This window comes from Colius striatus, chromosome 7, assembly GCF_028858725.1.
Source record: "Colius striatus isolate bColStr4 chromosome 7, bColStr4.1.hap1, whole genome shotgun sequence".
Taxonomy (NCBI): domain Eukaryota; kingdom Metazoa; phylum Chordata; class Aves; order Coliiformes; family Coliidae; genus Colius; species Colius striatus.
Window position 1 is genome coordinate 42,130,903 of NC_084765.1, and position 104,236 is coordinate 42,235,138.

The 104,236-nt window shown below is 44.6% G+C and overlaps 4 protein-coding genes across 13 annotated transcripts; 1 reads left to right on the plus strand and 3 right to left on the minus strand.

Moving 5' to 3' along the window:
* Positions 1 to 787: 787 nt before the first annotated feature.
* On the minus strand, positions 788 to 10,959 carry C7H15orf61 (chromosome 7 C15orf61 homolog). 7 transcript variants are annotated; one of them, XM_062000031.1, is made up of 3 exons: positions 10,609 to 10,959; positions 6,697 to 6,915; positions 1,875 to 2,916 (listed from the first exon to the last, which is right to left on the minus strand). In XM_062000031.1, the coding sequence occupies exons 1-3, from the start codon at positions 10,937 to 10,939 to the stop codon at positions 2,576 to 2,578; spliced, it is 891 nt and encodes a 296-aa protein (XP_061856015.1). In that variant the 5' UTR covers positions 10,940 to 10,959; the 3' UTR covers positions 1,875 to 2,575. The 7 variants fall into 7 exon arrangements, 5 of the variants coding, with proteins under 5 accessions (XP_061856017.1, XP_061856015.1, XP_061856016.1 ...); XM_062000033.1 differs by lacking the exons at positions 1,875 to 2,916; positions 6,697 to 6,915 and adding an exon at positions 788 to 1,463; XM_062000032.1 differs by lacking the exon at positions 6,697 to 6,915.
* Positions 3,240 to 4,340, minus strand: LOC133625785 (uncharacterized). Its single transcript, XM_062000036.1, has one exon. It carries the CDS (start codon positions 4,338 to 4,340, stop codon positions 3,240 to 3,242), a length of 1,101 nt encoding a protein of 366 aa, XP_061856020.1.
* A 3,158-nt stretch (positions 10,960 to 14,117) lies between the features above and the next one.
* IQCH (IQ motif containing H) lies at positions 14,118 to 82,227 on the minus strand. 3 transcript variants are annotated; one of them, XM_061999519.1, is made up of 21 exons: positions 82,168 to 82,227; positions 81,438 to 81,554; positions 80,990 to 81,087; positions 80,542 to 80,650; positions 75,407 to 75,529; positions 65,848 to 65,944; positions 64,976 to 65,104; positions 63,973 to 64,193; positions 62,159 to 62,710; positions 61,452 to 61,518; positions 55,756 to 55,839; positions 53,257 to 53,432; positions 49,294 to 49,566; positions 46,825 to 47,016; positions 35,045 to 35,165; positions 33,741 to 34,027; positions 23,840 to 24,007; positions 20,992 to 21,117; positions 19,471 to 19,532; positions 17,318 to 17,426; positions 14,118 to 15,532 (listed from the first exon to the last, which is right to left on the minus strand). In XM_061999519.1, the coding sequence occupies exons 1-21, from the start codon at positions 82,216 to 82,218 to the stop codon at positions 15,431 to 15,433; spliced, it is 3,264 nt and encodes a 1,087-aa protein (XP_061855503.1). In that variant the 5' UTR covers positions 82,219 to 82,227; the 3' UTR covers positions 14,118 to 15,430. The 3 variants fall into 3 exon arrangements, with proteins under 3 accessions (XP_061855503.1, XP_061855504.1, XP_061855505.1); XM_061999520.1 differs by lacking the exons at positions 80,542 to 80,650; positions 81,438 to 81,554; positions 82,168 to 82,227 and having other exon boundaries at positions 80,990 to 81,047; XM_061999521.1 differs by lacking the exons at positions 80,542 to 80,650; positions 80,990 to 81,087; positions 81,438 to 81,554; positions 82,168 to 82,227 and adding an exon at positions 78,738 to 78,757.
* Positions 82,228 to 82,407: 180 nt separating this feature from the next.
* On the plus strand, positions 82,408 to 102,687 carry AAGAB (alpha and gamma adaptin binding protein). Of its 2 annotated transcripts, none has more exons than XM_062000386.1 (10): positions 82,408 to 82,498; positions 89,685 to 89,875; positions 90,884 to 90,980; positions 91,696 to 91,785; positions 94,164 to 94,247; positions 98,523 to 98,605; positions 99,219 to 99,309; positions 100,166 to 100,270; positions 100,535 to 100,584; positions 101,045 to 102,687. In XM_062000386.1, the coding sequence occupies exons 1-10, from the start codon at positions 82,426 to 82,428 to the stop codon at positions 101,120 to 101,122; spliced, it is 942 nt and encodes a 313-aa protein (XP_061856370.1). In that variant the 5' UTR covers positions 82,408 to 82,425; the 3' UTR covers positions 101,123 to 102,687. The 2 variants fall into 2 exon arrangements, with proteins under 2 accessions (XP_061856370.1, XP_061856368.1); XM_062000384.1 differs by lacking the exon at positions 82,408 to 82,498 and adding an exon at positions 88,220 to 88,305.
* The last annotated feature ends 1,549 nt before the right edge of the window (positions 102,688 to 104,236 follow it).

Sequence of the window (104,236 nt, forward strand, 5' to 3'; positions counted from 1 at the left end):
TATTTAACTTTCTCCAATACAGTGAAAATCAGTTCTAGAAAAATGCCAACAGTCATTTTTATTATTAATGAGATCCATTTACCTTGTGTCAGGAACGTTCTCCAAAATTAAAGGGGAACAGTGCAAACACTTCTCTGATTGAAGTGTTATTTAGTGTTGCTTTTAGAAAAACCACATGTGTCGCTTCATTAAGTGTGAAACGGTTCCATTAGCTGGAATTAAGTAAAAAAAGTATTTAAATGAAATTATACTGCAGTCATAGCTTGATAGTAACTCAGGAATAGAGATTAACCTCCAAAATCAGCATCCACCCATTTTACATTTATCTTCCTACTAAGGAAAATTGGAATAATCAACTTACATCACGAAGAGACAGCATTATTTGCCAGCACTAAAACCAAGCATATGTGCAGCAGTCTGTACAGGTGTTTCTGTTGTTTGAACTTACTATCCAATAATTCTCTATTTCCACCCTCCAAATAATTCCCTGAAAGCTTTTTCTTTGCCCAAGTTTCCAAGCGAATTTCATTCACTTCATCATTATATGTGCCTATGACAGCCGTGCTTAGTTACAGCTGGAGAAATCAGTTATTTTGCATCCAAAAAAATTAAGGCAGTCTTCTTCTAATTATCTTGTATTAATTAAAAATATCAGAAATTTTTTAACTTAGGGCAAGGAACTAAATCTTCTGGAGTACTTCAGTTTTGTTACTTACCTATAAAGCAACCAAAAGAAAAAGGCAGATACCTGGAGTTGAAGGATTGCAAAAGATACAAGCATAAAACATAATTTTAGATATTTTATTTAAATATCATCTGAAGAAATGTGATACAGCCATTTTTAGCTTCTTAGGGTGCTATTTCTCCAAGAGTCTTCCAGGCAGTTGTGACTTGCCAATGCCACGGATTAGTTCAAACACATTTTCAACAACGGCAATCAACGCATTAGGAAACCTCCAGTTTGAGCCTAAATCTAAGCAGCTTCATCTTTTCAGGGACATTCTGAAAACTTCTATCATATTCACAGTTTCCATGCCTGCATGCTAAGTTGGTAAACGTGTCTCTTTAAATTAACCCAGTTGTTCAGCAACACTGATCACCGACTTCTGTAAATTCTAATACCTTTAAGAAAAAGCTTCTGCTTTTTCAACTTCACTGATCTCTGCAAAAATAAATCTCTTACAACCAAAAAGTCCTTGAAGCTTCCTGAAGACAGCATGTTAACTAAAAAAAGCCCAAAAATTGCCTTCAGTTCCTTTTAGTCAAAGCGAGAAGATCTTTGTAGCAGCGGTAACACAGAAACCCACCAACTGACAGGTACTTGAGGGCATGATTTCAGTACATTGCGCCTTCATCTTCTTTATTTAGGAAATAAATAGTAACTGGGCCATGACTCGTATGAACGGTCTCTGTGACACTGACAAAGAACCAGGAGCCAATTCCATACAGTAAAGTTGGGATGCCTAAGGAAAGACAAAAACACGTTACATACAAAGACAGCAAGCCCAGAAAATTAGAACCACCTGTAAAGAATGACGACTCCAAAATGAAAGGAAAAACATTCCTGTAAAAGCTGCCTTATTGTCACTTTGCCTTTACTGAAAGGCTTACGAGCAGTTAGCAGTACACCCTTCTGATGCATCAAGTAGACAACAATCAGAAAGCAGCTATATGCAGGATCTACAGGAAAAACAAGACAATGGGAGGACAGCAGCACGAAAAAAGCGAGACACTGTAATGTACACAGCCCAGTTTCTACTAACTAAAGAAAAGAAAACCATATATCCAAACACTAAAACACAAACTCCCTGTGAAAGGCGAAGCTTTCCTCTACCCAGGCAGACGCGCACCTCAGAGGAAAACGAGGAGCCGACTTGATGCAAACGCACGAGGTGAGGTTTATTTCGGAGCTCCGGGTCGTCTCGTAACTCACGCAGGAGTCAGAGGAGGCGACCCTGGTGCTCAGTAGGAAAGGGTTTTTATAGGGTTTACACGCCACACAACAGATATAGGGTTCGAACAATAGTTACAAGCTCTTGACCCTCGGTCTGGCCTCTCCTGATAACCACAGGCCGCAGCCTTTTTTTTTTTTTTTTTTTAGGAAATGTCTTTAACTTCTGCTTCTTGGAAATGAAGCGGTCTCAATGAGACTGCACTTTCGCTGAGGCGGTTGTTGTTCTCATAGTGTGCAGGCCGTACTCCATTTTGTTTGTTTGTTTGTTTCGCCTCTTCTCATTCCCCTCTTTTTCTTTTGTACATTTCTAATCTTAGAATTTCTGGAGAGGCCAGGCCAGTGGTCAGGACTAACACTTACTAACATTATATTTCTATTCTATGCTTATAACATTATGGATGTCATTTTGGAGTCTTCTTCCACCCCTTTAGGCACAGTCCTAAAACACACTTATAAGAAATAAAGATTACATTATTTTTATATTTTGGTAGTGGTCCCGCCGGGATTATACCCCACGGAATAGGCTCCCCAGCTGCTTGTGGTAATGGTAAACAAGCAGTGATACTGGTTGCATTTTGGGCCTTCCCGAAATCTCGGATTAGTCCCACCAACAGATTTTCCCTAGGTGTTTCGGTTTGGTTTCCGAAACACACGAAGCTTAAGAGGATTATCAGTCTTTTCCACCACCCAATCATCCTTTTGTATATCTCTAGGTGCCCTTTTTACATGCGCTGAATGTACCCACGCAGTAATCCCATCGACTTTTACAGCGGTGGGAGTTGTTAACAATACCACATACGGTCCCTTCCACCGAGGTTCGAGCGTCTCTGATCGGTGTCGTCTAATCAGAACTTTGTCTCCGACCTGGAACGAATGGGGCATCGACACCTCGCCTGGGTCGTAGAGGTTCTTCAACTGTTCCCAAACTTCTTTTCTAACTACTTCCAACGCTTTTAGGCGTGCTGCAAGAGTAAGAGAGGGCACAACAGGTTCATCAGTCCCCACTATTTCTGTCAGAGGAGGGGGACTCCCATACAAGATTTCATAAGGGGTGAGCCCCGTAGGTCCTGGGGTGTTTCGAACCCTAAACAGAGCGAGGGAGAGAAAGACTGTCCAGTCCCTCCCGCCGGTCTCCGCTACTAATTTAGTTAAAGTTTCTTTCAAGGTCCTATTCATCCTTTCTACCTGTCCTGAACTTTGAGGGTGGTATGCACAATGGAGCTTCCAGTTAATCCCCAATTGTCTGGCTACTCCCTGACTTACCTGGGCGACAAAGGCAGGTCCATTATCTGACCCGATTACCTTGGGAATACCGAACCGGGGAAAAATCTCTTCCAGGATCTTTTTTTGCCACTACTAGTGCTGTTTCGTTCCTTGTAGGGTATGCTTCGACCCATCCAGAGAAGGTATCTACAAACACTAACAAATATTTGTTACCGTACCGGGCAGGCTTTACTTCCGTAAAGTCTACTTCCCAATATGCTCCTGGTCGATCTCCTCTCAGTCTCTTTCCTTGGATTCCTTTAGTATGTCCTGCATTTGTAAAGGCACATGCCTCGCAATTTTGTACGATACGTTCCACAGTTTTCCGTAGGTCCTGGACCTTGTAGCGTGATTTTTTTGCTAGTGTGATAAGTTTTTCAGTTCCCAAATGCGTAAGTCGGTGCATTTTATCGATGTAAGCTTTCCCTTCCTCAGCGGATAGGTTTGTTTCTTCCTTTCCTTCCACTGTCTGTTTGTCGTCAAGTTTTACTGAGAGTATCATGGCCTCTAGTGCGGCCTCTTTGGCAGTTGTGTCTGCCATTCGATTCCCTCTTGCAACCCAGTCATCTCCTTTTTGATGCCCTGGGCAATGTATGATGGCCACCTTTTTGGGGAGGTGTACGGCTTCTAGGAGATTTAAAATTTCCTCTTTGTTCTTAATTTCCTTCCCCGCTGATGTCAAGAGCCCCCTCTGTCTGTATATTGCCCCATGGACGTGAGCAGTTGCGAAGGCATATCTGCTATCGGTAAATATGTTAATCACTTTTCCTTCAGCCAGCCTCAGGGCCTGTATGAGGGCTACTAGTTCGGCTTTCTGGGCAGAGGTCCCCTCTGGCAACGAGCTAGCCCACACGACCCGTTTCCCGTCCACTACGGCTGCGCCAGCCTTACGCTTTCCTTCCAGCAGGTAGCTGCTCCCATCGGTGAACCACGAGGGGGTTCCTTCCATAGGCTGGTCAGTCAGGTCTGCGCGAATGCCCACTTCTTCGGTTAGAACCTCTTGGCATTCATGGAGAGGCTGGTCACTCTCTCTTGCTTCAGGCATCAGTGTGGCTGGGTTCAGGATGGCTGGAGGGGCAAACTTAATACGTTCAGTTAGTAACAGACTCTGATAGTAAGTCATCCTGGCATTTGTTAACCATCGGTCAGGAGGTTGCCGAATAATGCTTTCCAGGGAGTGGGCTGCAATGATTGTAATTGGTTGTCCAAAAGTAAGTTTATCAGAGTCTTTTACCAAGACTGCTGTGGCAGCCACTATTTTAAGGCAGGCAGGCCATCCACTGGCCACGGGTCTAATTTCTTTGACAAGTATGCCACTGGCCGTTTCCAGGGTCCAAGTCTCTGTGTTAACACACCCCGGGCCACTCCCTTTCGCTCATCCACGAACAGAGTAAATGGTTTGGTGAGGTCAGGTAACGCCAGAGCAGGGGAACTTAACAGCGCCTTCTTTATGTTGGTGAAGGCCTCCTCCTGCTCTTTGCCCCATACGAATTCTCCCTTGTTTTTTGTGAGTGGATATAGTGGTTCAGCCAAGCTAGCAAACCCAAGTATCCACAGACGACAGAACCCCGCTGTTCCCAGGAACTCACGCACCTGTCGAGAGGTTGACGGGGTGGGGATCTGCAAGATGGCCTTCTTTCGGGCTTCCGTCAGCCACCTTTTTCCATCCTTTAGAGCATATCCCAGATAGGTTACCTCTTTCCGGCAGATTTGTGCCTTCTTCGCTGAGACACGGTACCCCAACCTTCCAAGTTCAACCAGTAGTCTGCGAGTTCCCATCAGGCAGTTCTCTTTGGTGGACGCCGCGAGTAGGAGGTCATTTACATATTGGAGTAAAGTTACCTGTGGGTTTTGTGCCCGGAAAGTTGCCAGGTCCTTGTGGAGGGCTTCATCAAACAAGGTAGGAGAATTCTTAAATCCTTGTGGTAATCTTGTCCACGTGAGTTGAACCACTCTCCCACTTTCAGGATCTCTCCACTCGAAAGCGAAAATTAACTGGCTCACTGGATGCAGTCGCAAGCAGAAGAATGCATCCTTTAGGTCAAGGACTGTATACCAGGTACGATCTGGGGGAAGAGAGCTTAAGAGATTATATGGGTTGGGTACCGTAGGATGTAAGGTAAGGACTCTTTTGTTGACTTCCCGCAAGTCCTGTACTGGCCGATAATCCCCAGTCCCAGGTTTCTTTACCGGCAGGAGTGGTGTGTTCCAGGGAGATTTACAAGGCACAAGAATCCCTTGTTGTACAAGCTTGTCGATGTGAGGTCGTATCCCTGCTACTGCCTCTTTTGACAATGGGTATTGTTTTACGCTTATTGGGGTGGCACTTGATTGCAGCTCGATCACTATGGGAGGGATGTTCACCGCTTCCCCCATGCCCCCAGTTTCGGCCCATGCCTTCGGATACTGCTTGAGCCATTTTTCAAGGTTATCCAGGTTCTCCTTAGGGTTTTGGTATAGTCTATATTCCTCCCCCAAGTGCAGGGACAATATGCATGTTTTTGGCTTTCCGCCTGCAAGGGCGATCTCAGGGCCAGCAGAAGTAAAGCTTATCTGAGCCTTCATCTTTGTTAACAGGTCTCGCCCGAGGAGGGGGGTAGGGCACTCGGGTATTAACAAAAAAGAATGGGATACTTGGTTAGTTCCCAAATCAATAGTTCGATTAGTTGTCCAGGGGTATTCTTTTCGACCTGTTGCTCCAATTACCATGGTCTGTTTGTTAGTTACAGTCCCTAATGAGGTTTTCAGTACGGAATATTCTGCCCCAGTATCAATCAAAAAATTTACTGGGGTCCCCTCCACATTTAACGTTATCCTAGGCTCGGGGAGGGGTTCCGGGCCCTGACCCCATTAATCTTCATCTTCCTCCAGGGTTAGCACTCTCTTTCCCTTTTTCTTGGGGCATTCACGGGCCCAATGCCCATGTTCCTTGCAGAAGGCACATTGATCTTTTCCCAGTCTTCTGGGTCCCTTATTCCTGTCATTGTCGCCCAGGTCCCTTCCTCCTCTCGCCTGTCTTTCCCCTTGGCGTTTCCCCTCGGCCATTACTGTAGTAAGTATTCTTGTTAAATTCTTATCCTGTCTCTTTTGTCTCCGTATTTCTTCCTTCTCTCTCTCATTCTTTTCCCTCTCCCACTTTTCTTCCTCAGTTTCCCTTTTATGGAACACTTTTTCAGCCTCTTTAACAATATCTTGCAGGGTGTAATCCTGCAATCCCTCGATATGCTGCAGTTTTCGTTTTATGTCTGGTGCAGCTTGTCCAATGAAGGACATGATAACGGAGGCCCGCTGTCCCCTAGATTCGGGATCAAACGGGGTATAAATACGATAGGCCTCCATGATACGTTCTAGGAACACCGAGGGTGGTTCATTAGGCCCCTGCATAATTTCTCTCACCTTTGCCAGATTGGTAGGTTTCCTGGCTGCCCCTCTTAGTCCTGCTACCAGAGCCCGGCGGTATATGGACAGTCGTTCCCTACCTGCTGCTGTATTATAGTCCCATTGCGGTCGCGCTGCTGGGAACAACGCTTCCACTTCCATTCCTGTTCGAGGGGGTTGGCCTGGTTGGCCTTCCTGTAGGGTTTTCCGTGCCTCCGAGAAGATTCGTTCTCGCTCCTCTGTGGTGAAAAGTGTTTGAAGTAACTGCTGGCAGTCGTCCCATGTGGGCTGATGGGAGTACATCAGGGATTCGACTAGTCCTATGAGGGCAGCAGAGTTCTCAGAAAAAGAAGGGTTATTTGCTTTCCAGTTGTACAAATCGGAGGACGAAAAGGGCCAGTACTGTAATGGTTGTAACTCATCTGGCTCTGTGGGGGCTGGCCCCACCGCCCGGAGTGGTAAGGCTACAGTGGAGTCTGGTCCCTCAGGTGTTATCCCCCGTTTACTCCTGGTACCGGTATAGGGTCCTTCTTCCCAACCCCCCGGGTTATACGGCACAGGTACTCCCTCGTCTGGGGACTGGGGTCCAGTTGGGGGGGGCGGTGGGTATAGATGTGGATACAGGTGGAGTCCATTCAGGGGGTCCCTCGACCTCTGGATATACCTTGGTCTTAGGGCTTGGTTCTTTCAATTTTTCGCAATAATTTTGCCAATCCCCCTTCTTGATAATAAGAGACAGGTTTTGCCCTCGTGCTTTTACTTTTGGCCAATGTGCCAATGTTAATGACAGAGGGGTGGATCGGGACTGCCCCATGGTTATACAAAAAAAAAAAAAAAAAAAAAAAAATTATAATAAGACACACACACACAGAAACGGTTTCTCGCTCTCCACGACTTTTACACCACGGAAGAGATCTTATCAAAATTTCAGAAGGGCGGAGACTTCGTCCCCTCATTCACTCCACAAGGACCAGCTAGGTTTCACCTATAGGCAAAGGTTGCCTATTTTCACCCGTGAGGCGTCCCTCAGGGCCGTAGCCTGTGGTGCCGGACACGTCTGTCCCCCACACGTGCTACTCAGAAACCTCTTTAAAGTCTGTCAGACCTTTACTGACCCAGCAGCTTCAGTTTCCCCGTGACCCTTACTTCCAAAACAACATAACACAACCCTGACAATTATGACTCCTATCCTTACACAGGTAGAACATAAAAAATCAATACAATTAATCAGGCACATCTAAAAATTTTTTTTGCACAAAGGGGTTCCTGTCCCGTACCTATCCCCGTAATGTTGAGTGTGACTCTCAGGTGAAAATCAACAAATATACTTATGGACACAGAGGCGGCACAAAAAGCATTCCCTGAACTTACAAGGGTACCGAGGTATGTTCTCACCCAATCACCCACAAAAGTAACATTCACTTGGTCTCTGATGCTTAAGATATCTATGCAACAGTGAGCTCCCAATCTCACACACTTAAAACATTTTCAGAGGTTAATGGAGAGAGAGAGAGAGAGAGAGAGAGAGAGTGAGAGAATGAGAATCTTATCCGTGTATCCCTAAGTGTTTTTCTTACTGAAGTTGGGGATTATGGACTGTTGGGTCACGAGGTTCAGGAAAGAATCCTTAGTCCCAGACCTGGTCAACAGTAGGCTTATTTAAGGAGACCCTGCCGTTGAGTCACGAGGTTCAGTCTGGACCCCCTTGCTTTCTAAGGCACCCTTAAAAGGGGCTTAGGTGCGGCTAGATCCAGACCTAGTCTCAGACTTGGTCAACGGTATGCAGCCTATGACATAGAGGGATGGGCACTAATTTAAATTTCGAGAGACGCAAAAGAAACAGAGATAAAGGAAACAAATAACGTTAAAAACAAAGCTCTCAGTTACACAAACCACAAACTCTTAGAGACACAAAAGAAACAGAGATAAAGGAAAGAAATAACGTTAAAAACAATATTATCCCAACAAAGCCTGCTCAGTTACACAAACCACAAACTCTTAATCTCAATCTACACAAGCTCACAAGCTCTCATGTGGCGCCACAAACATTCACACAAAAAGCTCACCTCCAAGGGGTCATCGTTTCCTGAGGTGTTCGTCGTTGATCCCGGACGAGCCCCCAAATGAAAGGCGAAGCTTTCCTCTACCCAGGCAGACGCGCACCTCAGAGGAAAACGAGGAGCCGACTTGATGCAAACGCACGAGGTGAGGTTTATTTCGGAGCTCCGGGTCGTCTCGTAACTCACGCAGGAGTCAGAGGAGGCGACCCTGGTGCTCAGTAGGAAAGGGTTTTTATAGGGTTTACACGCCACACAACAGATATAGGGTTCGAACAATAGTTACAAGCTCTTGACCCTCGGTCTGGCCTCTCCTGATAACCACAGGCCGCAGCCTTTTTTTTTTTTTTTTTTAGGAAATGTCTTTAACTTCTGCTTCTTGGAAATGAAGCGGTCTCAATGAGACTGCACTTTCGCTGAGGCGGTTGTTGTTCTCATAGTGTGCAGGCCGTACTCCATTTTGTTTGTTTGTTTGTTTCGCCTCTTCTCACCTGGACATCCACTTTGATACACAGACAAACTCTGTTAAATTACTCCAGATAGGAAAGAAAATAAGCAGCAACTTCATAGATCAACATGAAGCCGGTCTTGGGAAAATTAGATCTGTAGTCAAGACTACCAACTCCAACAACACTGGACTGAGTGAGAAGTGGCACATATAAAAAGTGCCATCATTTTCAGCACTGCCAAGTTTGCCATCTATTACAGACAAGATTTTACTTAATACAGGGAGAAAAAAATGCAGCTGGATTTAAGCTCTGAATTCAGTATGGTACAGAAACACCAAATCTAACGTGCTGGAAGTTACCCAAGTGCTTAAGGTAGAATCTCCAAAGAGAGAGGGGAGCTGAATTTTTCATCATGCTTGCTAATCATTTAAAAATCTACAAGGACATCTACAAGAAAAATGGGGAACACAAAAGGTCCAACTATGCAGAGGGAAACATAAGATTTCAAGTTATTATTAAGAAATCCATCTCTGTGATTGTATTTTCTCACTATGTCTGTTGGAAAGAACAAAAAATGAAGGCTAGCCAACGTGTTTTGTAAAAACTCACTGAAGACTTGCAAAGCCAGTGAGTTTGAAAATGCAATCTGAAGACAAGAGCCTGGTTAAGTTACATGACTGGCATTATTTAAACAAGTGGTGTTATCTGTATACAGTTTAGAATAATAATATCTAAAACCATATCTATATCCTTTTTTATGTAGATAAGGTAGAGATAGAGTATTTTTAAGCATTTCTGTTACAGCAGCACTTTAGGATCAGGTAAGGTCCAAGTCCTCCACTACATCAGACACTACCTGTACGTATCATGCACAAAAAAAATAGCCCAGGCACTTTCTAAGAAAAATTGTCATCCAGCACTCGTGTATTTGCTTAAAAGGAGAGAATTTAATTCATAGAACATAGATTTTTAGATGGAAAATGGTCCATACCAACTGATGGGAGCCGTTTAAGTAACAAGCGCTCGCGCGTTTGCTTGAAAGCGGTTTAATTTTTCTCTCTCACAACTGGACAGAGAAACACGAACTCGGTAACATCCCCCTCCCAGTCCCCGAGTATCGATTTACAGCTGCGCCCTCACCGCTGCTGAAAGCTCCAGCATTTTGTGGCTCGTGTTTTCTTACGCCGCCTGGTCCTGCCCCGGGGAGGGGGCGGAGGACGAGGCGCCTCAAGCGGATTCACTCACCTCAGGGGGAGAGAAGCGGCGAGAGGGGTAAAGGTGCTGGCCGGCAGGTCCCCGGTCACAGGCCCCGTCACGACTCCAGGGTACACGGCCCCACCTCAGCCACCTTTTGCCTCAGCGCCCCGCCTCCCCTTCCCGCGGCCGTCCCTCCTGCGAGGGGCGCAGTCCGCCAGCCACCGCCTCACTGCGAGGGCGGGAGGAGCTGAGGGGAAACCTCTCGGCCCGCCCCGGTAAGCTGAGGGGAGGCCGCCGCGGCGCCACTCACCGGCGTTGAGGACCTTGAGAGCGGTGAAGGCGGCGTTTTGCAGCGCCAGGTCCTGCGGGGCCGCGCGGGAGCAGTGGTACTTGATGAAGGGGAAGCAGCCGGTGCGCAGGATGTGGTAGTTGGCGCCGTTCACCCGCCAGTTGAAGTGGGACAGGCCGAACTGGTCGTTGCGCACGGCGCTGTACTTGACGCAGTACGAGGTCCAGTGAGGCAGGCCGCGCTGCCGCAGGTGCTGGCTCAACACCTCCGAGGCGGCGGGACGGGCCGCCGCTGGACCCCGCCACAGCAGCAGCGCCACGGCCGCCTCATGCAGCCGCCTCAGCGCCCGCATCCCGCGGGGCCTCCTCCACACATTCCCCCCCCCCCCCCCCCCGCCCCGTCACGCAGCCACCCCGCACCAACGGCACCCGCCGCCGCGCGTGCGCGCGCCTGCGCCGGAGGGCGGGAAACGGGCGGCGGTGGCTGAGGGGTCACCGCGGCTGTCAGGGCGTGCGGCCCCTGAGGGGGAGAAGCCCGAGCCCTCCGCGCCCGGGTGACGGGGACGCGGCTGTCAGGGTGTGCGGCCCCTGAGGGGGAGAAGCCCGAGCCCTCCGCGCCCGGGTGACGGGGCCGCGGCTGTCAGGGTGTGCGGCCCCTGAGGGGGAGAAGCCCGAGCCCTCCGCGCCCGGGTGACGGGGACGCGGCTGTCAGGGCGTGCAGCCCCTGAGGGGGAGAAGCCCGAGCCCGAGCCCTCCGCGCCCGGGTGACGGGGACGCGGCTGTCAGGGCGTGCAGCCCCTGAGGGGGAGAAGCCCGAGCCCGAGCCCTCCGCGCCCAGGTGACGGGGCCGCGGCTGTCAGGGCGTGCGGCCCCGAGGGGGAGAAGCCCGAGCCCTCCGCGCCCAGGTGACGGGGCCGCGGCTGTCAGGGTGTGCGGCCCCTGAGGGGGAGAAGCCCGCGCCCGGGTGACGGGGCCGCGGCCGGCGGGGCGTGTGGCTCCCTGAGGGGGAAGAGGCGCCCTGGTGAAGCAGGAGTCGGCCCGGGAAGCCCCACGGGCCGAGAGAAGGGACCGTCGGCCCTGCAGGAAGGCGTGACGTTGGCCATCATTAGAGCGAAAGAGAATCTCGCAAGGAATGGGGCAACTGCGTTTTTAGAAGCGGTTTTGTTTCGGGGCTGCGTGCCGACGGGAGCGGCTGTTGCTGGGACCTCGCACGGCTTCGGCATCAACCAGGTTAACCTGTGCTCAGGAAAAAAATCCATATTAAGCTGTCAGTGAGATCTGATTAAAAGTAATTCTTTGAAAGTGTTACACTCCTTCCAAGAGAAGTATTTTAAGTAGCCAATGTTCCATGATACTGCTTTTCTAAATAAAAGCAAAGGGGTTGAAGCACTGAACGTTCTACTTGAGAAAAAGCCTGTACAGATGAGTAAACTGAGAAATGGGGAGACTTTTCCTTCTAATAACTGCAAGCAACATCTCAAACTCAGCAATATTAAACCATTGGGGTCTGTCGTATGAATGTGCTAATCGGTTACTACCCAGCAATATACCCTGTTTTATTTACTGTAATGTACATGTGTCTAGACCAGTAATTAGTAATCACCATCAGTAACAAATTTAACTCAAGTTCACCTTCCTATAATTAATAGAGCATATAGCTAGCTTTAATATCTTTATTAGTGGCAACAGTGAGGACAGAAGTTGGAACGTGATCCTGTGACCCACTGTGGGGAAGGACTGAACTACTTGTATGAAGGCTGTCAGTGAGTGTAGTTGCTAATCCTTCAGTGCCTGATCGTTGTAACCAAATCTGTGGCCTAAATGAAACACAGAGACTGCCGTAAGAGGGGAGGGAGTACCTCAGACCTGTGATAGGTGATTTGTTAAATGAGAAGTGATGTCAGGTAGTCCCTCTGAGATGTTGAAGACCAGGTTAATCTTAAAAATTCCAGGGAGTTGTTATCTTAACTGAGATGGAAGGTGGTAAATTCTCCTGAACTATCCGTTTGAAGGAGGTTTCAGAGATCTTTCAGGAAATGTCAGAAGACATCTGGAAGTGGTTGGGCTGATGAACTGCTTTCTTGCTTTGTGCTCATTCTAAATGTGGAAACTTACTCTGAACGCCCTTTATTTCTTTGTTGGTCCTTTAAACTCAGCCATCTATAAAAGGAGATACAATTTCCAGTATCAGCTTCAGGTAACATTCCCTCAGGAGAATGACCCGAAGCAGGCAGCACACCTGCTACAGATGGTGTGTTCTTGCAAAAACAACATCCATGAAGTGCTGTTGGCTGGATGCATGTCTTCATTTGAGTTCTGGCCCATCAGGAGCACGAAACCTTTGTTTTACTTCTCTGCATCTTCTGCAGTTGACGCCAAAGCCCATTGCCCCTCCTCTCTCTCCACAAGCATTCTTCCACACCTTGCAGCCAGGGAATCACCTTGGGATTTTGCTGTCCTTAGCTGCAGAATTCTTTGGCAGTTACTGATGAGCAGCAGCCTGGGCCACCTTTCATCTTCCCATTGCACTTGCTCTGTTTTCTTCCTGGTCTAGATGATGTTCTGAAATTCAAGCTACAGTTCAACAACTCTGTTATTCCTTTAGTGAGTGGGAATGAATAATCCAGTTGCATCAACAGCAGAATCATGGGTACATTTCTAACCCTATTTAAAATGCTGTAATTTCATTTTATATCTGCTGTATTGCTAAAAGAAATTCATTTTTGGCAGCAGCAGCATGAGAGTTGAATGTGAGAGACTGTAAAGCAGCCTCAGTCCTTCCATCAGCTCAACACTCCGAAGTGTTAATAGTAATTAAAAACTTTTTTTTCCCCTCAAAATACATTTCACACTTTGCACAGACTGAGAAATCTCTCTCACCATGGGAACTTTCAGGTCACTTGTTTCCTGCAAAAACAAGTACAGTTTTCTTTTGTCAGAACAGAACAAAGACATAAGGAGGTGCAGGTTTCGTTTACTCCGAGGACACTGCAGTCTATTAAGTGCCAGTGAACTAATGAGCCTCTCAGACCTTATGTCGTTCTGGCTTGGATCAAGGCTTAATTTTCCTTAACCCTTCAGAAACCAGCTGACTCTGAGGTTGGTACTGCTGTACTCTCCCTGCCTCCTTTGCCTCCAGGATATAGCTTAGGTACAAAGCTGGGTGAGAAAGCTACAAAGAGCTGCTCTAGCAGTGAATTAGGAAGGAGCATGTTAGCAATGCAGTGAGGAAAAAGAACAACATACTGGTCTGTGGCCTTCTCAGAACAAAGAACAAATCTATCTTCTCCTGTTGGAAGAACTAATAAGCAATTATACTGTGCTTTTTGGCATGTTATGACTTGGCCAGTGAGTGTGGTGGTGTACCTCCCACAGCCAAAAATACCTGTTATTTCCATTTCTAATCATCAAGATTCCCAGGAAGTCTTCACGGGCTAAACTTCGTGTTAGAGAAATCTTTGTGGGCCCTGGCATATCCAAACCCAAGAATTAAACAAAAAACACTCTTGTAGGTTTTTATTTGGAACAGGGATTGCCATTGATGCAGAGGTGCTCACGTGCAATTCTGTGAGTGAAACAGAAAGGGCTAACACAAAAGAGAATGGAGGAAGCAGACAGATCAAAGACAGCGTTGGAAAAACTGAGCCGTGATCTGCTGCAACTGATGGTCACATTTGGTATTTATCTTACAAACTGGCTTTGCCTGAGCTTTGTGGGAATGAACCTCAAAGACATTTGCTGTGCTTGGGAAAGCAGTATCCATCCAATGGAGAAGGTGGAAGTTCCTTCTGTAGGAAGGATATTCCTTCATTTAGGGTATGTAGTCTGTTGGGATATGAGAGGTTTGATGGATAATTGTACAAATGTAACTGTTGTCCTTTAACATAACAGCACACAGCAAACAAAACCAGTGACCAGGGTTTGAAATGCAGAATCTGACAGACAGATCTCCAAAAGTCATGAGATACTGGGAATATGGAGAATCATCATACATGTAGAATCATAGGGTCATTGCAGCTGGAAGAGACCTTTAAGCTCGTGGAGTGCAGCCTCTGTCCCAACCACCAGCCCATTTCCCTCAGTGCAACACCCACCCAGCTCTGAAACCCCTCCAGGGGCGGTGACTCCAGCAGCTCCCTGGGCAGCTGTTCCAATGCCTGACAGCCCTGGCAGCAAATAAATTCCTCCTCACATCCAGCCCGAACCTCCCCTGGTGCAGCTTGAGGCCGTTTCCTCTTGTTCTATTGCATGTTACATGTATGATTCTACTGGTCTGCTCAGAAGTGCTGTTGCTCTTATTTTTGATCACTTGAAAACAAAAAACAACTGCTGCAAAAATCTGTAGGTAACGAAATAGTGGAATGATAGCAATAGAGACAATCAGTCCTGAAGAGGACTCTGGGCTGCTGGCCTGACTGATAATATGGCACTGAAGAGTATTTCTTTCTAGGCAGAACACTGGACCTACTTTTATCTCAGAAGCCTCTATTTTAGAGGACAGTAGGTTTGAAAGGGAATTTAGGGTTACAGGACTCCCTTCAATGGATCTCCTCATCTGATCTAGTGATAAAGACAGCGTGACCCCTGCTAAGAAGATTTTTTTAAGCAGATGCTGTACTTCAGGCACAACAGCATGAGCACCAGGGGCATTTCACATCCTCTGCTTTTCAGCCGTGTATTTTTGTGAAAGAAGGGATGTTCTTCTCGAGAAATGGTGAAAACGTTACTGTCTCAGTTAATGTTACTTCACATGCCCATGCAGAAGGAAAACCAAACCTGTTCTTACAGATGAGAAAGCATTTCCAGAAGCAGAACGAATAAGGCACTTAAACATTTTCCGTTAACTATTCTTTCGGAGCATCTGCTTCCGAAGGTTGCTCTTCTTCCAATTTCAGTTTGTTTTCTGCTGTAATTCCTAGAATTGCTTCAATATCTTGAATTGCCATCTGTAACAGATTCAAGGAATACAAGTTATTTAATGGGTATTATAATGAAATCCAGCAGCCAAAACACACAGCTGGCAGCACTTGCCTTGTAAAGGTAACCGGTGTTACATGGGACGTGGGGCACCGTTTCAGTCTATTTGTGGACAGTTGGGGGAGTTATTAGTAAATACAGGCAAATCTCAGCACAAATATCAAGTTTTTACAATTTGTACTTCTAATTAACTAACAGGTGTTCTATTTCATGTATGTAAATCACTGTTAACTCCCTATAAAGAAGAGTTCCCTTTTATATTTTTCTCCAGTGGTTGCTTTTCGCTGCCTCATAGTGAAAAAGGATTTGTTTTGTTTGTTTGTTTATTCTAGAACATGTGGAGATTTAATTTTATCTTCTCGAAAACAGTAATTTCACCCTCTGCTTGTCAGAGGAGAATATAGCTGAACTTCACAGCAGAAAGAATCACACAATCTGAAGGGCTGGAGGAGACCTCAAAAGCTCCTCCAGTGCAACCCCCCTGCCAGAGCAGCACCGCCTAGAGCAGGGCACACAGGGACTCATCCAGCTGGGTTGGGATGGCTCCAGAGAAGGAGCCTCCACAGCCCATCTGGGCAGCCCCTGCCAGGGCTCCCTCACCTCAACAGGGAACAAGTTTTGCCTTGTGTTGCTTTGGAACCTATTCTGTTGCAGCTTGTGCCCGTTGCCCCTTGTCCTGTCATTGGCCATCACTGAGCACAGCCTGGCTCCAGCCTCCTCACACTCACCCTTTATGCATTTGTAAACATTCATGAGGTCACCCCTCAGTCTCCTCCAAGCCCCAGCTCCCTCAGCCTTTCATCACATGGCAGATGCTCCACTCCATCATCAATGTGTCCCTGCACTGAACTCTCTCCAGCAGCTCCCTGTCCTTCTGCAACTGAGGGGCCAGACCTGGACACAATATTCCAGATGTGGTCTCACGAGGGCAGAGTAGAGGGGGAGCAGAACCTCTCTCCACCTACTAACCACATGGTTTAAGACACAAATCTGTAACACAGCCCTTCACTCTCCTACCAAACACAGACAGGATCTTAAAAACTTTATATAAAGGGAAAGGTGATAGAGTTTAGACAGAAGTCCCTCTGGAAAGGTTGGCTATTGTCTGGAATCAAAGCATTGTGATGAGTGCTTGTTTTGGGGCATTGTTGGATTCATTATCACTTCTTGACTGCCTCCTTTTGCCAGAAGGTTGTCACAAAGGAGCTTGTGAGTAAAGGTGGGATGCTCCTGAGGGAAGAAGCCCCAGTGCTTTGTGCTGCTTCCTCCTTAGAGATCCAAACAAAGTTGACCTGTGGGATTGATGGTGGGGTGGAAAATGCAAATGAATGGATTAAGTACTCAGTGGCTGCCTGCCTAAAAGAAATCAGTGTTAATAATCTAAAGGGCTATTATCAACTGAGAAGTTTCTAATTTCAGGTTTCTCCCTTGATGGTGGCCTCTCAGAATAAACCCATCACTTGCTGCAGAGCTGTCTGAGGCAGTGCCAATAGCTGCTCTGCTCTCACAATCAGGAGCCATTACATTACAAATCATTTCATGCCAAAGTATGTCTCTTTTCAAAGGAAAAGTTTCAAACTTAAATTTAACTAACAGGTTCGTTGGGAGACTTCCTGCATTGACCTAGACATTGCAAAATACATACTGCTAACAATAAGAAAGGAATGGTTTAGCACTTGTTTATGATACAGCATGAGGTATTTTCAGCCCTTGTACAGAAATTAACCAGGATCGTTAGTTAATTAACACCTCACCTTAAAATTGGTCTCGCCTTGCATATTAGGTGCTGATATTTCTTGATGGATGATGAAGAGATTGCGAGCAAAGGTCAGGAGGACCCCCTGGAGATCCTCTCCGATTGTTCTGTTAATGATATCCAAACAAATGAGTTTACCAATGATTCCCTTCACATGCTTAAAAACAATCGCCCTCTCATTTGTGCCTGTCTGGTGATGGAATTTAATGAGTATTTCCAGTCTCACAAGGTGGCAATCTTCGGGGAGATATGAAAGATGTGGCTCCATTTTAACTTGTCAACAGAAAGGATTTGTGTAATAAATAACTTTTATTAATCAACTTAGCAGAAGTAAGTGCTGAGGCTTCAGGAGGTTTCAGCTGCTCTGAGTAAGAGGCTACCAGAGTTAGGGCTGAGGCAGCAGAACACTTCAAACACCTAGAGTGGTCCAGAACAACTGTTGCTTCTGCCTACAGTTTGTGAAAGATGAGAAATGCTGACAGTGCTGCATTTCCTTCTGAGGCTCTGGTTTGTCAGAGGAACATGCAGGCTCTCAGTACATGTGGTCTCAGGGACTGGGAGATGGTGCTGAGGAGGAGTGTACTTCATCTACTGACTGGAACTGGCCACAGGCCTCCACTGTAGGAACACAGATGATAGTTGAGCTATTTCAGGGATTTTAGAAGCTCAGACTGTTAAGGGTCTTGACAGACCTCCAAATTAATGGAATTGCATTGAAAGTCTGACAGAAGATCATGGAAGCTGCCTGCATTGTGCCTGCAGGTGAGTGCAGGATGCTATAGGGATATCAAAGCCTTAAATAAATCTGTCTGCCTTGTATCCTCCCACTGCCCTGACCCCCACAGCCCTAGGAATGACTCCTTTAGTCTGCTCCCCGTGCTGGGGCAGGATCAGTGCTGCTTACATCATCCTGACATAGGTGTGTCTCATCTGTTACTAAAGGCTGCCAATGACAACTGCACTGAGCAATCTGATCAGGCCTTAACTTCCTTTGCTGTCAGAAATACTTGTTATGCTTAAACATGAATCTTTCTTTTGCAAGTGAAGTTCATTTCTTGTCCTGCTATCAAACACATAGAGTCAGATTTATGTTTCCCACAGAGGCTTTTTCTGTGCTTGAAGATTGCTAGATCCCACCTCGGCCTCCTCCACCCCTCTCTCCTGTAGCTTTCCCTTGTAAGCTATGCTTTCTGAACCCAACATTGTCTTTGCTTCCCTCTGAGAAGGGTGGAGGGTTTACTGCCAATGTGTCCCAGCTTTACCTGTTTCTGTAAGACCATGACATTGTGGCTCTCAGGCCGTTTGTTAGTCACTGGAACTCACAGATCCTTTTCTGGTCGTTCCTCATGTCCATTACTGATGTCTAACTGCAATTTCCTGCACCTGGTTCCAACTGAATGTTTTCATACTGTTTCTTCCATTTGTTGAGACAATGCTGAGTCCTGCTCCTGCCCTCCAAAACATTTACAGTCACAGCAGCTTCCTCCAGCGCTGGATTTCTTACCCAGGTCATGAGTGAAATAGCTCCAGCACCAAACAATACAGAACAGAGAGCAGCCTGTTTCAGCCCCTTTTGCTCATCACTGTTTTGGCAGTAAGCTGTGCACCAGTTCTCTCTGAGGAGAGGTCTCCAACCAGCATGTGGGACATTTGTGCAGGTGATGCTTCCTGAGAGTTCTTAGGAGAGGTTAACGTGTCTGAAGAACTACCAAACTCTCAGATCTGCTGTTGCCTGACTGCTGTTGATCGCAGCACACAAAAGGCATCAAACTTCCACCCTCTCTGCACTGTGTACAGCTGGGTTTTTAATGAGGGGGCCTGTAAAAGTCAGCCTGTGCTAGTGTCTGTGCTCTCCCAGCGAGATGGCCACCGACAGCTCTGGCTCTCACGCTGCTAGCAGTCGGTCTTTAGCCTGCACTGCAGTCCAGCTTTGATCTAAGCACATTCCTGTACTTCTTTTTTATTACTAAAAAGCTTAAAGCCACCCTACAACCTTTCAAAGGCCTGTCTTACAGGGACTCAATATACTCGTGTGAACAGTCAGTGTGGTTCATCTCCTCCGTGACGGTGGTCGGAGCCCTGGCTGCTCCCAGCAGATCGAGGGTGTTCCCCACTCTCTGTCAGGCTGTGGAGCTGGCAGGGGGTACTTACAGCATCCCCAGTCTGGATCGCTTCTGGTCATCATACAAAAGAAAAACCGTGCCCTGTTTTTCCTGTTAAGGAAAAAGACAAAGCTGCTTTAGTTGTTCCTAAAATAGTGATAATTATATTCAATGCATTAAACAGAATAAGTGCAAGAAAGGCTGGGTTTGAATGGTGTGTCATGGATTATTGCTCTGACTTACTGGAGAGAATACATTGCCTTAATGTAAACAAAACACATACAGCAGAGTCTGTACAACAGCAGATACTTTTGTTCCAAAGCAGTAAGAGTAGCTTAAAAATTCTCTCCTTACACAGCCATTTTTGTCCAGAGTCAAGGTTAACCCAGAAAGCCTCACACACACATCAAAAGGCAGTGAAAATGTGCTCAGGTTTTCTTAAAGCTTATATTGCATCTTAGGTATACATGGGACAGGAACCTTCTGCTCTGTTTCATCACTGACACTTTGGTCAGCAGCAGAACTCTCAGTTTGGTTTGTGGATGCACTGGGTGGCTGTTCCTGCCCGTCACTGTGAGAGGAATCCAGCAGGTGCCATCCCTGGGGAGGGGCTGCACTGAGAAAACACGTCAAACCCGGCATTTCCCAGGGAAGCCCCGTGCCTGAGGATCTGAAATCTCTCTCTGCTGCTCTGCCTGGTGTAATGTCTCCTAAACTCTTACATTTCATTCCTTTACAATTCAGTTCATGAGCTTTAAGCTCTTTCTTTCCCAGCAGAGGTGCAGTTTCATGTCTGCACTCCTCTGTTGTCCATTATCACCCCATCGCTTGGCTTCTGACGGTGCATCCTCTCGTGGGCACAGAGCTGTGTGAAGGAGCCTTCCATGGCCAAGTGCTCTGATGAAAACTCCGTGCCAGCCTGGTCCCAGTCCCCACACACAGCTCCTGGCTGATGGCCAGAACCGTTTTTGCCCACAGAGCCCTGCGAGCAAACCCTCTGGGACAACATTCTCTCTGTGGCCTCTGGGAGAGGCACCATCTCACTCCCTGTTGTCTAACACAAACATCTTGTAGCACTCTTTGTCCTTCGCTGCTTCCAAGTCTTGAGTCAAATCAGACAGCTATCTGAGTACTGCAGTTCCTCAGCCTTACACCCCACCTGAAGTGAGCTGACAAGGGTTACAAGATCAGACTAACTTGTATAGCAACTACTGAGGACCTTCCTGCAATTCAGAGTCACAGAATCTCAAGGGCTGGAAGGGACCTGGAAAGCTCACCCAGTGCAACCCCCCTGCCAGAGCAGCACCAGCTGGAGTAGGGCACACAGGGACTCACCCAGCTGGGTTGGCATCATGAAAACAATTTGAAATAAACCCATTCAGATTTATACCAAGTCCTCTTCAACAAAACTGCAAAGCAACACCTTGCAGTGTTTTTAACAGACACTTAGACATTGTGTTACACTCCGCAGAGCACTTTAGACTGTGCTAACTGGTTTCACCATGTGAGAATTTACACACAAAAATGATACCAGGTGAGTAACATGTTTTGTAATCTTTCCTGGTCATACCTGGAGGTCAAATCCAACCCCGTGAGCTTTACATGTCTGGAGCAGAACATTGTAGGTGACTGCTGAAAGGCTGGAGTGCCTCAGTTGACTGCTTGCTGCTGCACACCAGCTGCTTATTGGGGAAACCTGGAGAAAACAACACAGCACGTCAGAAACCAGCTATTTACCATTTAAATGGCTCTTTCTCAATGAACTCATCTAAGTGTGGAGTGGGATTCCATTTGGAGGAACTCCTGTTCATCATGATGTCTGTTGAACTGAGACACTCCCCTCCTCTCCTGCTGTACATAACCCCTCGTGTTATTGGCCAGGTCCCACAGGAGGGCTCTTCACAAAGTGCCTGTTGATACTTTCAGAGCTCCACTGGGAGCTGAGCCCTGGGAATCACTCTGATCCTGCCCCGTGTAACACGCTGGCCCAGACTCAGAGCAGAAATCCCCATACAGGTGGATCATCAGGAGGTTTTGACCTCGAGTTTCTCCAAGACAGCATTCTGCTACACCACTAGCGTGCAGACCTCTTCCAGCAAGGCTTTGAGGAGACTTGGAGCAGTGACTCCAAGAAGCTATACACGACTGATGCCAGCAGGGTTCATATCGTGGATAAAACCCAGGACCGTGCTCGAGTCTGAACTCTGATAGGACCAAAGAGGAGAGATCAACGTTGAGTGGAATGGCACAGAAATGTTCTCCCCCACTGAGGCTTTGCTGAGCTGAGCTGTTCAGTGTGGGGACGCTGCACACTGAAGTGTGTAATTTACAGGATCTTTTTCTGAAGTGATATTTGTTTTGACACTGAGTCATTGAAGTTGACATAGTTGAAATCCTGATATAATACATCTCTGCCTGAAAATTAATCATGTTTATAATATTCTGGGAATTAATAACACCCATTGCTCAAGTCATTAACTTAAAAAAGGAGCTTCCAAATTCTGTTCCCTGCAGTGGGGGGACCACAAATAAATGAATGCTTGATAAAATAATCCAAGTAGCAGTTTAACAAGCGTAAACTTGAATGTGGCTGCAATAACACAGAACTATTGTTTAAGGGTTGGCATCAGGTTGATGAGGTGCTTATTTCAGCTACAAAGCATGCATACACATGCATAATGAACTGCAGGATGAATTATTAATGTGTTGCTTATTTAGCCTCATCTGTCTGGAAGATAATGTATCCTAACTATAATGAGTGATTGGTTTTGTACATAATTACAGGAGCAGCAGTATCGAGGAAATTTGTTCTTTCAAAGAAGGATTTCTAAAAATAAAATCATCACACACAAGCCCAGTTGCTGCTTCGTTTTATCAAAATCAAAACCTACCAGGATGGAGAATATCTAATAAATTAAAAGGGACAGAATCATTATTAACATCATAATTTTACACAAAGTGTTTTACTTAATCATTCATTACAGATCATGTGCAGTGGAAGCATTTGTCTCTGGGTTTGTTTGCTCCCTTTGCTAAAGATACTCTTCTGAGAGGGTGCATTTTTGTAGTTAACTCTTTAAGGAGAGGGAAAAAACAACCCTGGAAATACAGAAAGCAGCAAGCTAAAGGGTATAGTGACAATTTATGTTAATTCTGACAGAATCTTAATTAAAACCAAAGTTGCTCCGTGATCACTTTTCCTGTCTCAAACTTGTACTACTGGGACTAATCACATCCAATTTACTTCTTCCCAACTAAAAGTGGTTGCTTGACAAGAACAATAGATCAAGTGCTCATTAACCTCTAAATTATAGCTCCATGACATTTTTGGAATGGTGCTACATTCCTCCCCTCTGGATGAAAAAAAGGGAGCTGTGAGTCTTCTGTCAAAACTGTGACACAGCATCCGTTTTGTGTCCAGGAGTGTGACAGACACACACACACGTGTCTTGCTCCCTGGCTTTTCTGAAAGCATTTTGTCCCTTTTCAGCAGAACAGCCTCAGTCAATCCTGCACCAAGACTGATCTGATCTAACAAACTGGTATCAATCTGTTAACCCTGTGTCTGTGTGACCTGAGCAAGGTGGGACCTGCTTCTGCAGGGGGGTTGGACTAACTGATACCTAAAGGTCCCTTCCAACCCCCACCAGTCAGTGATTCCGTGTGTCTGTGGCAGATGCCGATGAGGATTTCAAAGCAGTGCACAAATACAATCTCATTTAAACCCCATTCTTGAGAGGCACTGTTATGGACACACCATTAGGGTGCTGGGAGTTTTTCTTCCTGTTCCAATGACTGTGTGCATAATTCATACCAAGTCATTAACACTGCACAGCTACACTGATGCACAACTGGATGAAGGTTCTGAGAGCCAACGTTTGGGTTTAACTCAAGGGAGAGCTGGGAGGTGATGAAGGTTTCCAGATCCTTCTGCAGGTGTAGCCCTGGCTGTCTTAATCTCAGTTTTGTGCATCAAAGTACAAAGCTGGGGTAAGACTTTGGTGCTGTAACTTGTGATCCAAATCTGAGCTCACGAGCTGAAGGCTCAGATTTCTTCATGATTGCTTTGAGGTTACTCTATAGTCAGGGCAGAGCTTTCACTTCCTTTTTCTTGCAGCATGTAAATCAACACCATTTTTACAACTTGAAACCTACCTGAAATATTCACAAGTTAGTTACTACCACAAATCAGTCTCAGGAGTACAAAAGATGATTAATCAGGTACATCCAAGTATCCAGAGCCCTGCCTTCCGTTTCTAGCATGATGGCATCCCGTTTATTAACCTTGCAGAACCCAAAAGGGGCAGTTTAACACCTGAAAGGAGCAAATTCAGCTCCCCTAGACCAGGGATCTAGACCAGATTTGAACTTTTGTAGTTTCCATTAATGGTTTTCTATGTAACCAAATCACTGCTTACAGTTTGTGTCTCCTCACGCTCAATACGTTGGCTTTTCATTTGCCTTGAACCGAGAGATCCTTGGAAGCAGCCGGAGCGACCACCCAGATTTCCTTCTGTCAGGTACAACATGAGCTGAGTCAAGGCCAGCTGGTCACTGTAGCAAAGGTCAAGGTCTGTTGCCCATATCTAATCAAAACACAAACAGGTGCATTCAAATCAAAACCCAAGGAAACGAAAAGGGGAGAGACCATGAAGGTTGAATCTTGGCCATCGTGGACAGGAACATCCATGCCTTGATTTTTCACTGTGTGTTGGCATCATGTGCTGATGGTTTCCTTGTGCTGGCAGAGACAAACCACTTCCAAAGGGGAACTTCAGCCTTGGAGACAAAACTGAAAGGCTAAGGGCAGAACAGTGCCCTGGACTACTGAGACTTCAGCAAGTATTAGAAGAAGCAGAGAGCTGAGCTCAGCAGCTGTGAAGCCAGCGTGACATGAAATAGGTAATGACCCAAAAGCAACACATCACACCTGCATTTCCTCAGCTGAAGAATAACTAAGGTTAAATAAAGTCAACCTGGAGTCACAAACAGGTCTTTTGAGACAGCAAAAGGGAAGTTCCAGAAGGCAAAGCTAAACTGGGAAGTGTTAAATAGGTGTGTAAGAATGTGTTGGCCCTTACAGGGGCTGAGCAAAGCCTGTCCCATTGCACAGCAAAACTGTGGGGTTTGGGGCGTGATCCTGCTCCCACTCACCCTCCTGCTCTGTGGTGCTGAGTCACACTTTCACTCCCATAAGTGCACGAGAAATCAGACCGTAGGGTCATGGGGCTGCTGTGGCACCGGTGCCTTCCCAAGCTGAGCCGCGGCAGCTCTATGTGCAGGAGCAACGTTGAGGTTGGACTTGCAGTTAAAAGTCATTGCCAGTCTACACAGCTTTCCTCTGGGAGCACCCCGCAGCCAGGAGGGGCTGACACCGCAGATACTGGCCTGGCGAAAAGCTTGTGCACGTGCTGATCCTTACAGTGTGCACTGAGGGCTGTGCAGAAGCAGGAGCTTGAAGAGGAGACTCCTGGAACGACAGGTACTGCCCTAAACAGCGGCACATCCCTGCTGCCCGCAGCCCTGGGCCGTGTGAGCGTGTGCACCGCTTCAGGGGCACACGAGCTGAATGTGTCCATAGCTACAGGTGTGGCTCCTGGTCAGGGAGGTCCTGCCAGCCCGGCACTAACAACAGACCGTCACCCCACGAACCTGCGCTGTGTCTGAGCCCTGCCAGGTTTGAGCCCGTGCTGTGGGACGTTGCAGAGGTGCTGTGCCTGAATCCCTGCACAGCCTCCTTCAGCTCTGCTGAGCAGGGGCAGGCAGCAAAGCAGCCACCTGCAAGGGGACAGCTTTTTTCAAGCTGCACAGTTCTGTGATTCCAGTCAGGCAGGATTTGTGAGGCCAGCCCACGCAAGGGGAAGCCAGTCCACGCAAGGGTGGATTGCTCGTGTCAGGCTCCTCTGACCTGAGCATGGCTTTACCCAGGAGCTCTCCTCGAGTGACAAAACGCTCATGCCTGCCACACCAATGAGGAATGTTAACACACCCGAGGATCTGCCCTACAGTGGACCCCTTTAAAACAAATCTAGCAGTGACTGACTTGAATAAGCCTTTGAATGGTAAATGGCATCATTATAAGGATATTAAGAGGTCAGACAGTCAAGGCCTCTTGGTAAACTGGAGTTAATTTCGGAATCATATGCACACAGTAATGCCCTTTTTATAATGGTGAATAAATCACAGCAGTAACAGTTGTTAATATCTAACTGCCAAGTATCTGTTGCTGTATTAAATATCCTATTTGTCAACTTAAATATTTCCTGCTGCATGGTATAAAATGCTAATGGGATGCTAATGGCTGGCTTGGCTTAGTAATAAGGGAAGGTTCCCCAATTATAATGCTGACTTTTCTGCACTCAGTTGGGTTTTATCATCACTTCTGCAAGACAGGGAAGAACTTGGCTGACAATCTGGCCTTTTGCAGAGTGTGCTAACCTTTTCAAGGAGCTAATCAGCAATGAGAAACTATACAGCCTGTAGAAGCATTGCATTAGTTTCCATAAATGTTATCAACAGATCAGTAACAGCCAATGTGTTTTGAACCTTGGGTTGGATTTGAGCTCCTAAAGTTCCATTTAAACACAAGGAAAAACTGTTTCAGTGCTGAGGTGAGGGAGCCCTGGCACAGGCTGCCCAGGGAGGGTGTGGAGGCTCCTGCTCAGGAGGTTTCCAACCCCACCTGGACACGTTCCTGTGCCCCCTGAGCCAGGTGGGACCTGCTTGGGCAGGGGGTTGGGCTGGAGCAGCTCTAAAGGTCCCTTCCAACCCCACCATGCTGTGATTCTATGATACTCAAAGCTTTGCCCCCAGGAGGAGATGGCAGAGTGACATGAGGGGACCAGGGACTCCTCAAAATCATGGATGTCCAAGGACTGACTCCTCACCAGCTCACAGTGAACCAGGTGCTCTTAATCCTGACCTCAATATTACACCTGCAGTGCTCTGACCTCAAAGTCTGCACCAGCACTATCTGGAGGCTTTGCTGACACACAAGCCCAGGGGCAGGACATGGCTTCATCACCTCAGACCCACTACACCCTCATAGCACTGCCTACCAAAGTAAGGGCTCAGAACAAGAGGAGGGACAAGTGGCTCTACCATGTAGTGGAGGAAGGTGTCCACCCCTTCCCCTCCCCTGCCTGCTGCTCTCTAACATTGCATGGAAGGACAGTGCTAAACACCTACTTCAGCTTCAGTCACAGTTACATTCTACATAGCAGGATGGAATTGTAAGTCATTTCAGTTTGTGCTTTTTTTACATATGGGGTGTAGATGTCCACAGGCAGAGGGGGAGGAAGGCAAATGTGGCTGGAAGCCACCTGTCCACCTCCTTTCATTCTGGGCCTGGGCCTGAGGCTGAACCAACCCTACTGCAAGTTAAAGCAGCCAAATGGTCATTACCATGTGCCAGCTGGGATCACCCCCAAGGATTCTTTTCCTGGCTCAGGATTGTCAGCACTATATTGTAGCCATGTCCCTTTCTGCCCTGGATGCATCCCAGAACATCCCTAACACAGGGAGAGAGGAACAAGGATCAGATGGCATAAGAGTCCAGCTTTATCCTAGCAGGGGATTCCCTTTCACCATGGAAATCCAGAGAGGCCTTTGAAATCCCCTTTGTAGACACAGGGCCTGGGCAATGGCTCTAACTTTCTTGTCATGGATAATGTTTTCCCATCAGCTAAGTCCAAACACAGGTCTGACCCTCAGGAACGAGTTGACACTTTTTCCATGGAACAATTTTTAAGTCCCATTCCAGTTCCTGAAGGTCACAAGTGCTCCTTGCAAAATGACAGCCATCAGGGACCAGGCAACACTTCTGACAGCTTAGACAAGGGCAGCTTGGCCTGAGCCTGCCTGGTGGAGCCACGCGAGGAGAACAGCTCTGCAGCTGGAAGTAGGCAGTGGCTCTATCACCAATAACAGGGCAATATCTGTCCCTGCCACGTGCCAGCAAAGAGGCAGGCTCGGAAAAGAGGGTGTCACAGAATGGTGGGGGTTGGAAAGGACCTCTAAAAATCACCTATTCCACCCCTCCTGCTCAAGCAGGTCCACCTAAGGGGTTTATTATGATCTCAAAAGGAGTAGAGGCAGCAGTTACAATTTTAGACAGTCCTAGGAGTGGTTTTAGATTAAGCAAAGCACAGATCAGGACAATCCCAGCATCTCACCACTGCAAAAATACTACTTAGAAAGATGTCCTGCAAGACTTTGGCTGTTTGTCCAAGGGAAAATGATGGAGTCTGGCACTGCTGCCTTTTACCCAGGCTGCCAAGTGCTGCCAGGAGCCATCTCCTTCAGCATCACCACACAGCCACCTCCAGTGAATCAAGTCCCAATTCCAACTGCCACAAAGACGCTTCAGCTTTAAAATGTAAACTTGATGAGGGAAGGAGACGTAAGTTCTTCAAGAGATGCTAAATCCTACCTTTCCTTTCTCTGCTCCTCGTATTGCTCTCGGTGTCCCTGGGAAGAGAACACCTGCAGCTTTTAGAGTGGCTGAATGACACCGTGAAAATGGCAATGAGTACGCTGCAGCCTGGGCCTCGATCAGAGCTTCTGGGGCGACACTCGGCACTGGCAGCGGAGCGGATTCCTCGGGCAGCGATGGCAGACGGGATCTCATCCGCCTGCCACCTCGTGGCAGCTGCTGCGACGGGCTGCAGCCGGCCCAAAACCGCGCGCTCCAGGGCCCTGGCGCTGCCCTGCTCTGTCCTGCCCAACAGGAGCTTGGGGGACGGTTGATGAAAGCCCCGTGGCTCTTGTTTGAGAACAGCACACAGAAACTTCCACGTTCTGCATGGAGAAGCGTCTGTGCACAGGGGAGGCAGCTCCCCAAAGCACCGACTGCGTGGTAACCCCAGCTCATCAGTGGGCTTCACACAGATCTGTGCTCTGCACTTGCTAAGCCCAGACCTGCCTGCACGGCCAAAGCTGGCTGCAAGCCCTGAAACCATCTTCCTCGGGGGCTTTTTAAACTGCCTCCCAAACCATCCCAGCTCTGTCAGTCTCCTCCGTGCCCAAACTGCACGGTTTAACCCAGTGTTCCCTCACTGCTGCTGCAGAAGGTGTGGGGCTGTGTAAGCATCAGACCACGCAAAAAGGCGACTTACGACTCGGCTTCCCCCAGTTCTCTGTCTGCAGAGCTGTGTGTGGAAGCAAGTCTATGCAGTCAAGCAGTCCCACTCAATTACATGGACTCATTTAGGTGCAGCTCCCTGACAAGCTGGGATCTGAGCAGCATTTAGTCAATACTGTGCAAGACTTCGAAGGGTCAAGGCCTTGCTCTTAAAGATGAGGCTTGGAGAACAGAGTGGGGATCAGAAGTGACTCAGTGCAAGTCAGGCTCTTAATTCTCCTCCGCTTTTTCCCCCCAAGACACTGAAAACAACGTGTCTCCATCTCCCTTTCCCTTAGGAACAAACCACAAATGCTTCTAACTGAGATGGAAACAGATTCCCGAGGCAGAGAGAGCACTGTGCTGAGTGCCCAGGGTGCTGTGCCGCTCAGCCCCTGCCGGGGTGCTCAGAGCCAGGCAGCTGAGCCCAGAGCCACGCAGGCAGCGCCAGGCTCTGCCTCGCCACCTTCCTCAGCTCACCCAGCACTGGGACTCCACTTTTAGCCTCAGAGTTATACATGAAATGAACAGTGAAACACAAGTGGCAGGACAGTGGCAGGCAGGTCTGAGACCATCAGACAGGGCTCAGATCCTCCCCCTGTGCTCAGCGCTGGGGAGGCTGCACCAAAGCCCTGGAGCTGAGGTGCTGAGGGCCAGGGGTTAGTGGTGGGGTTGACAGGGTGAGGGGAGGGCTGGGACTGCAGCAGCTTCAAGGGCCACCTGGGACTGGGAAAGGAAGAGAAAAGGAGCTGGGAGAGACTCGGGTACCAAGTCAAAGCACAGAGAAAGCCCAGTGGAAATACGAGGTGGTGGATCACACAACAGAGAGGCTACAACACCCTCCAGCTCCTCCAGGCCCAAGGACAGCATCCCTATTGTCACCTTCTGGTCAGTATGGACTCCAAAGAACTGGAAGACAGTAAAGATATTGCTGTGTCTGTGATGGACACAAAGTTCTCCAGTGACCCAGAGGTTCCTTTCTCATTTCTACATTCACTCTGGCCTCCCATTGACCTGTGTGTCTGACAGACAGGCTTTGTCCCTCACCCATCGCGTGGAGCCTCTGCCACCAGTGCCACAAAGGAGCACAGCAGCACTGATGAAAGCATGTTGAAGGCAAATACTGGCTAAGAGCAGAAATCCTTACAAATAAAGGCAGTACTCTATGACATACAGATTGTGAATGAGCCTGAAGCTCCATGTACACACATTTCTGTCCTCTCCTCTGAAGTCTCCTTCACACAAGGGCATGGGGGAGGCACAAGTGCAGATGTGATGGTACCCTGCAGCTGCTCAGCCTGCAAAGGCAGCAATATGTTTTCACTTGTTTGGCCCTTCACATTTCTTAAAGAGTTGTATTTATGTAGCATGTAACTTGGTGAAGGTTCCAGGTCAGTATTTCAGTACTCAGCCTGCATTGGTACCAGATGCTCAGTGATAGCTTTCATTTTTCTTGTTTCTGACAATACCATCTATCAGTTGATATCTTCAGTACAGCACAACTCTGAGAGAATACCTCAGTACACTGTGCTTCCAGCAAATGTGTCTGAGCTTTTCAGCTACTGCATTGATGGGAGGACTTCTGAGATTAGTGACCAAATGTGCTGAGAGTCTGATAGGGTTTCTTGTTTGCCAAAAAGATAGTGCTTTCAGAAACACGATCTTTTGTGTAATCTCTCTCTCCCAAGACAGATGGCATCATTAATTGCCTCTACATCTAGTTAAATTTAAAAACCTGTGCTTAAATAATGCTAAAGTTGTGGTACGTGCTGACAAACACAGGAAATACTGAGGTAGAACCAATTGGAAGTGAGGGAAGAAACTCAAGACAGAACAGACAGGAATAGTCAGAGGCCAGGAGAAACGCTGCCTGACTTAACACCTCCTGGTTCATGCCAGGGAATGTCACAACCTTAATCATCTGGGAAGCATTTCTGCCTTTTGGTGAACTCCTGGCTTGAGCAAAGCCATTGGCAAAACCCCCATTGACTTCAGCAGGTGAGAATGTCACCCCTTAATCTTTTTAGAGCAACTTTACATGGAAGTTGTCCAGCGTGGCTTATCCACAGTTCTGATCACAATGCCTGTGTACGTACCTTGTGGGAGTCAGATGTAACCTGCATTTCCAAGCTAACAGTATTCCAGTTCCTTGGTTCACCAGAGTCACCTTGCAGTGGTATCACTTACCAAGGGGCTGGTTTTAAACCTTCTCTGAGCTTAAAATGGAGTTTCATTAGAACAGCCCTGCCAAAGAGCCAGCTTTTGCCAATAGATAGCACATGCTGACTCTCTGGGATTGAATACAGGCCCTGGGTTTAAAGCCTTTCCTCACACCAGACAAGCTGCAGACAGGAGAAACAGACACCCAAAGGGATCTGAGTGTAGTGTCTCAGCCACAGCAGCCCTGGAAATGCCCCTCATATGAAATGCACCCATGGACATACACCCACGTTCCCTTTCACAGTTCAACACTGGGGCAGTGAGGGTCCTCACTGGAGGCTGAGAGGAAAACCACGTCACAAGAGCAAAAACCCAGGGAAACAGAAGAAACAGCTGAATGCAGAGCTCTTGAACTAACATCTGCAGCCATACACTAATTTGGAATTTGTATGGTTTGAGCCCAACAAAACCACCCATCACTGATGGGAAGGATTTGATGGTCTTCAACAACGATCTCATTTCCTTCAGCCTTCAAAGACAAGGCCATCACCACAACACTGGTCACTCTTCACCCAGATTTCCCTTCATTTGGTCTTAGTCTGGCATCATGCTTTAGGTTTGCACACCTGGCTGTTAAAATGCTCACTCCAATATCAACCACATTTGCCAGAAGATGAAATCAAACACATTCAACTCCCAGGAGGCTCCCCAGGTAAGTGAGTGGGCAGAGGAAAGAGACCTTGCAATGGGAAGAAGCTGCAGGGTGGGTTCAGCTGGAAAACACGTGAGAACTTCACTGGGAGACCTGTGGGAAGCCTGGCTTCACTGGTTAGAAGCTCATGGAAGTGGTTTTACTTTTAAACAGAACACAGTCTGCAACAATGCTCTGTGTTTGTTTTTCCCCATGTCTGACTGGTGGCAGAATCCAACAGACGATGTGGTGACAAAGGAATCTGACCTAAAGACAAATGCCAGAGGACTCCAGCACAGACACATGGGGGATTACAATTGTGTTACAAACTGTGAGCAAGGCTGATCATCAACATTCATACCAGGGACTAAACAAACTGTGAGCAAGGCTGATCATCAACATTCATACCAGGGACTAAATTGCTTCTTTAAACCCATTCTCTTATCTGTCTGCTCCTTGGCACTGGCAGCAGCGTGTGGTGGGACTCTGTTGCTTGGAAGATCTGAACAAGTTCAGTGATGTGCAATAAGGGAGAGCAGCCACCTCTCCTCTGCTTCCCACCTCAGGCAGCAGCAGGTTCTGCAGTCAGTACCCTTCTGCTCTCTTCATTTATTGTCTTGATTCTTATGTTGTCAAAACTTCTGGTACAGCTCACTATGAGCTTGTGAAACTCTGGCAGGGAGGACTTGGGCCACTGGAGGTGCTTCTGGTTTTACCTCTGAAAAAGAACTCATTGCTCATCTACACAAAAGACTCTCCTGGGCAGGGTTTCATGAGAAAGCATTTCTCTAGTCCTCAGTTACGCCTGATGCCAGTCACACAGGGCTCCAGCACTCCAAAACCACACTGGCTCCCTAGCAGCATTTTCCTTTCCAGGTAATTGAAGGCGTTAACCTTGGAATACCATTCTTTAAAACACTGTATTCTTCAGTCTAGACTCCCCTAAAGGCCAGACATCTCTTCCCACACTACTGCAACCTGTGCCTGCAGATCATATCCCCACCACATCAAGTCTTCAGGGCTGGAGGAGGTATGACATATTGTCAGGCACTGTCATAAACCTGAAGTTGATAATGCATCACACAGTACCTGGATCTGCTGATCTCCTGGTAAAACACTCTCAAATACCCTATGGCAACCAATCTACCAACTGTGGACAGCTTTGTGCTGCAGCAGAGAGCAGCGTGAGGCTGCAGGAGAGGAGCTGGAATGGTGTCCTGTGCTGCTCTGCTCTCCTGCCCTGCTCTTGGTACTACACCTGCAGGAAGCCTCAGAGCTTTGACAGACCCAAAGAGCTGGATAAAAACACTCAGGAGCCTGCACAGGGCACGTGGAAGACTCATCAGGACAAGGATCTACAGAGGGAATGCCACAGGATATCTTATCTGAAGAGATAAACACCTTAAACTATCGCAGGAGCACACTTTAAGAAGCTCCTGCCCATCAAGTGAGATGATGTACATCCATTGCTCCCAACACAGAGCCATTGCAGCCCCTGCAGCGACATCTTTAACCCCAGGCACTGTCACGTGCCACACGCTGACCTCAGCCTGTGCTTTGATATTGGTGGGTAACCTGTCAGTGCGAGATGGCATCTGGCTTTCTAGCAGCAAATTCTTCTTTCTGACATTCTAAAAGCCAAATGGTTTGAAGGAGGAGGTTTTCCTTTTCACTCATAATGAACCCACATCCCACAGTCAGCTAAGGGACAGCAACTCCTGACCCAGGGCTGTAACTTCTTGAGGCAGGCTAGCTGGACTGCCTTCCCTTACCTCACCCTGCTACTCAGCCACTCTGCCATAAACCAAATGGCTCAGCACTACCATCCTACTTGCTGTAAGAAACTGTCAACACTCCCTCTTCCTTAGCTTCATCCTCAGCCCTCTGATCTGCCTTCTTACTGTTCACTCTAAAGAGCACAAGAATCCCTGCAGTTACTTTTACAGAGCAAAACACAAGAGATTCAGAACGTTTTGGAACTGAAGGAACCTAAACATGAGACCGTGGTCTGTAATTGCCAGCTTCATGCTGAATGCACTTATTTTAGGGAAAAAGGAAGTCATTAAAAGGACTAAAACACTCTTTTCTTATTGCTCAGCTTTGAAAGCAGCCCTCCAGGCTTTACTGGCTCCTTTCTCTTCAGGTTTCTCATCAGGTCCACCTGGCAGATCAGGTCTAAATTTTCTGCTCTCATTAGAATAACCACGTGCTGTACCCTCCTACCACACGCCTGGTGGCTTAGAAACAGAGATGGTTCAAAAGGGCAAAGCCCTCTCCTGATACCTTTTGGAATGCAGCAGGAAAGCAGCCATTTCTCCATCTCAGGGGGACCATCTGGCCCACTCACCTGCTGCTCCAGCGTCTGTGGGTGGATGAACGTCACGAAATCAACGGAGAGGTAACCAAGCACTCCTTTGGATTTACAGCTCTCTCCAATCTGGAAGCAGAGTGAATGAAGAACTGCTGGGTCAACAGAGCACTGGGGAATGGTGGTGCCAGACGATCGTAAGGGCCCGTCAGCGTGGAGCTGGTCCCCAGATGACACCAGGGTGACCTCGCCCGTTGGCTCTATCAGCAGATCCACCGTGAGGTTGGTGGCGTTTTCTGAGAGAGGGAAGGCTTCTATCACACCACCTAGTAAGAAATGAATTAGCTGTTAAGCTAGTAATCAAATTCACATGTGATGCTCTTCAGAGTGCACAGAATGAAACCATCCAGCTCCTATTGTGCTCTGGCATTGCAGGGAGGACTGCTATGGAGATACAGCAAGTAAATAAATGTAATGGGAGCAGCATAGCTCCAACTCAGGAATCTCTTAGAGGAGAAAGAAAACATCTCATCTGCTATAGCACTGTGCAGTTCACCCAGTGGCTTTTGAGCTGCAGATGCTTTGTAAGCAGTTCCAAATTGGAGACATCACATATCTGACTGGAGAAATAAGCTCTGGGGCAGTATGAACGAATCCTGGGCTGTCCATCTAAATGCCAGTCACAGGGCAGGAGAGAAATGCAATGCTGGGACCTTGGGGGAGTGAACTCATCTGGCATTAGAAAACAAGCCCAAAACTTTCAGAGCTTTGAATCACCCTCATCTCCTCCCCAGAGAAAGAAATGCAGAGGGCATACGAAACCTCGAGCTCTTGACAGTTATGAGCACATCTGACTTCGTGTGATGTATGTGTGAGGCACCCAGAGCTTCCAGAGCTCCTATGGGAGGGAAAAGCAACACCTGCAGATGTTTGCTCACCAACACCTAACAAAGATGAAATACCCTCACACTTACCTACATGCAAACTCACCTGCTGGCTTTCTCTACAGCCTTTATAACTGGAACCCAGTGCTCATTGATTCAGAATCCCATGAGAAGGGTAATCCAGGATTAATATAGAGTCATAGAACGGTGGGGGTTGGAAGGGACCTTTAGAGGTCATCCAGTCCAATCCCCCTGCAGAAGCAGGTTGAAAGCTTGGATGGGACATATGAATGTTTGAACAGTTGCCTATAATTCATTTGTAAATGAACATTTGAAGCACAATGGAGAAACAAAAGGAGCTAAATATTTAAATGGGCCCAAGATTAACAAGAAGATGGCATACAATATGGTATAATTACTCCTTATAACACTTCACAGCGACTTTGGAGTCTTATTTACCTTGACTAAGAAACGTTTGGAGGAATTTTTCCCATGTAGGGAATCGTTTCTCATTGACTGGCTGTACGTGCTGTGCTAAAAGGCCCGGCAGCTCCTGGGAGATCTTCACCAAAGCTGGCTCCTGCAGAAACAAATTAAATAGAACCACAAGCAATTTTACTACAGAAATGAAAACTGCTTGTGGGGTGATTAAAAACCAGGCCTCCAACAGGCAACAAAAAAAAAGAGAAGGAATGTGGTTACTGTTTACCCACAGTCAGGAAGCCTTTTTTAATTCTTCTACTTAGTGCTCTTCCCTCCTGTTGGAAACTGTCCTTCTCTGAAAGACAGTCCCACCCTCCCCTTCAGCACAGCATCTATTTCATTATAATTGATATCAATAATTTGATCTGGCAACTGAAAATGCTAAGCACTTGGTAACTGCTCAGGGGTCGATTCCAGCAGTCAATAACTTGTACGTGGTTTATGTTTCGAAACTGAGCGTATTGAAACAGTCACAAACGCCAGAAATAGTGTGACTGACTCCACGGTTAAGCTGTTAGAGCAACCCAAACACTCTTCAGTTACTTAAAACAAGAGAGGAAGAATCAAGCAAAAGCATTTCTAAAGCAGGAGATACCATTTTGCGCTCTCCAATCTGTCTTTTTGCCTCTGCCTCCGGTAGGATTTGCTGAGTATAGGACAGAAACTGTCTTCCTAGTTTCCAGTTCTGTACTATATTATCACACACACACACAACAACCCCATTAAATACAGAAACTAACTGCATTGCCTTTACTGTTTGCAACTGTCCCAGAAGTACACAAACATATAAAGTGCAGAGACCCTGACTCTATTGCTTCAGGCTTCTTTTCTTGCTGCCTCATAAGCGTCCGCCTGCTTCCCCTGGGTCTCTTTGCTTCTGTTTTACATCCTCTCTCTTCATCCTGTGCTTCAGAAGGTGACCAACCCTCCTCTGATCTTGGCAATGTCCTAAGCCACAATCTTATTATCACGAGCTCTGGAGGAACGTGATGAAACCTTGTGGGTAACATCTGAAAATAGGGGTGGGAAACGTCTGTGTTTGCAGAGCAGTGAGTTTGGAGAGGTGAGCTCTGTCGTGAAGCACAAGATGGGATGTAACCAAAAATACAGCTTCAGAATCAACTTACTGTCATGGGCCAAGGACTCAGGTACCAACTCTGCACACAGGAGGCCTTGATATTGCCTTGTTCCTGAGTGCAGTCGGGCTGTGAGACTGGGAGAGTGACTCAGTGCCTCAGCCGTCCTGCTGTGAAAGGGGAACAATTGCTATCCCTGCCTCAATGGAACCGAGACAAAAAATGCCTTCAAATACTGAGCTGCACTGATAGTGATGCTAATCTGGGCTATGTGGGCTCCTGTCATACACTGGGGACTGAAATATTCTGTTGACTTCAAATATTTTAGTCAGTGTATGAATCCAGTGAGCAGCATGACCTGAACTTCATGGCAAAGCAAAGGAGCGCATCAGACGTGAGATCCACGTGCAGAACGCAGCCAGGTTCTGGATTCACACTGCTTGTTCCCTTAATGAGGAGGAATTCAGGTTTTGGATATAACAGAGGAGTGAGCAAATACCTGCTGGCCTTGGCTCGATTTGTACTTTCATTAAAATATCACCATGCCAAGGAATCACGAGATCAGGGCACAGGGAAAACAAACACTGCTTTGGAGAGAGGACGTGAGCCATGATGGATGTCATGGAACTGCCGGCCCACAAAGCAGTTTGCACTTGTCAGGGTGTTCAGTGGTACACCAAGTCTCATCCCTGTGATCTGATGACTCTTGGGTATTGTGCAACTTGGACAGAAATAGAAAAGCAAACAAAGAAGAGGAGAGGTGTGGCAAGGACTGCCTGAAAGCTTTTGATAAATTACAGGGGGAAAAACCAATAATCCCTGCTGGATGCACAGGAGTATTTGAGAGTGCTGTGACCAAGCTTGTGTAAGTAAAAATTAAACCATGGGCTGATCATCTGGGACACAATTTTCTGTTGCAACGATTCCGAGGGCCGTGAGAGCGGCGGCTCCGTGGAACGGCGCTGGGAATAGCTGCATCTCCTCTCAGGCACAGGTGCTTGGGAAGATCACAGAGGGCTGGGAAAGCAAGCTCCCTAGAAACTGGGTGCAAAATCAAGCAGAACTTCCAGACAAGGAAGGGCTCACAAATGGAGGCTGCTGGTAGGGCTGAGTCTCCACTGACCTCATGGACACACATGATCTCCTACTCTCTGTCCGTATGATGGATGTTAGACAGCCAAGACTGTGTGGCTCTTCCTCGACAGGGCCAGTGTCTCTTGCTTAAATGAGGCCAAACCCCATTGGAAGTGGACTTGAACACAGGATGAACTCAGAAGGTCTGTCAGGGCAAGGCACAGCCTGAGAGCACCTCACAGCTCCAAGCACCCTTAGCACTCCCTGACAGTGAATCACAGAATCACAGAATCCCAAGGGTTGGAAGGGACCTGGAAAGCTCATCCAGTGCCACCCCCCTGCCAGAGCAGCACCACCTAGAGCAGGGCACACAGGGACTCATCCAGCTGGGTTGGGATGTCTCCAGAGAAGGAGCCTCCACAGCCCATCTGGGCAGCCCCTGCCAGTGCTCCCTCACCTCAACAGGGAACAAGTTTTGCCTTGTGCTTCTTTGGAACCTGCTCTGTTCCAGCTTGTCCCCGTTGCCCCTTGTCCTGTCATTGGCCATCCCTGAGCACAGCCTGGCTCCAGCCTCCTCACACCCATCCTTGATGCATTTGTAACCATTCAGAAGGTCACCCCTCCGTCTCCTCCCAGCTAAAGGATGTGAAGGATGTGTGCAGCAAACCCAGGTGCCTTACAGAAAGAAGACAGGGGCTTCTACAGAAATAGCTCATTCAAGAAAATCTGACAAATGGCCCTGTGAGATCAAACCCAATGTAACTCTTACCAAGTAGAGCCTAGACAGTCAAGGTGTTCACACAACACGGGCGACTGCTTTTTGAGGACCAGCACCTGGAATTCTAGTTGAAGGAGGGTTTTTTTTTCCCACTGTAAGCTCTAAAAAGGCAATAATCCTGATTATAGGGCATTTTAGTAGGCAAACTCAAGCCTGGCTCCAACATTCACTCTTTTAAAAGGATCAGTGCTCGGTAGGCTAATTTCGTTTAAATTGGACGGTGTCTCCAGCAGAGCTTACCAATGCTTCAGCTCTTGATGTGGCTCGAACCAATTCAGAATCAGAGGCTCAACGCAAACAGGCAACGTTTGTTCACATCTTGCAGCACCAGTAAAAAAGGAGCAGCCCAAATACTGTTTGTGTCGTGCAGGAATCTTTAAATCTCTCCAAATCTGTTTTGTACCTTTTGGTAACGATGAACTGAGGGTGAAAGAAAATCACACCTTCCCCCCTCCCCTATGTATAAAACCATTTCTCACCCCCTCTGCAAGCTGGATTTTGAAAGGCTTTCTTAGAATGGCAGCTGCAACAAAAAATTAGGACCAAGCGTGGCATATGTTGAAAGCACTGGTAGGAAAGCTACTCGAGACAGATCAGTCGGCAAAGAAAAGCCTGTTGAGATAAGCCAATAAATGGCAAGAAGAAATAGACTTAGAAATTGGAAGAAAGACCCGAGGAAAGAAAGAGGCTTCAGAGCAGAATGCATGAGAAAGACCTAGGGCTTTTTAGCTAAAAATCAGACAGAACACAAATTATTTGGAGCTTGCAAGCAAACAGAGTGAAGGAAGGAGCTCCAAATAAGTAAAGCCGACTGGGCCAGGGAAGAATGAAATGAGCAGCCAGACCCTGAGCCGTACAAAGTGCCGCGTCTCTGCGGAAGTCAATGAAGCTGGGGCAATTTATGCCACTTCAGTGGCACCATGGCAGTTCATGCCATTTGTACAGTATATCCTTTACTGTTGTGATCAGTGGAGCTAGGATAACTTATTCAAGCTGCCTCGACACGAATTGGTCCAGCCCAGCTGATTCTTGCGCTCTCGGTGACACCAGCAAGGTGGTTATACTGGAAGAGGCCAGTGGCCACCGTCAGACCGGCCAAATGACTTTCATTGTCTCCTATTTAGCAAATTAAACAGATTTGACTTTTTTCCCCCTCATTCAGACAGATACTGCACTGAACAAAACAATTCACAGAATCATAGAATCATTTTGGCGGGGGGGGGGGGGGGGGGAGGGAAAAGACTTTTAAGATCATCGAGTCCAATTTGAGAGGTTCCTAAAAATGGAAATGCTTTTGGAAGCGACACCCTGCACGCCCTTATCCTCTTAAAGTTTGTGACCTGATTTAGAGCCCAGGCATTTAATTGTTAACTGCAAATTTGAGAATTAAAAAGTGCGGATTTTGCCTCCCACAAGCTGGAGAAGCATGTTGTGGGAGAAGGTGATGCGATGGCAAACAGCCAGCATTACCAAGTCACACAAATGTTTTTCGTATGTAAAATTGCTTTGTAAAATATTTGCTCCATCTGCTGAAAGTAGCAAAGACAATTTTCCCTGATAGCTAATGGGCCATTTCAGCTGGATGGCAAGCGATTCACCGTGGCTGCCACTTGCATTAAGTAGAATGGTGAAAACAGTGCACAGAATTCTCCACTTATGTAGTATTATCTACTCACTGCTTCCTGAGAGCCCGTCCCTCATTATCATGGCCTTCGCTTTGGATCAGCACACAGGACTAGGGTTGCTTTGACTCAAGAGGCTTTTTGTCAAACTGAGGCACATATGCTATGCTTCAATACAAAAGCACAAAACAGCCACTTTCCTTGACGACAAGAACAAGAAGGTTAGTTCTCTTTCAACTTTCCAGCACTTAAACTGCTGTTCCTTTTTTTCACACCACATGGGGCCACGGTTTTCTCTTCTGGCTCATGCTGTCGCTCCGCACGCTGAGGATTTCAATATATAAAGATCAAGCACTTCTTTTCATTCTAAATTCAACTACATGCACACACAACACACACAAAAAAAAAGAGGGGAAAAAAGCCCCCCTGGCCTAGTCCAAAAGAACCCCCCCTTCCCAATTGCTTGTTTCATTGTATACTTCGCTATTTCCATTGAAAAGCGCATGTTTACATTGTGCCCTGAACTACTTCAACATCTGCTAACAGACCAATAAAAAATAAATAAAGCAGGATTGTTTAGGAAGAGAGATCCTTTCTATTTCCTCTGAACGCTCCCAAACTGGCAGCAGCAATATGCTGCGAGATCCCGTTCCCTAGATGTCACCTCGGGAAACGACAGACACGGGGAAAGCAAATGGAAAAATCGCTGCAGCCTCTGCTACCAAAAATCAGACAGAAAGAGGACGGGGGAAGCTCGAGGAGCCTGTCAGCTAACCCTGCATGTTTATGCAGAGCATGTGCATTTGAAATCAGGACGATTCTATTAAACAGTTTGCTCTTTTAAACCAAAGAAACGATCCCACGTGCGCTGGTGCTTTATGCAGAAAAGCGTGTCCTTGGCAAGGCTGCAGCCTTCGCTGTTCAAGGTTCCCCACATGTACCTTCAGAGCCAGGGGAACGGGACACAATTGTCCCAATCTTCAAATAGCTCTCTTTTTGAAAGAAAAAATTCAAATCATGTTCATTTCAAATGCAGCATCTGCAAGTTCAGGACATGGGGATGTGAATCCTCACACAAAAGGAGATAAGGAATATTTGGATGCATCGTTGCTGTATTTTAATGAAATCTCTGCAGATTAGGAACATTTTCCTCCTTTGTTTCTTTTTCCCTACTCCAATCTCTCCAAATTCTGTTCACTTGCCTTCCTTTCTAGCTTGTATCTCTAAAGGAAGGACTCCAACGAATTCCAGCACCGGGGTTTCAACAAGAAAAGGGGCGTCACGTCGCTAATCCACAGCCCCTTCCCTGAACCGAGTTGCTGAGCTGGAGCGCTGAAGGAACTGTCAGACAAAACCTGCCTCGCGTTTCACAAGCAGCACACAGTTAAACTTCTTTTCTCCTCAGAGTTGCCTGTGTGTTACTTTGGGTTTTAGCAAAATAAACATTTTTAGACTCATCCAAGCGGGCGTTTTACCGGCTGCGGCGACATTAACGGATTTCAGATTTCCTTAGCGCTCCTGCTCCCTCCTCTCCTTCCACGCTGTTATTGCCACAAACTGGCACTTAAATTCAATTGATTCAAAATATTCTGGATCCATATGGCCTAAAACCCTGGAGCTGAAGTTCTGATATTGCCTCACTGCTGTTTTCTAGCATTTGCCTCTACTCCAGTCCCCAGATGGTGGAAGTAACATTTAAACCTCCTTTCCTCTGCCTTGTACAATAGACCTTGGCACCATTTCAACTGTTTACTCCGGTAATTAACAGCACTGATACCACAACAATTACAACTCCTACAATCTTAACACAATAATGCTATGAATTAGTGAGAGCTAATGGCTGGAAGGTATAGTGGTTCCAGACTGCGAGATCTGTGCATTTTTAGGATAAAATAAAAGGTACAAACAGCACGCTTGCGGTAGACAATGATTACCTAGTAATTAGTTTACACAAAGCTTCCTATTTAATGGCAAAACGCTGTAATTAACGCGTGACAGAAAATCAAAGGGTACTTTGTAAGCATATGAAAAATTAACACTGCAGGCCTATAGCTTTATGTACTGATTAGAAGCATATTAAATCAATAGGACACACAACCCAACTGCTTGCATATCTGATTATTGCCAGGCTTAGGAATAGATATCATGGCTTTCATTTAAGCAAGGGATAGAGTGATCGGGCTTTATTTCGCTCGAGGTTTGAGCCTCACCTGAAGCATCCCCACGGCAGATACACAGATGTGTTAATGAACTGAATAAGAGCACTGCAGAGTGGTCGTAGGCACGGGGAATATTTAAACTAGTGGGGATATATTGCTCACAGAGCACCGCCTGACGAGGGAACAACTTTATATGCAGCTTTATATGGCTTTATAGGCAATCAATCCCTCTCTTCACTCTTTGGGTTCTTTCTCTTTCCCTATTAAACACCGTTATCAGTCAGAAGAAATTTTAAAAGCCTGTAAAAATGCTGTAAATGCATCTTCTGTGTATCTGTCAGAGCTTCTGGCCCTCTTCAGGCTGGAAAAATACCACACCTGCAATCGCATGTTGTACAATAACAAGCAGCAGCAAAGGCTTCTTGCTGGAGAACCCCCGTGGCAGACTTTAGGTGTTACACATTAAGGCCAATTCAATCGCTTGCAATTCCATCCAGTTTCAGTAATATTCGTGGCGTTGCCCTAGAACAAAGCTGGCAGCCTCACAAAAGGTGATCAGGGTGGTGCAAATGAGAGTGGGAAAGCAGAGAGGAGTGAAGCAGCTTTCAGAAGCTGCACGGTGTTCAAAGGCAGGCAGAGACGTCTTTCTCAAGCGACGTGTTTGACAGCACTATGGTTTATTGGTACCTGTTTACAAACAGATGCTCTTTGCTCTGAATTCCTTCCTTCACTAAAGGAAACACGCTTTGCTATGCAAGCTTCAGGTTTCTTACAGCCATTGCAAACGCAATTCACTCCACCACTTGAAGAAACCTCCCCACTGTTGCTGATTTTTGGATAACCACGAGCTTTATCCCCAACAATTCCTGAGAGGATTCTTGAAAGTTGCCCAAATTCTTTGTTTCGTGGAAAGGAACAGCTAACACATTGCACCCTTTCATCCCCACCTTTGAAACGCTAATGCTCCAGCGGCCATCAGTGCCAAATCCTGCACCCACCGCCTCAATATTGCTTTGTGCAACTCAGCCCCAGAGTTGCATCTTCCAGATTCGTCACCTTTTGAAAGGGTTTGGATTTCCTCTTCCACGTTCGAGTTGAATTGACCGAGATGACAAAGTGCCGTGGCACAGCTGGAGGCAGTGAGATCCAAACACTCCAACATTTCAAACAGGAGGCTGCCCAAGCGCATTCAATAGATTTTTTTTCTCCAACAACAGATATTTAACAGAGTTTTGAACTGGTTGTGTAACTACAACCGATTGCAATGGCTTATTGAGAGAATATTTGTCGCTTGGTTTTTAATGTCTTGTTCTCTTCTTTTGTTTTCAGCTCTTTTCTTCTTTATCCCCACACTCATCCCATGGGGTTTTTTTGTCTTCAGTCTGATCTTTGTTATCTTTAGGATTGCTGCTAGGTTAACTCACATCATGCTCCTTGTCCTGGTGGTTAATTAAGAGTTGTAGTATAAGAAAAGATAACTCTAAAATTAATTGCGCTCTAATTTAATCCAATAATTTAGATACAAGTTAGACTCCTACAGTTATACAAGAGGACGGCATGTCTGCCCAGTCCTGTGTTATTTTCTCTGAAAGGGGATTGTTAAAAAGCAGACTATAAGCAAAAACCCTAACAAGGAGACCCCAACAGGGAGGTGCTGCTGTCGTTCCTCAAAAAGGGAAGAGGACTGTGAGCATTGTGAGAGTTTGAGGCAGCAGCTCGAGTTGCAGGATTCAGAGACCAGGAGGCTTCACAGCCTTTGACAGCCTGGTGTCTGCCCAAAACCAAACAAATATACTTTGCAGACCACTCTTCCACCAATCTTCACTCAGCTTGAATTCTGAGTGGGCATCTGAGCAACCTTCTTCATGAGAGCATGGCTACAAAAGGTTTGCTTAGCCCTGAATCTCGTCCGTGACAGCCGTCACAAGTGGATTCTCGGGACAGTATGAAAACAGAGCAAGCACATCCATGCCCCAAGACAGTCTCCCAGCCTCCCAACAACTTGCAGCTCAGAATCCCTCGAAGCCAGAGACTGTGTCAGCAATAAGAATTGTTTCTTCTTCCATGAATTTATACAGTCCCCCAAGCAAGGATCCATATAGGCATTGGTGAGCTGTTCCAAAAATCCAGCTGCTGACTTGTAACAACTCCTGAGCAGAATTTGCAATCTTATACATCGATGAGTACTATGGATTTCTTACTCTAGATATTCCAAACAGGCCCTTGTGCAATTGTCCTGTTGCCCGGTTCTACTCTAGTAGCAGCACAACCACGTTTTATGACCTGCTCAGACTAACTGAAGCTTGAATTGGTACAGAAAATGGGCTGGAAAACCACGATAGGATGGCATAGGAGCATTTCACGTGGCACACATGGCTTATACAGCTCAAAGTCTGTGCATTTACCTGCTCCCTGCAATGGTCAACCACGTTGCAAGATAGACTTGAACTGCTGAAGGTGTCTGAGTGCTTAGGGATCTTTTGGCAAGTAACTGGGGCCAGATCCTGACGTTCTTTTCACACACTGTCTCTGCAAACAGCCTCACGATCGGCAGATGCGCACTTGTGGAGGCAGCAGCAGTTCTCCTGATATTGAATACCAGGAGAATCCAGGCCTCAGGAGGAAATTAGTTATATGCTGACAGACTTCAGCAGCTCACAGTAGGACAAAGGCCTTACAGAGACATTCAGCAGAGCTCCTGAATTCTACCCTTTCTGCAGCAGCAAAGTAATTGCTCAGATAACTCAGCTGCTGCGTTAAGTTAACAAGGTAAAACACATCGATTATCCTGTCCTGCATTGCTCTTTGCCCAATGTTAGTGTTTGAAATGAGGAATCGAACAATCAGTCTCATTTTTGGCTGGAATAGATTTTTTTTCCCCCCACACAGTTCAAACTCACAGAGTCCATGGTTTTTAATCTGTTGCCTGCCACATACCAATGAGGAAAATCTGGGTATCGTGTCTTAAACTGCTATGCAAATGATGCTATTTGTAAGTATTAACATAATTTACTGCTTACAGTCATATTCTCATTTCTAATAATTCTACCAGAATGGAGAGTCTTTTCACTGTACTCTTAGCCTGCAGGATAGTCTTTCATCAAGAAGCTAGATATTTTAATAACCTGCCAGCATACGTTTTGTATGTGGCAGCCTATGCCCGTGACACAATGTCTTCATTATCAAAAGAAACAGGTCTACATGCTGTAATAGGACATTAAAGCATGCCTGTGTTCATAAAGTAATGCTTTGATGTTTAAATGTGTATCATTACAATGGTATCCCTTAACAAAAGGATGATTTTAATCCTCTGCTCTCAATGGTAATACTCAGTGGAGGCTGCAATCATTAGATATAAAGGAGGTCTCCTGCTCTACAAAACAGGGCTAAACTCGGAAGGCAGAAACATTTGAGCACAGAATCTTAAGGGCTGGAAGGGACCTTGAAGGATTCCAACGAGACGTTCAAAGCGGCAGCGAGCTTCACACCTTGCCAAAGTCCACTTCAATATGGGTCTGGATTTATGGGAGCTTTCCTGCTGACTCTAAGAAATTAGATCAAATAAATTACCCTGTCTATGTTTTCCAACTCCAAACAAATACTTCTCTTTAAGGGCTTCTAAGGGGTTGATTCCTGGTTGCATCAAAAGTAACTGCAGTCTAAAAGTGAAACCAAAGCAAGCCAGTTATCCCTCTGTCCTTTCTGCAGAGTCACTTAGCCATGAAAGAATAAAAGGTCACAGAAAGAGGAATGCTAATAGTAGCACTAGGTAATGCCACTTTTTAAGGGAATTTACACCAGCTAGTTCTCGAACACTGGTTCAAGGACTAGACTTGATGGGTCACGTCTTCTGCCCCACCGACTCAGATGGTAGGAGCAGGATCTGGATATCCCTTTTGCTTTATGTCCCACATTGCTCAGTGGCCACGTTCCACTGGGGTGGCCCTCCAGGGCTCTACTTCATACAGCTTGACTTGTGCAGAGTGAGGGCATCTTTAGCAGACTGAAGAAATGAGCCCTTCAGCAGCTCTGTTTTATAATGTGGAATTATTTTGTGGTTGTCAAACGCAACAGAACCGTCATCAGCACAACTTGAAATTTTAATACACAATATAATTCAATCAAACCAGAATTTCAAAACCATTCTGATTGAATTAAAAAAATCAAAAGAGCTATAATGAGCAGTTTATGCAAATTAATTCTTTCTGGATACATTCCTTCTGGCTTTAAAACCATTACATTAGGAATGGATTTGGCACGATGTACAGAAATATCAAATGCTTACTGAAATTAACACATTTAAATATCAATGAATATTTAAACTACAAATAGTTCTCAGTGCCAGAACTAATGAAGTCTAGTTTCATATGGATTTTTCTGCATCTTGAAATGTATCATCTTACAAGCTCTCTCAATCATGTGGATTCTTAAGACCATACTAGTGCAGGAGTTCATGCTATTCTGCTTCCCTCAGTTAAGTATTTATAAGATCTCTCTCCTTACATAAACACCCACTGTGATGAAACATGCAGGACTCTAAGGATCTCTGAGACCTCGAGTGCTCTGTCTGACACAGATGGAAATAGCTGACAGGTTTAAAAGTTATTAGTGAGGAAAAATGTAGAGGACAAGAGCATCCTTGGAAAGGAAGAAGAAAAAGGGATCGGTCTATGTGGTTTCAAAGGGATGGGCACTGCTCAGCTCTATCAGCCCAACCCTTTGTTCCAATCATTTCAAGTTTCTACATAGATGTAAGGTTCTGCTGCCCATATTCTTTCATTTACACATGTCCCCTCTCTGGATTAAAAACACCATGTTGCAGATGAATGAAGTGTTAGGACACCCAACCCGTTCCCCAGCTGGGTGCCAGGCACTCATTTCTATTTTGCAATATTGAGCCTGTTTATTGGAACACTGTTATCTGTTGCTGCATAGTGTTCTGGTCTGGACTCCAGAACACTAAAAGATGTACTGTGAGGAAGAAGCCCAGCAGACCATTAAGAAGCCATGACAGCAACCAAGACACCGCAGCTCCTTTGTTACTCACGTGGGCCTCCTTCTTGCTCCACTGCTCAGGGCTGTATCTCTGACGTTCCGTTTGAACCCAGTGGTAGCACTTCAGATGTGAGACAACGTCGCAATAGGCAGTGCCACTTCCCCCAGCCTCGGTGTTCATCTTAAACAACCAACGCTGCACTTCCATGTTGTCCACGATCAGCTGGCTGAGAACACGAATCATCTGTGGAGCAAGGACACAGGTACATTTTGTGCTACCACAAAACCAAGTTGTTCCTCAATTTTGACTTCCAAGTCTCAAATATCTGGGCTTGAAATCTCTTTCCTAAATGAGGATTCTTTTGCTCAGACGTGCCTCTTGATACAGTTATCGAGCAACCTTGAGCATTTTTTGCATGAAGAACCCATGGCCTTCAGCCTCTACTTGAGTCTGCTCGTGCAGACTTCCAGAGAGCAACTGAGCACCTTGGGAGGCTGGTGAAGCTGTGTTTCTGCAGAGAGAAATTTGCCTGTCCAGGCTTTTTTGTTTTGTCTAAGGAGCATCTTAGGTTTTGGATAATCAGAGCTGCTCAATAAATGTTTGTGAGAGGGAACAACACGGGATGGACTCCGCAGTCTGCAAAATCTGAGAAACAATTGTGGCAGATTCTAACACCAGCCAGAACATCTGTGGAATTTTCCTACTGCAGAGTACATTACATGGTTATAAATGTGTGAAGGAGTTACCAGGCAGGCTGTACAAAAATGCTAATTATTTATTTGTGTATGTACACAGATTTCAATGGCTTTAAAACGCCTTTTGCCCAGCTGGCGTGGGATGCAATTACTGCAAATGCCTTTGAACCTGATAGAAGTGTTCTCAGATCTTGCTGGGACCCAGTAGAAGTACTCTCAGATCTTGCTGCATTGGCTTCTACATTTTCTCAAAGCAGTTTTTGAGGGCTTTTGTTTCTTTTTGCAATGTTGACCTAAAACATAATTACAGATGCTATTATTTGTGGCTTTGGAGAATCACAGAAATGTGTCCTTCTTGATGACTCCCCTACAGTAATGGAAAGGATCAATAACATTGTAAGGACTGTACCAATCATAAAGAATGATGTGCTATCTTTAAGTGAAAATTGAATGGTGCTTTAACATAGCATCACCTTGCTTTGATTATTTAACCTAAACCATCGATATTTCATACGAGCAAACAACAGAAGTTGAACTTCCACAGCACTGTAGCATGAATCAAAAGTATTAGATTCACATAAATCGTTTAACAATAAATCAAACAGTTGTTCTTCAGATCATTGATCATGTATTTACTTAATCTGCTATAGAAGTTGCAACGTACTTGTGTGTCCTGGACTGTGCTTTTGGCATTAAACGTGATTAATTAAAAGCAAAGCAAGGTGGAAAGCCTCTCCAAGAAGTAACAATACCTACAAGCCATGGCAATCATTATTTTCCTGTATGAGACACGGCACCACTATAAAAACAGTTTTTAAACAATCACTATGGGCCATACTTGCAGATCTCAGTGCAAATTGCCAAATCAGCTGACAGAATGAAATACTGAGGCAATGCGGTGCGAGGAGTAAACAGATGTAAACCGAACACAGTGCAGAACACTCTTGTGCCTTGTAATTCTAATCTGGTCATATTTTCTTCTTTTCTTACTGCTCATGCTAACAAGATAGGTGAATTTAGCAATGATGAACTGGATGCAAAGGAAAACTCCAGTTGCAGACTTGCTCACTGAACCTCACTTTGTTTAGGCTGCCTGCCTAACCAGAGAGACTTCCCCTTCACCAAATCACAGAATCCCAGCATGGTGGGGGCTGGAAGGGCCCTTCAGAGATCATTCACGCCAACCCTCCTGCCAAAGGAGGTTCCACACAGATCAGGTCATACAGGAACACGTCCAGGTGGGTTTGGAAACCTCCTGAGCAGAAGCCTCCACACTCTCCCTGGGCAGCCTGGGCCAGGGCTCCCTCCCCTCAGCACTGAAACAGTTTTCCTTTATGTTTAAATGGAACTCTTTGCGTTCCAGCTTCTTTCCATCACCCCTTGTGCTGTCACTGCATGCAATAAAGTGCTGCCCCAACCTCCTGACACTCACCATTTAGATACTTGTAAATATTGAGATCCTCCCCAGTCTCCTCTTTTCTAGACCAAACTTTCCCCAGAAATCCCTGTTCTACTTTCAGCCACTGCTAAAACTCTTCATTGCCTTGAGGCCACGGCTTCATCCACAGAGCACCAACACAAATTGCTTCAAATAATCAGGCCAAATATACATTCTCAAGCAAGACCTTGAAGAATACCAAAACAACTGTATTACTTAATGACTGGGATACAAATTGCGTTGAATTGGTCAGATAAAGCCAAGAAAAGAGCCCAACCTCGCACGTGATTAGGGTCTAATCAATAGAGCTCTCGCAACTGACTGAAGTTTGCATCCTACCAAGCGAAACCAGGCAAGGTGACACATCCCAGGCCACATCCTGCTTACCTGCTCACTGCTGTGGATGTCACATTCTCCAGGAGGGGTTGGCACACCAGCACTGGCAAAAATGTGTTTACTTCCAGACTTGGTACTGTAGAGATGAGCCACTTCTGGCAGCGAGCCTAATATAGGCACATTTAGCATGTCAGCCACTGCTAAATCGTCTTTGTGGGGAACCCCTCCAACAATGTAGGCATCTCTGCTCTGGATGAGGATTTTGATTCTTTCGATTGTCTTGGGACTGTACTTGAGCTGAGTGGCTAGGCACATGTGATGCTTCTGTGTAAAGATAACATTATTCTTGTTAAAAGGTGTTCTTTTCTCTTCCATGAACCTAATTTATAACGGCGCACGCAATAAATACATTATTAATAGCAGGCTGGGTTATGACCTATCCTGTAGCTTAGCAGTTTAAATTGATAAAAGCTGTTGGGGTGAGGCTCCATAATCGTGCACATCTTTAGTGTGTTGGAAATGGGCTCACTGGGAATAGAACTAATTACTACACATCTGTATTTATTTGATCCATGCGGAATTATCCTTCTGTCAGTCGGCAGAGAGGCTGGTGGCCTTTGGATAACAGTGATTCATCTCAGCAACACTTCTGGCATGGTTTAACTCTAAAGCTCCTGAAAATCAATAAAAAAAATGAAGAAAAGCCCCTATAGCAGGGAAGGTATTTCACCATCCAGTTCAGCAGCAGCTTGAGCGATTCTCAAGGAATAAACCACTTTGATTTACAAAAGCTTTCACTGATCACATTAAATTACTGGGGAGATACGTTTCCATTACACAGTAGTTCTGATAGCTACTGTAAACACAACTGCAGAGCACTCAAGGGGGGGGGGGGGGGGGTATTTTTGTTGCTGTCTAAAGTACAAGGGTTTCAACTTTTTGGAAGGAATTTTTCATCTCTCCAAAGAGAAAGAAGACGGATTGCTGAACGAGCTGCTCATGACAGACTGATACTGAGACTATCAGCCACGGCAGCCGAAACCTCAACCATATTTTCTACAGCACACCCTATGCATGGCCTGAAGATAACCTTAACTATCTCTCCAAAGATATAATGGTGCTTTGAGGTTCAGACAGACAGGGATGGACATCACACAGAAACAGCACAGGAGGCAGCCAGCCACGCCATAAACAAATCGTAACCATAACTAAATTGTAAGAACGTCTTCCTCACGCACAGATTTCATCTAATTTAGGCCCTAGGCAGGAAAGCATTCCTTCCCAGGATAGGGTAAATACTGGATTTGGTAAATACTGGAAAGCATTCCTTCCCAGGATAGGGTAAATACTGGATTTGGTAAATACTGGAAAACATTCCTTTCCAGGAGAGGGTAAATACTGGATTTGCTAAGGATTTCCAGGCCTGGAGAACCCAGAACTGATTCTTCCCAAATGCTGGATGCTCCTTCACAGGGACTGAAGTATAAATCCCGACTCCACGACTCGGATGGGGATGATGGTGGAACAGAAGATGGGGGAATTTTGGCAGTTCCTCAGTGCTTTCTCATACCAAACAGCTCCAAAAAGAGCCCAGGTCATCCTGTAAAGGAGGCAGGTGTGCTGCAAGGACAGCGAGGATATGAGTCAGAGAAATGAGATTCTCTTTGAAGTTCCAGTAGGAAAAAGAGAATCACAGAAGCACAAAGGCAAAAAGAACAACAAACAAGTTTCCTGGAGTCTTTTTCCTTCCATCAGTTTTAAACCAGGGACTCTTAACATTCTGATTCCTTCGTTTCCTCTCTCCTGAGCACTGGTACAAAAGCAGGGAGATGGCCCATTCTGCGGGTCTCGTGGCAGAGTTCTGCCATGGAGAGAGCAGGATCAATTTCCAGCCCCGGTCACTTGCTCCCTGGGGCCACGAGTGGTGATGTAGGGACGAGATTTGCTTTGTGTCTCTCAATAATGGATTTTACAGTTAATTAAGGAGTGCAGGAAACCGGCTGTAAAATCTAGTTCATTCCTGTTTTGAGAGTGGTACAGCTGCCATGATATATAGTAGTGTGAATGGAAGCAGGTAAAAGCAGGAGGACTGAGGAAGGCTCAGAATTCCAGCACGACTGCATAGAAGAGTGGTTCAGAGGTTTGCAGAAGGGTTAGTCCTTGGTTCCCAAGCCTGTTGATTTGGGGTTAATTCTCAACACCAGAGAAGCTGACCTTGGCGCTGGACTCACCATGACCAGCAAAGCTACCACCACCTTGCTTCAACATGCTGCTAGTGAAGAAATCAACCTAGTGTAAACCCTTTTCACTCTAGGAATGCCTCAGGACAATGGCACGTGGACACCCTCTCCTCACAGGCTCCCTCTGCCTCCCCTCTGCAGATGCCAAGCAGCACAGGGCTATCTGCTTCTGGGTATCTTCTCCACAGATTTTCCTTCCAAAGTAGCTAGGAAACTGGCCAAGGCTGATAATTGCTCAAAGGAGGCTGCTGAGGTGGCCTTCAAGGCACCTACATTTATTTAGAAATAAATTTGCATACAGCAGCTACAAAAACCCCTTTTGATTAAATAACTCAGAGGAGAGATACTTGAAAAGATCCTGTAAAGCTCTAACCGTGACCACAACTGGCCATGAGAGCCATTTTCCGTTCCTGGACAGCCTGTTCACGTTCAGCAGCACATCCTTTTTCTCTAGTATGGTGACTTTTAGGTGATATTTTTAGCATGTTTTGTGTAGAAGGCTTCTTAAAGCTTCCAAGATTTAGCAGTCAGTATTGGAAAAATAACCCAGTATCCAGAGAAAAAACAGTTAAAATTGTCCAAGTGCAATTTAAAAAGACAAAAGTATCTATCACTGGTGTTTATCAGAGGATTTATCATCCTAATGATTTCACTTTACAAGGTGAAAGCTCAGCACAAGCAGAAGTGATTCTTGTAGGTTCCCAGTATCCAGAGAAAAGGACAATAGTAGAGAAAAGCCAGCTCCTAAAAACACAAATGTCATCTTGGTGCTTTCTGCCAGCTTCAGAGAAAACAGAACACATTCCTGTCTACAGAATTCACTTTAACCCTGGCAAAACTATCAGCCAGCTCTGACTCGGGGGTCCCTCCCTAAGCAGCAAAAGAACGAAGCACTTTTCTCACACAGGTGTTTTCAGACTGTTTCAACAGAAAAGGATTCATGCAGGTGAGCTGAACAGTACACTGCTGCAGAGCTACACATTTATGAAACATGAACAGCCTCCTCACCTTCTGAAACCATCAGTTTCAATCAGTGTGTGCTGTAACAGACACCTGTTCAACCCAATAACTAGAAGAGAGTTAGCAATATATATTGAAAACAGGAGCAGGGCTCCAAGTTTACACCCTAGAGATACAAATGTACCACAAAGTGTCATAAAAAAACAAATCTCAGCTCCAAGACTCTGGGCACTGAACAGTTACAACATCAAATTATTTTCCAACTGTAAAGAGTCTTCACTGCAGAAGCACTTTGTGTAGGGTACATTAATTAAGGTCTCTTTTAGGACCATGTCTTAGCACGTGGATTTAACACTGAGCTGACAGGTTTGGAATTCATATTTCTCTATTACTTGACCTAAGCAGTTTTAAGTTCTGCTCTTTAAGAAGTTCTGCATTGGATTTAATTGCAAGAAACGCTACAGAAGCACAAGAATGATCGAATGCTGGGCTACCCAGAGATAAAGTTGGAGTAATAAGAATGGTTTATTGCTAGGATTTGCTTAGAGATATAAATCTATCAAGTTGCCAGTCCCAAGCTTATAGTAAGAAGGGACAGTGGTCTGCAAATAGCCAATATAGGACTATCTCAACTAAGTCCATAAAGCTAAACCAGGATATTTATTTCCAATGCTCTAACTAGTAGTCTAATCAGTAAAGCCCTTAAACTTGCAATAATATTTCACTGATGTGTACCAGAGCGTAACAAGTTATAAAATTTCCAATTTAATTTTACTGCATCCCTCAAGCTGTGGTAATTAGAAGACAAACTCACAGGGAAGCTGTTTATAGCTTCAGGGGTGAGAATTTTGAACCTGTCCTGCAGGTCACTCATGTCCTCGGGGTTCCCAGATCTAACAGCTGACTGCAGACCCAGGAGTTTATTGTAATACTGCAGTAACTCCTCACTCAGATGAAGGGGGCAGATGTAGATGACGTCCACGTTGGCATCTAAAACAAAGGGGCAAAATGTTCATTACTGGAAGAAAGGTGGATTCCATTCAGAGCAGCAATCTGAACATCCCCGATCATTTGCTAACAGCCAGCTTCCCTAAAAGAACACTGGAAACAACCCTGAGGTCCGTGTTTCCCAAATCTTAGCGCTTTAACTGCTTTTGCTGCACTTCAGCATTTCTGTGAAGACAGGTCAGCAAGCCAAAGAAACAGCTAGCTTCCAGAATTCAGTCTGCAGGATGTAGGGGGGCAGGATTTGGACGGTGCTGCAGGGGGATTTCTATGCACGACCCACACGAACATCAATGGGAACTGTGCACTGCCTTAAAAATAGATCCCATTAACTCCGGTAAATGATAAACTGGAGCTATTAAGTTCAGCAAGCTGATGAAATGGCAATTTCATACGCTGCCTGGATTTTGCATGGCCTCTTCCTATCCTTGCCCTGTCCACATAAAAGCTCACGGTAGGACACCATTAATAACAATTGCTGAGCCTGTGAGTGTGCAGATTAGCTAGTTAAATACCACAGGGTGAAAATCTGGTTTTCTGCATGTAAAACAACTTGAAAGACAGTGTGTACACAAATGCTTAGAGGTGAGAAGCTGAGGGTCTTTAATAGATGTCCCTTCAGAAAATTCGAACTAGTCTTGTAAAATATTCACGTTAATGAATTAATGGGCCTCACAACGTCAATAGAAAGCGCTGCCAAAAAGTGCTCCTAGGTTGGGATCCAAGTCCAGCTGAAATCAGTAGGAAAGCTTTCATTGTCTTTGATGGGCACAGGAACAAGAGGCTGCAAAGTGCCAGGGACAACTGCTATTACACGCGAATGACTCAGAAGCAAAGCAAATATTGGGACTAAGGAAACGCTGAGCCAAAGGTTACAAAGGAAGAAGATGTGCCATTCATTCACTTTGTTTTGCCATACTGCTGCAGGCAAACAACTCACATGAAAAATGTAAGGCCAGAATCTCAACTGAAGCATTCAAGGAGTACAGCAACTGACAAGCAGCCCTGTATCTGAATATAATCATTATGTAGTTCATTGCCATGTCACTTTGAAGAATAACGCAAAGAAGTGCTTGCTAGAACTCTTACTCAATACTCTGCTGCTTTTAAGCATTTACTTGCAAAGGGAGCCTGATAATTTACCAGTTAGAGTACAAAAAGACTACTTGCCAACGTGGGCTGCATGGCTGAAGGGATTGCACTGTCAAAACCCGACAGCCTCAAGTGCTTTTGTAATAGAAGATGCTGTAACACATTTCACTACTCCTAGCACTGCCTAGAAAGAGATGTACAAGTTTTCTTTGGACATGTTGGGGCTCCCAGGAGAGATTAACTCATAGAAGGTATTCTAAAGGAAAAGCAAACCAATATGGTAAGTAACAACGCTCCTCTGCCAGGCACAGGTAAAGCATCTGATATAGTTACTAATTTAGTTCCTATTTAGCCCCTTTCTGTCATATTCATGGTCTATTTTACATTTTATAGTAGATCAAATGTCCATGTTCACAGTTTTTCAAGCCAGTAAGAATCTGTTCAGGGTGTTGACTTTGTCCCTTTAACTTTCCAACTATCACTTTAGAGGCAAAAACCATTAAATCTCTGTTAAAACAAAATGAAAACCCCAAACCCAACTGTACTGTGGAAAAACAATATTAGTGCCTGGATAATATATAAAGGCAATTACATTATTATTTTAGGCAATTGTAAATTTCTGGAGCTAATATATTTTTGTTAGGAGGTGACTAAATGGTGTTTATAAAATAATCATGATGCTGAAATACACATGAATCAGGTAAAGAATGTCATTCCAGGGAGCCAATGGAGCTGGTCACTGACAAATCATATTCTTCACTGCTTTGCTTAAAACGGGACTGTCATGCTAGGAAAAAACTTTTAGACATATGTCTTTTGCCTCATTTGCTCATTTAAAGATAAAGAAACAAAGGTTTAAATAAGAGCTTGCTCTTCTCTAGCACATCTTTCTCTCTGTATGAGCCTGAATCAACAGTGGCAGAATTAGCTACCTAATTCTGTAGGACACTAAACACTGGTGATTGTTTGTGGTGCTCAGCATGCCACAGGATGAGGCTGCTCTACCTTAGCATGGAGTCAGAAAGAATGAGCATGTTTTTCTTATGACTAACGTGGACAGGAGCAAATGCCATGGCAGATAAATCACTTCTGAGAGTATAAATTCTCTACGCTTAACATCAATGCAAAAAGAAAATCCTCATCGGCCGTTCCCTGCGATTCACAACCATGGGCAAATAATGATCAAAGAAGAGGCAGCCAACAGCTCATAACATACCCAGTATGTCACACAGCCTTCCCATCTGCATGTTCTGCTGGAGAGCAAGATCAGGAATATGCTCACGGACGCACTGGGAGTATCCTGGAACACAAGTAAAGCCCACCACAAAGTGGATTCAGAAACCCCCTGGTACCTGGTGCAAAGAGATCACACTTCTGGATGCTTACAAACCAAAAGCTGTAATAAAGAGGATTTCAAATCCCAAACGTGGTATAGCACAAACTACATCATCTTTGTGAATTTCACTTTTGTGAATGTTACTTTTACATCATGTTTTTATGTCATGAGATCTTAAACACAGACCTAAAGGTTACAGGCCTACAGAGCTCTATAACACAAACATGCACACCGAGTGTCCTGCTGCTGGATAACAAATGACACATCAAACAAGGATCCTGGACTGTTTTGTCCTTCACACAGATAGAAGGCAACAAACCCACTTTGTTAAGGAGAAATCTCAGTGATACCTGATCACTTTTGTTGCAGAGGATGAACGAGTGGCAGCCTGTCTGAGCTTGGATTATCTATTTGGAGGTCAGACTTCCAAGTGACTGTGTACTCACACTCAAAAAGGCTGCAGTAAGTGACACGAGCACTGCAACTCCAATCTTTAATCCTGCAGTTTTTAAATTCAGCTCATTCTGAGTTAATCAGCACAGACACATGAACACAACCACACAATGTGAGTTGCTAGCTGCAAGAGCTTGGACTGAATCACTAAGGAAGTTAAGCCTCACATTCAGAGTTTGGCATAAAATATTGACTGACCCACTGACGAGATCCTCACAATATTTCCACGTATCTGCATGTGGCCAATTGACTGAAACTTAGCTTGACTAAAATCTGCTCAGCATTTCAGTGCTTTCCATTTGGATAGTAGCAGTGGCTTTTCCAGGCAAATTACAAGGACAATTACTATAAGCAATCTGCATTCTAAGGTGCTGTGGCAATGACACTTTGCACACAGGAGAACAGAAGATTAAAAAAAAGACAGAGAAAGAGATATCACCAGTTTCATTCTTAGTAATTTGTTGTAAAACATGCATGTAGCGGGTGGCACAACGCTACAAGGCACCTGCAGAACTAGATCAACGTAAAAAACACTGATTTCTTTTGTTGCCACTTTAATGTTAAGCAGCAGTAAATTGAAAAAGGTTGCTCTGATTACTTAAAGTTTAATCTCAAGGCTTCATTTTGTTCTCTCAGGTGGGGACCAATTTTAAGCCACTAACAATGCTGCCTAACCATTTCAAAACATTTACGTTTCAAAGGTGGAAAGCAGCTGATTTTCCTGCACTAAACCGTCCCCTTGAACACACGTTTGTTTTTCAGAACTGAACCTGGGCAGAGAAATAACCTGCAGATGTCACTGTAATTATTTGATAGGAATAACAGTTAAAGTAGCAATCAAAGAAAAGTTAAAACCTGTGTGTTGCTACGGTTCTGCAGCTGCACCGCAGCATTATACCAACTGCCACGTGCACCCTGCTTACATATGCTAATAAAACATATTAATTGACAATATATTAGCTGCCACTGACACGACCCCATTAGATTTAACGAGCGGAATAGTCACTTCTTGTGAATCATTCACCTTCCAAGGGACATTATGAACCACATTAATCCTCACACTTGATACATTCAGAACACTCTGTGCTTCCAGGACTGGTCATCTGACAGTGCTTATTAAAGGCAGAGGCTTCATGTTACAGAATCCCAAGGGCTGGAAGGGACCTGCAAAGCTCATCCAGTGCAACCCCCTGCCAGAGCAGCACCACCTAGAGCAGGGCACACAGGGACTCATCCAGCTGGGTTGGAATGTCTCCAGAGAAGGAGCCTCCACAGCCCATCTGGGCAGCCCCTGCCAGTGCTCCCTCACCCTAATATTCCTTATTTCCAGTTTAAACAAAAGTCAATCCAAATGAATGACAGCTACTGTGATCACAGCCTACACGTTCCAGTCCAGCTATAACCTGTGCCCTCATTTCTGGTTTGTTATGTATGGTTTATGCATCACTAACATTTTGTAGCCCAGGTCTCAAATACTTGCAACATTGCAGATAAATTTGCATTGTCCAGAGCAAAAGCTCCTATTCAGATTCAAACCAGCACTAGTTTACTTGATCCATAGCTGCAAATTGGGTGATCTATAGCTCCAAAAGGTGACTGAAAATAGTGCTGTTGGTGAAAGCCATCAGTGGCAGAGCTGAGGATGGGGCAGTTCCTTTGCAGAAGGCATCATTGCATCGCTGCACCTCAGCAGTGGAGCTGGTCTGGGGGAGAGTTGACAAAGCAAAGCGAGAATTAAGAACTTGGATCTCTCAGTTCAGAGGCACTGAAAGAACACTGAGGGCCTCCCTCCTCCCCACAGGTTTTATGGTGGTGCACGTGCAATGACTGCAGTGGAATGCTCCTAGTTCACCCAGAGGGTAGTGTGGGGAGAGTTATAGGAGTACCAAAACAAAGGGTGTATGAATTAATGGTCAAGGGCCTGCCTTTCACCTTCCCTTTCAACCTCAGCCACGACCCAATGCCCTTTAAGTGCCATTTCTTTAATAAATTTTGCTCATCTCACAATGTCTTCTCTGAACAAAGAATCCATCACGCTTTCAAACTTGCCTTTGAAAGAAGCAGCAGCAGTACAGAGCAGGGAGGAACGGACATCATGATGTAAGTATCCGTGGGGGAATGGATGTCTGAAGGGGAAGGAGGAAAAGGAGCTCTCCAGGCTGCAGCCACTGTGTGATTCCCAGTGCTTGAGACAGGTCTCATAAACACAACCTAACTTTTCTTACCATACTTTGCACATCTTCCTTTTCAGCTGAAGCTGCTTTTAAAAGGGATTCAGGTATCACAAAAGGGGAAGCTTTGATAACTATTCAGTTGGTTACCTAGGGTGATAAATGTTATTCGTTGTAAATGTAACTATTTGGGTAGAAGGACTGAGCCGTCCTTTTTAAATAGCTGAATGAAAAAACAAACAGTATTTGAACTCCAAATATTGCAGAAGTGTATTCAACCATTCAGAGTGTTGGAGTAAATTCGATTAGAAAGGTGAAAATCATTTTTCCTTACAGCAGCCAAACGATCTCCAAACAATGGGATCTACTTTCTTTTTTTAGCTAGACCAGAAATGCAAAGCTTTTGTTTCGGTGAAATAAATGGAAACGTTTGTTCCTCACAGCAGTGTAATTTAAGCCCTTCACTATCCTTTTTTCCTGGATTATTGCCAGAAACTTGACACAAATCTGAAACTGTTGTGAAAACAGAGAGATTGCTGAGAAATTCACAGTTCTGACTCTGTCTCCCACTCGCACGGGAAGTAAAAACCAGACTCTGCTTTGCCCTAAATGCTGAAGTCAGGGAAATGTGAGTAGAGAATTTCAGGCTCTATTTTTGCTTTACAAAACTGAATAGACAAACTGCTAACAAACTTCCGTGGCTTGGTGTTGGTCTGATGTGTCCCAGCTCTTGTAATTTAGGCACATGATTATCCAGACACAGAACTGAAATGACTGCTGAAATCAGTTTAGACTGAAATAAATGTTAGTTGTTTGAACTGTTCAGCTTCCTCAAAGGCTACTCAGACTTTTTAATTGTAACATCCCTTAAGGTTAAAGAAGGCAAAATTCAGGGTATTTAGGAGTTCTTTTTCAAAACAACTGTTACAAGACAAAAGGATAACGGGAAAAGGCCTTAGAACAAACTACACAATGTTACTGGCTGGAAGCATTCAATAAACCCAACATTTAACAAATGCTTTTTAAAATGCCAAAGGTGTAAGAGCAGAAAATGAAACATCTAAAATTGTTTATATTCTTACATTTTAAAGGTTTTTAATTCATAGACTTTATGTTTTAATCCTCTCAAATCATAAATAGAAGCTGTTCTTAAAATGCCGTAAAACTGAACTTGGTCAATTCCTCAGTCATTTTGTGTCTGTTTCACCAGTTCAACCTTAACATCTCCAAGAAAAAAAATGCCACGTATTTAGATTGCATTTTTAGAAGCTAAATGCTTACCCTGATGTCATTCATGTCAAAGCCCCGTGGAACTCTACCACAGCTCCTGATAAAGTCGATGTATTAACAAAAACAAGCTTGTTTCAAACCACACTTCCAGATCCCTCTTTTGGAGGAGGACATAATACATTTTTTTCCCATGCCCTACTTAAACAGGTTTCCTAATTTTCTAAGAAAACATCTGCACTCCAATGATCTCTTCTTTCTTCCTCAATTAAGGGAAAGTTTCCACTTGAATGCTGCAGCCTCCTACGCATACACATCCGAATTCCTGTATTTACAGCAGCAGGTTGCAGAAACCACATTCCAGAATCAGGGCCGGGGCTGCAGGTGAAGTGTTAAATGAAGTGGAATTTCCCTGGAGTTTTAGAATTTACTTAAGAGGCTGAAACACTTTAAAAACTTGTCTAAATTCCGCTGCATGCTACACATCCAGATGAGGAACGGGGCTGTGATGATTCATTTTTCACGTTCGCCTGTTTTGATTATGCTTTGGAAGCATCTGTTGGGCAACAACTCTGCTGACTTCTGAATTCACACACCTAGTTAATAATGGGGCTTTTTTGTTCCTGTATAAACAATCTCCTTCACGTTTTTACCCCAGTTAGAACACTGGGGTGTAGATATTCTTTTTAAATGATCCTCCTTTAAGACAGTCACACGATTGCAAGTCCCATGTGAACGTGCTAGGTTAAGACAGAGGTGTAATTAAACACAGCGATTCATCAAACGTATATTTACGTCGAACACAGTCAGCGAAATCAGGAAATAAAAGGCTATCTGGGCTCCAAAATTGAGAGCTTAAAAGTTATTTACAGTCTTCATTAATTCAGGACTTAACTTTATGAAATCCTGACTCTCTCAGCTCGATTAATTTGCTATGTAAGTACAAATTATAAATCAAGCTACGAGCCTTTTGACAGGATTTCATCTTTCAAGAGCTTATCGGTGCATTTTAGAAATCCCCAAGAAATCCTACCCTGTGATTTCTGAACACCTACCCTTTGCCACAGCCTTGCAGAAAACAGCTTTTTAAGCTCCCCAATTCATAAATGTAATTAAATAATTACATTAGTGCTAATTAACATGAAACTGCAGATTATTTAAGCGCAAAAAACACTATTCAACTTCTTAATTATTCTTGTTCACACAGCATTTCCTTTTGCTCAGGCGCCCTAGGTGCAAATAAAGCATCCCATCTGCTCGTAATTAGAACTAAATAATTTCAGAGAATGTAGCTTATCATTTTGACTGCACATTTGATTAAAAACAGTGTACAAGCAATATCCCGGCTTATTGCTGTAACAGCACCGACACGCACAGGCCCATGTTTCCCTGCCATTAAAGACGACTCAAAACATTATCTGTTATTTCAGGGGGGAGAAAAAAAAATGCAACTTTTTAGTTCATTTCATACAGATGAAAGCAAATTACAGCAAATCACCTCTCCACTGAATAGCAGCCCCCACATAATGACTTTATTTGCTTAATCCCCAAATTAAACGCCGTTTCGAGCGAGGGCCCTGTGTTATTACTCTCATCATGTCGAGAACATTTTCCTGCCGAGACCAATTTGAATAAAACAAGGGGCCTTCCTTGAACTCAATCAAGGAGTCATAATGTGGTGGGTAATAGAGGTTGCTGATAGATTTGCAGGCAAAAGTGTTATACCTAATGATGGGATATGGATAATAGTCCTCCTGGAGGTCCTGATGCGATTCCAGTTGGCTGCCAGATGCTAAAAATCAAGAAGAGCATTGATCAGTGACAGGAAGCTGTAGTGGATTCATCTAGTCAAACTTCAGCTGTTTTTCCACTGTACAGTTAAGCCAGGCATAAATTATATTAATTGATTTAATTACATACTTAAAACATCTTCCCCAATTAATTTAATTAGGTGGCTACATGAAGCTACTGGCAGGGGAAGATTAGAGGCTGCTCACTTAATTAACAGAATATGAATGAAAAAAAAAGGGAAAGCAAACATAAATGAAATTGTGAGCACTAATTAAGAGGCTGTCTGCAAACTTAAATACTTTCTGACAAAGTGGTGACAGGAATGTAGAAAAGAGAGGGGGCTTTTTTTTATTCAGCAAATTCAGTGCCACGAGGTATAGCTAAGGAACCGAGGTAATGCAGTTAAAACATTGATTTTCTGACTGAGCCACCCGAGTCAAAGCCAAGGGGACTTTTTCAACAGAAACACTGCAACAGATTTTGCGGCCACGAAGGCTGAATGGCTGATGAAGGATGAAATATGATCCTCGGACAAGTGTATGGTTAAAGGGGGAAAAAAATGGAAACAGCTGATTGCGATCACTGAAGCAAGAGATGTTTAGAAAAGAAGCGCTGCCGTAACAGCTGGTAGCACCGCGCACCTTGGCCCTGATGTAAAAATTCTCCAGGTGTCTCTGACGTGATTCCTTCAGGGTCTTTTTCACACGTGCCATGTGCTTATGCACGAGCCAGGAAATGGCGATCACACCTGATGCCCACTGCTGCTGCCTGAAACGGACGGAGGCTTTTCTGGCCCGGTAACATCGCCACGTCGCTTGGATCTTTGCAGCAGCCACTTCGGTACCCCCATGGCCTTTGTATCTTTGGCCAGGTCGATTTAAGATCTTTTCCACGGTTGACTGATTCTTTATCACTGACAAAATGTCAGTTTTGGTGGGATTCTCACTACGCTTAAAGCTTGATGCAACTTCTGCCAACTTTTTACAGTTTATCGTAGCCAAAGGTACGGCGTAGTCCTTGAGAAGCTTTTCTGTGTGTTCCAAAAGACAGACAATGTTCCCCCAAGACAAACAATACTGTTGCTTGAAAGCCAGAAAGCCTGGAGCTCTCTGGTCTATCCTGCCGTGGTAAACAGCAATGTCGCAATCAAAGCACGGATCCCGGAAGGACTGGCTTGGAGACACTTGTAGGGGCTGTGGGGAGAGAAGAGCCATAGATTAAGAGTAACTGAGTGGTCAGGACACACTGCTGTATTACTAGTTATGATTTAACTAGGGGAATTTAATGCATCTGAAACACACTGATTCACATATCACAACCACAAAGTCTAGCCTGGCTTTACCACAAACCCCATTGCCAACAAAGACCTCACAGAGCTCATGCAGGATTATGAGCACTTTTATGGAAATACATTAATGTCACAGAAGAATTATGCTTGATTTACCAGATAAAATATTAAGCTCTGCAGTGATTCATTGGACCACAATCAGAAAGTGACTGCGATGACATGCTTCCCCTGAGACTGCCTCCACCTGTCCCACGGCAACGGGTAACATCCTGCTCTATGAATGCCAACAGGGTAACACTTGGGATAGTAGTGTTCCTGCCTCTTAAGAAAACAATATTTACTGAAAACTTTAGCCAGCAACTCATTCCCTTTGATTTTCAATCTAGGAGTGCTATTTTCAAACTTTTTGTAGGGAATTGTTTCTATTTACATGAATAACCCCATTGATCTCCGTTTCTCACGTCTCCCTTCTCTTTGATCTTCAGAGCTCCTCTTTCATTTTCAGACCTCCTCACTGGCACAAAAGTCAAAAAGTCTGGAAAGATGGAGCAAAATTCCAGACAGTTTGCTATGGAACACAGTAATTAGCCATCAAAAGAAAGAAATGTCCCTTTTGCAAGGGGATCGAGAACAACCGGCAAGCGTTAAGCAGTCAAGGTCAAACTCCCCTATAGTCTTCTGTAAATATAAAGGGAAACACTACATTTGCTTAACAGCAGTGAGGGAGATTTAGATGAGACAATAAAAAACACTTTTGTAACAGTAAAGATAGTTAGTTAAGCACTGGAACAGATGGCCTAAGGAGACCGTGGAGTTGCTATCACCAAAAGTTTTCAGAACAGGTTACAAAAACATCTGTCTGCAATATTCCAGGTACAGGTAATTCTCCCTAGAGGTCTAGATAACCTCCTAACATCCTTTCTACACTTCTTTTCTAAGATTCTGTGGGGGAAAAAAAGGATCAATTCAGGTAGAAGACTTGAGGAAGTAGAAGCTGGCAATATACAAAGTGTTTCCTATTTTATTTCAATATTTATTATTTACTTCATCTGGTTCAAGCCCTCCTGCACCAACTCAGTGATTTACAGTCACCTCACAAATCATCTCTGGTGAAGACAAGTATTAGAAACATGAATAAAATCCTCACTAGCAGCAGTGTCTAAATACCTGTGTCTGAGAGGGACTCTGCAGCTCAGATTCCAACTGTTGGGCTGGATACGTCCACACTGGCTTTGATTTCCTTGCTGAAACCACAGAGCTGCTGGACGAAAGTGGTGCAGTGTTCCCTTTACTAGAGGAGTATGTGCCATGAACTGCTTCCTTTGAGTTTGGGAGGGTGATGGTGTCTGTATTCTTAGGGTCCACCCTACTAGTAATCTCTCTTGTACCTAAGAAAAACATTGATTGCAAGTTTCACTGTTAGAAGTGCAACAACAGCATCAAATTGATACTCCATCACCTGCCATGAGGCTACTGGCATACTCCAGTCTGCTCTTGTGCCCAAGTAGGTTTCAATTCTCAGTGTCAATCTATAATGTTGTAGAGTCTGTAACATGCCAGCCAACAGTATGCTCAAGATAACAAAGTCAAGGTATTAGCACTTATAATCCAGGTTGTTCCATCCATAATTTGAGTTTTCATCCACTCCTTTTCATCAGGAGAACGTTTCAGATCTATGGGATTGCTACTGAGCCCACTGCTTGTTTTGCTTAAGGTCCTTCCCACAATCATGTCGTGCCACAAGCAGCTGCAGCCACCACAGCTTTGAGAACACTTTGTGAGTCTGTTGACCCCTTAGGAGTCATTAATTTAATCACAAAAATGATGCTTGATCAGCTGCTGTAAGTCATGATTTACAGTCACACTGGATTAACAGTAACTCGAATGGTCAGATCCTCAGGTTTAAGTGCTTAGAATTGGAAACATGCAGGTAGGAACCTACAAGGATTTGAGAAATGAACAGAGACCAAATGCTCACAGGGATGAAGAAACCCGATTCTCACTCAGTTGCAAGGCACAGGATGCTCATGGTATACTTTTGTGTACTTAGTATTCTCAAGAGTTGGAGCGGGGGCTCACTAGACTGGCTGTTTCCTTGCAAGATAACACAAGAGCCTGAAAGTGAAGTTGGAGATGCAATTGAGGGTTGTTAGCAATCCTCTGTACTCACCTACAGTTGATTTCTTGTGCTGCCTGTGAAATTTGTGTAAAAGTGCTGCTTCAGATATAACAGGAGGTGTCTGGAGAGTTATCTTTGCTGCTGGAGGGATAAGCCTTTGCTCGGTCAGGCTCAGAATATCTACAAAAAGATGACATTACTAATCAATCTGTAAATGTTCAAGCTGTGAAAGAAAAAGAATTAGTAGCAATAAGGAAAAAATTAAACAAAAGCAGGCCCAAGTTGCTCCAGTTTCAAATCAAACCCAGAAAAGCATCAGTTCTCTTTTATTGAAAGATTTGTACCTTCCAATATTCAATATTCTACCTTGTTGGAAGTTGAGCTTTGCCTATAAAAATTGACAAATACATGAAAGATATTGCAATGGTGCTGATTCCAAGAGGGAATGATATGCCTGTACAATGACAATTGAATATGCAGAATGGATGAGAACTCTTGTAAACCATAAGGTAATCACGTAATCATGACTATGAGCTGATTGCCAAAAGACTGCAAGTGCAGGTCTCGTTAAGGTTGAGTGATTAATAACCAGATGTTAATCGTGACCATTTATTTTGACCATGTTAGTTATACAAGAACCCTCCATCACACACAATTCTTCCTTCCAGTAACAACTGAAGCCTGTGAATTGCAAGATAACTGACTGAGGGTGGATAATTCTCAACATAACATATACCATGTCCTAAGTTAGCTGCCACATGGACTAAGTAGTCTGAAGTTGATCTCTACCCTTTACAATTTCTGAGATCACAATTCTTGCAAGATCTGAGGTGCCAGAATGTTTGATTACCAGATATCTGCTGCAAACAGCACACCACATCACATACCCAGCTACAGTACCCAGGTGGGCTTGTGTGACTTACCTTTTGTTGTACCTTCTAAGAAGGGTAAGGGAGAATCCATGCAGCGAGCAGCAGGCAAGCTCCAATGGTTGCTAACTGTAGGATCTTTCATTATCATCTAGGAAGAGACAGAATCTTTTAACAAAGAGAAATCCAGGATTTGCAAAGACACACTTTTCTACTCCCACAATAATAAATAATAAATGTAACTCTGGCTATGAATAGTTTCATTAAGATTTAATAATGTACCAGTACAGCACTGCTTTTACTACTTATGAACATGCAATGGTACTGTCTCCTGTCATTACTTTAGTCATTTAAAATAAAGTTAATTAAATACAATTGATGTCTTGTGACTTCTGCTATGCAAAAAAAAAAAAATCAGTGTACTAGTTAATAAAGGAATCACAAGAAGTTTGCTCAGTTTTAATGAGTGTAGTGTAAACACAGTGCTTCTTGACAGAACAGTCTTTAAATCCATACAATGCAGACACAGGTAAGGTACTAGAAAGAGAAGGAAATGCATTCAAATATGCAGCTAGAATACCCATGAAATTAAAGTATGTGAAACTACATATGTGAAGCCAGGGAAGAGCAATATCACAGACTTCTGAAGTGGCAGGGATCCCCAAGGACAGCAGGGGATGACACAGCCTGATAACGTGATGTGCAAACATGTCCCTCACTGGCTGGGCTAATGTTGGGATTAAAGCTCTCTTTCTTCCCCCATTAACCTGTGCTTGCCTGAAAAAAATGGAACCTGCTGGTTCTAAGTGCCAGAAATTCAGTGACACACATTGCTTTGGGACAGTGATATCACATGTCTTACTGTTATACTTATTATCACACATACAGGGCATTGCAGAGGGAAAAGAATATATTGCCATCTTATACTTGAGTATTACAAATACTAAAACCCTGTGTCACCAGCTAAGTGACTGGACTTGAATGAAAAGGGTAAATAAGTGGCTATACACGGGTTTGAATTCTCAATCTCAAGAAGCAGAAAAGTAGCTGGGGGACATACTGGGTGTTGGAACAAACAGGAAAGGCTGGAGACGACTAGACAAGGAAGAAAACCTGGGGGCAGCAGGGTTAGGATAAAACATTGGGACAGGCTGGACAAAGAAACTGGCAGATAGGTTGGGAGCCTGGCAGAGAATCAGGAAGGTAAGACAAGGCTGTGTTCTGGAAGCAGTCTCAAGGAAACGGGTTTGTATACAATGGGGCACATCTCCCCCACAATGGGGAGGGGACCTTGAGAGTCTAGAGTCTCATCTTTAGTGAGCAAATAGCAGTAAAACCCAATCAAAAAATGTCCCATGCTTTTGTGTGTAAGAGCCTGTTACCAGTTGGTCCATTAGATGAATAGTTAGAAATTGTGACACTGGACAGGAATGTCTGAACGCTACTGATGAGCTATATGGAACAGAAGCTAATGCCACATCCTGGGAGTCTTTTGTGTTTTGGAAAACTATTTCATCATGAACACTAAACTACCTTAAAATAACATTAAACACAAAGTCAGAAAAGCAGGAAACATGGATAGATCAGCAAAATGGGAATAATGGGATTTAGCTCTTTTACAGAACACATTGGGACTTCCTAGTTTTAAACTACTAGGTTTTAATGACTGATTATCATGCATGTGTAGAGTTTTTAGTACAATGGGATCCAAGCCATGACTGGGATCTTTAAGCTCTACTGTGTCACAATTAGTGAATAATACCAAGCATCCACTTTAGAGGAAGGGACAGGCAATTCTAAAGAACTGCATTTAATCCTAATAGGGAAATGAGACAGATCAAAATAAGCTATCATAATTTTTTTCCTCCCAATTTGTATAATAACACTGTCCACAAGAGACATTAGGGAGATAGAAAATATGTATGCTTTATTATAACAGAGAATCTTTCAGAGAAATCATAGGCACTCATTTTGGTTATGGCCATTATGAAACATTATGCTTTAAGGGATCTAGATGCATGAATCTTCGTGTCCTTGTGTTCCAAGAAAATAGCAATAAGCATATAACAAAGATTAACTTTATACCAGCTGGCATATAAGTGGCCTGATACTGAGAAAAGGGAATAATAAACCACACTTTCCTACTCACTTTCAGCCCCAGCAGTTTGTTGAGGACACAATAAAAACACATAAACCGAAGGAAATTTAATTAAACAGTGATTCCTTTTTCAGGCTATTGCTGCTGTATCAGTAAAGCAGGACTGATTCTACTATTGGTCAGTTTTATCCTAGTTTAAACCTCATGAGTTTTGTTCTGATAAGCAGCACTATGAAGGATACTTATTTCATTTGTGTTCATAGAGATGTAATAAGTGACAAAGAAAAGCAATTCAGGTGGTGTGGATGAGTTCAAATGCAGCCTAGAGGTTTGTTTGGGCTTTTTTTAACTGTAGATAGATATCTAATTCTTCTTTGCTGTGTCCTTTAATTTCTACAAAGTCCATGGCAGGTGTCATATTAAAATAAGGACAGATCTAACTGTAATGTAATTGAGGCTCTCATTTACACTCCACAGTGCCACTGTGATTCACTGCGTTACATAGCACAGACAACAAAGTGGAATCATGGATGCACAGAGCTGATCCAAACCAGTAACCTATGGAAATCCCATAGGCACAATCTGGGCACCCTTCTTCTATGTTCTTTCAGAATCCTATTTGCTGCATTAGCTGCCCTCTTGAAGACTTCTGGGAGATATCAAAGCAAAACCTGACAAAATTCAGTTCTTTTCCCTAAAATAAAGCCGATTCAATTACAACAGTGAGATCCTAACACCCTCCCCCCAATCATATTAAGTACTGCAAGAAAAAGGTTTCCTTCTAGCATCATTAAATATCTTTATCACCATTATATAGTTTTATTACCACGATTCAGTGATGAAACTTTAAAAGATATGTCAGAGATTGCATCTTTTTCAAAGGTTTCCAATAGATTTACACCTGCTTGTGTCAGCACAATTTAAAACCTTTACTCAACACCTACAGCTCTTACGAAATGAACACAAACTCCAATGAATTCAATACCACATATTCCAGCACCACCCCACGGGAAGCAAAGGATCACACCCTGCACAACACTAACCTGTAGGCACCTCACCTGCTTCCTCTCTGGCAAAACACAAGCAACTGTTACTGCCACGAGGTGATTGGAACCTCAAACATTGTCCTATGTGAATAATGCTGGCTGAACATGAGCCAGCAGCGTGCCCAGGTGGCCCAGAAGGCCAAGAGTAACCTGACCTGGATCAGGAACAGTGTTGTCAGCAGGAAAAAGTGGTTTATTCTTCTGTGCTTGGCTTTGGTGAGGCTGCACCTCCAATACTGTGTCCAGTTTCAGGCCCCTCTCTACAAGAAAGACATTGAGACTGGAGAGGATCCAGAGGTGGGTACCAAGCCAGGAAAGGATTTGGAGCATGTCTCGGATGAGGAAGGGCTGAGGGACCTGGGGCTGTTCAGTCTGGAGAAGAGAAGGCTCAGGAGAGACCTTCTCACTCTCTACAACTACCTGAAGCTGTAGCCAGGCTGGGGTGGGTCTGTGCTCCCCAGTAACAACCAACAGAACAAGAGGAAGCAGCCTCAAGCTGCAGCAGGGGAGGTTCAGGCTGGATGTGAGGAGGAATGTCTTTGGTGCCAGGGCTGTCAGGCACTGGAACAGCTGCCCAGGGAGCTGCTGGAGTCACCGTCCCTGGAGGGGTTTCAGAGCTGGTGGGTGTTGCACTGAGGGCAATGGGCTGGTGGGTGATGGGGCTGGGACAGAGGCTGCACCCCATGGGCTGGAAGGGCTCTGCCAGCTGCAATGATTCTGTGACTCTAATGTCTTCCAGCAAAGCTTGGTATGAAGATTATGATGCAGCAAGTGTGCACAGCCTGCTTCATCACCAGTGCTTTCAAAATGCAGTTTCCTAGTGCTGGGAGAGAGCACTACATTTGCAGTGCAGGCTGAGGCTTCCTTGCCTTAAAATATGCTTGGAGTGTGCTGAAAAACTATTTTTCCATTTCAAGCGCTTCTGAGTGTAATTAACCTGGGACATGAGAAAAACAATTCTATTACCCTTTCTAAAGTGTTTTTCTCCTGTGGATAAACCTCTCCCACTTGATTCCCCCCCCCCCCCCCCTTTTTGCTTCATTTTAAATAGGGCACTTGTAACACCAGAGGGATTTTCTGATTAGTTTTCTATTTGTTTCCTTTTTACCTAGACAGCAATATTTAACTAGTACAATTCCTCTTCTAAAAAAGATGTTTACAAATATGTCTTTTTCCCCCCAGTAAAAGAATAGAGGCTACTATTAAATACAGAGAAAAGATGAGTACTCTCATGTGTCAACACCACAGTTTATCCACCAGGAAGATTAGAGAGATGAGATTTGGCAAGCAAGTAACAGAAAACCACAGAACTTGATAGGAGTGGTAGTAAAGGTATACAAATATCTATAATTTCCCAGTTGTCTTCTCAAAATTGCCATCTACCCTACTATTTTTTATTCAGAAGTATCCATCAAGATTTGTTGAACACAATTCATAGTCCCTTACCAAGGGAAGGAGGAAGCACAGCAAAATAAAATGCAACTTAGGTCAGTTTTCCATATGCTCAGGAAGCTGGCAGGAAAGAGCTTGCAGAAGGCAGGTCTAATTGGGAGGAACCTGGAACCCCATTCCATGGATGAAAAGTGCTAGAGAAACAGACTATTCTAGAGATGGAACAGGACAGGCAGGATTACAAGTTATCAAACTCAGGCTTAGTCCTTATGAGGACTCAGGCTACCTTAAGGGCAAAACAGATCAGATAGTGTTCAGAGGTTTTGAAACTGGCTGATGAAATACACTCCAGGATATGTAACTGTCTGAAGCGATCTCAGAACTACTGGTGGGACTCTTGTAGAATGGCAAATATACCAAAGCCCAGAGCCTGTCTTTAGAGGAGGAGGTGTCTAAGTTTAAAGCAGTGGGAGAAAATCAGTTCAGATCAGTTCCACTGGAGTAAAGGCAGAGGTGCTGTGTGAGTTTCACTCTTTGCTCTCAGTCACAGAATCTGAGAAATAACAGACATGTTGGTCAGGAGGGATGTGTGTAGGACATCAAGTCCAACCTCGAGTCTACTGACTACAATAGATAGGTCAGCTTTGGGTTTGCCTAGGTGAGAATTACTGTGGGATTTCATTGCATTTTATAGTTTCACAGCCTTACAGTCTTTTTTTTTTCCTGTGGTGATTTATAATCTGAGCAGCAAAGCAAAGGAGCAGTATCAAAGAACCGTTTCCCTTGCACCTCTATCATCAGTTTCTATTGGGAAAAGGAATCTTCTGACAGTTGAGCCAACTATTCTTAGTAATAAATAGTAAAGAAAGAGCTCAGCTCTAGTTTCAAGTAACCTAATTTTGGTCCTCCAATCCAAGAATCAACACATGGAGTTCAGTGCAGAAATACTGAATGCTAAGGGCAAATTCTCACCGGTGTCAGTGGAACGACTCTGAAGTCAGATGAGTCAGATTTGTAACAGTTTCTGTAAGAGACTTAAACTACAAACAGTTTTTATGATTGGTTGTCATTCTATTCAAGAAGATTTATGAGTAGGAAAACTGTACAGAAAATTAAAATTTGCCCTTTTCACTCTGATTCACATAGTCCAGCCTTTTATCTACCTCATGATTTACAGCTTCCCTTGGATGCAACACTAAGGTATAAATACATATTCTTTAACTCACATTGTTTAGCTATAGAAAGTAAAGTCCAATTTAAAATGAAAGCCCAAAATGAAACCTTCACTATGGAGCAACTAGGCATCTTTAACAAGTCATATGTGTTAGCCTCATCCACTTCAAGCTCTTAAAGTAACCAGAGATGGCTCTGAACTGTCCGAGCACTTGGAAAAAAAAAATCAAGCTTTGCTCCTCTGAAGGCCTACTGCCTTGAAACTTTCTCACAGAAATTTACCTCTATCAAAACTCTGCCATAACAAGTGCAAAAGAGAAGAGACAGAGAACTTTGTGAATCCCACATCTGCTTTTTGAAAAAGGCAACAGAAGCAGCACAGAAGGAAGAAAGATAGATAACTGCTGGCTTGAACCACACTACATTTTACTTGTGGGCAAAGGGCCAGCTTATATGAGACAGAATCCGCAGGTCCAACTTATTGGAATTCAGAGGTGGGCCTCCGTTCTTGTCCGGAGACAGCTGTAAAGCAGCAGCCCATAGCAGCACAATCAGGCACTGAGTTTTCTCAAGGAATGCTGATACGTACAGAAACGGCTTCAGCAGCTTCGGCTGCAGCCCTCCCTAGCACAGTGACAGCCAGTCTCCAATCCCAGCTGACAAGAACTGGAGAAAAACTTCAAACAAATGGTGACCTTTCAAAAGATTAATTTGTTTACCAACAAAGCGTTCTACGTTTGTCATCCGAGATGGGGGTGACCTTCACATTCCCATTTCTAGGTTGAAAGGATGCTGACTATAGTCATCTGTTCAGTTAACTCTGTCTCACCAATTATTTCCTTTTTATTTTCAGTGACAAGAAGATTTTATTAATTCACTGTGCTGCTGCTTATGGTTACATACCACAATACAAATGCAACAAGCTCATTTGGAGTGACTGCAGGGTAACACTGATTTAGGTCTCATTCTGCTACCACTGCCAAATGATGCTTTGATTGTAATTATGGCCATATGCAAAGGTTTAACACACAATTGGGTCTGGAGAACCAAAAAGACCTGTTTTTCTTCTATAGCTTCTTCTAGTCCCTTGAAATGAAGGCAATTGCCCTGCATTACCTTACTTTATCATTTTTGGAAACAAATAGACTTTCAGTGATGAACATTAGTGATTAACACAATGCAAATGCTGACTAAAGAATTAAGAGCTGAGGATATAAATAGAATCATTGTGCTCAAAAAGGTTAGCTTAAAAAAACCCTCACCACAGCACAGAATCACTGCCATCACCACTAGAGCCACACTATATAAGATGCAACTCATAAAGGCTAGAAATCATCCCCATATTAAATTCTACCTCATGAATAAATTAAAAGGTTCCTAAGTTTACAGTGTAATATACATTTATAAGAAAACAAGGACCAAAAAGCACCAGTATAATTCTGTAGAAGAACAGTAGACCTATGAAAAAGAAAGGAAGAGTTGTGAATCTTTTCCACACTGCTGCAGTACGTTTTTGCTGCAGTTCAGATTTCCACTTGTTTTGCCCGATACTCCATGGGAAGTATGCATATTTAATAACTGCCTACTCATCATTTGTCACTTATCCACACAGAGGCTACAAAAGTGATGCCCAGTCTGCCCACACTGTTTTCTAACGGAATTAACAGTCCTCATTTAAAGATAACTACAGACCTTCACAGAGGATGAAGTATGAGTGCTCATCAGGCTCCAAAAGGTACAAAAGGGCAATAATTAATTGTTCTTGGTTTCTGTCATAAAATCCAGCATCAGCAACTTTGTAATGCCAAAGGAGCAAGGAGAAAAAAAAAAAAAAGGCATTTTGTCATGGAACAATGAGATCCTTATGAATACTTTTTCAAACTGCTCAAGTGGCAGGATACTCAAGAGTCCGTGTAGATTTGTGCTTGACCTATGGAGTCACCCCCAAACCAGTGAGTTTTTAATCTCGTCCCATTTTTACATGCTCAGGTCTCCTTGAGAGCTCAGATGCTGACAACTCTTGCAAAAAACCTGAATGCAGTTAAGCAAGCAATTAGTTTTTAATTTACTTCAATGAGAGTCCTTTTGCCACCGATTTGGGTTTTTTTGGGGGGGAGATATAATCTTTGAACTTACGTACACATCTAGGACATCTACGTGGGCATGTGTGTGTGCCCGCACGTGTGTGTACAGATATTGCCCTCTAATGGCTGATGAGTAAAAACAGGGTAGGTAGCACCTAACTTCATTCTTTGGAGCTACTTTAATAGATACTTTTTCACAACTAAAGGTGATGTAATTTTAGACTCACAACCACACAATTATTTTAGTTACTACTGGTGATGTAGAACTGTCATTCCTCTAAGTGCTAGTAGAGGTCATATTTCACAAAAATACCTTAACTCACACTGTCAGTAATGGATATGGCAAATCCAACTGTAACATTTTGCTCCCAGTGAAGCCAGGACATTTCTAAACATGGATTGTATCATGGGATTCGAAAAGCATTTACTCCAGTACGTACTGCAGAATAAATCAGAGATAAGAAATACCCACTTGTTTTCTCAGCCCATCTCCCTGTCATAAACAGTTCCTTACCAACTGTAAATATGTATCAGAGAGCTTGACTAATTCACACTAAATGTGTGCCATTTAAGCCAACATTAAGAAGTTTTCTCTGATCAGTATATGTTTCAGTGAGAGTGGTAAACACATGGCTCTCTGCAGTGGTATAATATTCCTCCCTGTGAGTGTTTTAGAGTGGTTCTAAAAAGCTATTAGCCATGATGGTTTTTTCCTAATTAACTGTATATCACAGGGTTAGACAAATCACCTCTTAGTCTGGGCAACAGCTTTCAAAAATCATTTTTTATAAGTGGCAGCTCACAACTGTGCCATTCACAGAGTCTGTTTGTGTTGTTTAAAACCAAATACCCTAGCATGTCTCTTCCAGCACTGGGCTGGCTGCATAATGCTTCTGTTACATGAATTAAACTGTAGAAGAGTCTCGTTGTGTGAGACCATTGGGCATATATTTTCACGTGGACCACAGTGCTGTGCTAAATTTACGAACATAGTTGATCTTTGGAGGGATGCCTGTGCCTAGGAAGACTTTTTTAAAGGCATACTTTGCAAAAAGATGTCATCTTCATTTGCTTATTTTAGAGGAACAGAAGTGGTTGCAGAACAGAAATTTAGAAGAATCAAAACTTAACCTTGCACAACTTGAACATTCTCAGACATGGCAGAAGAACAGAGAAGGGTGATTTGATGGCCACTAGTCAGGAGAGTGTCGTGGAAGTGCTCAGTCTCAGCTTTGGTAGATAATTGTTTTGTACTAAGGCAAAGAGCTTGACTAGAGATAAAAGAAAGGCTGTGCTTCAGAATCCCTTGTAGCTTGACTGTGAGGACACTTGGGATCTACAAGACATGGAAATATCTCCATATGAAAAGGAAGGGTCTGAATCTGCCTCTCGCATCCCAAAGTGTGTGCTCCTAGCGTGGAGCACTTAAGTAGAACTCAACACTCCCTTCCACATCAGAAAAATAAGATGTCAGCAACACCTAAATTTATTCAGTCACTCCAGAGGTCTGATTCTCTTTTCAGTGTAACCTCTCTTTTTGATTCAGTGACACTGCTTTCTGGTCAGGGTCAGCAATCACATAGCAGAATCACTTTTTCAAGTAAAGTCAATTAGAGAGGGCATCAAAACAAAGCACAAGCATTTTTCACTTACTCCTAACAACTCTGTTAGCATTTGAAAACAGAATGTATTCCTGTCTTTTTAAGAAGTCACCAGAGAATGAACAACTGAAAGCCCATTTTTGTTATCAAAACTCCTTTTACTTTGGATTAATTTCACAGTGAAAAGCAAAGCATATGAAAAGCCCATAAGTTACTTACAGGAGCAGATTTTTTCTTACTTATAAGTGGCAGCCTGGTCTCATAGTTCTGCTGGTTTAAAACAGCTTTATTATCCATGTGCTCTGGGTCAAGCATAATTTTCACATCCATTTCAATCTGCAGCTGAAATATATAAGAGGCATAGTCTTAAAGTCACTGCACCAGGCCAGTGTTTGTAAACAGGAATTGGCTAACATGATTTGCAAAATGATGATACAAAAAATCAAGTTATTTGACTATCCACATAGAACTGGACAAGCAGTGAGGACATGCCTCTTGATTAGATGGAAACCTTAGCAAGGCATACAACTACTATTCACATATATGCATTGCCAAAATTTGTTCAATTAATTAATAGAATCCTTTAGGTTGGAAAAGACCTTTACATTTCCAAATTTGCACAGCTTTCAGTTCAGTTTTGAGCAGAAAGGACAATCAGGTTTGACTCACTTGATGAGCGTGGGTCGTTTGTTGAGGGTTGGACTAGATGAGTTCTGGAGATCCCTTCTAACCTCTACCATTCTGTGGTCTGTGATGCCACTTACCTGTGATACACACACCCTGTCTCTTGAGAGGGTGTTGTATGTGCAGTCTTCCCACAAATGAGAATAAGAATCCCATCTACCTTGGCCATGTTTGCCATAGACTTTAATTCAAGCATCCTTGACCTGATGGACCAAAACAGTTTCTTTGAACGGGTTATGGCCCATTGCCTCAATGCAGACAGAGCACTTGCTTGTAAATAAATTGAGGAAATAAAAAGTCCTTATAGTAATTAGAATTAAAACATAGTAGTTTCTTAATGTACTGTGTTATCTGCATGGAATGGATTGAGCTATTTTGCTAATAAAAATTATTATGACTTAAATCTCAACGGACAGAAAAAGACCTTTAAAGTTTCTTTTTGTTATCAGACCTATCTAAAGCACACAGCTTTTCTGTAAGAGTCAGAAGTCACACCATATATTTTTTACTAGAGTAGAAGTTTCTTAAGTTGAAAACATTTTGGTTCATCTTAACCCATTAGTTCAGCTTAATGCTTTAGTTTACACCTGGCTGTCTCTCTCAATACTTTCATTGTAATAACACTGCTAACTAGACTCTGCACCCAACAGTCTCCTTCTCTGGAGACATTCCAAACCCACCTGGATGAGTTCTTGTGTGACCTACTCTAGGTGGTCCTGCTCTGGTAGGGGGTTGGACTGGATGAGCTTTTGAGGTCCCTCCCAGACCTTGAGACTCTCGATTATCCACCAATCGATACTAAGGAAGAATCCTCAAATGGCAGAAACTAAGGTATCCCCAGAGAAGCCAGCTGAGCTAAGGTAATTCAGTGGGGCTGGGGGCCTGGCCGGGGTTATGCTTAATTCCCACGACATGGATATGGGAACACAAAAGCCTTCCTTACACAGCAACATGCAACTAAACGTATTTATGTGCAAGAACTCTCTGCTGATACTTCTATTGCATAAACATAAATGTATGACAATTCTATCTATTTGCAAACAAAATATGCCATAAAAAGTTTAAGAATCATTAGATCTATATTTGAACTATTAAACAATTGTATTACTTCGTGAAAGCAATAAAAATGGTTTAATTTATTTGTCTGCACAATATATTATTATCATCTTTTGATAGTAATTACAAACAGATGTATCAATGAGATGCTCATTTAGATTTGGGTTTGTAAGAACAAGTTATTATCCAAGCCAATTACTCTTTTACCCACATGGCTGCACAGAGACAGAAAGTTCAATTTTCACCTCATCAGTGATTTTGTGGTATTTATTTTATTTTATTACTATAACACACTGCTGTAGAGAAAGGAAACTGCCTGTGCTATTAAACAAGAACTGGGAGAAAACTGAGTACCTTCTCAATTAAAACAGGAGATGATTCACAATGCAGACTCACAGTGAAATGATCAATGATGGAGTGGCAGGTTCCACAAAATGGAAATGCTTAACTTGGAAAACTGATAAAAGTTACTCTAATAGCTCAGATGAATGGCAAGTGACAATTCTACACTTGCAAGTGCTGGAACAGATGGTATCATGGGTCTCTTCCCTCTATATTATAGAAAGTCTTAAATTTAAGCTATCCTGAACCATCTTGATGCAGAATAATAAGAAGGTGAGATTAGCAGGGCAAATAGTCTGTTACCACTAATCAAGTGTTCAAGATATATGAGAATTACTGTGCTCAACTATACCATGGAGTATACTGGAGTGTACAGAACATGCTCAGGACAGTTAAACAATTCAAATCTTATTCTACTTCAAGACAAAAGTAATTTCAGAGTGGAAGGCACCTGTATGATGTTTACAGTATATCTGAATGGCTATGTCATTCTGTTTTGCAGATGTGTGTGGTGCATGGCTTCTAACATGAGCCCAATTCCTTTCTGTATGAACTACATTATATCAATCTTTGAAACAATCTGTATCAGTGGTAACTAAACCATTTGTCATGCTTACAAACCATTTTTATGTTATTTGCATATCCTAGAGTCCCCTAGAAACATCCTTTCATTTACATCTTTAATTCTATGAATGATGAGAGAACAACAACTGCTACTGTGTATTCAGAACGTCACAGACAGTATCAAGTTGTAGAAAAAACAAAGAATCAACTTGTAGAGAAAACAAACTAAGAGCCCCAAACCAAAACTGCATGAGCATCAGTTCAAGACTCTGCAATTAAGTCTGGGAGGAGGGGGGTTAAGAAAATTTCAAAGAAAGGAACTTACACACCTACCAATTATGAATTGCAATGTCCTTGCAGCCATAGCTGTACAGAGGCTTTACAGGTATGGCATGAGGAAGGCACCTCTTTCTGGTTCTCAAGGTTTATTAGAAGAAATCTAATTATAATACATATATTATAATACATATTATAATATACATATGTATATGTATAATGTATTATAATATACATATATAATACATATTATAATACAAGGTGGGGGGGGGCAGGGGGAGACAGCACCTCATAATTCCCCCTGGGTGCTAGATTTGCAAAGTCTTATCTGCCTGCTGATATGACTCAGAAATACTTTATGTGTGAGTAAACAATAATTTTCTGACACCTGTGGGCAAGCTATTTCCCATATGACAAGCATTCTAGCAGCATGTATGTGAAAACAGCATCTGTGCTATTTCACTCCAACCTTGTTTCATCCAAACTACTACAAACACAGCTTATGCTCCATTTCTACTCTTCTACAGCATACCACAGGCTGCAAAGCACAAAAATATTACTGCCTTCATTATTCATTTCTCTCAGATCCTTTATGAGTAGAAACATTGATTTCTTCAAGCTTACATACCCAGAAATACTGTCCATGAACAGAAGACTCTCCAGGTCACTCACATTTCCTTTGGGTGGAAAGGAATTTTGGAAAACACTAAAGTACCCTTAAAAAAACCCAACCCAAACCAAAACTGTTTATAGCTACAAGTAAGGAATTGTAGGTGATAATTTCCCAGCTGGATTTCACAACTATTTAATAATAAAAGCTTTTTACATTGGCATGATGGGCATGTAGAACAGCTGGCAAAACAGCACTGTTTGTCATTTTCTTTAGAGTGGGAAATTAAGGGCTAGCCTGTGTGTCACTGGGTGTGCATTTCTGAGCAGATGCCACAGATATCAGAAATGAAAGACAAAGGGGAAGTTAAGGCAGGACAGAGCACTTGCTCCATTGTAAATTAACCTCATGGGTGCACGTGAAAAGTTGAAAAGTATAGATTATACAGTTCACAGAATAGCTGAGCTCTGATTAATTTTCTTCTCAAAATAGAAGAGTATTCACACAGGACATTTTCCCTGTGCAATCTGATCTAGGTGGAACCTGCTTCTGCATGGTGTTGGACTAGATGATATCTAAAGGTCCCTTCCAATCCTTACCATTCCATGGTTCTATGACAGGGCTGGAATATTGTCTGGACAAAAAATCTGAGCTCTCATTGCACCTTATCTATCATTTCAAGAGTAAGTGGTGTTTTGATACCACTTCATATGGGGCTTTCTTTTACAAAGATAATCAGCAAAGTAAGCTTTAGGCTGCTTGTTCTGGTTAGACCATTTCAAGCAGGGGCAGTCCCTAGTTTCTGGTATTACTTGTAGAACTACAAAGAGCCTCTTCTAAAGAGTCTCTCTCACACTCAAAGCTCTCTGGAATTTAAATAGTGATAACTCAAAATGCTGACAGTGGGTAATTGCCAATTCAAATCATTACCTTCACTTGTTTTGAAAATACATGTTTCTATGCAACTTGATCTAGGTGACCCTGCTGCTGCAGGGGGTTGGACTAGATGATCTCTAAAGGTCCTTTCCAACCCCTACCACTCTATGATTCTATGAAACCACCTTGAATTCACCACTCAACATACACAGCTTAGAAGAACAAAGCAAAAGCACTTCAGATACAAACGTTTTGAGAAGGCTTTAAATGATTTTACAAGGATTTCATTGATAAAAATAGTGAAAAATCAGATTGCAAGGAGAAAAATCTGTATTTATCATAGAGGTGACCACCCCAGACATGAGCAGAAACCTTGCCCACAATTTGCCATATCTTTTATGCAAAAAAAAAAAATAAACCACAAAAAAGGAAACACTTTCAATCTCAAACAACACAACCACTTATATCTGTGCTGGTGCTATTCCAATACACAGCTCCATTTATTTCAGACACCTTACTTGCAGAATCACATTAAGCATATGGTATTTGCAAGAGTGGGACCTTAAAGCTGAGCAACCACCTGGTTCCAGAACTCTTTAGTAATTGTGGGAAGAAAAAAACTCAAAGAATAGAAGGCTTGTGGATGCACCCTTGATGATACTGAAGTCCTTCCTAGCTTAGATTTTACTCAGACTGTCAGGTTCTTGTCTCTCAGCCTGCCCATTCTACTGAAAATTCAATCACCGATGGTATATTATCAAAAACTGAATCCATGTGGAGGCAGAATCATAGAACCATACAATGGTAGGGTTAGAAGGGACCTTTAGAGATCATCTAGCCCAACCTCCTTACAGAATATAACATTATGGGATCAACTGATAACCTGCAAGACACCAGACTCATCTTCTATGGCCTCTGCCAGAATAAGTAGTATATTATTTCAGACCTGGGAACTGGTTGAAACACGCAGTGCTGATTTGCTGTATGTCTGGACAGTCACAGGCTCAACAGGGACCCGTGGAAAAATCAGTTGTTTCTGAGAAGCACCAAAACTCCTGATTTGGAAAGAAACAAACAGTGAGGGTTTTTAAAAAGATTAATTTTACCTATTAAGCCCATGCTGCTAACATTGGGTTGGATCTGAAATACCATGTTTTTATTTATGTTCACATGTAGCAAAACAAAAAAGGAACCACAGAAGTTAGCAGAAAGTTGCTGTAGCTACTCAGAGCTGCATTTCCTTTTGTATTGTCTTTTTACCTTAAACAAAACCAGAATAGCAAGTGACTAAATCTCCTCAGGATCAACATTCGCTTTACAAGATTCTGATACCACAGTTTTCCTGTCTTGCTAACTTGCATGTGCCTCTGCAATGAAACAGTTATTCCACTTACCATTTAGGGGGCTCTTTTGAATGCACTTCTTTATTATCAGCAGAAGCAACAGTTAAAACTTGTCTGTTTATAGCATTTAAATAATTCTCAGCACGTTTCTGTTGGAAAAGAATAACGTTTAGACTATCACAGAGGTATGAGGGATATGAAATTGATCTAACTTGGCTAATTTACCAACCCACATGTTCACTTGACTAAAAAGTTGACAGACTTTGTGCTTCTGTTGGACTAAATCTGATTTTGGCTAATGGAATGAGGCATAAGATCAGTTACTTCTGACAAGTCAAAAGAGGAAGCCATCATTCTGAACTGCAACATATGATGAATCCCATCATTTGCTAATCAGAAAGGGATCTTGCAGGACGACAAATACACAGTCCTATGTACTCTGACTTGCTAACAGAGACTTCAAAACCCCAGTCATCTGGATCTGCTCTATTTTACTTACTCTCAGCCCGATTTCAGTTCCTTCAGTTGCTGTTTCGAGGTCACTAACATCCACAGCTTCTGCATTTCCCTTCAAGCTGATGTTTTGCATTTTAAGCTTGTGAAGGTCTCCTTGAATCTGAAATGCAAATTATGACAAAAATCATACCAATAACCAAAACCCGTGGGGAAAAAGGAGCAGCATTTAACTCAAAATAAATGATTTTTAAGTACAGGAAAGAAATACATGCAACTCGCCATACTTACACACTTGTCTAGGAAAAGGAACAATGACTTGAAAACCACTGATTGTAGAAAACCAGGGGGGAAAAAAGGTGCAATTTAAAACCAATCTCAGAAAGCAAAGGCAATACACTTCGGGACCGAAGCCCTTTGCCAAAGAACGGTGTTTCCTGACACGTTTCAGACATCTCTCTTGGCACAGGCGGCTTAACTATGCAGGAATCTGCTAAGTGTCAGGAAGGGAGCGGTAAATAGAGGCAACCGGGGAGAAAATCGTGTAAGAATCCGTATATTTACGCTGTAGAAAGTCCTCAAAAGGTCTCACGATACTAAGAAGCAAAACAGCTTCCAAGCCCCAGCCTTCATCCGCAGCCGCTCCCGCCTCGGGCAAGGCTGCGCCCTCCCGTCCCTTCACCCGGGCCCAGAGGCGACCTCCGCAGGCCAGGAGGGGCTCGTCGCCACGACTGCCGGGGGAGGACGGCGCCGGCTCGGGCGCTGCCCGGACCCACCTGCGCCAGGACGGCTCCGGGCTGCTGCCGCGGGTGCGCGGGGCCGGCCATGGCGGCCGCCGCCCTCACCCCTAGCAACGGGACGCGCTGGCGGACCGCACCATCCGCCTCGCCGCGGGGGGGAAGGGCACGTCAAGCGGGGGCCGAGGCTGCTGCGCGGCGCGCTCCTCCCCTCCCTGGAAGGGCTCGCCGCCTTCCCCACTCCCCCCCGCAGGCGGGTGGAAGCGGCGGGGCCGGAAGGGGCGCGGCGGCGGCGCCATGGCGGCGGCGGGGCCCTTCGCGCTGGTGACCAGCTGCGCCGCCGGCTTCGCGGCCGAGGAGCTCGTCAAACGTGAGTCGTGGCCTCGGCGCTCCGCGGGGCCCGAGCGGGCGCAGCCGCGGGGTCCCGGCCTCCCCGCAGCTGCAGGTCGCGGCCTGGCAGCTCCTCACCCCGGGCCCTCGGGATTGCCTCGAGGGGCGGCTGCTCCCTCCTCTCACGCCCCCTCCCCACAGCAGCCGAGCCCTGCCCAGGCGGCCCCTCGCCCGTCCCCGGCCACAGCGAGCCACCAGCCCTCGAGGAGGGCAGCAAGGGCCTCCTGCCTTTCCGTCAGGCAATAAGCTATTTAAGAGAGCCGGTGTAGAGCCGCGCATTGTGCGTTCTGTACCCCCGACAGCCAGCAGCAGCTGTCACACCGCCACAGCCCGCAGGAGTGAAAAACGACGCAGCCCCACAGCCCACCGTGTGGATACCCACTGGCCACTTACCCCGTCTTAAGTGTGACTAGATGGTCGTAAGTTATACCTGGACAAAATAGAGTTGTTTTGAGACTGAATAAAAATCATACTTTCTTCAATAACAAATGAAAAACAGATTCATGGGACCATGGGCTTCATGGCTGGCCTGGCTGGTCATTCATGGCACCATGGGCTTCGTGGCTGGCCTGGCTGGTCATTCATGGCACCACGGGCTTTGCTGCTGGCCAGGCTGGTCATTCATGGCACCACGGGCTTTGCTGCTGGCCAGGCTGGTCATTCATGGCACCATGGGCTTTGCTGCTGGCCAGGCTGGTCATTCATGGCACCATGGGCTTCATGTCTGGCCAGGCTGGTCATTCATGGCACCATGGGCTTTGCTGCTAGCCAGGCTGGTCATTCATGGCACCATGGGCTTTGCTGCTGGCCAGCCTGGTCATTCATGGCACCATGGGCTTTGCTGCTGGCCAGCCTGGTCATTCATGGCACCATGGGCTTCATATCTGGCCAGGCTGGTCATTCATGGCACCATGGGCTTTACTTCTGGCCAGGCTGGTCATTCATGGCACCATGGGCTTTACTTCTGGCCAGGCTGGTCATTCATTGCACCATGGGCTTTGCTGCTGGCCAGGCTGGTCATTCATGGCACCATGGGCTTTGCTGCTGGCCAGGCTGGTCATTCATGGCACCATGGGGTTTGCTGCTGGCCAGGCTGGTCATTCACATCTACAGTGTAAAAATGACCTTGTTTGCTGTGACATGTCAGTGGCCCAGATGGTCCCTGGGATGAGAGGGGGGACACCAGAGCAACCAGAGTGGCTCAAGAGTATCAATAAGGGGAAAACAAAAGCAGACAAAATAATGTCCCCCTGGTTTCTTCTTTTCATTTAAGAAGTGAACAGTCTATCTTGGACCTTAAGGACAGTAGAATTTCTGAAGTCCCTGCTGGCTCTGAACTCCTGCTTTAGACTTGTTTTCATGCATTAGACCATTTGCTGTCCCATTGAGGGACAAATGAGGGAAAGCTAAAAAATTCTTCCTTTCTGCAGTTATTAGAACTGTAGATTACACTTACTCTGTATCAAATACATACAATTCATTCTCTAGGAAGTGGTTTTCTTGGAACCCAGTTCCCCTTTCTATGGCCTGAAAAAGGGAACGTGAGATGCTCCCTGAGCTCAGGGGAGACCTCACTCTCTACAACTACCTGAAGCTGTAGCCAGGCTGGGGTGGGTCTGTTCTCCCCAGTAACAAGCAATAGAACAAGAGGAAACGGCTTCAAGTTGCACCAGGGGAGGTTCAGGCTGGATGTGAGGAGGAATTTCTTTGCTGCCAGGGTTGTCAGGCATCGGAACAGCTGCCCAGGGAGCTGCTGGAGTCACTGTCCCTGGAGGGGTTTCAGAGATGGATGTTGCACTGAGGGCAATGGGTTGGTGGGTGATAGGGTTGGACTGGATGAGCTTAAAGGTCTCTTCCAGCTGAAATGATTCTATGAAAACTATTTTCCTGTAAGGGTGAGGGAGCCCTGGCCCAGGCTGCCCAGGGAGGGTGTGGAGGCTCCTCCTCTGAAGGTTTTCAATACCTGCCTGGGCACATTCCTGTGCCCCTGACCTAGGTGGACTTGCTTTAGCAGGGGAGGTTGGACTACATCTTGAGAGGTCCCTTCCAACCCTCACCATTCTGTGATAGTAAAGATAGCTTTGGTGGAGTTTTTAGTAATTCTAAAGTCAGGGGGATTCCAGGGAGAAGCTGCTTAGATCTTGATAAGTTATACATTGTAGTACACACATCAAACTGCTGGTGACACTTCCCTAAAAAGCAAGGCTGTACTAACAAACTGCAGCAGCAAAACCACCAAGATCTTTTTCTGGATTTTGGTTTTGGCTATTTAGGTGAGATCTTACCTAGGAGCCTGATAAAGCACCCAGGGTCTGGCTGCCTGCATCTCACTAAACTACATTCTGCAAGAAGAGTGGCAGTACAGAGTCTGCAGTCAAAGGGTTCCTGTGTTAAAGCAACTGGGTTGATGGTGATTTATTTAAGGGGATCCCATACAGAAGAACAGTAAGTTCCTCTGAAATCTTAGTTGCTGCTTTGTGTGGAAGGTGTGACTTGGAAGGAATTGGCCAAGGTTCCTGTAGTTTCCCTTTGATTATTTCTCATAGTGAAATTAAACAAGTAGAAAAGGAAAGGAAATGAAGAAAAACGCTTCACAGAAATGCTATTGAAGCTGAGAAGGTCTTAAAGCTTAACTTCAGGGTTGTTTTAAGTAGTACTCACTTTGAAATGTCTAGGCTTGCACTGTTTTCTAGTACCAAAATGGAGTCTTCTGTGTGTGTCCTCCAATGATGTTGCTTCCAGAAGAAGTCAAAAATCTTCCTGAAAGAAACACAACCATTTACTAAAATAAACACAGAGACAGTTTTAAGTTCCTGCTTCGTATAACAAGTGAAATTACATCAGATCCAAGAACATAAGCAGAACAAGCACTGTGATACATCAAAGGACATACTGATAAGGACAAGGCAGCTGGGCTGAAAGGTTTTGGTGGGTTGAAACAAAACGTTGCAGCTTGAAAGCATCACAGCAGATTAAAGTCTTTAATGATGGTCTAGGTCTCAGTGCTGAGATCCATACCATTACATTAGCACCTCTGAGACAGCCCAGTGTTTGAGATCCAGTACATGTGCTTAATATGCTGCTACATGTCCTGGGTTGGTTGGTGGGATCCAGGTCACAGTTGGGTTTTGAGTCTCTAACAGAAGCATGAAACAAAGCTCTTATTGCTGTTGTCACTGCTTGTGCTGCTGTGCTGCTGCATCTCCCTGGCATTGCTCCTTCTAGGCAAAGCTCTTTCATAAGTAGAAAGAAGTCACTGTTAGGGGGTGTACAAGAACCCATTTCTCCTGCTGCCTGCCACACCTTTCCAGGTTGACAACAAGACTTTTGGCCTGTGTTTTCATCCTGAAATGCCTTGAGGATGAGAAGAACATTATGGTACATTTGCTAGGTACATTTTTATTCTTTCAAGTTTGTGGGATAGCCCAAATGTTTCATTTCATAACACACTGTGGCAAAGCAAAGCTTTTTAAAATGCATAGGATTGGCTCTTTTAGATCTAGTTAGCACAAATTAGAAGGGCAAATAAAATTGCTTTAGTTTTTAAAAACGCTGGTGAACAGATAAATACTCTGATGTGATTTATTTTCCTCCTTTTTTTTGGACTGTTTACAACTCCTCTCCCCAACACATTTGAGTTGTTTTTAGTCCTCGTGTGATTTGCAGGAGTATTTTTTATGGTGTATTCCACCAGGTGGCTCTCAAGGCCCAGAATGTGAGAACTACTTGGTGTACCTACCAAGAGGACCTGGGAATCATTTAGGGCATGATAGAAAACAGCATTATCATTTGAGAGCATGTATTCTAGCTGAAGAACACTAGGAAGAGTGATCAATACCTTAATCCCTTTGGGGAAAAAAGAAGAGGCAAAGAGGAGTTTGTAATGATTCTGACAACATACACACAGACAATAGTAGAAGTGCTTAAATATCAGTTGGTTATTAGAGAAGAGGGAACCCTGCTGCAAGCTGCAAGAGATCTGCATCCAATTCTTTGATTATTCTCTAGCTCTTTCCTGGTAAGTTATTTCTGATCTACAGTTCTCCCTTTGAAAAAGAATTTGCTCCCTTACAGAGCCTCTGTCCCAAAAAGGGAATGAATGCTGGGTTTTACAGTTTGGCAGTGTTCTCTCTTCCTTGTCTTTTGAACCCTTGTTTAATTTACCTTGCCTATATGCAGGTTCATGACATTAAAAGGCAAGTCCAAATCCCCAAAAGTGAGCAAACATTATGTAAATAGAGAGCCAAAATTCATTTCTACAACTATTAGTCAGAACTTTGTCCAAATTACCTACAAATTGAGATACCTGTGAGTGAAAAAGGGACACAACTCATGAATTAGCTGACAAAACAGAAGCTGCTGACTGACTGCCTGGAAGTAAAACATCCTCTTCCTCTGGAGAGATTCCAGAGAGTTTGAAAGTTCATTGAGCATTATGGTATCAGTCACCAGCAGCTACTGGCTTGAGCCATGAACTGGTCTTGTGTGACAGTTGCTGTTGTGTTCTTCAATGGTTTTCTGACAGAAAGTGGGCAAAGTGAGTCATGAACAGGGATAACTGGAGGTAACTGTCCATGTCCAACAAACAGGGGTGATGTTTGTGTAGGTGGGTGTTAGTACAGGGGCTCCAGAGGGTGTGCAGGAGGTAACGACCTCAGGCTGCCTCAGGAATGGTCTGTTTGGCCCTTTCCCTCAAACAACTCCCTGTAGATGACTCTTTTGTTGCTCGCTTCAAAGTGCTTTTATACAGAAGTGCAGGGCACAAATGTGGGATGTCTTCATCAGCATTCAGCAATTATTGGTATGATTGTCAAAATCATTTCAAACACGTCCAGCATCGCTAGTTGTAGCTTTTCTTGGAGGACCTTGAACTGGAAACCATGTTTTTGAAGGACACTAAGCAGTGTTCTTTTGTGGCATGAACTTTTCCATGCATGGTTTTTGTACTTTCATGGTGATGCATTTGGAGTCCATTTGCATCCCCTGTCATCCAAACAAGTCACTTCTGTTCTATGAAAAGGCAAGCTAATTAAGTCAGCCCTGTAGGCCAGCCTACTGTTGTGGTCAAAGAGTGACTCAGTTGGTTTTCCAGGCTCTTTGGATGGCAAACCACTGACACTTTCAATGGCTGCAGAGTTTAAATTTAAAAATGAGTAACTCACTAGAGATAAGTTTGACAAAACCACCTCCTTTTGCCAGAAGGATTTTCCAGACGTTTCTTCTGTATCCAAATAAAACTTAGCGCTGTTTATCCTGATGGATAGTCTCTAAAATGAGATGTAACACTTCTCTGGGTTGACTTTTTTCATTAAAAAGCTGTCTTGGAAAGAAATTCTTGGAATCCAGAGGTGGCAAATGTAATCCTTGAAACCAGTTCCAACATGGAATATATCCTTGACAACTCAGTCTGGGTTCTGTGGTCTCTGCTGTTTTTTACTCTAAAGGCCAAAACTTAATTGGTCTAAATGACTTTTGTGGAAGAGAACTATTCACAAGGCCCCCGAAACTGCATTTAGTTTCCTTCCATGAGTAATCAGCAAGTCTGAATCCTTTCAGAAAGTTCCTGCAGTCCTCGGAGTTTAATGTGCAACAGCCATTTTTACTGGGGGAGAAGTTTCACAAGGGACTGGCAAAATCTCTTTGGATGAAGGATGGGTAACCAGAAGCACAATGGGATGAAAGAAATCTGCTTGAAATACAGGAACAAGGAGCATACAATAGGAAATGGGACACATCCTCATTCTTCTAGCAATGCTTTGAGGCTTGAATTTGGCCATGAACTCTTTGGTAAGGAAAAACATCAGTTACAAAGCAAGATGTGAAAGTTCTTTCATATCAGCTATTGAGAAAGCCCTTGTAAGAAGCTCTTTCCTTTTGTGTTCTTGCTAGGGTGACTAACTTCACTCAAGTGACTTTTGAACTGACTTCCTTTCCTCACCTTGTTTTCTTCCCTCTGGCTTTCTAAGTCTTATTGCTAATTTTATGAGTTTCAGTAATTTCTGCTGGCTCCTTCATTCCCAGCTCTTGTGGCACTGACCTGCAATTGTCTGCTTAGAACTGATTTTTGTCTAGTTATTTAACTGTCAAAATACTGGTGAAGGGAACTGTATGGTATATTTTATGTGGAACAAAACATCTCATTTCCAGGGCAGAACATGAAGACTATGCCTGCATTTGAAAAGCTAGGCAACAGATAATTGTGGAAGAAGGCAGCTGTATTTTGGACATGCAGATGGGATCCCCCCAGGGTTGGGGACTCCCCCACCTCCCTGGGCAGCTTGGGATGGGGGAAAAAGTTCTTCCTCAGCTCCAGTCTAAACCTCCCCTGGTGCAACTTGAGGCCGTTTCCTCTTGTCCTGTCATTCATTACTGAGGAGAAGAGACCAACCCCCACCTCGCTCCAGCCTCCTGTGAGGGATTTGCAGAGTGCTCCTGTCTCCCCTCAGCCTCCCCCAGGCTGAATGAAATTCTAGATGACTCAGTCAACGTTATAAAACATCACCCTGTGTTTTAAAGTGTCCTTAAGTTTGTCAGGCTTGAACAAAGTATTTCCAGCAAGGTGTAGATGAGGTGTTCTGCTCCAAACTATAACTCAGCTCCAGCAGGTGGCTGTCATGCTATGAGTGTGCACCATGGAGGTTGTGCACAGGAAGGACACTTCTCTAGCATCACATTCTCAAAGCACTGCCTTGGATTTTAATTGTTGAACTCCTACATGGAATTTAATGGGAATTACAACTGAATTGTAGTAACTTAGTTTGTTTTCTCATTAGTTACCTTTGGGTTTTGGTCACAGTCAAACAGTTCTTTACATCTGAACAAACATGCAAGGTTTGGCTCTGCTGTAATAAAGTCTAGGTATTTTCTCCCTATAGCCTGTTTACAGGTTGTGAGTTTGAGGCTAACACTTTAAAGGCATTTCCAGGAAAAAAGAAGGCTTGCTTTCTGACAAGCTTCTGTACCATACTTTATTTTGAAAGCTGAAGATGAGCTAAATCAGAAACTCCAAGAGTAACAAATTGAGTTGGAATTTTTAAAGGTCTTAAATATATCCTGTTTTAGCACAGTATGTAAAGCAGCCTCTGTGTTGCCATTGCACTGAGCTGCCCCAGACAGCTTTTCTTGATGCTGCTTTTAACATCTGTCATTCATTTTCTTTTACACAGGTATCACAGGGAGAGATGACCTAACTGTGGGGGCAACTACAAGTGGAAGAGTGAATTTTTACCCATGGACAATAGATAATAAATACTATTCTGCAGATATTCACCTCTGTGTAGTACCAGACACCTTTCTTGTTACTGGAGATATCGCTGAATCCGTGCAAGCCTTCATTGTGTACTTTGACAGCACAATTGTAAGACTCTCCTGCTTCACTGTATTGCTTTGTCTGTGTGATACAGCTGCCCTATTACAGTGATAACAGTAGATGATCTAGGTGAACCTGCTTCTGCAGGGAGGTTGGACTAGATCTCTAAAGGTCCCTTCCAACCCCCACCATGCTGTGATTCTTTCTCTTGTGCCATCCATTCCTTTTAGGCTGTTTTATTAATGGTCAGTAGATCAACATTAAGTTATGCCTGATAACAGTGGAAGCAGTTTCCTTACCTTTCCCTATTATACTCTAGCTGGAAGAGAAGTTTTCAAGATGCAAATATGCCATTAAGTTAGGCAAGTGCTCCTCCAGCTTTCCTGAACTAGCATCAGTTAGGAGTTAAGGCTGCTTCAGGATAGCCAAGAATGAGGGAGCTACTTGTATCCTCCAGTACCATCATTTTACTTGAAGTGGGTCCTGCTAAAGTGTGAGCAGTGAAAACAGGGCTTTAGCAAATGCCAAAAAGGTTCTGAGCCAAAAAGTTTATGCTAAATAAGGAGTTATTTTTCACCACAGATGGGAAGAGGTGCATACCACACATTCTGCAAAGATACCTTTAACCAGACATCTCAGGGCTGCCTCAGAGTCAACTAGAGCAATGGGAGTAGTTCACCAGCCCCCATAACATCCACTTCAGTGTGGGAGATGGAGTAACTGCACATTGAGCCCCAAGATAAGCTTAAAATGAAATACTCATGATTAGCCTGAAGTAAAAATCTTCCTAATCTACACCAGGATTGCATAATTAATGAGTCATGAAAGGGAAGACCAAGGCAGGAAGGATAAACTCATCAGTAAAGTCAGTCAAGAGCCAGGAGATTGCAAGTCAGCTTCTCTGATTAGAACACAAGAGTCTTAAACATACTTGGTATGCAGCCTAGCATATTTCCTTACTCCATTTCATTCTAACACTATTAATGATTTAAAACTAGTTTTGAAACTAAGGTATTTGAGGATGTATTCTAAAGAACCCTTTCATCTTCCCTTTAGAAATCTGGACTTGACAGCGTGTCGGAATGGCTTCCCCTGACAGAAGAGTGGTTACCAGAAGTCATGATCCTGGTTTGTAGCAGAGTATCTGAAAATGGTACGAAACCCAAAGAAGTTCCAAACTGACTTAGAGTTATTAACCTTGCATAATACTTTCTTTTCTAGTTAAATCAGCACAGTCATTTCTCAAAATAGCTGTTTGAGGCTGGGCTTGAGATTTGGTTGAGAAGAGCTAGGTTCTCCTTGTGACCAGGAACAGAAGCCTTAAGCTAGTTGTGGTTTTACAAGCTAGCTTAAAAAGAGCTTTGTGTATCCCATTCTTAGTACACCTACATGCACTGCAAGGTAATTAAAACCACATTTTGTTACTGGTGAAGAATGAGCCTGACTGCTGGTTGCTTAACTACAGTGCAAAATACATTCCTCTTTTCTAACCATGTGGACATTAAATGCACGTTTGCTTTGCCTCTAGATTAGTGTATGCAATACAACAGCAAGCTGTGAGGTACACATTTATCCCTGACACTTAACTCACATTCAAACCTAGAGCTAATAGAAGTCTTCATTCACTGTGGCACTTCACTTCTTTCCCTTGAAGGGCCTGCAAAGCCATCTGGTTGTTTAACTCTGGAGCTTTTGGAATCAAATTCCAAGTGAATGGAGGACTCATGCCAGCTACTATATACTTTTTACCCCATGCAGTTGAGAGTAAGCAAACAACTTTGAGAGAATAAAATGTAGCTAGAGATTCAACTTCTGGTGCTAGTCTCAAATATGTATGTTTAGTATGCATTCCTGTTTCCCAACTCTAGGTGTTAACAGACAGAAAGCTCAAGAATGGTGCATCAAGCATGGCTTTGAACTGGTAGAACTCAACCCTGAGGAACTGCCTGATGAAGATGGTAGGACTGCTATTTCTGTTTTCATTTTTAACGTGAAAAGCACACCAAAATATCTTCTGAACAATTGCAAGGGGCATAACTTCTATGTGCAACATGATTACAGCATGGAATGCTCCCAGTTGGTGAGGCTTAGTAGTGTCGGCTATAAAAGGTCAGGAGGAGGAGGTGATTATTTCCTCCAAGAAATTCCATTTGTCTCCTCCCAAATACAGCTGCTGTTTGTGTAGCACCTAAATAAAAAGAATATCTGCTCCTTTTTCTGGCACTAATCCTAGGAGTGTGTTGGTAGATTAGAAGCATTTCTGTTCCACTTTGAAACTAAATCTAAACCATGAGAAACAGAGATGCACAAAGGCAGCAAAACTCTTTGTCTTTTTAAGACAGACTTTAAGAGCTATTGTACATATGATGATAGACATTATTCAAACAGGGACATCAGCTGCAAAGGAGATTGTTAAACACATTTTAGCATAGCAGGCACTGTTACACAGGAAATAAACCAGTTTCAAAATCACTGGCTCACCATGTATTTGTAACTTGAAAAACCCATCAGGCAAAGTCAGAAGCGTGATGTGTGATGTTCCACTCTTGAAAAGTGACTGTGCACTTCCTGACAGCCTTATCAGCATCAGCCTTATCTGCTCATTTCAGTGATGCAAAGAAAAAAGTGTTTACATCTTACCTCTGTAGAGCCAAAATGAGACAGAGAACTGACTCCATTTCCAGGCTTCAGTAGAATTAGTCACTAACATTTGCTCTGTTTCAGGTTCACCAAATACACAGCTGTCACCAAAAGTCATTTATACCAAAGTCCTAAATTAGAACACAGGTCCTGCCCCTAAATAAAAGTTGTATCTTGAGGAGCTAAGGTCATGCCTTCTCCTCCCACCACGTCTTTAAAGGTGTGTTTCTTTTGGGGACTTTGTTAATCAAGGAGGGAGGGATACACTCACTTCTGATGTGCAGAAACTGGGGAAACCAGAAGTGGCTACCCCTTGGACTGAGGCTGTCTCATGAAGTGCTTTAAGATTAAATACTTAGAAAAAAACAAAGTTATTTTTCCACTAAGTAGTTATTGCAAAGAAGCAGCTATTTCCCATTTAAATAACACAAGCAATAACTCAGGGTGTTAATCTTTGGAGTGCTGAGGTGTATGTTCTTTCCTGGATTATTAATACGGTGGTTGATTCACTGTGACTCATGCTTAGGAGGAAATGTGTTCCAGTGAGTAACTCTTTACCTCATAAACATGCTGTGTGAATGACAAAAGACACAATGGATGCAGTAAATACTGGGCCAATATCTGTTTAAAAATGATGCCATTTCTGTCAACCCATCCCAAATGAACTGGAGCTCTTGCTACAACTACCCTGTCAGTCAGTTGTTTCTGCTCTAAGGACAAGAACCCTAAACTGAGGCCCTTGATCATGACTCTGATAAAACCCCAAACAGCAGTATCAGAGGGCAAAATGTTTGATCTAAGGGGTCACAGACAGCTTTATTTTTTAAAGGCAGTTTCAATTACTGCACCTGTCCCTGAGTCACCCTACAGGAGTTTGATTTGTAAACAATCACACTTTTGTATCCAAAACCTTGGTGGGGTTTTTTCCCCCCCTATTGCTTTGTGAGAACTGCACAAACGTGGGAAGCTGACTAAACTGAGGAAATGGGAAGACTGACTTTGTGCAAAGTGCTGTCAGATCTATTCAGTAAATAAGTTGAAGTCCAAATAATACTTTGCCTATTCTTTCAAGTGAGTGTAATTCACAGGATTACTGGAACATCTGGAGTTGGATGTCACAGAGAGAGCTTTACAGTCACAGAATCTTAAGGCTGGGAAGTGACCTCAAAACACCATCTAGTCCAACCCCCCAATCTTTTCATCTTTAACCAGTGTCACACCTTCTTTTAAATGGTTGTCTGAAGTTCATTACTTTCTAAATGAAGGAAGAATAATCCTAGACCCTACTTTTATGGCATACAGCATTTTAAGAGGTCTTGGGGTAGAGGGTGCTTTGCTTTTCACAGCAGCTTCAAACTTGTCTATTACTATTAAATTCACTTACTTGTTACTTAACAATGTAGGCCTCACACTAAAGGTTTAACAAAACCTCACTCAGAGTTTAGATCTCTCTCCAAAGGGCTGAGAGCTCACAGTCCATAATACCAGTGAGCCTGGCTCAAGGAGCAAGGCATTCATTTAGATGTGGCCTCTCCTGAAGCCAAGGCAAGAAATGTGTTTCCTAACAGAAGCAGTAGCTTCCATTGATTGTGGTAAGCTAGGACAGGCATTCTCACTCAACACCTTCTTACTTTCAGGCACATAACGGGTTTTGATCCAATTATTAGGGGTGCAATGTCTTTGTCTTCTCTTGTAGATGACTTTCCTGAGTCCACGGGTGTGAAGCGGATTGTACAAGCTTTGAATGCCAACGTGTGGTCCAACGTGGTCATGAAGAGCGGTAGGTCACTGGGGTTCCTCCCACAGGAGTTCTGGAGGATGCAGACCTTGAGGGCTTCGTGTTTTTAGCAAAAGTTTAAACTGAGCAGCCATGCTGCCACTGCAATTAAGGTACAGAGAACTAAGGCACTCTTCAGCCTTAAATGGAAAGCCTTTGAAATGGAAACAGGGGTGAGAAGGGCAAGCATGGAGATGAGACTTGGGAAAGCAGTCATTAAGGACATTAAGTGCATTGCAAGGACTGTCTTCCCTGCAAAAAATCCCACCTGAGCACATGGAAACCCCAGTGAAAGCAGTGCAAACAACAGGGTAGTTTCCTGCAGGTAATTGTTTGTCAGGTAGAGTTAGAGTTTGGGAAGGATCACTTTAAGATGAGACTCATGAGAAAAGGAAACACTGTGGGTAGCCCAGAGTTATCACAAGTGTAGATACCTCCATTTACTTGAAAACCTTTCATTACCTTTCTAATAACACGAGCTGGTGCAGGAAGCAGGAAGATTAAACTCTTGTGGAGTGCTCAGCCCAACCTTCTAATGTCTGTCTGCTCCCAGATGTACAAATTTCCACCGTTCTCCTTCCTCAGTCTTTTCACTGTGTAACCATTTCAAGTGCTGAGAAGCTTCTGCTGGTTCCTGTCACTGCAAGATGGTCACTGGGACTCAGCAGAACTAGGATAAAAATCACTAAACCAAGAGGTGGTTTTTCTTAAACAGAGCCTTTTGGGTATTTCTTGCACCACATCAGAATGAGGTCAAAGCAGGTTCTAACTTCATGGAAAAGATAGGTAGCCACTTGAGATGGTGCAAAGTTATCTTGCTGGTGCTAAAAATGGGGTTTTTCACAGTGTATTTCCTGCATGTGAGAGATGCCACGATACAGAAGAACAGAAGTTAGTCACATGTGCAGCTCTTGGTGGGGGGGAAATTCCTGTGCATCATTAGTGTGTTCTGTAAAGGTCAGACTCCTTGAAAATCCTGGTTCTCTGTCTCCACAGCACAGAAACCACGCAGCACTGATGCATGTCACTGCAAACCCCTCAGGAAGTCAGCTAGATTTGGAACTTGCTGCAGCCTGACTGTGCCTTCAAAGGGAAACTGCTGAGCTCATTTTACTTAAAATAAAACTTCTTTACAACTTCTAACATAGCTTTTTGTTTTCAACTTCCTCCTGATCCTGGAAACTGGCTTCCACCTATAAATCAGACTTTAGCTTTCCTGCTGGGTTACCTGGAACTGCTGGCCAGTTAGAAACCACACAGTCATGAGCCTTCAGAGTGGGTAAGATAGTTGTGTAACAGTCAATGCTCATAGCACTGTTAAAGTCAGCCATCCAAAGAGCCAGTGTTCCAGCCCTGCCTTAGAGCTGTCTGTAGAGGAGTTGATGTTACAGACAGAACAGGAATTCCTTTCTTTCAAACACAAGCCTTAAACCCACCTTATTTTAAGGTGTTTCTGTCCTCAACCCAAACATCACTCTTCATTCATTTACCTATTAAGAACATTTTTTATCCCCACTAGCCATTACATAACATTAATTCTCCCACCAATTCATAAAAATAGGTATCAAGTACAGCATAGTTGAATTACAAACATTGAATACCACCAGCTTGGTGAGCATACAAAGCAGTGTTGCCTTTACTAAAACAGTCTTACCTGAGTCTTTCTAGAGGATAACTCCTTTTTGTAGGTGGTATAAAGTCACTGGATCTCTAGGCCTCAGAGCTCTCTTCATGTGAGAATCAGGTGGTTTTCTCTTCCATCTTCCTCCTCTCAAAGGTAGTGCACTCCTCTTGTCTTTAGGTGTCCACTCAAGGGTAAAGCTAGCTGACATAGAGAACCCCAAGAGAAACAACTCACAGCCCTCTGAAGGAGACTAGTTGGCCACTTTCCTGCTTAAATACCCCCTGCAGTGGTCCCAGCTGAGGCTGGTTACTGGAGGTGGGGCCAACAATTAGCCTGGCTCTCTTTACAAAGAATTAACCCAATGGAGGGGGCCTGGTTAAACTCAGCTATTGGAACAGAAAGGAAGGTTGACTTTGTGGTTCCAGTGTTGTCTGGAAGTGAGGATCCTCACATGGCAGCTACAGACAGGCTCTGGAGGAAGAGGAGATAAAGACAGTGGGGAGTGTTTTGCTAAGAAATGAGCATCCACGACTCTGGAAGGCATGGGCAGGGCACAGCAGAGCTCTGCAGCTGTTGATGAGTGGTACCTGTGGAGCTGGAGAGGCTCCATCGTGATGGAGCCACCAGCTCTTACAGTAAAGTTGAGTGAGATAATGTTTGGCTTCGATGCTGCGAGAACACGGTGGTGTAAGGCATCACCCACTTCCTGAATTGCACCCACAAGTTGAGATTACTTTTACATCCAATAAAGAGTTTATAGAAAGGCTTTTTCAAGGGTGTGCCTGCAACCAAGTGTTAGTCTGCCACCTCCCTAACCATAGGGCCAGAAACAAACAGCTGATCTTCAGACACCCTGGCTGCAGGTTCCAGTTCGTTCTTCCCAGGGTGTTGCTCTGCAGTGATGCTGGCTGAGGTTATGTGTGTGTGGTGCTGAGGGGGATGGAGCCACTGTCATTTTGCCCTGCAGGATGACCTCTGATCACGAATACAAAGGAGGTACACAATTAGATCACTCCATCCACCCTTCTGCCAATGTGAGAATGTTCTCTCTCAAGTACATTCTGGACTCTGATGTCCAATCTAGCTTCAGATGACTCAGAACTTGGCTAATAGTTGCTCTAAAGACAGCTCTTTGCTCAGCCTGCTGAGCCTTGGGGAAGCTACTTTGTTTTGGGTTTCCAGTCCCAATCTTTTATCACTCAATTGCCTCTTAATTTAGCTGGCAGACTTCTCTGGGCTTTCACATGTCTTGCAACTGAACGTTTCTAAGGCAATTCATTCGGCTAGACTGATTCACTTCTTCCCAAAACCTTTGGCAAGGGATCTGTTAAAGCAGGAACACTGTATGAAACAGGGCCAGTTGAGACAAATACCTGCTGGGGAAGCATGAGGGGAGGAGAGGCCTGGGCCAGGACACACATCAGCCCAAGGACCCAGGGAAGATGAGGAAATGAGGTCTTAGCAGTTCTCTAATGGAGACGTGTTTACATGTTTGCTAGAGAGCTGATAGCTTTAGTTACACATCCAGCTCTTCAGAGGCTTTGTATAAATGGCAAAGAAATCTGGACAGTGCACTCAGAATGACATCAGCTCAGTGTTGGAGTCTCAGGCTTAGTCAGTAGTGTAATGTTAATTTAAACCACGTTTTTCTTGAAGCAGTGATCTTTCTCCTGGCACAAGCTGTTGTTTCCTGGCTGTTTGTAGGACAACAACAACAACATTTCTTTTTCACTTAACTAAAATACTAAAGTACTCAGAAAAATCCCCTGAACACCCCCTCCCTTGTGTAACTGCAGATATTCCCTACTTGAAGCAAGGCCAGCTGAAAACATGGCTTAGAGTAAAACATCTCAACTGCATCAGTTGTCTCAGGTGATTGTTCAGTTTTAGGTTTGAATTCACTTGGAGGGGGTTTTTTAAGTTGGATTTGAAAATCCCATTGGAAGCCACAGGAGGCTGGCAGATGTGGGGAGCCCAAAGCATCTTGCAGTGGGAGGAAACGTTGGATTTGGCAGCTGGGAACTTCTGTGAAGGACCTATTTGGAAATTGCCTTTGCCATTGCTGTGGTGCTGGAGCCATTCAGGCAACACCTGTGTGAGCAAAGGCTTGGGCTGCATCTCCTGTATCTAACCACAAACTCTGTGCTGCTTCCCTGGACAGGCTGGAGGGTTGGGCAGAGAGAACCCTAATGAAATTCAACAAGGGCAAGTGTTGAGTATTGCAGCTGGGAGAGAACAACCCCATGTGCCAGCACACGTTGGGGAATGAACTCTTAGAGAGTAGGACAGAGTCTCCTTCTCTGGAGACATCCCAACCCAGCTGGATGAGTCCCTGTGTGCCCTGCTCTAGGTGGTGCTGCTCTGGCAGGGGGGTTGCACTGGATGAGCTTTGCAGGTCCCTTCCAGCCCTTGAGATTCTGTTTCTGTGATCCATCCCCTGTTGCTAATACTCAGCAGTAAGTATTGTTAATGTAGTTTAAAAAAAGCTTAAAGTATGAAACATTTCTGCTTCAAATAACTCTTCCAGTGCACTGACAGAGTTTTGCAGGATGCTGGGTGTCTCCCCTGAACTAGTCTCCATCCCATCAGGTCACCTACAGTGATTGGTACTAATGTTGCATCTTCTGTCAGACTAACAGCTCTCTTGTTTTCAGACAGGCCCCAGGGCTTTGGTCTCCTCAGCACATTAACAGGTGCAAACTGTGGCATTGGGGCAGAAGAGAACCAAGATGCAGAAGTAAACAGTAATTCTTATTTCCTTGGCTCATGCTGTGTCTCCTGTTGCTCTTTCCTATTGCTTCACTTGGGGGAGGTGGTGGTGCCTTGCTTTGTTTCCCCTTTTCTCCAGGAGTGTTTCACAGCCTCTTGGAATGTATTTCAAAGGGAATATTCCCAAAGTCTGAAAATCTACCTGCATTTTTGGTACAAGCCCTCTTGAGACAAGCCCTTGGAGCTGCCACCTGGCTGCTTTCCAGGACATTGCCTCAGAATTCACCCTTTTACCTGAGACTCCTGACAGTGTGCTCATTGTTGGCTGTGGTTCACACTGACTTCCACACGTGCCAGTGGTTTGCCCCAGTCAACAAGGAAAGGTGATGAAAAGCTATTGTTTTCCATTAATATCCAAGAGCTGTGTTTTTTGTGCCAGACAAAAGCTACCACTTGAGGATGTTATTTGAAAACCAACAAAGCTGTCAGAGAAGGACCTTCCTGTCCTACCCATTGCACAGGGGGCTTTGCAGAACACACAGATAAAAGGTTGTGAAGCTGAAACAGGCAGCACCTCATTTGCTGATGATGCTCTTTAGGTGCATTGTTGGATAGTCTAATACCTGTTTCTTCCCTGACAGTCCAGTCCAGCAGCAGCAGCAGAGGAATCCCATGCAGAGAACACAGAAGATGGAGCTAGCACAAACAACCTGCAGGTTGACAACATTGTGGGTAAGCCCTTTCCCTGCTTGGCAGATGTGCTGGAGCAGGTAGCCCTGGCTGGGGTGGTCCCGGAAGGCCACTGGCATCTTCTCAATGCCAAGTGCAACTTAAATGCACTTCCCAGAGCCAGGAGAGGCCAGTTGTTTTAGACTTCAGGTTATCTTGGATAAATGGCCCAAGTTTGGCTAGGACAGAGCCCCTGCAACACTAGCAACTGGGAACATTCAGACTGGGCTTGGAGACATTTCCTGCTGTGTGTGTGGTGTGTGTTATGTGTGTGTGTGTGTGTTGTGTGTGTGTTGTATCTAACTAGAAACATCTTTGGAAGAATAAAGCTTCAAGCTTTGTGGCTGCAGAGAAAAATGCTGGCAGTTTGACCCAGCAGGAGGGGAAGGAAGCCCACTCCACTGGGTTAGCCTTGAGAGGTCTGAGTGGCTGAAGCCACAGGCCCCTGAAATCACCGCCCTGTCCAGGAGATGGGACTTTCTTACAAGTTGCATGTGGGGATCTGAAGATCTCTCAGCTGTGGGCTAAGCATAGTCTCATTGCTCTTTCATTTACTCTGTGGCTAGACAGATCATTATTTTATAATAAGCAAGAAACCTTCTGTGTTGGATGGGCTCACAAGCACTCTTGCAGTGCAGTGCATTGACCTTCATTACCCCCATAACGATGCCCTGAGTTGTCTGTAGGAACACTCAGTCAATTAAATGTTTCTTTCTCTCCTGGGCAGAGGCGGGGGGGGGGTGGGATGTGCAAATGGGATTTGCAGATGTTAGAACATTGCTTTTATCAGAAAGGCTTTTGTAGCTGCTGACAAAACATCACCATTTACCTCCAACCACCCTGCGTGTGTTTATTTCAGACCCCACGTTAGACACGGACATCCAGGAGTTAGCCAGCCTCACCACAAGAGATGGGGGCCTGGAGAACTTTGAAAGGCTCTTCTCAAAGCTGAAAGAAATGAAAGGTAATGTCCCAGGGAGAGCTGTGCTGAGCTGTGTCACCTGCTCTGCTGGCTGGAAAGCACAAAAGCCACTGTGGGGGTTGGAAGGCTTTACAAACTCCTGTTCTGAAGGTTTTTACAAGCAGTTGATCTGTGCATTCATTTGCCCAGGAGATACTGCTCAGCTGACTGCTGTCAGGCTTTGTCCCCTCAAACCAACTGCAACAGGCAGTTCTGTCCCTGCCCACTCCTGAAGGTGACAGCCTAAAGTCCTGTTCTTTTCCACAGATAAAGCTGCAACGTTACCTCACGAGCAAAGGAAGCTGCACGCCGAGAAGGTGAGGCTTCCAAATGGCTACATGGGGGAGGTTCCTTTCTAAGCCATAGTTACTTCTCTTGTGTTGAGTAGTAAGAACAAAGGGCACAGTCCTAGGGATGACTGGCTGGTGTCTCCCAAGAACTGAGCAACAACCCTGGACGTGTGAAACACCAGAAGAAACTTTCCCCTTTCTAAATGTCTGAAGCCATGGGGCTGGGAGGCAGCTCCTGCCTCAGTCAGCAGGAAAGCTCCAGCTCCAGCACTCAATCATGCCTTAATTAGCACAAGTTTATAGCACATCCACCTCCCAAGAGTTCTAAAGTATCACCTCTGCATTGAAATGTCTTCTGTCCAGAGAGGATCAGTGTTGTACCGAGGGACAGGGTTGCTAGACGTGGCTGCTGCCGGATGGTAACAGCAACACCTTCAGTCACATGTGGGGAATTCCTCTCCCTTTCTTACCTTTCCTCCATTGTCAGGTGGCCAAAGCGTTCTGGATGGCAATTGGAGGAGACAGAGATGAAATTGAAGGCCTGTCCTCAGATGAAGAGCACTGAGGTGTGTGTCCCTGTGCCCGGTGCCAAGAGCCCCACTTGGCTTCAGTCGAGGATCCCCCATGGCTGCAGTAACACATTCCACAGCACCTCGTGGTTAGAGTGCTCCTGTCCCACTGCCCATCTGTTCTCTCCCTGAGGATCCTGGCAGGCAGTGCATGCAGGTAGACAAAATAAGAATTAGTTGACATTTCTCAGATTAACATCTTCATTGGTTCCTCTTTTGAGTTTAAATAAACCAATTTACTACCAGTTCTCTCTCTCTACTTATGGCTGGTGGCTGTTAAGTGACTACTTAGTTCTGAGCTCAAGTGTTTTAGGTGTAGGCCTGTTGGATGTTTTTATGTAGCTTTACAGCTGACTTACCAGGTAAAACAGATTGGTGTGAGCCCTGAAGAGAAAGTTGCTGACTTGTGCCCTGTTGTGGGACACTGCCAAGCTGTGAGGTTCATCCTGCTTGAGTGCCAAAGCTGTGCAGAATGGCCCCTGGGCTTCCAGTTGTGTGGCAGGATGTGGCCCTTCCCTGGCAAGCCAGGAGGTGTGCCACACTCCCTGGGTGTCTCTTAGAAACTGAATTTGGGATTAAATGCAAGATGGATTCTTTGCTGCCGTTCCAGGGGTGAAGTTCCCTGCCCAAGCCTTCTGCAGAGCTTGGCCTCAGGGACTGGCAGAGTGCACAGACCTTCTGCAGCCCAATTATGTTGTGCTCCCAAGAAGCAAAGCTGATGGCACACCCCAGCCCATCCCCTGATGCCTTCCTTACAGACTCATCTCCTGGCTTGTCATCTGAAGGCACCAAGTACAACTCTCAGGGCTTCAGGGTCCTGAGGGTCAGAAAAAAATCCTTAGGCCTTAGATTTAGGGTCTGTGCTGCAGTAAGCTGTGGATGGAGTCTGGTGGATGGGGAGAGGTGGCTGAGCCCTGTCTCATGTCTCCTGCAAAAGGGCACATGTTTGCCCAAGAGCATGTTAGAGCATGGCCAGCCACACCACGTCTGAAGGAGCTGGAAATGAACTTCCCCAACGGCTCTTTTTTGCATGTCACTAAATTTCCTGACCTGCTTTGGTAGAGGGTTGGACTGGATGATGTCTAAAGGTCCCTTCCAAGCTCCACCAGTCTGTGATTCTAAGGTTCCCATCAATGATGCCTCATGCCAGGAATCAGAATGACCAAGTTGAAGGACACACTTCTTCAGCCTGTTATAAATAGGAAGAGATTTGTATTGTAGGAAACAGGCTGGGAAGAATGGCAGCTCTTGGTGTAGGCACAGAGGAGGAGAAGCCCTTGAAGGCTTTGATCAGGAGGGAGTGAGGCAGGAGGGAGTCACCCTGTCCCACGGCCACACAAGCCCAGAACCTTCAGCCCCGTGGTGTTTTGGTGCAGCTCTCACTGACACACTGAGCACCGTGTCCAGCGAGGGCTGGTGGGAAATGTGTGTCATGCCAAAACCACAGTGCACTTGTATTTTAAATCAGAGTTTACTTTGCTGCTGACTTGTCTTTTGTGGAGTGTCTTTTCTTCTGAAGAGAAGCCTTGGTTTGGGCTGCAGAACTTCTTTACACAATAGATGTTGCAGAAGTGAATAAAAGGGGCATTAATGGAAAAGCAAACCTGGAAGTTGTGGTGTCTTGCACTTGGTTTCTCTTTGTGTGCCACAGCAACAGTGAAAGAGTGCCTGCCTTGCCTTTAAACCCCTGTGACAGTGTTGGAGTAGTTCGTAGCTCTCCCTGAGAGCCCAACTGGAACCTCTCATGGAACTGCTCTGTAGCCCAGTTGATGCCCTGTGATGAGATGTGGCTTTGCCTGGGGGACAATGGGCACAGCAGCAGTCAGATGCACAGTGAAGAAGGAAAACATGATGATGCATCAGTGAAAATGTGCAGCATCAGTTTCTTGTTGTGGTCTTTGCAAGAAAGCTCAAAGGACAAGGGATTATGTCTGTGGTAGCAAAGAGCCTCAAGAAGGGGTCACAGCAAACACTCCAAAGGCTGCACAAGACCTTTAAACTGAACCAAAGAAACTTCAGTTCCAGTGTTAACTATGAACTTCCAACTCTGACCAAAGGCCACAGCAATGGTGTGTTCAGTTAATGATTAAAGGGAGAACATGTTCCCCACACACAGTGTCACGGTGGCTCTCCCAAGAGGATTGCTCCCACCTCTTTTGCACCCGGTGAAACTTTGTGCTAAACACCCACAATTAAGAAATGAGAGCCAAAAAAAGACAGTTTGTCCCCTGTGGAAGGTGGGTGCTGTGGTGTCAGACACTGCAGCCTCACTGGGCTCCCATCACTGCCTTTCTCTCCCTCCCTTCACAGCTGGGATCCCACAGCTCACCTTGTGCCTGGAGCAAAGCCTCTGGGCAGTGTCAGGCCCCTCCTCTGCTTTTAAGGCTTTTCATGTATTACCAAACTTGCCTTTTGCCTCAGCTTCTCATTGGACTGAGGGTGAGAAGATGGTGCTACTGACACCCAGGCTCGATGCAGGTGACAAGGAGCAGAACTGGCAGCTCAGAGCTGATTTACATCATCCCACTGGAGTCCTGGCAAGCTCAGGACGAGCCCTGGACGAGCCCCTTTGATTACCCCACTGCTGGAAAACCCAGAGGAAAAAGTTCTCTCATAAATCCTGTGTCAGGAAAAACAACCCCAAAAAACCTCTCCTGAGTGTCACTGAAACCCTGGGAGGAACACTGGGAGTGCACAGGGTTGGCTCACAGCGTGCCTCGGCTGCTGGGGCTCAGCTGGATGCCACTGTAGGTGTGGCTTTCTCCCCCCATAAGCTTGGCACTTGCTCCCCAGGACCTGCCTTCCCTCAGAAGAGCTGTGTGGCTGAACACGTTGTGGCCACCAGCCCAGGAGGGACATGAGCCACAGGGCTGGCTGTGCATCCCACTCCTGACAGCAGCTGGGGGTGTGGGGTGCTCACTGCTGCAAAGGAGCACGGGCTGGAGAAACCCCCTGTGAGGAGGAGCAGCAGCCAGAAATGCAGCCTGGGACATACAGACAGGAAACCTTTCCCACTGGGAACACCATGGGGCTGTGGGACAGTGTGTCTGAGGAAGAGGTGGGTGCAATCTCTGCTGTTTGAGACCTTGCTTCAGGGTTAATCTGCACAG

Excerpts from the sequence above, each read along its gene's own strand:
- AAGAB (XM_062000386.1), top strand. The coding sequence starts at position 82,426 with ATGGCGGCGGCGGGGCCCTTCGCGCTGGTGACCAGCTGCGCCGCCGGC. Across the intron at positions 82,499-89,684 it reads GGCCGAGGAGCTCGTCAAAC|GTATCACAGGGAGAGATGAC; the intron begins GTGAGTCGTGGC and ends TCTTTTACACAG. Across the intron at positions 90,981-91,695 it reads TAGCAGAGTATCTGAAAATG|GTGTTAACAGACAGAAAGCT; the intron begins GTACGAAACCCA and ends TCCCAACTCTAG.
- C7H15orf61 (XM_062000030.1), bottom strand. The coding sequence starts at position 10,939 with ATGCGGGCGCTGAGGCGGCTGCATGAGGCGGCCGTGGCGCTGCTGCTG. Across the intron at positions 6,916-10,608 it reads TCTCAAGGTCCTCAACGCCG|GACTAGTCGAATCCCTGATG; the intron begins GTGAGTGGCGCC and ends CTGCCCTCATAG.
- IQCH (XM_061999519.1), bottom strand. The coding sequence starts at position 82,218 with ATGGCCGGCCCCGCGCACCCGCGGCAGCAGCCCGGAGCCGTCCTGGCG. Across the intron at positions 21,118-23,839 it reads AGCGTGAGGAGACACAAACT|GTTTCCCCAATAAGCAGCTG; the intron begins GTAAGCAGTGAT and ends TGTTTTCTCCAG. Across the intron at positions 17,427-19,470 it reads CGATCCAGACTGGGGATGCT|AACAATCGGAGAGGATCTCC; the intron begins GTAAGTACCCCC and ends TATCATTAACAG.
- LOC133625785 (XM_062000036.1), bottom strand. The coding sequence starts at position 4,340 with ATGACTTACTATCAGAGTCTGTTACTAACTGAACGTATTAAGTTTGCC.